The sequence below is a fragment of the Myxocyprinus asiaticus genome, chromosome 29, assembly GCF_019703515.2.
Source record: "Myxocyprinus asiaticus isolate MX2 ecotype Aquarium Trade chromosome 29, UBuf_Myxa_2, whole genome shotgun sequence".
In the NCBI taxonomy this organism is placed as follows: domain Eukaryota; kingdom Metazoa; phylum Chordata; class Actinopteri; order Cypriniformes; family Catostomidae; genus Myxocyprinus; species Myxocyprinus asiaticus.
In genome coordinates this window covers 43,809,441-43,953,619 of record NC_059372.1, presented here as the reverse complement: position 1 = coordinate 43,953,619, position 144,179 = coordinate 43,809,441, and the positions used below count along the sequence as shown (strand labels likewise).

The following is a 144,179-nucleotide window of genomic DNA, read 5'->3' as shown; positions in this document are numbered from 1 at the left end:
GTAAGTATTTTGAATTTGATTAAACTGAAAAATAAGCTGTAATCAAATGAGTAATGATCACTTGTGTGTGACTTTATTTTTTATATTACTATCTGTATAATTTTTCCAACAGTTGAAGTACCTTATTTTGTTGTGGATGTCCCAAAAATGTTTTTAATTGATTGTGTAAAATAGGCATATAATATCAAAATATCGATCGCAGGGCCCTGAATCGAATCAAATCGAAATCGTATCGTGGTAGACTTTGAAGTATCGGCAAATATCGGATCACAGGCCAAGAGAATCTATATAAGATTGCATCATGTTGAAACATCTGATTTACACCCCTAGCAAATACATAATGACAGAATTTTCATTTTAGGCTGAACTACTCATTTAATGGAAAAGGATGCACAACCTGGTTACCTGTAAATGACACAATCTGTTTGGGGAAATCTCTGTAACCAGGTATCACTCATTGCAAAGAATGTTAATGAACTGAAATGAAATGAGTTTCATTCTACACTGAGACTAACATCTCAGAAATCTCTGCTGCATAAGATAACAAACAAGAGGGACAATCGACTCTTTTATTGTTGATGCAAGGCCACTGACTGTGAAAGATATGAATGTGGGACTCACAGGTTTCTTATCAGTGTTTGTGGAGCTCTCATGCAGTTAAAGATGAACTTTACTTACTGAACCATATTGTGTTTTTTCAAAATAGATTGATCTTAGAGGAAAAGCAGCGACAGGGTAAAATTAGTCTATGCTCTCCAAATTTTCAAACTAAGGTACCCTTAGAACCATTCAAAAGATAACATCACTTTATATTCAAATTCAAAATGGCAGACAGGCAACAGGGCCGATGTTGCAAGAATTGGTATTGTTCAAATCCTCATGGCCCAAGGAATCCATAGACACCAACCTTATGATTTAAAGCAAAATTGTTCAAAGGTTTTCAGCACAAATTTAGATTTTTTGAGAATCGGTCAAAGTTTGTAAGAAAAAGAGAAGAACGTTACAATCCAAGATGGCGGTTACTATAATGGCTAGAGTTTTAATGTAAGGGGTCCATTACAATCATCATGCAGAGAGAAAACAGACACAAAAAAAGAATTTCAAACAGTTCAAAAATTATGTGTAAAAGAAAAGTGAATTTTTAAACTTGTGGTGGTGCTGTATATATGTCCTAGAGACCCCACACATTGTCAGGGAGCTATTCATACCCACCCTTATCATTGTGCCAAATTTCATTGTTTCCCTTTGTGCGGTTCATAGGGCTGCCATAGACTCCCAGCCAGAACAATAATAATAAGAAAACTAACCGATACAATAGGGCCTATTCCCCTTCGGGGCTTGGCCTCTAATTACAATAATACATACCTAACCCAACAGTACTGAGACCAAAACAGCATTCTTTCAATTTGCTAGCTGAAGATCAAATAGATGTGGGTCTCTATTTTTGTGAGTGTGCAAAGGGCAGTGCTACACGTTATGACCGTGCTCAACATCTATCCAATTGTCGTGAGAGCACTAATTCTAAATGCAAGTGGGCCTGGGTGGAAGTGTTTGCGCTATCTGTGGGTTTATGCGTGCAAAATGTGGGTGTATCGTATGTTAATGAAGTGGCACAAAGGCAATTTGCTATTTCCCTGAGAAATAGGTCAAATTCTAAACTCAGTTTCTGCATTTTGCAGTTTCAGGATTCCACCAGCAGGTGGTAATACATTTCATGTCCAAACTCTGAAAATATAGTTGAACATCAAATTGTCAAATTATGAAACAAATATTTATGAGATTTGTGTTAAACTGTGTTTAGGTCATGGTCTATTTTTCAATTATTATTATGTTTATATTTACAATTGTATTTATGATCTAATTTGTATTAATTAATTTGTAATTTTGCGCCTGTTGTCGTAGTGTGATTTTTAAGTCTGCAAAAGGGGCCGGTGGAAGAAGTTGGAGAGAGTAAAATGTTTGGATTTGGAATTATTTTTTTAGACCACTTTGTTATTTTGATTATATTTTCATTTCCTTTGAAGTGTAATTTGAAATTAGATTTATTAGCAGTATTTTTCCATCTACGTTCTCGGTAAAGACGCTGATGTAAACACAGAGAGGCTGCGCAATAGGTAAACCCGTCCGTGTAGCACATGATCTTCGAGTGATTATTTTTTGTTTTAATTTCCATGTTTTAATTTTCCAATTAAGTAGTACATTTGATATTGTCTTGATATATTATTAACATTTATTAACAATATTAACATTTTCAGTAATTAAAAACAACAGTTTTTCAACAGCGTGAATCTGGTGAAACATTTAAGATCTATTTAAGAATTTGCAGAGCTGGGGAATTTTACTTTTAAAAGTAATCTTACGTTATTTTGCTATTGATAACAAAAGTATTTAATTCCATTATATCATGACTTTTTATAGAAAGTAGCATGTTAGTTACTTTTGCAATAAAAAGTGCCTTTGTCTCACGATCACTTGGCTGAGAGTGCTCTCTCTCTCTCTGCACGTGTGCTGTATGTATGTATATGTGTGTGTGTGTGTGTGTGTGTGTGTGTGTGTGTGTGTGTGTGAAAGAGAGAGAGATGTAGAGATGGATATGAAAATTGTTGCACTGGGTTTATATATTGTTCTTGTTGCGCACACACAGAATGTATGTAGTGAGCGCTTCAAAATGAAAACAAATCCTGGATATTTTAGGCAATTCAGAAATCCAGGTCAGACATAACTGCTCTGAGATCAACTCACAGTGTGTGATGTGAGTGAATGAGGTAAAGCGACACAATGATGCAGCTGCATTCCATGAGCGTTATGATGTGAAACAGCAAAACAGAGAGAAACAAAGATCACATTCATCCTTCATTTTTCTCTTCTTTATCTGACGCTTTGCCGCCCCCTCTCCTGAAGATTTTAAATGAATCTCCACCTGACATGGCCCTTTGAAGAGGCAGGACCTGAGATCTGATCTCATTCTGAGTGGCTCAATATCATGTTGTCCAAACACATTCAGTAGCCCCCAAAAGTAATTGGACATTTAAGTAACACTTAAAAATGTGTGTATGCCATTATATTAGATAACAAAATGGCCTTTAAAATAAAGTGGCCTTTTTAACAGAGCTCAAACAAAACAGCAAAACACTGTTTATCTTCACAAAAGAAGTTTGTTAGTTTTGAAATTATATATATATAATTATATAGACGCCGCGCAAATCGACCCCCGCTACCCAGTATTCTACTGGCAAATGTTCAGTCTTTGGATAACAAGCTCTGCGAGCTGAAAGCGCGGATCTCTTTCCAACAAGAGACGAGGGACTGCTGCATTATCTGCCTTACGGAAACTTGGATGTCCGTGGAGATTCCAGACTCAGCCATTGAACCCGCGGGGTTCTCCGTGCACCGAGCGGACAGAGCGAAAGACCTCTCAGGTAAAAGCAGAGGTGGTGGTGTATGTTTTATGATCAACAAATCCTGGTGTGATCAGAGGAACGTACATTCTATCAAGTCTTTCTGCTCTCCTGATCTGGAATTTCTCATGCTTCTGTGTCGACCATTCTGGCTACCAAGGGAATTCACAGCGGTCATTATCTCTGCTGTGTACATTTCCCCACAAGCCGACACAGACCGGACACTCAAGGAACTGTATGGGAGTATAAGTCAGCAGGAAACCGCGCACCCTGAGGCCGCATTCATTGTGACCGGGGACTTTAATAAAGCTAGTTTCAAATCAGTCGCACCAAAATACCACCAGCACATTAGTTTCAACACATGAGGGAACCGGGTTTTGGACCATTGCTACTCTCCCTTCCGGGATGTCTACAAATCCCTCCCCCGCCCACCATTTGGCAAATCAGACCACTCTTCCATTCTGCTTCTGCCCGCTTACAGGCAGAAACTGAAACAGGAAGCACCCACCCTCAGAACGATCCAGTGCTGGTCGGACCAATCAGACTCTATGCTACAAGACTGTTTTGATCACACGGACTGGGAGATGTTCCTGTCCACCTCTGATGATGACATCGAGGTTTACGCTGATAGCGTAATGTGTTTCATCAAAAAGTGCATGGAGGACGTAGTTCTGACTAGAACAATATGGATCTATCCGAACCAGAAGCCATGAGCCGGAGAGAGCTCTCGCGGCCGAAGAGGTTAGTTCACTCTCCGTCTCTGTAGCGGATGTAACCCGATCCTTCCGACGGGTGAATATCCACAAAGCCGCAGGCCCAGACGGCATTCCGGGCCGCGTCATCAGAGCATGAGCGAACCAGCTGGCTGGTGTTTTTACAGACATTTTCAACCTTTCCCTCTCTTTGACTGTAGTCCCCACATGCTTTAAAACATCCACCATTGTGCCTGTTCCAAAGCAATCAAAAATAACGTGCTTAAATGACTGGCGTCCTGTTGCTCTGACCCCCATCATCAGCAAATGCTTTGAGAGACTCATCAGAGATTACATCTGCTCTGTGCTGCCTCTCTCTCTTGACCCACTGCAGTTTGCTTACCGTAACAACCGCTCCACTGATGATGCCATTGCATCTACAATACACACTGCTCTCTCCCACCTGGAAAAAAAGAACACTTATGTGAGAATGCTGTTTGTAGACTACAGCTCAGCATTCAACACCATAGTGCCCTCCAAGCTAGATGAGAAACTCCGGGCTCTGGGCTTAAACAGCTCGCTGTGCAGCTGGATCCTGGACTTCCTGTCAAGCAGACGCCAGGTGGTTAGAATAGGAAGCAACATCTCCTCATCACTGACCCTCAACACTGGAGCCCCACAGGGCTGTGTTCTCAGCCCACTCCTGTATTCCCTGTACACACATGACTGTGTGGCAACACATAGCTCCAATGCCATCATTAAGTTTGCTGATGACACGACGGTGGTAGGTCTGATCACTGACAATGTTGAAACAGCCTACAGAGAGGAGGTGCACACTCTGACACACTGGTGTCAAGAGCACAACCTCTCCCTCAACGTCAGTAAGACAAAGGAGCTTGTGGTGGACTTCAGAAGAAAAGACAGAGAACACAGTCCCATCACCATCAATGGAGCACCAGTGGAGAGAGTCAGCAGCTTCAAGTTCCTGGGTGTCCACATCACTGAGGAACTCACATGGTCCATCCACACTGAAGTCGTTGTGAAGAAGGCTCATCAGCGCCTCTTCTTCCTGAGACGGCTGAGGAAGTTTGGAATGAACTGCCACATCCTCACACAGTTCTACACCTGCACCGTAGAGAGCATCCTGACTGGCTGCATCTCCGCCTGGTACGGCAATAGCACCGCCCACAACCGCAAAGCACTGCTAAGGGTGGTGCGAACTGCCAGACACATCATCGGAGGTGAGCTTCCCTCCCTCCAGGACATATATACAAGACGGTGTATGAAAAAAGCTCGGAGGATCATCAGAGACTCCAGCCACCCGAGCCATGGGCTGTTCTCACTGCTACCATCAGGCAGGCGATATCGCAGCATCAGGACTCGTACCAGCCGACTTCATGATAGCTTCATCCCCCAAGCAATCAGACTTTTGAACTCTTGATCTCCCACGATCAAAATACATCAGCACTGCACTTTATTACTCTTACTCTTATATCTCACACTGGACTGTCATAAATTATATTATTATTATATTATATTCTCTCTTAACAACTTACTATCAACCAACAGCCTGAATGTCAATACAGTACAATACAGCCTACTGTACATTCTATATATACTACTATATATACTTTTTTATTTTTATTGAATAATGTGTATCTATATTGTGCGTATTGTATACTGTAAAGTGTATGTTATTATTTGTATATTGTTGAGTATAATTATGTGTATATTAGACTTTAAATTGTGTTGTGTTAATTTGATGTTATTGTAAATTGGTATATGTCTCATCACTGTCACGACTGCTATATTGATCGGAACTGCACCCAAGAATTTCACACACCATTGCACTTGTGTATATGGCTGTGTGACAATAAATGTGATTTGATTTGATTTGATTTGATTTGATTTGATTTGATATACTCAAAGTACTCCGCTAGGACACCTGTATGAACTGGAGGAGAACTGACATACATCCACTAAAAATAACTGAGCAAAAAGGAGTTAGTTTACACTGACACTTCTGACTGGATGAAAACTAATCATACCTACACAATGTGAGTGCTTCTAAATGAATGTCTTTCACTGAAGCACTGCGCCACCTGGTGTTCTCTTAGCATACATGCATGCTATTTTATGGAAGCCATAATTTCACAAAAATGATATTGTTATTATTTCTAGAGTTGGGGTGGGACAAAAATGGGGAAAAAATTAGAACATGTTATTGCTACTGGTATTGTAGGCTCAACTGACATGGCACATGTAAAAATAGTAATAATAATAAAATAAAATAAAAACAGTCTCATATATCAGAATCAGAATGAGCTTTATTGCCAAGTATGCTTACACATACAAAGAATTTGACTTGGAGACAGATGCTTCCAGTGCACAAACAATACAACAACAAAACAGAATAAAAAAAAAAAAGTGAATAGAATATAAATTATATATAAAAATACACAATAAGACACAAAAATATACGCATATAAAAATCCAATCTGTTATATACAGATAGTAAAAGGGAATGTAATGCAGAAGAGGTAGGATATGTTGGATAAATATAAATAGACTAAGCTGTGTATTGCACATAATTATTGCTCAATGGAGCAGTTTTAACTGTTCATGAGATGGATAGCCTGAGGGAAAAAACTGTTCTTGTGCCTGACGGTTCTGATGCTCAGTGCTCTGTAGCACTGGCCAGAAGGCAACAGTTCAAAAATGTAGTGGGCAGGGTGAGTGAGGTCGAGAGTGATTTTTCCAGCCCTTTTCCTCACTCTGGATGTGTACAGTTCTTAGAGGGTGGGTAGTGGAGAACCAATAATCCACTCAGCAGTCCGAACTGTCCTTTGAAGTCTTCTGATGTCTGACTTGGTAGCTGAACCAAACCAGACAGTTGTTGAAGTGCAGAGGACAGACTCAATGACTGCTGAGTAGTACTGTGACAGGTTGAACTTCCTCAACAGGCGAAGGAAGAACAACGTTGGTGTACTGGGAGAAGAGTAGTGGTGAGAGCACACATCCCTGAGGGGCACCAGTGCCGATCGTACATGTGCTGGAGGTGAATTTCCCCAGTCTCACTAGCTGCTGCCTGTCCGTCAGAAAGCTGGTGATCCACTGACAGATAGACGTGGGAACAGAGAGTTGGGTTAATTTAGTCTAGAGAATAGCTGGGATGATGGTGTTGAAAGCCGAACTGAAATCCACAAAAAGGATCCTTGCATATGTTCCTGGTCTGTCCAGATGTTGCAGGATATGATGCAATCCCATGTTGACTGCATCATCCACAGACCTGTTTGATTGATAAACAAATTGAAGGGGGTCCAGAACTGGTCCAGTGATGTCCTTCAGGTGGGCCAACACCAGTCTCTCAAATGACTTAATTTGGAAGACACATTTGTGACTGAGCTTTAACTTTATGGCTGATGTCTTGAGATGTTGCTTCAGTATATCCATATAATTTTCCTTCCTCATGATGCCATCTATTTTGTGAAGTGCACCAGTCCCTCCTGCAGCAAAGCACCCCCACAGCATGATGCTGCCACCCCCATGCTTCATGGATGGGATGGTGTTCTTTCCTCCAAACATAACAATGGTCTTTATAGTTAAACAGTTACATTTTTGTTTAATCAAAGCAGAGGACATTTCTCCAAAAAGTAAGATATTTGTCCCCATGTGCACTTTCAAACTGTAGTTTGGCTTTTTTATGGCAGTTTTGGAGTAGTGACACCTTCCTTGCTGAGCAGCCATTCAGGTTATGTTGATATAGGACTCGTTTTGCTGTGGATATAGATACTTATCTGCCTGTTTCCTCTAGCATCTTCACAAGGTCCTTTGCTGTTGTCCTGGGATTGATTTGCACTTTTCACACCAAACTACATTCATCTCTAGGAGATAGAATGCGTCTTCTTCCTGAGCGGTATGATGTCTGCGTGGTCCCATGGTGTTTATCCTTGCGTACTATTGTTTGTACGGATGAACGTAGTACCTTCAAATGTTTGGAAATTGCTCCCAAGGATGAACCAGACTTGTGGAGGTCCACATTCTTTTTTCTGAGGTTTTAGCTGATTTCTTTTGATTTTCCCATGATATCAAGCAAAGAGGCACTGAGTTTGAAGGTAGGCCTTAAAATACATCCACAGGTACACCTCCTATCAGAAGCTAATTGGCTAATTGCCTAAAGGCTTGACATAATTTTCTGGAACTTTCCAAACTGCTTAAAAGCACAGTTAACTTAGTGTATGTAGAATTCTGACCCACTGGAATTTTGATATAGTCAATTAAAAATGAAACAATCTGTCTGTAAACAATTGTTGGAAAAATGCAGCGTTTGACTTATACTAAACAGTAATACTGATGTTTATTTAGCTATTTATTATATTTTTATTTATTCTTTATTTTAATGGTCATATTTGACTGATACTAAACAGTACTGATGTTTATTTAGCTATTTATTTTATTTTATTTATTCTTTATTTAAATTGTCAGCATTTAACTGATACTAAACATATAGTACTGATGTTTATTTAGCTATTTATTTTATTTGTATTTATTCTTTATTTAAATGGTCAGCATTTGACTGATACTAAACAGTACTGATGTTTATTTAGCTATTTATTTTATTTTTATTTATTCTTTATTTTAATGGTCAGCATTTGACTGATACCAAATAGTAATACTGATGTTTATTTATCTCTTTGTTTTATTTTTACTTATTCTTTATTTTAATGGTCAGCATTTGACTGATACTAAACAGTACTGATGTTTATTTTGCTATTTGTTTCATTTTTATTTATTCTTTATTTTAATGGTCAGCATTTGACATACTAAATAGTAATACTGATGTTTATTTAGCTCTTTGTTTTATTTTTACTTATTCTTTATTTTAATGGTCAGCATTTGACTGATACTAAACAGTACTGATGTTTATTTAGCTATTTTATTTTAATGTATTATTTATTTAAATGGTCAGCAATTGACTGATACTAAACAGTAATACTGATGTTTATTTAGCTATTTATTTTATTTTTATTTATTCTTTATTTTAATGGTCAGCATTTGACTGATACTAAACAGTACTGATGTTTATGTAGCTATTTATTGTATTTTTATTTATTCTTTATTTTTGCAGTGTTCATTTCTAGAATTTGTTGATAATGTATAATAATAATGTCAAATATTCTTTGATAAAAATATTTGTTTAAGAAAGTAGCCTTCTGAGTACCTTTGCATAGTCATATCGGTGCAACATCGGTGAAAAATCCACACAGAAAAGGTCTATTTTCATTCCAGCTCAAAAATTAACTATATCGGCCACCATATCGGTAATTGGTGAATTTTCCCTCTCTAAAATCGGTATCAGTCTCAAAAATCCCATATCGGTCAGGGTCTAATATATATATATATATATATATATATATATATATATATATATAGATATATATAGATATATAGATAGATAGATAGATAGATAGATATACACACACATACATATACACAATAACACAATAGCTTATAAGTATACAAAACACCTGCCGAAGTGCTGAGGGGAATCGGGAAGCTGAAGCGTCCCGTTCACCAGCGACTCATCAAGGCGGAGTATATGTTCACCGGAACACTGCAGAGGAGCGGAGAGTCTTCTCGTTGCTGTGAAGATCCTGCCTGCTGACTCGTGTACGTTAACAGCGAAGTAGTTGAGGGTTTCTAGACAAGAGATGAATCGTTGTCGTGAAAGAAGAAAATTCTGAGGAATGGTGTCTGCGCACCCACGTTTATAGCGGACAGCTTCACACCTAAAAGGGCGGGGCTCAAACACCATAGCTAATATTAGAATTGGCGCTATTGTAGAGTGGGTTGAACTAGGTCGTGTAGAAGGACACTCCCCAAATGTGTCAGCTTAGTGAAGCAATGTCAAGTGTACTAAGTCGTAAGGGAACTGGCCTGCACATAGATAATTTTGAATACTTATTTTAACTTTACTGATTTAATTCCTTACATAAATATTTTTTAGTAATAGACACTAAAATTATAAGTAACATTTAAAGGGAAAGTTTGCCCGAAAATGAAAATACTCTCATTATTTACTCACTCTCATGCCATTCCAGATGTGTACAACTAATTTCTTCTGCAGAACACAAATTAAGATTTTTAGAAGAATATCTCAGCTCTGTAGGTCCATACAATGCAACTGAATGGTGACAAAAACTTTGAAGCAACAGCACATAAATGCAGCATAAAAGTAATCCATATGGTTCCAGTGGTTAAATTAATGTGATAGTGAGAAAAAGTGAGAAATATATATATATATATATTTTACTATAAATCTTCACTTTCACATCTAAAAATCACACGTGGGATCTGTTTAGTTTTTCTTTCAGATGTGAAAGTGGAGATTTAGATTAAGAAAGGACTTTAATATTGATCTGTTTCTCATCCACATCTATCATATCACTTTTGAAGACATGGATTTAACCATTGGAGTCATATGGATTACTTTCATGCTGCCCATATGTACGGTGCATTCAGAAAGTATTCAGACCCCTTCATTTTTTTCACATTTTGTTATATTGCAGCCTTATGCTAAAATGCTTTTTTATTTTTTTATTTTTTTTTATTTCACATCAATCTACACTCCATACCCCATAATGACAAAGCAGCAAAAAAACAAAAACAAAAACAAAAAAAAAACAAACAAAAAAAGAAAGAAAAAATTTAAATATCACACTGACATATGCATTCAGACCCTTTGCTATGACACTTGAAATTTAGCTCAGGTGCATCCTATTTCTCTGGATCATCTTTGAGATGTTTCTACACTTTTATTGGAGTCCACTTGTGGAAAATTACATTGATTGGACATGATTTAGAAAGGCACACACCTGTCTATATAATGTCTCAGCTGAAAATGCATATCAGAGCAAAAACCAAGCCATGAGGTCAAAGGAACTGCCTGCAGAGCTCAGAGACAGGATTGTGTCGAGGCACAGATCTGGGGAACGCTACAAACATTTTTTGGCTGCATTAAAGTTTCCCCAAGAGCACAGTGGCCTCCATAATTCTTAAATGGAAGAAGTTTGGAACAACCAGGACTCTTCCTTGACCTGGCAGCAAAGAAGAAAGGCGTACACATCTGGGATGAGCATGAGTAAATTAGAGATTTTAAATTTTGGGTGAAGTATCCGTTTAATAATACATTGGGTCTTTAGTGTTTTTAATGCCTAGTGTATTTAACATTACTTATAAATGTTACTTTATTGTTCTACATGCTGTTTATTAAAATATTTGTAAAATAGTTTCAATGTACTTATTGCATGTATTTATATTTATCCAATAATAAAGGAGCTAGCATGTTTACATATTTGTTTATTGTGTGGTTTATTTTACAATATTTTTTAAGGATAAAACCATCTGAAAATATTAACCCGCTTATGAGATCAAATTAACCCAGCATTCCTGTAAAAATGAACCAGTATTTGGGTTGAAAAAATAACCCATTTGCTGGGTTAAAATTAACAACACAACTTGCTGGGTTTGTTTAGCCCAATGTGTGTTCTGTTCCATATTTAAACAGGGGCTGGGCTAAAAACAACCCAATTTGGTTTGAGTGTAAAATTTATTTAAATTAAAAAACTTTTTTTGGCCATAAATTCCTTCTTGAGATGTGACTTAAGTACAAACATGACCTCAAACCCTCAACTAACAAATAGATTTTGATTAACTTTACTTTGAAAAAAAAAAATAAAACACAATGTAGGGTTATTGTTTATGAAAACGGAGGAAGAACATTTAGATCTGCTAAAGTCCTTCTCTTTGACAATAACCACATAAGAAAACAATGGCAATCTAATGTAGAACTCTTTTTACATAAAATGTAAAACTGAAAAAAAAAAAAAAAAAAAAAAAAAAAATAGCAAATGTCTGTTCTTCCTTTTTCACTATTATCCTCCCATTAAATGAGGGGAAAATGAGCCTTTCCTTGTCCTGCACATGGTGAATTTGTGCAGGAGCCAGATACTTGTGTAGATAATCATTTGTAAATGGAAAACAAACTGATTTGATGATGTTCATTATTAACCTCATTTACACTGGGCTCTGATCCCAGGATGCTGGCAGGATCAATGCCGGGGTCTGGGGAGCCTTCAATGTGAACACAAGCCGGTGCCGGATGCCTGAAAATTTGATGCTGGGATCAGTAACATTACCAGGGTCAATGTGTCTGTGTGAACAAAAGCAGAGCCGATACTGTGAAGGGTGTGTGTCGTAGTGATGACGTATTTATCATGTGAAAGAGAAATTTTGTGTGCAGAATAGAGATTCAACAGTTTCACAGAGTACCGCAGTTTAAAAAACATATGGCTATCATAAACCGTTGGCTTTTTTTTTTTTTATATACAAGAAATAAACGTTTCCATTGTAAATATTAGTTAAATGAAGAAACAATCGGCTACATTTACAGCTTCATCAACTTGACATGCTAAAATAAATTAATTTATTTTATTAAATGAATTTATTAAAGAATGACCTTTATTGCCAAGTATGCTTACACATACAAGGAATTTGTCTTGGTGACAGGAGCTTCCAGTGTACAACAATACAAAAACAATGCAAAAACAGCAGCAAGACATAGATAATAATAAAAAATAAAAAATAAAAAATAATTATACACATACATACAGACACACACATACATACATACACACATACACATGGGTAGTGCAAATCTAATACAATCTGTTATGTACAGTGTAAATACAAATCTGTTATGTACAGTGCAAATGTTTTTTTGTTTTTTTTCCAGAGGAATGAAAAGGCAGAAGAGGTTGGATGTGTTGGATAAATATATGAAGACTAAACTGTGTATTGCACATAGTTATTACTCAATGGGGCAATTTAACTGTTCATGAGATGGATAGCCTGAGCGAAAAAACTGTTCCTGTGCCTGACGGTTCTGGTGCTCAGAGCTCTGAAGTGTCGGCCAGAAGGCAACAGTTCAAAAAGGTAATGGGCAGGGTGAGTGTGGTCCAGGCGTGATTTTTCCAGCCTTTTTCCTCACTCTGGAAGTGTATAGTTCTTGAAGAGGGGGCAGGGGGCAACCAATAATCCTCTCAGCAGTCCGAACTGTCCTTTTAGTCTTCTGATGTCTGATTTCGTAGCTGAACCAAACCAGACAGATATTGAAGAGCAGAGGACAGACTCAGTGACCGCTAAGTAAAACTGTATCAGCAGCGCATGTGGTAGGTTGAATTTCCTCAGCTGGCGAAGGAAGTACAACCTCTGCTGGGCCTTTTTCACAATGGAGTCAATGTGGGTCTCCCACTTCAGGTCCTGTGAGATGGTAGTGCCCAGGAACCTGAATGACTCCACTGCTGCCACAGTGCTGTTTAGAATGGTGAGGGGGGTCAGTGTTGGGATGTTCCTCCTAAAGTCCACAATCATCTCCACCGTTTTGAGCGTGTTCAGCTCAAGGTTGTTTTGACTGCACCAGACAGCCAGCTGTTCAACCTCCCTTCTGTATGCAGACTCATCGTCATCTCGGATGAGGCTGATGACAGTGGTGTCGTCTGCAAACTTCAGGAGCTTGACAGAGGGGTCCTTGGCGATGCAGTCATTGGTGTAGAGGTAGAAGAGTAGTGGGGAGAGCACACATCCCTGGGGGGGCACCACAGGTGCTAGAAGTGAGTTTCCCCTGTCTCACAAGCTGCTGCCTGTGCGTCAGAAAGTTGGTAATCCACTGACAGATAGACATGGGAACAGAGAGTTGGTGTAATTTATTCAGAGTGAAGCACACTGAATGTCGGAACTTTATTTCCCCCTCAGTGCGGTTGAAATCCACGATGTACAGTTGGAATGGTTTAGGTATTTAAAAATAATAATGATGGTGGTTACCCAGTTCGTAAATTGTAACGAAAAAAAGTGCCGTATCATGCAGGGAACCCTCCAAACCTAAAATGGGGGAGAGCTGTGGCTTTGTTGTGTATTCATTGTCAAGTGTCAAAACTACTGCTATATTATACATGACAAAGTTAATAAATGACTGTTATTGACATAATATTTTAGTTTATCTTCTATTTATTTTATTTAAATCAGATACAGTTGTTAGAGTGGGATTTTGCGCTGTAATATGGTCGTTACAACGTGCCCTGCAAGGCAAGTTGTAATATTTAACTTTCTTTGTTTCCAGACAGACGGGAATTCATAAAACAAAATGTTGTATTCATAAAACAAGACCACATTAGTCAAATTAATTAATGTGAAAATAGAAAAATACTTTGAACCCCAAGTGCATTTACACAAACTTAAGAAAACCAAAAAGTGTTAGTTTGTGCCCCACTCTCCCCTACAACATCCATGAACAACATTCCACAGAATTTGCAAAGATTAATGTAGACTAAATGAAAATGCAGTACGTAGGCTAAAGACCCCTTTACATAAGAAACACAACCAGATACAGTACACTTTTACCAGTTTTGTAATGACTCAGTATAGCTTTTTAGGTAAACTAACTCGCCACAGCGCTTGCAACCTTCCGATAGGCCAACTGTTTGTTCATACATTTATTTTCTTAACCCTATAAAGGACAAGAACACCTTATTTTGCAACGTGGAAGTAAGCAGCGGCGGCATTTCCAGCAAATGTGTAAAAGTTCCGCTGTTATTGACCCAAATGTAAATAAATAGATGGATAAAAGTTTATAAACTATCACACAACCACAGGATGTACAGCTGTTGGCCTAATGTCAGATAATTTTCTAACTTCAGCATTTATAGTAAAAGAGTCACATGTTGCTGTATGTTGTATTGAAGAGACGGTAATAAAATCTGCTTCTTACTTTACCGAGATCCTCCATTTATATGTACCTGCATAACCTCCAGTGATGACTTTATTTGTTTATTTCCAAAGGCGATGTTTCATAAGCCATGCTGAATGCTGATCTGTGTGTCTGTTTACTATACACTGCTAAGAAAGAGAGAATGCTCTCTGACAAGAATGGAGAGTAAAATGCATTTATTAATTTGCCAAGATGAAACAAGATGCAGTTTTGGTGCAAAGAAAGTTAAAGCAGCATTTTCCCAGTGACTTCCTGCTCTCTGCTGGTTGTGTAAAGTTTGTGGAGGTGTGTCAGATGGCACAGAGGACTGTCCTGTCAGCACCTGGTCTCTCATTCATTCTGCCTGTGCAACAGTTTGATAAAACGATGGCAAAATGCAATATACGGTAGAACTATATGCGTTCAAAACCAATGAGTTTATGAAAATCATAATTAATGATAATATGACAACATATTTTGCCAGCCTGTAATAAAGTAGCATAATGTAGTATATTTGCATCGCTAAAATAGCTGGAAGTGGCCACATCCACAAGGTTGATAATGGCGGTGCCCTAGTTTCGCTGAAAAATAAGGTGGATAAAGCGCAAGAACATAAGGATACTGAAAATTAATTTATTGCTATTTTCCAAAACATTATATCCCAAATGATACATTTCTATTTTTCTCTAAAAATAGTTTTTATTTTCATGCTTGAAAAGATGCCTTGTTGCTTCTCAATGCTTTATCACAGCGCAACAGTTAGCAAACAATGTGTATATAATACGATTTATATGTAAATTGAAAAGTGCTTAAGGCATACAAAAATGTCAGTGCTAGTCCAAAAAAAAAAAAAAAAATCCCTAACAAATAAACCGCAAATGGCAGCCTACAACAACCTTTAGAATGAGAATGTTTTTTTTTTTTTTTTTCACAACAGTGTTGCGTTAGAATGTGCAAAGTCAATTGAATGAACGCTCTGACACCACCAACATTTTAAGAGCAGTGGGTGTACTTTTCAAACGGTCCCTTACCATTGGCGAATATCAATTGAATATGGAGTCCGTGAACGTCCCCTGCATATTCTGCGCCCATACTGGTAACAGGAAATGGATTCATTGTTTTAGTAATTGGGTAGACTTCTTTGTAGAATTGTCTAAACTGATCAACTGTTTCTCCTTCAATAGTTTAATGTTATCACTAAAAATACAATTATATGTTTATTTTTTTCAGTTCTAGATGTCTGTACTTTCAACATGCATAGAATTCTGCAACTAGCACATGGTCTTCATAGAATACAAAATAACCATTAAAACTTTTCTAAACCAGGACCATTTATTTAGTGTGAAAATAGACATGGTCAAAATCAACTTAACACCAGTATATCAATGAGCAAATTTTAATCAAACAGAAAATCAGACTGTTTGCAATGATTCAAAAATTGTTACAGGAAGAAGAGGAACATTTATCATAAGGTCTTGGTTTGACATGGTGTAATAGTTAGCATTTCATATTATATATTTTATTAGCCACAAGATGCTGTAGACAGTAATTTCATAACCAAGAGGCTTTTTTTTCTGCATCAAATGGGAACAGAGGATCATATTTTATAAAAACAAGGACATGCAGCACAGTAAATGATCACTTAACCAAATTAAACCTGATGTAATGCTAAGGACATTGGGTCTCATTACCTTTAGAAAGCTATCTGTGCACAATTTCACTCCTAAGGAGTCTCAAAATCAGACCACACTTGATGCTAGTCTTGGGAAGCAGATCTGGAACGGGAGCGGGATTTAGAACGCGAGCCTGACTTAGAGGGAGAATGTGAACGCCGGTCTGGTGACTTGGAATAGCTCTTATCTGCCTTAGGAGTAGGAGAGCGAGACACAGACTTGGCACGTTCCCTGTCGCCATTCTCCATTGGTGAAGCAGACCTACTCCTGGATTTCTTACTGACCGACTTCTCCTTAGAGCGCCCATGGTCAGACTTCACTTTAGAACCGCTCTTAGACCGGGACTTGCGGTCATCCGATTGAGAGCGAGACTTGTGGCTAGCCGATCGACTGCGAGATTTGTGGGTGCGAGAACGAGAGTGGGATTTACGATTGCGCGAGCGAGACTTGCTTGATGGAGACTTGGAGCGAGACTTGTGGCCCGACCTGGAATGGGAGCGGTGTCGGCGAGAACGAGACCTACAAGAGAGAACAAGAAACTGATAAGGGTCCAGATAATGCAATTCAGATTGAGTAGATATTGGGTATGCCTTGTACCTTGAATGGGATCTTGAGTTGCTCCTGGAACGGCTGCTACAACGGCTTCTGCTACGAGAGCGACGTCGGCTACGAGACCTGGATAAACACAAAAATTGTAGCAGAACATTAAATAGTTACCAACCACAAAAAGACATGGAAATATACCTGCAAGCTTCGATGACAGGCCCAAGCAACATGGGTCCATTTCCACCCAGTTCCTTTCGGAAAACAATGCATGATGGACACATGCATTTGGTCGAGTAAACAAGACACCATGTCTTACCTTCTGCTCAGACATAATGCTTAACTTTGTGTGCAGCAAATATAAAAAAATATTAAATTTATAACATTAAATTTCACAAGGCTGAAAATAAGAGGGGTTGTTTTTTCCAAGTCTATTCGAAGTTTCACATCTATTGTTGCCAGCTGGAGGCCCTATGACCATGGCCCACCAAAGCCACACTCATGTCAGAAGCGTGATTAAACATATTATACAGTATTATTATTATTATTAAAATACACATTGGTCACAAATCATTATTCTAAAAACTTTTGAAGGGTTTCAGATAAAAATAACAGGTCTATTTCGAAGTCTGTTATAAGTGCCACACTTCCTGCTGCCAGTTGGTGGCGCTATGACCGTGACCCACTATAGCCACAACCATGTGATCAGCCAGATTACCAAACATACCGCTCAATTTTTAACTAAATCACACACAATGCACGCAGAAGATATGAGAGACTACTTGTTTCTCATTTTTTGCCATTAATTTATTGCCTCGCCATGGCAACACTGTTCAATATATCAAAAATCCATACATAATTTAGGGTCTTCAATGTCTTGGCATAATTTTGCCTAAATTTGGTGACAGTCACATGAATCCCCAAGGAATATTTAAGTTCAGAGCCTGCAATTTTAAAAATAAATCAAAAATGGCCGACTTTCTGTTGGGCGGAGCTAATGACTGTAAATATGAAAGTTGTCCGGCTTGATGAGAACTACATATGTACACATTTTGGTGACTGTAGGTGAAAATGGGGGTGCTACAGAGCCCCCCCACACGCCCCCCTTACAACTTTTGCCCAGCCCTAATGGCCGACAACTCAAGTTAAGTGCCCCAAAAGCACCCAAAACCTTGAAAATAATAATAATAATAATAATATTCCTTAGAAGAACAATAGGGCCTTCGCACTTTCAATGCTTGAGCCCTAATAAACATCTTAAACAGGACCAAAACCTAGCAAATTGCCTACCTAGACAGCATTGTAAGCATAGGAAGTCTGCAATAGCTCGCAAAATTACACTTCCTCATATATACACATTGGAAAATAGTTTAAGAAACGTTTAGTTCCAATTTATTAAAATATTTGTAATCCAATATTTGTGCGTGACAGGTATTTTATTTGTATTTCAAGGATTGGTTGTAACTTGAGCATAGCTACATGCTAACATGAGACTCAACTGGGATCAGCAGCGAGCGTGTTTACATGCACAATCTTTATGCTTAACCGATGCTTAAAGAGTAAAGTCATTAAAATGCCTAAACTGTATTTTTTTATAAAAGGAATGGTTATAACCGTTTAAGCAAAAATCAAATCAACACATGTAGATTTTTACCCTTTACCCTAATTTCGCTCTCCATGTAAGCACCATTTACATGATTTCAAATCTTATGTAAACTGTTTTCTTGCATTATCCGGTGTATAGAATTGGTTGATTTTTGACAGTTATAAGCATATTGTAACTTAACCAAGGTTCCCACCCTTTTTGACCAATGAATTTCCATGACTTTTCCATGAACTTTCGGATTAATGGATAAGAATTTTTAAAAATCGATTCTAAATGATTTGCTAAAGAATTTAGACTGTTTTGTAAACCAGTCTGACCAATTCACTGAAAAGAGTTGACTCAAAAAATTACTTTAGCTTAAATTGCTATGGATTGCAATCAACTTTCTCTACACAGGAGAAATAGCTAGTATAGCAAATTAAATATTTTAGAGCAGAACGAACCACATACATTTACGTTAACTATACATTTCCATTCTTTTTCTATGACTTTCAGATTTGACCAATTTCCATGATTCTTTCAGGCCTGGAAAAGACAGTTTAAAAAATTCCCTGATATTTTCAGGTTTGTACACTAAACAAGTGATCGTAGACTGGGTGCATCAACTACAAGACCATTCGACCCCCGACTGAAACTACAAACCTGGAATTAATTTACAAACACACATATAGCAACAGGAGAGTTTATTGTTGATAACTAGAGGTCGACTGATAGTGGATTTGACCAAAATGAACCGGGGACTCTTATTTTGAAATGTCTGTGCTTCCAGCTCACACAAAAACACAAGGGAAACAAAACATTCACTCTGTCAATCATCTATAATGTATTACAATAGAATCACAATAATGTAAACATTGGCAAATAGGCTAATACACTGATCAGCCAAAACATTAAAACCACTTACAGGTGAAGTGAATAACATTTATTATCTCGTTACAATGGCACCTGTCAAGGGGTGGGATATATTAGGCAGCAAGTGGACAGTCAGTTCTTGAATTTCATGTGTTGGAAGCAGGAAAAATGGGCAAGTGTAAGGATCTGAGTGACTCTGACAAGGGCCAAATTGTGATGGATAGATGACTAGGTCAGAGCATCTCCAAAACAGCAGGCCTTGTGGTTTGTCAGTGCAGTAAGTAATGTAGCAGAGGTAAACACCATAGCATCTTTTTGCAGCTGAGCAGACAACGGTGCGGTGGTGGATTGTGTCTGTTGAGTGTTGATTTCACGCTACGTTGTTACCTAGTTGGTGAGACGCAATGCTGGTCCATCTTTTACTCTCCGTGACAACGAGCTTATAGCTAACTCACTAATCACGTAGCTACTTTCATTGTTGTCAGCTAAGTGAAAGCTAATGAGTAAACATGTAATCACCAAAAGTTTTGTTCAGGATTCACAGTTTGGTACCCCCTTCAACCGAACAATTCCAGTTGTTGCATTTATAAAATACAATATTTAAAAGTCTGGTTTTCCACCGTTGAAAGTTTCCCCTGAACTTGCATAGCAAAATACAGTGTAACACCGCTGCCGCTGTTTATCTGGACTCGGCAGTATTAATATAGTCAGCATTTGAATGATACTAAACGGTAATACTGATGTTTACTTAGCTATTTATTTTATTTTTATTTATTCTTTATTTTATTGGTCAGCAATTGACTGATACTAAACGGTACTGATGTTTTAGTTATTTATTGTATTTTTATTTATTCTTTATTTTCTCAGTGTTCATTTCTAGAATTTGTTGACAATGTATAATATTAATGTCAAATATTCTTTGAAAAAAATATTTAAGAAAAGTAGCCTTCTGAGTACCTTTGCATAGTCATATCAGTGCTAAATCAGTGAAAAATCCACACAGAAAAGGTCTTTTTTCATTCCAGCTCAAAAAATAACTATATCGGTAATCTGTGAATTTTCCCTCTCTAAAATCAGTATTGGTCTCAAATATCCCATATCAGTCAGGTTGTAGTTAGTACCTACCAAAAGTGGTCCAAGGAAGGACAACCGGTGAACCAGCGACACGTGGGGAGTGAAGGATAGCCTATCTGGTCCGATCCCACAGAAGAGCTACTGTAGCACATATTGCTGAATAAACGTAATGCTGGCCATGATATAAAGGTGTCAGAACACAGTGCATCTCAGCTTTCTGCGTATGGGGCTGCATAGCCACAGGTGAGCATCAGAACTGGACCATGGAGCAATGGAAGAAGGTGGCCTGGTCTGATGAATCACGTTTTCTTTTAGATCATGTGGACGGCTGGGTGCATGTGTGTCATTTACTTGGGGAAGAGATGGCAGCACGATGCACTATGGGAAGAAGGCAGGCCGGCAGATGCAGTGTGATCCTCTGGGCAATGTCCTGCTGGGAAACCTTGGGTCCTGGCATTCATGTGGATGTTACTTTGACACGTACCACCTACCTAAAGATTGTTGCAGACCACGTACACCCCTTCATGGCAACGGTATTCCCTGATGGCAGTGGCCTCTTTCAGCAGAATAATGCAACCTGCCACACAGCAAAAATTGTTCAGGAATGGTTTGAGGAACATGACAGAGTTCAAGGTGTTGACTTGGCTTCAAAATTCCCCACATCTCAATCCGATTGAGCATTTATGAGATGTGCTGGCCCAACAAGTCCGAACCATGGAGGCCCCACCTCGCAACTTACAGGACTTAAAGGATCTGCTGCTAACGTCTTGGTGCCAGATACCACAGAACACCTTCAGAAGTATTGTGGAGTCCATGCTTCGATGGGTCAGAGCAGTTTTGGCGGCAAAAGGGGGACCTACACAGTATTAGGCAGGTAATTTTAATGTTGTGGCTGATTGGTATAAATAAGTACCAATTATACACTGGTCGACCTCTATTGATAAGACGTCAACAAACAACATGAAAGACTGGCTCACGCCCGTTACTGCACTGGTTTGCACAGAATGTTAAAAAAAAAAAAAAAAAAAAAACTGCTAAAAGTAATGACAGCGGTTTGAGAGATGTTTTTTTTTGTGGAGTTTATTTGTTGTCTCCTGATTTCCAATGCCTTGCTCTCTTGCGCTCTCTCTGTATTTCATTGGCTGTTGCTTATAACCTGTCTCTCACTTGTTGGGACAGTGCACACACCTGATGATTCGTTGGCCAGATTTCAAGCAGGTTTGAAATCTGTCGTAGCATCTGCGACTTGTTGGGGTGAGTCACAGGAGTGCGCACACTACATAACCAGGCTTTCGGATGTTGCCTTAAGGCTGGGTCACATTTATCTTTGCATGCCGAAATTTCACAGCTCAACCCAGCGTAGGCTGATGTTAAGCACGTGTGAAACCCTCAAAAACGACTTGCCGAGGAGCTTCTTTTTCTGTGCTGCACTTTATAATCTGGGAGAGTGAATTTATAAAGAAACTCACCACTAAAATTATTTCTTCGTCCACTGTGAATATTCAGTGTAATTATGTACAAAGCACTGCCCAATCCAAGCCACTTCGTTTTGGTCAACATCAAAAATTCATGTGCCAAAGCTCACAAAACTTGAACCCCCGCGTGAAATTTGCATAGGAAAATTTGATAAGCAAGAGCTTACCGAGAGCGGCTCCCAGAATAGGAGCGTCGACGCCGTGGCTTGTCTTCAACTAGACGAATCTTCCTGCCATTGATGTCTGTTCCATCCAGTTTTTCCAGAGCTCTCCGCATATCAGAGTACGAGCGGAACTCAATGACCCCCTCGTTGGCGCGCTCCTTATGGGCATCTGCATAGGTTACCTCACCTGCCTGTCTCATGAAATCCTGCAAACAGAACCAGTTTGACTGTGAACCCCTTGGTCATAACAGCTAGATCGCATTTAAAAATTCTAAAAAGATTACAAATATTGTGTATGGACACGTGTCAGAACGATGTCTGTGATATTGCTTCTAGCTGTTGTTTGGCGTTGGGTTTTTCAGATGTGCATTATTAAAAATAGTTCAACTTTTTAAAAAACAATGGAACAGACCCTACTATGTAAGATGGAAAGTGTGCAAACTGGAATTCAATGTTAATGTGTATTCTACCATGTTTACCTTGAGGTCCTGCCAGCTGCAGCGGCTAGACAGATTCTCCACAATAAGCCGGTACTCCGTGCGAACAGGAGGGCCGTACTTGTCCCTACCAGTGCGACTTCTGCTGCTGTAACCACCTTCAGAAGAGATGGGATGGAGTATAGGAAGATCATTTTATGACACTGAGAAACGGTGGACAGATGGACGCCACTGACATTAACTTTAGAACCTAAGACATATTTGCCCTCCGCTGCTTATTGCCAACCTGTTCAGTCTCAAGAGTTGTTTGCTGACTCCCAGAAAAGACATTACTATTTGGATAAAAGAGACAGGAACTGTTAAAACACTCAAAGCTTGAGATATTCATTCTCGGTTCTTTTAGGGCAAAAATTATTTTTTGATAGGCAACGTAATACATTTAAATCTTTAATGTTTAGGTTCACACACCCTCATATGGACATCTCTGACTTGCCCTTCAAGAAATGCTAGTGTATCCCAATGTCTCCATTTCAGAGTTTTCTATTATATCTTGGCTAGAGGCTTTCCATATGGACAACATAGCAATAACTAGTGGCATCCTCACCATCACCCCTGGTCTATTGGCAAAAGGCTGAGGTCATCTTGGCTTCCGGTTAGGTCAGCCAAAGCATCAAGGGGCAAAGGTCACACACACATTGTAAGGTGAAGAGGCCAAGGCCAAACCCGTCAGGTAGTCATCTGAGCCACAGCCTCAGCCCTCACTGGACTCTTTCAAATTGAAACATCAAGGACTTTGTTATTGTGAAAAAACAAATTGGAAATTTAAATTAAAATTATACATGGACTTTGATGCTTTCCACCGGGCTATAATATCTAATAGAAGAGTAAAGAAACAAATGTGGGAAAAGGAGCACAATCATGCCAAATACCCCCAACACACAAAAAGAAAACACTCCATTAGACTAAAAGAAAGAACACAGTCTACTTTCGTGACTTACAATCTACAATATGCAATTTTAAAATGGTTGTATGTTAACCCAAAAAAAAACAAATGGTGAAAAGTGAATACGAAATCCTAAGGGAGAACTGGCGACCCACTTGATTTGACAAGGATAAAAGTTTCAAAGTTTTTTTTTTTTTTTAATAGAATTACTAAAATTTTAATAAACTTCAAAACAGTCTTAAAGGTGCAGTATGTAAGATTCAGAAACTTTGTTATTAATGACACCTGTGGCCGTTAAGTGAACTGCAGACAGCTACCTGTTGCTCGTGATCGCACGCACACACTCCATAGGGACGCGAGCATCGACCAAAACAATGACGTAACGTACAAAGAGACAACGTGATTCACCGGCATCATGCTAACAGATGAGGTAGCATAATTAAAAGTACACAGTTATGATTGTTTTACTACAAACTTTGAGACTGTATATTATATTTGACTCTGTTATATTGAAGTGTGGATATAGGTCTGACTATGCGAGACTGAAGTTTGAAGTTATCACTTTTCTTTGAATGATACATTGACTGCATTTATACAATAGCCTAAGTCAGTGTTAGCTAGCTAGCCAGCTTTATCAATAGCTGTTAGCTAAATTTGGTGGATGATGACAGTAGCTGTTTATAAAATAGACTGTACATTATAAATATGTTGAGACAATTCAGTATTGATGTGATTCCATCACAACTGTCATTTTGATATATCGATGCGCTATTGTTTTATAATCATAGATTGTATATATTTTCTGTATAACCAAGTTACATTACACTAATGAATGGGTCTTTTTGCATTATCTTGAACATTGTCTAGTATTCATTTCATGTGTTATTGTAGTTTAGCTAAAATGACACAGATCAATCTTTATGGCACTATATTTCACATGCTTTACAGTTATGCAAGTTTACCTGTCCAATAAGAAGAATGCCAATGCAGGGTCGGTTCTGAACCCCAAAACCGAATGAAGGTCCCTTCAGGAATCAAATGTCCTGCTGATGTTCACTCTAGTTTTCACTCGACCACGATCACGTTTCCGCTTAGCCAGACGGGATTCAGTAGATAAATGTTTTTTTTTTGGCTTGTGTAGGAGTCGGTGTTGTGCTGGGAGCCGGACGTTTGCTGGATTCCATCTCTAAGATAATGTCACCTAGTGTTGCAGTTTGTTGTCAGTGATGAATAGCGGAAGAGAAGCGATTACTGAGGCAAAGCTCTCGGGAGCGCTCATAAACGTCACATCCTTTAGATTTTACCGGCAAAAGCGACCCGCTCCCTTCGCATGAAAATCAGTCTACAGGCTTTAATAGGCAACCTAGGAAGTCCGGGAAGGGCTCATTTTTTAAGTTGCGTTACAAGCCGTTCACACATTGGCAAAAAAGGTAAATATTACATGAAAATGTTTACATATTGCACCTTTAAATATAATGTCACTTCAGTTTAGGTTTCTTTACAAAAAAAAAAAAAAAAAAAAAAAAAAGGGAAATTCTAGGAAAATGCTGTGTATTTTTATAACATTTTCAGCTGCCCAAGTTGCAGCTCACCAGCAAGTTGTTTGACTTAAATGCACATACAGATAACATTTTTCATATTTAAAAAATCATTTGAAATCAAAATGTTTAAATTGATGAACTGTTTAGAAAGAGAGAAAAAGACTTGAATTTTGAAAGCAGTATTAGGCCTGGGGGAACTTGGATAATGAGTAGCAAGTTTTTCAGTGATATGATGATTTATGCTTGTAATTATCCATAAGAAATCTAGTGTACAAAAATAAAAACAATTGCAAAACATTTGAATTAGTGTACTAAAGCCATTCACTTTTTCACTAATAATCAAAGAAATTATCCGCAATCGTTAACATTAACTTTGTCCAACTATGACAAAAAGTTGTGCCATTTCACACCTCATTACATAACTGAAGTGATGCACAGTACTTACTGCGCCCACCGCCGCCTCCACCTCCACCGCCATAATAACCCCCTCGTTCATAGCTGTCACGGTCTCGGCGAGGACCCCTGGCATGCTCGACCATGACTCGCTCTCCACACAGCTCTTTTCCATTCAGTTCATAGACTGCATCATCAGCATCACGTGTGTCTTCAAACTCAACAAATCCATACCTACACAGACATGCAACATTGAACACGACCAGGTTAGAAAGCCATGTTTGATTTATTGCAAAGCCACTTAAACTCTTATGGGGGTAGTGTGGTATAGTGGTTAAAGATCTGATAATCGTAAGGTTGTAGGTTCAAGCCCCAACATCAAAACAGTTCTGATAACCAATTAGACAGTCAGTAATTAGCCTCTTTTATGCCTCATGAATGATAATCAGTGGTATTTCTTTTCCAGAATATGGTTGTTTTGGGGCTTGTTGCTGCAAGCATGACCGTCCACTTACAGCAGTGGTCATATATCCTCACCTACTGTACAAACAGCACTACGTCTACACCAGTGGAATAGTCCAATAGAATAATAGTTACATTAGAAAGTGGATCATAGAATGGTTGCTGATATACATAAATGAACTGGACCAAAACGGTAAGCGCTAACAATTAGCTGTATTTAGAAAAAATGAACAAGACCTGTCATTCACAACAGAAACTGTATTCTCCTCCGCCATGTTGAAAGTTTAGGACTCCTCCCATCTTGGAAACTACCAGAAGGGGCTTATAGGAGTCCGTTGTTTCCGACTAAAATTACTTGATCGCACCTTTATTTCGGCCGAAGCCATCTGACAAAATCAAGACAACTTCCGCCCCCCCACGAAGCACCGCCCAATTCAGGACCTTGTGAACATGTTTATTTCAATTCTAGCAATCCTGTATCTTCTGTTGAGAAAATGGAGACGCTAGAAACTGCAAACGTGGCGTGTATCAGCGAAGTACTTTATCAACAATTAACTGCTTAAAACGACTCCTCTTGACAAACTGTAATTACCTGCTGAATCTTGTTCAATATTATTGTAGAACCGAAGACTGTAACACATGCACATCAGTTTTACAAAGAGGCCCGTTAGTTTTGCTCATTTCACCAGATAACAAGGCAACGTATTGATCTTGAACTTGAAACTAACCTAAAATTCAGTTTACGATAAAAACAGACACCACATTAGGCAGCGTGGATTGATTTACTGGAAATCTGTGATTTTATAACACAGATGCGCGACACACATTCATGCCCCGTTCATGATAATGGAAGCGTGCTCTAGTTTTGTATGAACTCACCCGTTTTTCAGATCCACCTCCAGCAGCTTCCCATAGCCGCTGAAAAACCTCTGGATGTCTTTCTCGCGGACATGATAACTCAGTCGTCCGATGTAAACTCGAGGCATGTTGATGTAGTCTTAAATCAGCAGCCTTAACGTCGATTACCTTCAATACAGCACATGAAAACAGACACGACGGGCTTTTGATCTGTTTTCAACCGGAAGCTCTTCACTTTCAAAATAAACGCCTACCTTGCAAAATAAAAGATCCCCCCATTCAAAGTAAAGGTCCTAAGCCAAAGACAATCATTCACCAAGTTAGTCAACCTGAAACCCGGTACATAACCATTTTAACTTCCATAATTCTACTGATGTCTGAGTGAAACAATACTGATTTTATGCTTCTATATTGTTTAATATTTTTTTTTTTTTTGCGCATCCAGTTTCCTTTTTTGTGTAGCATTACCTCTGTGCACCTCTTATGCTGCTGAAATTTGATGAATCAATACATTTCTAATAAATCAGAATAAATGTATAATATGTATTAAAACTGTTGTGCCCGATGTAAAGTGGAGGACAATATATGTGTGCATCAAGTAAGGTCAACAAAACATTTCAACCAAAAAAAGACTGTGTTGAATGTATCCTTGCCAGGGTCAGAAATTAATTGGAACTTAGGGCAAAAATGCTACTGAAAGTGACAAAAATGCCCCAGAAATTCAAAATGTAGGTGCAAACAAATTCCCCTGTACTGAATTCTCTCTCTCTCTCTCTCTCTCTCTCTCTCTCTCTCTCTCTCTCTTTGAAACTGTCATACAGTATTTTGTAATAATTTATTCTAAGACTAATACATATTATCACAAAATATGAGGTAATGTTGATTTAAATTGATTAAATTTAACAGCCTTAATTAATTTGGAGTTTACAAACTGATTAAATTCTAATATTTGACATAAAAGGGTGACACTGTTTTTTTTAAATGCCCATATTAAAGTAAAAAATACCCCCAAAAAACAGATCAAGTGGGCAAATACTTCCCCAAAATTTAAAACACTGATTCTTGAGATAAGGGGCAAAACATGTCCTACATACAAAAGTCCTATTTATGTTAAAAATCAAGAAATTAATAATAATACAAATACTGATATTTTTTAATTATTTCATTTTAATATTTTAAAATGTATGCTCTATACTTGGAAGCACATGTAACTTTACCTGTCCTCAGCAAGAGGTCACAATATTAAACTGCCAAACAAAGTGTTAAAAAATGCACCAAATTCTTAAATATAAATATCAAATGAAAGGCAGGGATCTGTAAGATATCAAACAATACATAAAGTAACATTAAAATTTCAAAGTTCAATCAATCTTTCAAAGTCAATCAAAGTTATGTCCTCACTTTGTGTCAACTCTGTCAGATTTATTTAGAATCCTGAATAAATCAGATGCCAGCTATAACTCTGAGTACCCCTTTCCCACTTCCTGCTCATGATAGATGCAACAGTAGGACACATGGTATGGTAATTTTTATATTTTAATATATTTCAAACAAACAATGTTTAAGTCTCTGCAGTCACAGCTTCAACATGTCAACACCTTAATCCCATAGTGATAATTTCTGTTAAGACTTGTGGAATAATTTTGGCATTTTAGTTTAGGTTATAGAGGCAGCTTCAACTGAGGAAAAAACAAAATGCTCAAGTGTACAACTCATGGTTAAGATGGAAAAATATTCAATTTTGTCAACTCCGTCAGAATTTTCAGAATAGTGTGAAAACAGAAAACTTTACACTCTTGTTGGATGGATCCAAGTAAAATGGCATACTTTTAGTATGTCTGACAGAGTTGACAGAAATTACAGTAAGATGTAAATTATATATATATGTTAATTATATTTAAGTTAATAAATGTCAATTTTCAGAAAAACTAATTTTTATAGAAACATGTTCCCTGTCTACAAATATATCCATTTCAAATTAATTTATTATAAAAAATTAAAATGTTTTGTCCCTTATCTCAAGAGTGAGTGAAAAGTGAATTTCTTTCCCTGATCCTCACTCCATCATCTGAAAGCTTCCTTGCTCTTCTGTCCTTGCCTCCTCGCAGAGCAGTTTTGCTGCTGATTCGCTGGTATATTCCACCACTCAGAAACTGTGACTTTACTTTAAATGTCCTAAATGTTTACTTTACTTTTAAAATCAGGGTTTCATTCATAAATTATCAGTTAATAAGCACAATGGAGCCAAGGGAATTAATAGATTATTATTAGTAGACAACTAAATAACCTCCAAACTTCTTTTTTTATGTTGATGTTTTTTTTCAATCTACAAGATATAAATTGTACCATATGGCTGAGATGGTAAATCTTGCTTAAAATTGGCATTAATATGTATTTTAACTTTATTAGCAGGTCTTGGATGCATTTCATAATTTAGCAGGCTCCCAATGAAATATAATCTACCTCAAAGTGTCTTTCAAATTGATTGCACATACCAACATATATTGGTATATGGTGGTCCATATAACATCCAGGCACAAAATATGATGTGCATGCAACTTACATTAATTACATCTCACATTTTAAGTCAATTTGTTAAGTTTTTTTTTTCATGAACAGTGTTTTTCAACAGTTAACATGCAATTCATTCTTCATTATAATTACATTTTATTTCAACTGATTTCATTAATTCCTTCTATGCCAAACATTCCAAATCCGAATTTTTTACATTTCTAAATAAAATAGTAAAGCTTCGACTGAACCATATATTCCATCGCTCCACAATAGTAATGACTTTATGAATTTCTTTACTGATAAAACTGAAATTACCAGAAACAAAATTGGAATTATGCAACCATCTGCCATAGCACCTCAGAAGACTGTCTCATATAATTCTCTACAAGCAACTTCAGTTCTTTGCTGTCATACTGCAGGTCAGGAAGAGCTAACAAAAATTATTAAAACATCAAAAGCAACAATATGGATGTTAGATCCTATACTGACTAAGCCTCTAAAAGAGGTGTTTCCTGTAATCTCAGAACCTCTTTTTAAAATTATTAACTCCTCATTATCTTTAGACATGTCCCAAGAAAATTTAAGCTGGCAGTTATCAAACCGCTTGACCGCTTGGAGAGTTGGCTGATTATAGACTGATCTCAAATCTCCCATTTTCAGTGCATTCAGAAAGTATTCAGACCCCTTCATTTATTTCACATTTTGTTATGTTGTAGCCTTATGTTAACAAGCTTTAAAAAAATATATATTTTTCTCACATCAATCTACACTCCATACCCCATAATGAAAGCAAAAACCAGATTTTTTGATAACTTTTCAAATTTATTAAAAAATAAAAACTGAAATATCACATTAACACAAGTATTCAGACCCTTAACTCAGTACTTAGTTGAAGCACCTTTCGCAGCGATTACAGCCTCAAGTCTTTTTGAGTATGATGCGACAAGCTTTGTGCACCTGGATTTGGGGATTTTCTGCCATTTTTTTCTTCAGATCCTCTCAAGCTCTGTCAGGTTGGAAGGGGACCTTCAGTGGACAGCCATTTTCATGTCTCTCCAGAGATGTTCGACTGGGTTCAAGTTCGGGCTCTGGCTGGGCCACTTAAGGACATTCACAGAGTTGTCCCTAAGCCACTGTTGCATTGTCTTGGCTGTCTGCTTGGGGTCATTGTCCTGTTGGAAGGTGAACCTTCGGCCCAGTCTGAGGTCCTGAGCACTCTGGACCATGTTTTCATTAAGAATATCTCTGTATTTTGCTGCATTCAGCTTTCCTTCAACCCGGACCAGTTCCCCAGTCCCTGCTGCTGAAAACACCCGTATAGCATGATGCTACCACCACCATGCTTTACCGTTGGGATGGTACTGCACAGATAATCAAGTGGTGCCTAGATTCCTCCAGACATGACCCTTGGAATTGAGGCCAAATAGGTCAATTTTCATTTAATCAGACCAGAGAATCGTTTCTCAAAGTCTGAGAGTTCTTTAGGTGCTTTATTGCAAATTCCACGCAGGCTTTCATGTGTCTTGCACTGAAGAGAGGCTTTTGTCTGGCCACTCTGCCATAAAGCCCAGATCGGTGGAGTGTTGCAGTGATGGTTGTCCTACTGCAAGTTTTTCTCATCTCCACACATGATCTCTGGAGCTTGACCAGAGTGACTACCGGATTCTTGGTCACCTCTCTTACCAAGGCCCTTCTCCCCCGATTGCTCAGTTTGGCCGGGCGGCCAGCTCTAGGAAGATTCCTGGTTGTTCCAAACTTCTTCCATTTAAGAATGGAGGCCACTGTGCTCTTGGGAACCTTCAATGCAGCCAAAAGTTTTTGTAGCCTTCCCCAGATCTGTGCCTCGACACAATCCTCTCTCTGAGCTCTGCAGGCAGTTCCTTTGACCTCATGGCTTGGTTTTTGCTCTGATATGCATTTTCAGCTGTAAGACCTTATACAGACAGGTGTGTTCCTTTCCAAATCATGCCCAATCAATTGAATTTTCCACAAGTGGACTCCAATCAAAGTGTAGAAACATCTCAAAGATGATCCAGAGAAATGGGATGCACCTGAGCTAAATTTCAAGTGCCATAGCAAAAGGTCTGAATACTTGTGTCAACGTGATATTTCAGTTTTTTCTTTTTAATAAATTTGCAAAGTTATCAAAAATCTGGTTTTTGCTTTGTCATAATGGGGTATGGAGTGCAGACTGATGTGAAAAAATTATAATTTAAAACATTTTAGCATAAGGCTGCAACATAACAAAATGTGAAAAAAATGAAAGGGTCTGAATACTTTCTGAATGCACTGTATATCTAAAATACTAGAAAAGGTAGTGTCCTCCAAACTATGTTAATTTTGACAGAGAAATGGTATATATATGAAGAAATTCAGTCAGGAGTAAGGCCCCATCATTGTATAGAGCAGGGGTCGGCAATCTATGGCACGCGTGCCAGCATTGGCACGTGGAGGGGTAATCACTGGCACGCCAGCAACGGCGAGAGAGGAGTAGACTATTTTATTTATATAAATTCTGCACCTGCTTTACAATCTACATTTTGAGGTAATCCTTCTCATGATCACACAACATGTTTTCTTGAGCTGAATGGGAGGCTAAACAAAAAGTTAAAATGTGATGAGACTGCAGTATACCCAACAGACTCCATTCGCGAATCACGAGCCGGCAGTCCCAGGACATCATCATTTCAGAGCATAGGGTTGCCACCTGTCCCGTAAAATATTGAATCATCCTGTATTTAAAGATGAAATTATGCGTCCCATATTGAATCAGTACGGGACGTGATTTGTCCGTATTTAAGATGGTCCAATGGCATCACTGCAAAATCATTCAAGATCATTAACTTATATGTTCTTTGGAAATTGTGCCTACGGTGGGTAAGGGACCGTCTGAAAAGTCCTCACACTGTGCTAAAAAATGCTAAAACTGTGGAGGGTGTTAAGTCATCGTCTGAAAACATCAGCCAGCAGCACCAAAGCTACAAATATTGGGCTATAGATAATAGGTCCTATATTATAAGTATATAAACATAACTAGATTAAGTACATTATATTGCCAAAAGTATTTGCTCATCTGCCTTTAGACACATATGAACTTAAGTGACATCCCATTCTTAATCCATAGGATTTAATATGACGTCGGCCCACCCTTTGCAGCTATAACAGCTTCAACTCTTCTGGGAAGGCTTTCCACAAGGTTTAGGAGTGTGTTTATGGGAATTTTTGACCATTCTTCCAGAAGCGCATTTGTGAGGTCAGACACTGATGTTGGACGAGAAGGCCTGGCTCGCAGTCTTCGCTCTAATTCATCCCAAAGGTGCTCTATCAGGTTGAGGTCAGGACTCTGTGCAGGCCAGTCAAGTTCTTCCACACCAAACTCACTCATCCATGTCTTTATGGACCTTGCTTTGTGCACTGGTGTGCAGTCATGTTGGAACAGGAAGGGGCCATCCCCAAACTGTTCCCACAAAGTTGGGAGCATGGAATTGTCCAAAATCTCTTGGTATGCTGAAGCATTCAGAGTTCCTTTCACTGGAACTAAGGGGCCAAGCCCAGCTCCTGAAAAACAACCCCACACCATAATCCCCCCTCCACCAAACTTCACAGTTGGCACAATGCAGTCAGACAAGTACTGTTCTCCTGGCAACCGCCAAACCCAGACTCATCCATCAGATTGCCAGATGGAGAAGTGTGATTCGTCACTCCAGAGAACACGTCTCCACTGCTCTAGAGTCCAGTGGCGGCGTGCTTTACACCACTGCATCCGACGCTTTGCATTGCACTTGGTGATGTATGGCTTGGATGCAGCTGCTCAGCCATGGAAACCCATTCCATGAAGCTCTCTACGCACTGTTCTTGAGCTAATCTGAGGGCCACATGAACTTTGGAGGTCTGTAGCGACTGACTCTGCAGAAAGTTGGCGACCTCTGCGCACTATGCGCCTCAGCATCCGCTGACCCCGCTCTGTCATTTTACGTGGCCTACCACTTCGTGGCTGAGTTGCTGTCATTCCCAATCACTTCCACTTTGTTATAATACCACTGACAGTTGACTGTGGAATATTTAGTAGCGAGGAAATTTCACGACTGGACTTGTTGCACAGGTGGCATCCTATCACAGTACCACGCTGGAATTCACTGAGCTCCTGAGAGCGGCCCATTCTTTCACAAATGTTTGTAGAAGCAGTCTGCATGCCTAGGTGCTTCATTTTATACACCTGTGGCCTACTTTTAGGAATACTTTTGGCAATATAGTGTACCTATTAATTTATTCCATCAACCCCATCATAACAACTTTATATTTCTTCAAAACCCAACTAAATTGATCAATTCTCTCATACCAATGATATCAAAGATTGGATGGCTAGAAATTTCCTTATACTCAATTCCCACAAAACAGAGATACTAATTATTCGACCAAAAACCTCTAAAAATAAGCCGCTAAAATATTATTTGACTCTCGATGAATGTACTGTTACATCGTCTTCTACAGCGAAGAACTTAGGTGTTATATTTGAAAGCAATCTGTCCTTTGAAAATCACATTTCCAATATTTGTAGAAAAGCATTCTTCCACCTCAGAAATATTGCTAATTTACAACACATGCTCTCTGCTGATGATGCCAAAAAACGATTTCATGCATTCACCCTTTACATACATATAAACTGTAGTCATCCATGATGGGTTAGTGTTAGGCACTTCAAAGGGAGAACAATCATGATATTCATGCTGTAGGCTTGTTTCAAACAGAATTTCCAATAAAAATTACTTAAAAAGGGGTTATATTTGGGGCCCTGCACTTTTAGTCCTCTAAAACTCTAACAGTGCAAAGTAAAGTCTTCGAAGGGAATAGGGCATATACATTTAGATGATCACTTCTGAATGTCTCACTTTGTCGCATTGTGTTTAGTGTCAAAGGACCTTCAAACTTTAAACGTCCACACACAACACACCACATTTTAAGATTTTAACACAATGAATGATAAGGAATGATATATTACTCTGAGAAAAATAAGCCTTTATTCAAAACTAGCAGTTGACTACAGATCTTGAACAGCTTTGCAGTGAGATTGCATGCTTGCAGAGGAAACAAAATAAAAATACTGAAACCAGTTCTTTGGCAATCCACACATTGTATAATCTATCCATTTTCTATATTATCTAAGAAACCATGTGTAATCTTGCATTATTTGCTATTACCTGCAGAAATCATGTCAGCAAATAAAACAAGTGATCTAACTAGCAATCCTCAATGAGGTCAATTGCAGTTTTGTTTGAGAATATGCATTGAAAAAATAAAATAAAATGGAAAGCAGCTCTATTGAAAATACTAAACCAGTACACTTAAAATCAACTTAATACATTTTTGTTTGAAATGAGATCATAATCATATTGTGTAAAGTCCAAGTAAAATTCAACGCAGTCACTAAAAAGTGAAATGATTACATTGCTATGAAATGATTAAATGGATTCAGACTTCTAACGGATAGTGTTCACTCAACATAATTTTTACTGCTTGCTCAATTTACTTAATTTAAATGAGTTAATACAACACATTTCTTTAGCATTTGGTCTTAATTTCATTGTGTACAATCCATCTATGTTTACTTAATCCAGTTTTGTTGGAACAATGTGAATAATATTTGTTGCATCAAAGTATTGCTGAAACCGGGCAGGGAATTTGCATTACCCAGCATGCTTTGCATGGGACAGGATTGGGAGAGTACATTTTTAAATTAAGTGTTATTTTAATGCATTTATACACAAAATGAAACAAGTAGGAGACTTGTTAGTGTTTAAAGTTCTGTTATGTTGGTATTTAGAGAAGTTTCTGTGTTGGTGGATGTTTTTTGGAGGTTACCATTGTGGAGAAGCGTGGAGCTAATGAGGATGGGTAGTTTCCCATGCTCAATTTAAAAATGCATTTTGCTTTGGAGATGATGCAAAGACTTGAGGGATCATCAGCGAAAGGCTGATTGAGGATCAGCGTAAACCCACAGCAGCACCATGTTCCATAAAGTAAACAAAAAGATATTTTATATATATATATATATATATATATATATATATATATATATATATATATATATATAAATAATATGCTAATGTGTATTGCTTGCTGGTAGTAAGCTGCAAAGTTCAATGGAGTTATTTGGACTAATCAAATTTGTGTTTAACTCAATTCCTTTGGGTATATTCAACAAAATATTTGAATATTTATTTATTTATTTTTTTTTTAAATCTGCAAAATATTTATGTCCAGGTTTGCACAACATTGTCTATCAATAAATCTAAGCAATAAACAGATCAACTGTGTATGAAAACAGAGTTGTAATCGCTATTATAAATATGCAATTGAAGAATGATGATCGCCTTCGCTATTAGGGAAAAAAAAAAATCTAACCAAATCTACAAATGACAAATTTATAAATATTTCAAAGTGCTTTTATTCATTGTGTCTATATAGATTTACTTGAGCTTTACACAGCATAAACATTCATGCAAATTAATTCTCTTTGAAAACCAAAAGAGACAAAATGTCAATGAAAGGTGCATATACAAGGGAATGAGACACAAGTTTGCTTAATTTGTCTTGATAGGACAACAAATACAGTTTGGTAGAGTTAAATTTTTTATAATAGCAAGAAATAAAAACGGCATTTTAAATAGGAACTATTACCTACTTCATGGTGATATGATGTGATAAAGATGGATGTTTATAGAATATTGGCATACTTTGATATTCAAAAGAAATTTCCATTGACATTTACTTGTCAAACAAATGTCTGTTATGAAAAACACAATAAAATAGACAAAGAAACAAATGAAAAACAACAAACAATACAAGAGGACACTGTGGATAAATACAGTTAGAGTAAAAATAAACAATTTGTTGACATGCTTCCCATGCTCAATCTTTTATCTTACTCTCCAAGAAATCTTGGATTTTGTTGATTTTCTCTTCTTGTTGATCCAGGAGATCCAGTATGACTCCCATGGGCGTCTTCTTTAAGCCAACACCTTCAATCTTGTTCTCCAACTTGTTCTTCATACTGCGGAGTCTAAGTGAAGCGTGGATCAGGATCACTGCAGGGTAAAACAGAGAATCCACTGAGTTTGCACAATAAAATGAAAAACTGTTTAATGTAAAAGGCAATTTGCAACCAACGTAACAAGGTGCAGAGATGTTAAAATAATCCCCAGAGCATCATGAGCTTAGCTTGAAACACTAGACAAATATTAACAATGGCTTGTGATGAGGGTCTATCTGCACATGAAAGTATGCTTCTTTCAGATCAATCAACACAAACCAGTCCAGAGGACAGATGGGAGATAAAATTTATGTCCGAGTAATCATCTTGAACAGAGACTTCTTGAGTGTCCGATTCAAGCATCTTAAGACTAGTATTAGGCCATAGCCCACCATCCTTGATGCTACCAGAAAATAGAGGCTGTAGAATCCTTTCTGCAGGTCAGTATACTATCTATTGCATCTTTGGTGAGGAGACATTGAACCTCTGAGAGCAAAACTGACACAAAGCAGTGTACGACTGTTCAGTTTCCAGCTGAAGATCCCCCGAAGACCAAGCCACGCGTACGCATAGCAGTCCAGAGACCTGTGAACGCAGGGGTCCACCTTCAGAGGCAGTTGTACAGCACAACCATTTTTTTTTTTTCGGTTGAAGCTGGAACTGTGTTCATTTTTGTGTGTAGTTTTATGCCACAAGCAACCAAAATTGGGTTTGAAAACTTCGTTGAAACCTGACAATCATGGCATGAAGCGAACAGCAACAAACAGTGAAACTACTGTGACAGTGTTATTGTTCCCGGCTCGTCGACAGCAGTGAGCGTGAGGGACACTTTAGCGGACCTTCTTTAGGCCTGAAGAAAGCACCAGTGTTTGGACACGTCACCAAAAACAGTAAAACAGGCACTGAAAGTGACCTTCATGCCACCAACCAGTTACCAGTTTGTGACGTCGGGTAAAGCAAGAGGGCTGCATTGGGAAAACAGGTGGGGTTTTTTCCTGCCCAGGCCCTCTCGAGGGTCAGAGGAAAAAAAAAAACACTGTACGTCTAAAGTTGTTGTTTTGCAACACAGCAGTCTTCTGGCACGTAACTTACAACAGCAAGACACAAATTTGTTTCCGGCTTGTGACGCTGTGGAAAGATGGCTGGTAGGCGACATGAAGACACCTTAAATTTCTGTATTGTGACACATGGCGGGGAAAGTGAGAAGCAAATTCCAGAAAAAATGTAGCCAGGGATGTCACTCCACAGACACCGGGCCGTCAGTAGACCTGACAATTTCTTGGGCAGAGACCTTGGTAGCCAGAGTGCCAGTTTGTGGTGTAGCGCGTTTAAGCAAGCACCCCAAAGGCGGCAGCACCAGAGACAGTCTCAGAGGCCGCTATGTCTCATTTTCCTGCCTGCGGGAGAACCGCCTTACCGGAGTATATGTCTCACTAATGAAAGTCCAGCAACAAAATATCCTTGACATTACAACAGATGAACATGAACGATAGCATCGCACCGGAACGAGACACAAATCACTATGGGCACACTAAACAGGCAAAGCCGCTTGAGATGGAGAAGAGGAGAGACGTACGGCTCAAGCCGACAGCAAATCATCTTCAAACCCTTTGTGCTCTATATCCAGTCCCTGCTCAGCTCCCTCGTGTGCTTCCTCAGGAGCTGCAGAAGGAATAGTGAAAAGGAAAGTGGCTTCAACTTTAAGAAAGAATGCAAGTCGAGAGCCAAGCATCTTGAGTTCCATGTGCTCACAGTGAATGCAATCAATCTCAGCGAGAGCATGGACTCAGCCCAGGCAATTAACTGTGCTCGCAATAAATGGGCGAAGCTCAATGCTATCTCTGCTCGATTTTTCGGTGGTGGCATGGATGTCGCACTTTTCAGTCAGCTGTTGGATCTACACGATAGTTTTACGTCCAACCAAGCGCATTGCGTTAAGGAAAGACTTTGAGCTAATATTGGCTCCGTTTGGAATTTCCCTCGTGTTTTCCCCCCGCAGCTCAAGCTGGGGAATGAATTGGTCAAAGAGATGCTTTTGTTCGCAAGGGTGTTTTGCGCTATCCAGGTACAACACGTTGTTCCCCCATTATATGCTGGGATCAGTTTAGTGTCTAACCAGTTTCAGTACACCAATTTAACTCTGTTTCCCCCGTAATTTATGCTGGCAAACGAGCATTGAATATTTTCAGCTCGAGTTTGGGCTCTGCCTCCATGACCAAGGGTCTCTGGGCACGCATAATATAACTCAATGTATGATATAAATAGGTCTACACATGAGCCTGACGGGCTTGCTGTGTAACGAAGGATGAGTAAACGAAACTGGACCGTATACATGTATCCCTTTCTCTCCTGTTTTGCCCTTCGGTCAGTATCAGAATGAGTTCGCCGTTGTACGTGCCCTGAATGTCCAACAACCATAATATGGTTCAGTTTTTCCCGCAGGTTGCTGAGGAGCGAACATACACACACACACACACACACACACACACTATATATATGTATGTATGTATGTGTAATAAATAAATATATATATATATATATATATATATATATATATATATATATATAGTGTGTGTGTATATAATTTTTTTTTTATGCTTCCCGAATTCAGCCTCTGTCTCCATGACCAAGGGTCTCGAGATATGCATAACAGAATTCAATGTTCATTGAGCACAAGTGTACACAAAACATACAGTGAACATAAACATCACATGTTGTCCCCCCCATAAGAATGCTGGGGCCGTTGTGGAAAGCCTGCTTGCTCTCAATTCCCCTCCATGTTTGCAAATTCTTCCCCATTCTATGCTATGGAAGATGGTTTATCTGGCATCCTTTGCTGTAAATACATTCAGAGTGACCATTTTTTATAATTGCCTGATCAAATTTGGCCTCTGTCTCCATGACCAAAGGTTTAAAGACATGCATAACAGAATTCGATGTTCATCGGGCACAAGTGTATACAAAAACACAAAGTGAACATAAGCACCACATGTTGTCCCCCACCACAAAGAATGCTGGGGCCGTTGTGGCAAACCAGTTCTCAAATAAACATTCCCCCACAATGTTCACACACTTTTCCCCATTCAAATACCAGGGCAAAGGTTTATTCTGTCAGCATTCCTGCTGTAGATACATGTCAGGGCGCCCATCATTTATGCTTAAATACAATAAAGGCAAAAACATTATCAAATTCCCTTCAACCAGCAACAGTATTGGAGGAGCGAAGGCTTCCCTCCAGTGTGACGCTGGTTCTGAGGCAGTCTCCAAAAGTAAACCAAGCTCACCATCTAGTGGTTACAGGTCACACTGAAGGCAAGAGCCATGCATTAATCTCTCTGTCTGCCTGTCTGTCTGCTTGGCAGCAGCTGTAGGGCATTTCGAACTGGGTAATTCGAATGATAAATGCATGCAATTCAATTCAGGCGGGCTCCGCCGGTGTTCAATGGGGTTGTTCCAACATACGTTTCCGTTTCGGGAAGCCCCATTTTTGATTTGGAAAATTCACTCTCTCAAAGAAAGGGGCAATAGAGGAGATTCTCCTTTCTCAGAGAGAATGTGGCTTTTACATCCATTATTTCTGGTCCCTAAAAAAGATGGTGACTTCCATCCCATTCTGGATTTTGAAACATTTGAATTTCGCTCTATGAAATGTCAATTCATAATGCTGATGCAGAAACAAATAATGTCACAAGTGCAGCAGGGGGACTGGTTTGTGACAATAGATTTGAAGGACGTTTATTTCCATATTCAGATTGGCTGAAGCACAGACGCTTTCTCAGATTCGCTTTCGGGGACAAGCGTATCAATTTTGCGTCCTTCCGTTTGGACTTCACGCACTGTTACAAAATGCATGGATAGAGCTTTGATGCACTTGAGACTTCAAGGCATCTGTGTTTTGAATTATCTTGATGATTGGTTGGTGTATACCCACTCAGAGTCTTTGGCTGCCCAACATCGAGATGCCATTCTCAGCCATTTGATCTAGGGCTGTGTGTAACCTAGACAAGAGTGTCCTGTTGCCAGGGCAACAGACTTTGTTTCTAGGGATGGAGCTGGATTCGCGAGCAATGCAGGCGCATCTGTCTCTAGTTCACGTCCTGTCATTTTGTCAGTGTCTAGCGATGTTCAAAGTGGGACTCGTTATACCTGCGAGAACATTTCACCGGATTTTGGGGCTTCCGCTGTCATTCCCCCGGGCATGTTGAATGCGAGACCTTTTTCAGTGCTGAATGAACTCCACAAAGGGACTTCAACCACTGACGCATGCATTCAGTCTCTTCAAAGTGACGCATGGGTGCTACCAAACTCTGTTAACATGGAAACTGACCTGCCTTTTGATGTTGGGCATTTCATTGGGACAGGTGTGTCGTCGCAAAGTTATAATGACAGACCCATCCTCCATGGGGCGCAGTATACAAGGCTATCCAGCCTACGGGGTTTGGACAGGCTAGCAGCAATATTGGCACTTAAACTGTCTGAAGATGTTCACGGTGCTGCTAGTGTTGAAGAATTTCCTCCCAGAGGTTCATGGCAGCCATGTCCTCATCTGGTCAGACAACAGGATGGTGGTGTCCTACATCAATCATCAGGGAGGAGTGCCATGCTGAGACTGGCATGTCGCATTCTTATGTGGGCACGGACGATGTGCTGTCTCTACGAGCTGTGCATGTCCCAGGCCGGTTGAATTTGGGGGCAGATCTCCCGTCCAGACAGGGCTTGATGCCTGGAAATTGGACATTACATCCTCAGATTATGGAACAAATCTGGAGAAGGTTCGACAGAGTGGAAGAGGACCTGTTCGCGTCGAGGGAGACATTACACTGTCCCCTCTGGTTCTCCCCCTCGCCCCCGGCACCGCTGGGCATTGATGCGGTGGCACATCAGTGGACGACAACACGTATTTACCCGTTCCCACCGATCAGTTTGATGTACATAGTTCTGCAGAGAGCTCGGGAGGATCGAGTTCGGCTTCTGTTAGTGGTGCCGTTTTGGCCATCTCATCCTGGAGGAAATGCCTTGGGAGATTCCAGTCAGAACAGACATGCTGTCTCAGGCTCGGGGCAGCATTTGGCACCCCCGGCCAGACTTGTGGAAGTTATGGGTATGGCCCCTCAATGGGGCACTCTTTTAAATGATGGGTTATCCCCTGCTGTGGTTGATACCATTCTGAATGCTAGAGCTTCATCAACTAGGAAGTTTTATACGTTCAAGTGGCGCATTTTTGCTTCTTGGTGTCTAACACAAGGTGAAAATCCAGTTCACTGCCCTGTCGGTACGGTGCTGGATTTTTTTTTTCTTCCAAGAGCATTTTGGGGCTGGGGTTGCCCGTGCAACATTTAACGTCTATGTTGCTGCTAACGGCTGAGCATGTGTTTATCAATGGAGTCTCTGTCGGTAGACCTTCTCGTCTCTCATTTTATGCATGGGGTACGAAGGCTTTGACCTTTTCATCCCATCCACATTCCCTTATGGGGTTTGTGTTGTTTTAGAGGCACTCTCTGTTGCTCCGTTTGAGCCCTTGGCAACAGTTGCTGATAAGTTTCTGACTCTTAAAATGGCCCTGCTAGTTGCGTTGCCATCGTTTAAAAGGGTGGGTGATTTGCATGCCCTGCCGATCAATCCCTTATGTATGGATTTTGCGCCAGAGTGTTTAAGAGTGGTATTAAAGACCTCGTTTGGGCTATTTGCCCATGGTTGTTTCTACATCATTTCGCTCACAGACTATTAATTTTCAGACTTTCTATCCTCCCCCATTTGAGTCAGAGGAGCATGAAAGATTGCATATGCTTTGCCCAATTCGGGCGTTTATGTTGACCGTACTAGCCAGTGGCGTAAGTCTGTGCAGTTGTTTGTGTGCTTTGGTGGCCGCAACATGGGTTTTTCGGTATCCAAGCAAAGACTGTCTCATTGGCTTACTGATACAGTTTCAAGTGCTTACGAAATGCGCGGTTTACCTTCGCCTTTGGGTATTCAAGCCCATTCTACGAGGAGCATGGCATCCTCATGGGCTTTGGCTAGAGGTGTGTATGGCAGCAGGGTGGTCCTCTCCACATACATTTGTTAGATTTTATAATCTGGATAGGGTTTGACTCCTACTTTCCCAGGTTCTCTCTGTTGGAACAGGATTAAACTCATAATTTTCATTCAGACGCTTTAGCTTGCGCGCCGCTATATGCTTGCCACATTGGCGTAGACAGTTGGCAGCTACTGTTTGCATGGCGTGATTGTATATCGTTCCCAATGTGATTACGCAGCTCGAGTTCCTACGAAAGGGAATGTCCGTTACGTGAAATGTAACCCTGGTTCCCTGAGTGGGAATGAGATGTTGCGTAAGCTGGCCATACTCTCTAGTAGCTGCTTATGCTCGTGCCTTTCTGCAGAAAATGACTCGATGGCACCAAAGTGAGATTTTATGAAGCCCGTGACGTAGCTCCCTAGGGGCGTCGCTTAATTGCCAGCATCCAATAAATTGATGTGATTGTACAAGGGCTTCAGACCACGTGACACTCATGTCCCAATGCAATTACGCAGCGTCTTGTTCACACTCAGGGAACCAGGGTTACGTTTCATGCAACCGAGGCGGTTTTCACCCCATGTTCACACAGCCAGCGACAAAGAGACATGATCTTTTCAATGAGAGCAGAGCAACTTCCGGCAACACGAGCGACAGCAACCACTGATAACAAGATGTGGGCGTGCCAAGTGACACAACAAAGTTTAGAAAAGTTTATGTAAATGACAAATGACATTCGGGGGCAACTACCAATGAGAGTGAAGTCAGTGGAGCTCACGTCATCCATCTCCTTTGAGATACAGGAGCTGAGTGCAGGCAAGACAGAGGAGAAGTTACTATGAGCAATTTTACCGTTTTATATGATTTGTCTGCAACCACAAACAGTTGTGGCCAAAAATATAAGCACCCTTGGTAAATATGAGCAAAGGAGGCTGTGAAAAATATATCTTTATTGTTTATCCTTTTGATTTTTCATTCAAAATATTCACAAAAATCTAACCTTTAATTGAAGTAAACTAATTGAAAGGAGGGGGGAAAAAATCCCATAATTAAATCAATATTTTTCTCCAAAACACATCTACCACAATTACTGGCACCCCAAGTAATTCTTAGGAGTAAAATATCTCTCAAGTATATTCCCATTCATATTTAAAAAATGTTAGTACACCTGGGTGACTAGGAACATGAAATTGTTCAGCTACGACTAACACACAGACCAAATTCCCTTAGTCATTCATCATAATGGGTAAGACCAAAGAAGTAGTTATAGTTCTGATGTGCGGCAAAAGGTTGTTGAGGTTCACAAAATTGGAAGTGGCTATTAGAAAATAGCTAAAGCATTGAAAATACCCATTTCCACCATCAGGGCAATAATTAAGAAGTTCCAATCATCTAGAGATGTTATAAATCAGCCTGGAAGAGGATGTGTGTCTATATAATCTCCAAATACAGTGAGGAGGATGGTTCGAGTGGCCAAAAATTCTCCAAGGATCACAGCTGGAGAATTGCAGAAATTAACTGGGTCTTGGGGTCAGAACGTGTCCAAAACTACAATCAGATGTCACCAATATGAACTCATGTTGTTTGGGAGGGTTTCAAGAAAAAAAGCCTCTGCTCTCATCCAACAACAAACTCAAGCATCTTCAGTTTGCCAGACACTACTGGAACTTCAGATGGGTTCTAGGGTCAGATAAAAAAAGAAAGAGCTTTTTGGCAGACCAGAGATGGGTTTGGCACACACAGAGAGGTAGCCATATGGAAAAGTACCCCATGCCCACCATAAAATATGGTGGTGTGTTTTTAACGTTGTGGGGCTGTTTTTTATGCCAGAGATCCAGTGGCCTGTACCATGAAGCCGGTTTCGGTGGCTAGCCAAGTTAGTTTTAGTTTAGTTTGCCTCAACCCCAGGTTTTAGGCACCATGAAAGTTGGTCGGCTTTTAGCTGCATTCATTGCCATAGCAACTTACACAATCAAGTCACTTCCCCGTTTCTCTTAAACCACACTTTACAAATAAAATCTTAGAAATCCACAAAATGGACTCTTCATGATAAATTAATTTGAGAGTCTAAATGTAGATTTTCAGCAGATAGTGCGTTGTATTTTATTTAAAATTGAATTGCTTTTCATTTACCTTCTTTAACCAAAGAAAAATATAAACATGATATATTAGGCTATCTATAAAACAGCTAGTAAAATGGATTAATATGATACCTGCAAAAAATAATCGTTTTTAAAATATTAAAAGCTCAAGATTGCTATGGAAAGGGGTGAATGCCACCCAAACCCCTTTATTTCATGGACTCGAGATGAACATACAGAATTTTACTTGAAGTTTTAATACTATAAGCAATATAAGCAGTACACAAAATATGTCTTTTATAAAAAGAACAAATATGTATTATTGCATACCATATACAGTATTCCAAGTGCTCACTTTTTAATTAATCAATAGTAGCCTTTTTAATGTTTTTTTAATTTTTTTTTTTACTAAAGACAAATGTACAAATTGTACATCGAGAAATGAATAATAATAATAATAATAATAATAAAAAAAAAAAAAACGATGCTATTTTGAATAACCATTCACAACATATTCTATAAATAACATGTGTAATTCATTAATTTACATTTTATATTTTATTTCAAATAAACTGGAAAATTAAAAGGCATCACCCTCCTTTTTTTTAATATTAAATGAGATAGGACATCATACCTCGTATTTTAACAAATTTTGTTTAAAATTCAAGAATCTGAAGCAAACAATCTAAATTTATAATATTTTTAATCCCATTTATGTTCACATTCCAGACTTTTATTATTAATTTTAAATGTTACTTTCCCCATTTGGTATATTTCCGAAATCATTTCTCTCCATCTTTGAAATTGTGGGGGTTCTGGTTTAAGTCAGTTTTTTGTCATCTGTTTCAAAGCTGCTATTCTGATTACCCTAAATATATTTTGTTCAGTTTTATTTTTAAGGACAATGGCATTTTATCCAAAATAATTTTTTTTTTTTTTTTTTTTTTGGATGCATTTCTATTGTGTAGTTAATTAAATTAACTATTAAATATTAGTCTAATCATTTCCAATAATTTGTCAATTTAGTGCACTTTTTTCTCCACAATTTCTCCAACAATCCCCTTTTACCATTCTACTGTATTTACTTTGAATAACAGGTGTCATAAAAAAATCTCATTTGTATCTTCCAAGCATATTCCCTCCAAACACTGGATTGAGTAATATGGAATGTATTATATGATATTTCTTCCAGTCTTGCGGACTAATTTGTATTTTTAATTCATCCTCCCACCTACATATAATTTTATTCTGAGTGTCCTGTATATCTCTTTCAGGTGCACTTTTTAAATTCCAAAATGTTTTATTGGATTAGTTGTATTGTATCAATTATATAATTTATTAATTGATGCATTTCCTTTTTTATTTCTTTTACTTTAACTTTTGTTAATATATATCTGTAAATAATTAAATTGAGAATTTGCAAGCTCATACTGTTTTGCTAGGTTTGAAAAGGTATCCATTCTTTAATCAGTGAACAGTTGGTGATATATTTTCAGACCTCTATCTGCCCAAAACTTCAAGGTATTATCTAATCTATTTGGCATGAAATCAGGATCTTTAGCAATTTCTTGTAAATTAACTAGATCTTTAATTTAACAATTTTTCTTTTTCTAACCAAATTCTAAAAGTACTATTAATACAAATATTATCTGTTAAATTTGTTGCTTTAACAGGGATATACTAATAGGTTCCCCCATCTTCCTCCATTTCACTTTAGATTCTTCGTTCATCCAAATCAATATAGGTTGAATTTGGGCAGCTTTATAATAATTTAATAAATTTGTGAATTCTAGTCCTCCAAGCCTTTTTGACAATTTAAGGATTTTAAGTCTAATTCTAGGTTTCCCATTATCCCATATATATATTTACAAAGTAGTTTATTCCATTGTCTAAAAACACTTTGTGATATACTAACTGGTAGATTTTGAAAATGGAAAATAAACTTAGGGAGAGTATTCATCTTTATAGTCTCTATTCATTTTGTAATCAATAGTAGCCTATATTTATTTGAATGATATAAAAAGTTTTCAATTCAAATAAATATACAAGCTTTTATATTTTAAATAAATTTAAGCTTGTAAAATTATTAAGCCTGTGTGTTCTTGTTGTGGGCCTATATGAATTCACTTACGATATACCAGCTGTTATATATATATATATATTTTAGTTGTGCTCAAAAGTTTGCACACCCTGGCAGAAATTGTGAAATTTTGGCATTGATTTTGAAAATATGACTGATCATGCAAAAAAAAAAAAAAAAAAAAAAAGTATTTTAAGGATAGTGATCATATGAAGCCATTTATCATCACACAGTTGTCACGTGATGCCATGCGAGGAGCAGACGTGTAAACGGCGAGCTCTGCGCAATTTGCTAGTTTAATCCGTTATAATTTGTTGAGATTCGATACACCCAGCGACATATTTGTTCTTTGAGGCAAACATGGCAAAGTCAAAATCCTTGGGCTCAGGAGATATTAAAAGACACTTACGTGCTCAAGCTGAAACCTCTAACGGGCCTGCAGACCAGGGACTCGATTTGAACAGCGCAGCAGGAGAAATCCAGTGTCAACTGTCCAACATGTCTGTGATGCTGACAAAGGTTGTTGCTGACTTTGAGGATCTCGCTGTAATACGTCGATCGATTACGGTGATGGAAATAAAATTCTCTGAGTTGGTTACAAGAGTGGCAGATGTTGAGAAACGGATCGATTATCTGGAGTCATCGGAAAGGGGATTATCTGCTAATCTGCTAGCGACCAAAATAGATGTGGAATGCATTTTGGAAAAACTGGAAGATTTGGAAAATAGGAGCCGACGAAATAACGTACGGATTGTTGGAATTCCTGAGCATGAAGAAGGCAGAGATATGGTGAAATTCCTAGACAAGCTCTTCCCAAGTCTGCTCGACATAACAGGCCATAAACTGGAAATCGAGCAAGCTCACAGGGTCCTGGCTCGCAGATCTGCTGAGGGGGACAGGCCCCGATCAATTCTGGCCAAATTTCTGAGATCATCCATTAAAGATCTTGTGTTGCGCGAGGCAAGCAGCAAAGGAAAGCTTTCTTGGAAGAATCACAATATTTTCTTGTTCCCGGACTTTGCGAATTCGACAAGAGAAATGCGAACGATTCAAGGAATGTAAGAAACTCTTACATCAACGGAAGATCGCTTTTGCACTAATGTTTCTGGCCAAACTAAGAATAGATACTGAGGGTGGTGGCAAAGTATTTACATGTCCCAAGCAAGCACTGTCCTTCATAGAAACAATGGGTGAGTAAGCCATTTGGTGTTCCTCATGTAGCTCCAGAGTGGATTAACTCGCTGTACTTTCTCTTGGCTGTCTGAGGAAGCTGGGCACCATTTTTATTTGTTTGTGTTGGTTCCGCCTAGCGACTGGAGTTTTTGTGGAATAACACTCCTTCAAGAAACTTTTGCATGGACGGAAGATCGCATTTACACTGAAGTTCCCGGCCAGATTGAGAATGGACATTAAGGATGGCCACAAAATATCTACATGCCCACACAAAGGATGTCTTTTATAAAGTTGACTGACTGAATAAGTCATGGTGTATTTTTTTTTTTATGCGGCCTCCGAGTGAATTTGACTCGCTCAATACACTTTTGACCATCCGAGGAACCAGGACACCTATTTTGTTTCTTTTTGTGCTGGTTCCGATTAGCGGCTGGAGTTTATTTTGTGGAATAACACTGCTTCGGGACAGTTGTGGATGAATCCGTTCGTTCTTTGTGCTTATGCCTCCTGTTGGCTGGAGTTTGTTTTGTGGAGTATTTTTGCAGGTCATTGGAATGATTACATCATCTGCTGCACTCATAAACAGCCGGCTCACTGTACACTTGTTTCTCTGTCCGAGGAAACTGAACGGCTTTATATCGGCTGGAATTTGTTTTGTGGAGGAACACACCTTTGAGACAGTTCTGTGAATGAATCTACATGTTTTTTGTGTTTATTCTGCCTATTGGTTAGTGTTTTACAAAGTATTTTCTGTTATGTAATTTTGCCTCACAAAATTTGTGCAGAAGCACCGGACTTGAGCAATCCGATGGCAAAGTTGTCACGGGGGCTCTCGTAGGCGTACATGGACCTTTTGAGTTTAGAGGGATTGACGTCGTCATGCACAGTGTTACAGTAATGCGCACATTTTTCTTTTTCTGTTTGTTTGGTTCGGGGGGGTTCAGGGTTTGATTGTTGCACTAATGTTGGATAATCTTGTTTTTGACACACAATTTATTTTTTTCTATTATATAAAAATGTCAAATGTTAATATGAGTGGGTTATCTTTCTCCACATGGAATGTGAATGGGTTGGGGCACCCCATAAAAAGAAGGAAGGTTATTTCTTAAGCGTAAAAAATGTGATATAGTCTTTCTTCAAGAAACACATCTTTCCTCGCAGGAAGCTGAAAAATTTGGGAAGATATGGAGTGGACATGTTTTCTTTAGTGCTGGTTCAAGTAAGAGCAGGGGAGTCATTACATTGATAAGTAAACATCTACAATCTACACATCTCTCAAACAGATTAAAGCTAAATTAGGGAGAATCATTACTGTTTAGCAGAAATTCAGGGGCAACGGTTGGTTTTGGCTAATATTTACGCACCTAACGCTGATGATCAGGGCATTTTTATAGATCTTGAAGGGATGTTGCAAGCTGCTGGCAACCCTCATGATATAATATTGGGAAAATACTTTAATCTTTTGATGGACTCAGTCCTTGATCATAGTGAAGCAAACGTGTGTAAGCCCCCTACAGCAAAATTGATGCTTCACAGGATGTGTAAAAATCTGTGTCTTGCAGATATCTGGCGACTTCTGAACCCATCTGGTAGGGACTATACAATTCTTTTCATCAGTCCATAAGATTTATTATAGAATAGATTTTTTTAATTTTTTTATATCCAAGTCCCTCATTTCATCTGTTGTGGATTACTCATTTGGAAACATCTTAGTCTCAGATCACACCCTGGTGAGTTTATAAGTGTTACCACATATAGAGAGAAAGAAATCATATAGTTGGCGATTTAATGTATCCCTTTTGCAAAATCCTAATTTCCAACAAATGTTAAAGACTGAAATCAGTGGGGGGTGGGGGGGAGTCACGTGACGCCATGCGAGGAGCAGACATGTGAGCAACTAGCTATGCGCACTTTTTTTTTTTTTTTTTTTTTAGCAAAAAAAAACTAGCAAAGTATTTTCATGTTATAATCCAGTGAGATTCGATACACCCCATTACGTATTTATTCTTTGAGGTAAAAATGGCAAAGAAGTCAAAATCCTCAGACTCTGGAGACATTAAAAGACACTTGTTCAAGCTGAGGCCTCTGATGGGACTGCGAGCCGACTCTATTTGGACGGCACATCGGGAGATGAAATCCAGCGTCAACTGTCCAACATCTCGGTGATGCTGACGAAGGTTGTTGCTGACTTGGAGGATCTCGCTGCAATACATCGATCGATTACGGCGATGGAAACAAAATTCTCTGAATTGGTCACAAGAGTGACAGAAGTTGAAAAACGAATCGATTATTTGGAATCTTCGGAAAGGGAATTATCCGCTAATCCGCCTGTGTCCAAAACAGACTTGGAACACATTTTGGAAAAACTTGAATATTTCGAAAATATGAACCGAAGGAATAACATACGAATTGTTGGAATTCCTGAGCATGAAGAGGGCAGAGATATGGTGAAATTCCTTGATGAGCTCTTCCCGAGTCCGCTCGACATCTCAGGCCATAAACTGGAAATTGAGCGAGCTCACAGAGTCCCAGCTCGGAGATCTGCTGAGGGAGACAGGCCCCGATCAATCCTGGCCAAATTTCTGAGATCATCCGATAAAGATCTTGTGTTGCGCCAGGCGAGGAGCAAAGGAGAGCTTTCTTGGAAGAATCACAATATTTTCTTGTTCCCGGACTTTGCGAATTCGACAAGAGAGAAACGCAATCGGTTCAAGGAATGTAAGAAACTCTTACATCAACGGAAGGTCGCTTTTGCACTGATGTTTCTGGCCAAACTGAGAAGACACCAAGGACGGCAGCAAAGTATTTTTATGCCCCAAAAGGCACTGGCCTTCATACAAACTATGGGTGAGTAAACCATTGGGCATTTCTTATGTGAGTGGACTGACTCGCTGTTCAGTGTCTCGACTGTCCGAGGAAGCTGGGCGCCATTTTTGTTACTTTTTGCGTTGGCTCCACCTAGCGGCTGGAGTTTGTTTTGTGGCATGACACTCCAAGAAACTTTTGCATTGATGGAAGAACGCTTTTACACTGAAGTTCCTGGCCAGACTGAGAAACGGACACTATGGGTGACCGCAAAATATCTACATGCTCACATAAAGGACGTCTTTTATAAAGTTGTCGGTCTGAGTAAGTCATGATGTATTTTTTTTTTATGCGGCCTCCGAATGAATTTGACTCTTGGTCATCAGAGGAACTGGGATGCTTATTTTGTTTCTTTATGTGCTGGCTCCACCTAGCGGCTGGAGTTTGTTTTGTTGAATAATACTCCTTTGGGTCAGCTGTGGATGAATCTGATCGTTCTTTGTGCTTGTGCCTCCTGTTGGCGGAGTTTGATTTGTGGAGTATTTTTAAGGGACATTGGAATGATTACGTAATCTGCTGCACTCATAATAGCCAGCTCACTGAACACTTGTCTGTCTATCCGAGGAAACTGAACAGCATTATATCAGCTGGAGTTTGTTTTGTGGAGGAACACACCTTCAAGACAGTTTTGTGAATGAATCTACACGTTCTTTGTGTTTATTCTGCCTATTGCCTGGAGTTTATTTGACAAAGTATTTTCTGTTATGCAATTTTGCGTTTTTCTTTTTTCTGTTTGTTTTGTTCAGGGGGAAGTTCGGGGTTTGATTGTTGCATTAATAGGAAATGTGGTCTGTATAATCTTGTTTTTGACACACAAATTTTTTATTATACCAATATGTCAATTGTTAATATGAGTGGATTGTCTCTCTCCACATGGAATGTCAATGGATTGGGGCACCCCATAAAAAGAAGGAAGGTTATTTCTTAAGCGTAAGAAATATGATATAGTGTTTCTTCAAGAAATGCATCTTTCCCCACAGGAAGCTGAAAAAATTGGGAAGATATGGGGTGGACATGTTTTCTTTAGTGCTGGCTCAAGTAAGAGCAGGGGGGTCATTATATTGATAAATAAACATCTACAATTCAAATTTCTGAAACAGATCAAAGATAAAATAGGAAGAGTCATTATTGTTTTAACAGATATTCAGGGGCAAAGGTTGATTTTGGCTAATATTTACGCACCTAACGCTGATGATCACGGCTTTTTTTATAGATCTTGAAGGATGTTGCAAACCTCTAGTACCCCTCATGATATAATACTGGGAGGAGACTTTAATTTATTGATGGACTCTATCCTTGATCATAGTGAAGCAAAAGTGTGTAAGCCCTCTACAGCAACATTGACGTTTCACTGGATGTGTAAAAATCTTGGTGTTGCAGATATCTGGCGACTTTCGAACCCATCTGGTAGGGATTGTAAAATTTTTTTCATCAGTTCATAAGATTGATTCTAGAATAGATTTTTTTATATCTAAATCCCTCATTCCATCTGTTGTTGACTGCTCAATTGGAAACATCTTAGTCTCAGATCACGCCCTGGTGAGTTTAGAGATGTTGCCACATACAGAGAAAAAGAAATCATATAGTTGGAGCTTTAATGTATCCCTTTTGCAAAATCCTGATTTCCAACAAATGTTAAAGACTGAAATCAATGTTTATATGGAGACCAACTGGTCCTCTGTATCCTCTGTGGGCGTGGCTTGGGAGGAACTTAAGGCAGTTCTTAGGGGTCGGATCATACGGTATGCCTCATTCATCAAAAAATCCAAAGCACGAGAACTCGTGGAGTTGGAAGAGAATATTAAAAGTGTCGAGGCAGAGCTGAAGCGCCGAATGTCATCTGATAGCCTCAGAGAATTGACCCGACTGAAATACAGATATAATACTATTTTGTCGCAGAAAGTGGAGTTTTGGTTGTTCAGGGCAAGACAGTCATAGTTTGAGTCGGGGGACAAAGCAGGGAAGCTTCTGGCTAGATATATAAAGAGAGTGTCTTTTTCTACCATTCCCCCAGTGAAATCTGCTGGTGGTGAAATATTTACCACAGCCACTGATATTAATAATGCTTTTAAAGTGTTCTATCTTGATCTCTATAGTTCCACATCTTCATCTACTGATGAATATATTAGAAAATCTGACAACTGAGAAAAAAATTCTCTTGAATCTGAGATAACCTTGGAGGAGCGTGATGAGGTAATTAAGGCCTTGCCTTCAGGAAAGCTCTGGGGCCAGATGGTTTTGCCGCTGAATTTTTTAGATCTTATGCTACAGAATGGACTCCACTTTTGTTAGAAGTTTATACAGAATCATTAAAGAATGGAAAGCTTCCCCCAACCATGACACAAACCCAGATCAGTCTGATCCTTAAAAGGGACAAAGATCCAAGTGAGTGTAAGAGTTACCGTCCAATTTCCCTGATCCAGCTAGATGTAAAAATATTGTCAAAAATTTTGGCTAACCGATTATGACATCTCTTATACATATAGATCAGGTGGGGTTTATTCGGGCCACAGCTCTTCTGATAACATTAGGCGTTTCATCAATATCATTTGGTCAGTGGCGAATGATCAGTCTCCAGTCGCTGCCATTTCACTTGACACCGAAAAGGCATTTGTTATGGTAGAATGGGATTATCTTTTTAAGATTTTGGAAATGTATTGGTTCGGGAGTACATTTATTGGTTGGATTAAGTTACTTTATAGACACCCTGTAGCAGCGGTATAAACAAATTGATTAATTTCAGATTATTTTACTCTGGATAGGGGCACTTGGCAGGGTTACCCTCTTTCCCCATTATTGTTCTGTCTTGCCCTGGAACCATTAGCAGCCATGATAAGAAAGGAGGATGATTTTCCAGGGGTGATGGCGGGAGGTGTGGCGCATAAGCTTCTGCTTTACGCAGATGATATTTTATTATTTGTCTCTGACCCTAGTAGATCTATGCCTTGCCTTCACAGAATTACTAATTCCTTTTCCATTCCCAGATCTCAGTTTTATAGGTATTTACGGCTGCGCCACTTGCTCTGCACTGCTTTTGGGAGTAGCGCACACCCCCCTAAAGCGGCAGATACTCTGGAAGTGGTGATTACTGCCTCTGGAAAAGGTCATGAGGCATCAGTGTATTATTCCCTGTTAATTCAGAGTCTGAGTGACAGAGCTTCAACTTCTCTTAAGAGAGTATGGGAGAAAGATTTAAATTTGGTATTGGAAGTGGGAGTGTGGGCTAGGATTCTAAAAAACATCAAGTCTACATCTAGAGATGCAAGGATGCGTCTGATGCAATTTAAGATTTTACATTGATTCTATTGGACCCCCTCTAGATTGTACAGACTTGGTCTCAAAGACACACCCACCTGCTGGCGATGCCAATCAGAAGATGGGGACATAACCCATGTTTTTGGGGGTGTGTAAAGATTCAAGATTTTTGGTTAAGGTTCAGAATTTTATTTGTGAGGTGTTGGCTGCTCAGGTTTCATTTTGCCCCAGGCTCTGTGTTCTAGGCAATGGGATGGTCACTGATGTAGGAGATGGGTTCATGAAGAGTTGGGTCCTGGCTGGTGTCATGATAGGAAGGCAAGTCATCCTTAGGGGATGGAAATCAGCTGGAGTGCCCTGGTTTTTGGAGTGGTGTGTGGAGTTGGGCAGGGTGGCGGCTTTTGAGTGGATGGTTTGTAGAAGGCTGGCAACACAGGTTTATTTAATAAAAAATGGGGAAGGTACTTGGATTTTGTGGAGGGCTCTCGGGGGGAAGACGGTGGAGGGAGATGGGTAATACTGAATGTGTATGTGCATTCTTATTGTTTTTTCTTATTTCTTTCTTTGATTTTTTTCTGAATACTGTCAGGTGATTTATTGTTTATTTTGTGCATCATTATTAGTTTGATGTCAGGCCACTGGGGTGTGTGTGTTTGTTTTTGGTTGGGGGTGGGTGGGAATGTTTGGAGGGTTTATGTAATGTGATTCCGTGTTTCCTGTTATGTTTATTGGATTTGTCATTGGAATCAATAAAAATTGTTAATTGCAAAAAACCTGACTGCCTCTGCCAGAAAGCTTAAAATGGGCCAGTCGAAGACGATTATATGAGGAGAGATTGAACCTGAACCCGCATGATTCACTCCCCACCCCACGTGAACATGCTGGGTCTCTCTCACGTATTTGCCGCAGTTTATATCATAATCCAACTATGGCATTGTGATATACTGAATTGTGACCACTGACCAATGTATCGCGATATGCATCATATTGCGAGGTAAATGGCAATACCCAGCCCTAATTCTACATGAGGGTGAGCTATATTTGGCTGGTCAACATAGTAAGCACCAAGAGGGGACATGGTGCTTACTATGTTGACCAGCCAAATATTACTCACTTTATCCATTTAATACCACTATTAATCACACACTTAGTTGTAGAATAAATCATGGTGACAAATACACCTGTGTATTTGTTATTCAATGTCCAATCAACCAAATTCCTAGGGCTGTCATGATTACTCAATTTAATTTGATTACTCAATTAAAAAAAAATCCTAGATTACAAAATTGCAGAATCAACAAACCGAAAATAAGACAGAAGTGTCCACAGACAAGGGTCCGAACACTAAACGCTGTGTAAGAGCACTTCACTTTGGAAAAACAATGTCGACCTGAAACACCATAACAAGAAAAACTCCAGTCGACAAATAAATTTCTTCTGAACCCAAACGATTGATTATTTTTAGAAACAAAACAATACTTCTATACTTTTTAACTACAAATGTTCGCTTCCGTACATCTCCGTGACGGGCGCTCATGAGAGAGATGACGTAAGCTCGTTGGTAAGGTCATGCATCACGTTGAGGTGGAGGCAGGAAGTGCATAATTGTTTACAAGAGGAGCGCTGTACAAAAGTTTAATTGTCTTTGCTGTAGATTTGTATTTGTATAAGTGTATTGTTCAAAATGGTCGTTTGGCGTGTGTATCCTGGATGCTTCAACCTTCAGAAACCCCAAAGGAAATGCACGCTGGGAAAAAGATTAACTTTTCATTGATTGCCTATTAGGGATGTCACGATGTGAATTTTTGATGGTACAATTATTGTCTGATAAAAAAATATAAAAAAATAAATAAATCACGATTTCACAATTTTTATGATTATCTGCAAAGGTACCAATTATGCAACAATAAAAACCTCCGCAAACATATCACAACTTAAGTTTTATTGCAGCATTCATTAGGGCATGCAGTTAACATATATTCCAACCTTTAACTGAAAACAAGTTGAAAACAAGTAGGTAAAGTAAAATCTGCCCTCTGACATCAAAACGTACCTTTTCAACAAAAATGTATACCCTTTCAATAAATACAAATAAAATATAAATTAAAAATAAATAACCAAAAAAACAACAACAAACAACTATAACTTAAACCATATGTTTAAAATAAAACGGTGTCAGGCTAGGGGAACCTTCATTCTTTGAGTAATCTAACGATCAGCTGGATTATCACAGCACTTTTACGCTCACTGAAATCTTATTCAAGTAGGGAAAACTATTTGGAGGCATCGCATTCACAATATAAAGCTGAACCCCTCCTCTTTTAAACTAAAAATATACAACTCTTCGGATTTATAGTTTCAATTCAGTGTTTGACTTTACCAAATGTTAAGTAGTACACTACACAGTAGCGGATTTAGGCATGAGCGACGTGCAGTTACCCAGGGCGGCATCTTGCGGTGGGGCGGCACAAGGCACCCACACATACACCCCCCCACCTTCAACAATTTTGGGGGCCTGTTGAAGCGGGTTTCGCCCAAGGCACCATACAACCCCCCCAAATAGCTGATTTAATTAACTTCTCTGGCATATGCAAGTACAGGAGATCGCGTTGTTCTGCCATGTTTTCATTTTGAGAGTTTCACGTGCGCTGAAAGTTCACGCTCTTACCTAGACAATCACCTCGTGAACTCTGTTACCATAGTAACAGCATCACAGACCAGCCATGCAGAGGGCAGGGCACACGTGTGGCGCAAGTAGTTAGACCGATAGACATATGTCTATGGTTAGAACCACTCTGAAAGACTCATTTTCAGTAAAAAAAATTTAAATAGACAACATGGTTGTTTTTCCGGTTTTTAGCCGTAGCTTCCAAATTCTTACGGTTTAATAACAGTGACCCTTTTAAATCGCGGTTAATTGTGAAAATTAACCCTATTGCCTATACATGATCATGAGCGACTGAAGCTCTGGCTTATCGCGCTGAACCTGGATATCAGTACACACCTACATTCTCTCAAATATTGGAGGGTGTGCAGTGAACATTTTACCCCTGAGGATTTCAGACCATCGAAAGAAACAAAGGGTCGATATCTGAATTCATCAGCTGTGCCCGTGCTGTTTTTCCAGCGAACTCAGGTATGTGTGAATACTTTGTCATTGTCACTCCTCCCTCGGACTCTGCTCCTCCCTCAGCACTCCGCTCCTCATCACCCGATTTCTAATTCACCGCACCTGCACTCAATTCCCTCGCTTCAGTTTGTGAAGCTTCTCTTCTGTGTGATATCACCTGTACCATTGATTTCACTTTGTAAATCCTGTGAATCTCAGTAAACGCTCTCGCACTTGGTTTCACTAACTACAACTTGTGTGGCTTGAATTCCTGACAGTCATATAGCCTATATATTTCTGCTAAAGAAAAAGCACAAGTAGATAATGCAATGGCATTGCTCCGACATAAAGGATGGTTATTTACTGCAGTAATGTTTTTTTTTTTTATTATTATTTGGAAATGATTTTTTATTTTATATTGTTTTGGACTGTTTTGGTTTGTGAACAGCATTTGGTCTGTGAATGTTTACAAGAGAAACTATGACGCTCCTCCTCAATGCCTGACCTTACCAATGAGCTTACGTCATCTCTCTCATGAGCGCCCGTCACAGAGATGTACAGAAGCAAACATTTGTAGTTAAAAAGTATAGAAGTATTGTTTTGTTTCTCAAAATAATCAATCGTTTGGGTTCAGAAGAACTTTTTGTCGACTGGATTATTTTGATGCATCCTAAATATGCATTTGGGACCATCAAAAAATGGAGGACATTCACTTGCATTGTTTAAAGGAGGAGGCCTGAAATGAAATCCTAAAAATCTTAAATTCTGTTTTGATGAAGAAAGAAACTCAGATACATCTTGGATGGCCTGAGGGTGAGTAAATTATCAGCAAATTTTCATTTTTGGGTGAACTATTCCTTTAATGAAAAAGTGCTTGCAATAAAAAAATTAATTAAAAAAATAAATTAAAAAAAAGTTAGGCACACCTGGAGTAGCCAATCTCAGTCAGCTTGAAATGTACAGACATTTTTATATTATAGATCTGCTTTGGGTGTCTGTTGGCTTTAGATATTGTTTGTACAATCGTTTTGTTATTCAATCACAGTACATCAAAACTTAGGCTAGTGAACACATTTTAGCCAAACATGACTTCACCTCAACAACATTATGTAATCAGGGTTAAATCATTTTTCAGATTACTCTGTTGATCAACAAATAATCGTTAGATTACTCGATTACAAAAATAATTGCTAGTGACAGCCCTACACATTTCAAAAACTTCCCTCACTGAAATTTTTGATTTTGTTCATTTTTCTTAATGAAGATAAACATAAATGATGATGAAAGCCAATTTTAAATGCCATTGATCAATATTCACGGAGTGATCCATTATTTTGTCGAGGGAGGTCAAAATGACAACTTACACCTATGATTTTGGAGCAAAACTACAGGTCATAAAATAACCTTATAGAGGTGGCAGCATAATTTGTATGCAGGTCTGTTACTAAAATCAGTTGACTTTAGCACCCGTTGTTGCATTACATTCCAAACACTGGAAAAAAAAAACAAACTTTTTTTGTAATGTATTTCCAAAGTTGTAGTGCCTATAACTCCAGAAATATTAAAGATATCCTTTTAGATTCTGGTTCAGAACAAACTTTCCTAATGTTATGTTTATACTTAAGGTCCTGTGTGCTTAAATCCCAGAGATATGGGAATCTCAGAGTGGCTCCATGCAAACTTTAAATGTTTAACATACTTTTTGTTTGAATGGCCTGTTTCAGCCTGACATATAAGCATTGGTTCAAGAAATGCTGCGAGTTCGGGGGAGGACTATCTTTTATATGACCAATGGAAGACGAGGGAGTTTTCTTGTATCTCATTGAAAACCGTGATTATATTTGCTAGTCCGTTTGGTGACAATAGTGGTGCAGAAGTGACACATTTCAAGTCAAGAAGTCCAAAATAGTACTCACAAAGCATGGGGAACGTGATACCAAAGATGAACACCAACACTCCTCCACAAAGTGACAGCAGGAAGTAGCTGACACCCATAACACCAACCACAAACAGAGTGGGATTCTTCTTCTTGAAGTTCTTGATCATGGCCTTGTTTTCTCCAGCCCAAACAGATCCCATGAAGACCAGAGCCAAAATGGCCCCACCGAGAAACATGCCCAGGGGGTTCAGAAACCTGCAAAATCCATAGAACGATTAAGATGAGTTCATTTAAATGCACAACAACGACATTTATCACTGTTTATTTCACATCACTTTGTACAGAAGCAGCACTTTACTGAATAGATGATAAAGGGTTTCTAATATTAGTGTAGATGATGTACTGCCATGTTTTGTTGAAATGGACTTTACGTCTGATTTACCTCCTGGTTGTTTGTGATCCCAGAGACAATACGTGCCAGTCATGTGGCAGCAGTGCAATGCATAAAATAATGCAGATACGGGCCAGGAGCTTCAGTTAATGTTTACATCAACCATCAGAAAGGGGAAACATTTGATCTTCACTTCACTCCACTTCAATTTTATTGTCACACAACCATATACACAAGTGCAATAGTGGGTGAAAGTCTTGGGTGCAGTTCCGAGCAACATAGCAGTCGTGACAGTGATGAGACATACACCAATTTACAATAAACAGATTCAAACATCACAATTTACATATCTAATATACACATAATTACACACAACACAATATACAAATAATAATATACAATGTACAGTATACAACACACACAATATAGAATACACATTATACAATAAAAATAGTATATATAAAATGTACAGTAGGTTGTATTGTACTGTATTGACATTCAGGCTGTCGATTGATAGTCAGTTGCCAGTGTGTTGTTAAGAGAGAATATAATTTATGACAGTCCGGTTTGAGATAATAAGATTAATAAAGTGCAGTGCTGATGTATATTGATCGTGAGAGATCATGAGTTCAAAAGGCTGATTGCTTGGGGGAAGAAGCTGTCATGAAGTCGGCTGGTGCGGGTCCTGATGCTTCGATACCGCCTGCCTGATGGTAGCAGTGAGAACAGCCCATGGCTTGGGTGGCTGGAGTCTCTGATGATCCTCTGAGCTTTTTTCACACACCACCTGGTATATATGTCCTGGAGGGAGGGAAGCTCACCTCTGATGATGTGTCTGGCAGTTCGCACCACCCTTTGAAGGGCTTTGCGGTTGTGGGCGGTGCTATTGCCGTACTAGGCAGTGATGCAGCCAGTCAGGATGCTCTCTACAGTGCAGGTGTAGAACCGTGCGAGGATGTGGCGGTTCATTCCAAACTTCCTCAGCCGTCTCAGGAGAATAGGCACTGATGAACCTTCTTCACAACGGCCTCAGTGTGGACGGACCATGTGAGTTCCTCAGTGATGTGGACACCCAGGAGCTTGAAGCTGCTGACTCTCTCCACTGGTGCTCCATTGATGGTGATGGGACTGTGTTCTCTGTCTTTTCTTCTGAAGTCCACCACAAGCTCCTTTGTCTTACTGACATTGAGGGAGAGGTTGTGCCCCTGACACCAGTATGTCAGAGTGTGCACCTCCTCTCTGTAGGCTGTTTCATCATTGTCAGTGATCAGACCTACCACCGTCGTATCATCAGCAAACTTAATGATGGCATTGGAGCTGTGTGTTGCCACACAGTCATGTGTGTACAGGGAATACAGGAGTGGGCTGAGAACACAGCCCTGCGGGGCTCCAGTGTTGAGGGTCAGTGATGAGAGATGTTGCTGCCCATTCTAACCACCTGGCGTCTGCTTGACAGGAAGTCCAGAATCCAGCTGCACAGCGAGCTGTTTCTTAGTGATTTTGACCGTGGCATGATTGATATTGCCAGACGGGCTGGTTTGAGTATTTCTGTACCTGCTGATCTCCTGGGATTTTCATGCACAACAGTCTCTAGAGTTTACTTGGAATGGTGCCAAAACCAAAAAAACTTCCCATGAGTGGCAATTCTGCAGACAGAAATGCCTTGTTGATGAGAGAGGTCAACAGAGAATGGGCAGACTGGTTTGAGCTGACAGAAAGGCTACGGTAACTCAAATAACCACTCTGTACAATTGTAGTGAGTAGAATAGCATCTCAGAATGCACAACACATCACATCTTGAGGCGGATGGGCTACAACAGCAGACCACGTCAGGCACTATATTAGGACCATCATGTTCCTAATAAACTGCTCAGCGAGTGTATATTTTGTGTGCTATTACTGGTTACCATTTATTTTAAAGGTGAAGTGTGTTTTTAAGTCATCTACACACTACAACATTTGTGGATGTTTCTGTTATCAAAGTGAAATCTTGATAATAATCAATTTTCATAATATTAGCAAAAGTCATTATGAATCAACTTGATACACTGCCTGGCCAAAAAAAAAAAAGTTGCATACTCTAATATTTAGTTGAACCGCCTTTAGCTTTGATTATGGCATGCATTCGTTGTGGCACTGTTTCAACAACCTTATGCAATGTCACAAAATGTATTTCCATCCAGAGTTGCATTAATTTTTGGTCGAGATCTTGTATTGATGACGGAAGAGTCGAACCACTCCATAAAGTCTTTTCCAACACATACCAAAGACTTTCAAAGGGGTTAAGGTCAGGACTCTGTGGTGGCCAATTCATGTGTGAAAATGATTCCTCATGCTCCCTGAACCACTCTTTCACAATTTGAGCCCGATGAATCTTGGCATTGTCGTCCTGGAATATGCCCGTGTCATAAGGGAAGAAAAAAATCCATTGGTGGGATAACCTGGTCATTCAGTACATTCTGGTAGTCAGCTGACTTTATTTTATTGCCACATAATGTTGCTGAGCCTAGACCTGACCAATTGAAGCAACCCCAGATCATAACACTGCCTCCAGAGGCTTGTACAGTGGGCACTATGCATGACAGGTGCATCGCTTCATGCACTTCCCTTCTTACACTGACGCGCCCATCGCTTTGGAATAGGCTAAATCTGGACTCATCAGACCACATGACCTTTTTCCATTGCTCCACAGTCCAATCTTTATGCTCCCTAGAAAACTGAAGTCGTTTTTTCTGATTAGCCATAGCTGTGAGTTCTACTTTCGATTTTTTTTTACGTTTTAGTGATCTCCTATCACAATCATTCAAGATTTATTTTTTTCGACCACATTTCTTCTGCGACGCTGAAGGTCCACCACTATCCTTCCAGGTTTTAATAATGTGTTGGTCAGTTCTTAACCCAATTCCAGTGATTTCAGCAATCTCAGATGTTTTCTTTGCTTGACGCAGGCCAGTAATTTGCCCCTTCTGAAACACAGTAACATCTTTTCCATGATCACGGGATACGTCTTCCGACATGGTTGTTTAAGAAATGAGAAGCTTCACACTGCATCAGTTAGGGTCAAAATAATTGTTGCCAGCTGAAACATATTAATCACTGCAATAATGATCCAGTCATAGGCTCTTAAGTACCTGCTTATATATTTATTTTTTTTGTCTTGTTTTTTTTGGCCAGGTTGTGTAATTCAAATTTCAGTAATTCAATATCAAATATGTGTTTGTTATTAAAAGGAGCTTGGCGTCTCTCAGACGGTTCTGGAAAACATGGAAAACACTTGGTATCATCCAAATGTATCATAGTCAAGCTGGCAGTTCAGTTGCTCACATGGCATGTGACTCATTGATTCCACACAGCTGAAAACAAAAGGCCTGTGAGTTTGACATGAGTACAAGCATCCAGCCCAAGCAGGGTTGGTCCACATGAAACACATTCCACACATGAACTATTATTACAAGACATACTTCACATGTACGACTGAGAAGAGGCATACATGATTTGTATGTGTCGATTTGAAATAATGAAGGGGAATAAGCAAGCACTGCATTAAAATGGAGGATGAGTTTGCTAAACTGGGTGCGCAATTTAGGGCCGCTTTACTAACGATAATAAACATAGCTACAATGCAAGAGATCACTTGTTCTATACATTAATACATACATGTAAATAATTAAGCAATAAAATAACTTTACATACCCGACAATGAGAAACACCACGATGGCCGCAGCAAAGTAATTGGTCTGATAATAGAGTAGATTGCTGATGACTCTGTTATTCCATTTACTAAGATCAGATACATCAGGTTTAGAAAATCGATCAACACCAGGGAAAAAATCACCCCAGGGTCTCAACGGCGCGATCTCCATCCCTGCCATGATGCTTCCCGATCACTGACAGCTGCCCCGACAAACACTGCAACACAACAAGCGGCTGGAAGGGTTGTTCGCATAAAACGAAAATAAAGAAGTAGGCGGAGCCAAGCGACCCCAAAGTTGTTTCTGATTGGCCAGATAACAATTTTCTTTTTTTTTTATTAATGAATTTCAAAAATACAAAACAATTCAACAAGTTTTCATATATTTGACACAAAAAGTACAAATACAAATTAAAACACATCAGAAAATAAATAAAAACTAAACTAAAGGGCGTCACAAACATTTAACAAAGACACAGTTTTTCGGACTTTTTTGTTTTTTGAAAATGTTATAGATTCAAAATAAATTTCAAGGATAACAAAAACAAATCAATAACATACACTTTTCTTTTTGAAATGTCATATTCATTCGAGTGAAGTAAAACTGTTGATAGAGTTAGGGCTAAGTAAAATGTAATGTTCAAACTCAGAAAATGTGACATCTCATGTCAAAAAGAAGATGAACAGGGACATTCAAAAAATAAATGCACAATGGTTTTTTTTTTTTTTTTTTTTCACAATTACAAAAAGAGCAATTGTAATCTATATCCAGATGAAAACGCTCTAGTGTTTCTTTCACATGATATATTCTGTGAGCCATTTTAAAGGATACCACAGTAACGATTAACAACTCCCGAAATATTTTCCCAAACAAAAGAGGGAAATATATTTATCCAAACAAATTTCGATGGAGGGGTAGAAATATTAACAAAAACAGATATAATAATCTGAAAATTATGCTTAAAAATCAAACACCATGTCAAAAGGATTGCCTGTGAAAATAAGACAATTTAAGAGGTATTTTGTAAACATCAAAACTGCATCTAAGAAAAAAAATGGATACCATCAAGTTTATGATTATAAGTTTTGGAGGGATGGCCGGGAGTTGATGTTCTACTTTTTTAAGTAAGCCAAGGTACGGTATATAGTTGTTCCAGTTATTTCTAATCCTGACCTTTTCATTATTTTCTCTTGATGTTAGGAAAGAAAAAAGGGCTGATTTTAATTTATTGCAAGAAACATAGTTCAAGTTCTGATCACAAATTTTGGAGGAATCAGTGGGGACAGGACATTTGGATGAGTCATGGTAGAAACAGGTCAGGAGGGGTCGCTATTCTCAAAGGAAGTTTCGGAGGAAAATCGTTTAAAATGAAAGTAATAATGACGGAAAGTGGCAAATACTCATTCTAGAAGAATCACATAGGCAATATATTGTAGCTAATATTTATGGTACAAACTGAAAATTTGTTATTATTTGATTATTTAGAAAAAAGAATCGCAGACCTATTGACTAACTATTAGAATGCCAAAACTATGCTTGGGGGTAATATTAATTTGGCCCCGTATGGTAATTTAGATAGAGGATGGTTATGCCATGTTAATTGTAACCCGAAAAGAAAAGAATAATAATAATAATAATAATAATAATAATAATAATAATAAATAAATAAATAAACAATTCAAGATGTGCTTCGGAAACGGTTTGAAAACCAACGTGATCAGACTAAACATTGTCACTGTTTAGTGTCAACTGCTTTATCTCAGTTTTTGTACATTGAGAACTTTGTTCAAGTTACGCTAGGGTGACCAGACGTCCTGATCAAACCGGGTCAGTTCCGATTTTACGGGCAGTGTCCGTCCCGATGGAGTTACAGAACTGCATTTGCTATGCAAATGAACTTGCAACAGAAAATGAGATTAGTCTCATAATCAGTGCTGCTGTCAGTCAGTCCAGTATTTTCCCCAAACTTTTTATGGGCCGTGCGTTCCCGCGCCTATAAAGATTAGAGTCTTATTTTCTATATTATGCCCCGAGGGAAAAAACAGGTAACGGTAGTCTGTAAACCTTAAACCAGTATTTTTCAAACATGTTCTTGGGACACACAACTCTGCACATTTTTACCCCTTATTTAACACACCTGATTGAAATCATCAGCTCGTTAGTAAAGGCTCCATGACCTGATCTGGGTGTGTCAGATAAGGGGGACTTACAAAATATGCAGAGCTGTGGGTCTCCAGGAGCAGGATTGAAACTCCTGGTCTAAAGTGGTTGTTTAAGACTATCAAATGAAAAGGCCGCTGATTAAGCTTTATGGAAGAGAAAAACCACCTAAATTAAAAATGAATAAATAAATTAATAAATGTAAAAAATTAAAAAATGTGTACATATAAATAAATGTATTTTCAGGACCCAGGTAGAAGCATTGACCAGACCAGACAGGTTATAATCTGTTGCTTCGTAAATTACTTTGGAGAGGAGGAGAATGATCTCTTCCAAAAGTACGATGTAAGTACCTGAAACTATTATGAAAATGTATAATGTTTTCCACACACACACACACACACACACACACACACACAATGCATTAGTACTTTTGTCTATTTAAAAAAATAAATTAAATACTCAGCCTCATGTCTTTCTAAACCAGGACGAGTTTCTCTCTGTGAAACACAAAAGGATGTGATAGGTACAATACACTAGTAATAGTTTTGACTAGTGTTCATTGTTACAGCCTGGTTACTTTTAACAAAACTTTATCTGATGAATTTTGTGCACCCCCTCATAGTTGCATTGCAGACAGAAAGTCAGAATGGATTTTATGAATGTAGTCGATGAGTCACAATGTTTACACTTTTCAGAGAAATCAGACAACATATGGTTTACTAATAGTTGTCTCAGAATATTAAAATGAGATACAAGTATTTTAACAGAAAAAAATACATGCAACACTTTTTAAAATGCTGACATGCTAGAAATACTTGCAACATGAGAAGTATCAAATGCTTGTGTGTTTGTGTTCTATAGTGCTCTAATGCAGATGTTCAGTAAGATCTCTTGCAGCACTTAATGAAACTTACTGTCAGCACAAGGGGTGAGCAGGAGGACTTCAGCATCATTTTGGAGGGGGTCCAAGTCATGACTGGGTTGAAAGATATGGCTAAAGCCTGTGAGATTCTTCTGGGACTCACATATGCCCTAAACCTCAGCTATCCCAAAAACTGAGGTAAACATTTGAGGCCTTTCAGAAGATCTTATTAGAACTGGATGTATGCAAGTTATCCACCAAAATGCAAGCACTTAAATACAAACTTATTTTATAGAGTTTTGCAAGCAAAGCCTTTTCTTTGTTTTTCTGGACCAGGTTTTGGTCCAGAATGCACTGAATAGAGGGATTGTTCTTAAAGTTCAACATTAATACAAGCTTATAGCAAGCATAACTGTCATTGGTTTTGCAAGACAATTTGTTTACCAAGTTTTATTCCAGAATAGTTTTTTCCCACAAAAACAACTCTGTTTAGAGACATGTTCTTGGAGAATGTTATTTTAACAGCAAGTGTGGGTATAGTCCAGTCCAGTTAGCCAAGTGTCATGTATGGCATTTTCAACACACTCTCACGGCGAAACTGTCAGGATTCATAGAACTTTTCTAAATTTGGCTAATTCGTATGATATCGTGTGACTGCACATTTGAATTCCTATGACTTTCACTAAAGCCAATGACGTTGCTGGACATCATTTCCATCTAATACGAGACACTTGCTTCTGTCACACAACAGCTTCCTATCATGTTTACACTCTCTACTGATTGATTAAGTTTAGATAAGGGGTTTGGGTAAAGGCATAATATTAATAAGCATGTCCTTAACTCACGCTTACTTCCGCATTACACATCTGTGAATTTGCACGTGATGAAATCATACGAGTTTATGCAAACAACATTGTTCGAAACCATAGGAAACAGCCAACTCGTAAATTATGTACGAACTTTCATGAGATCGGGTTGGCATTTTTGTTTTTGGAAAACATTTAAAGCTTTGAGATTTGACCTTGTCTTTAATGTCTAGCAGCTTTATATCATGGATGTATTCTTTTTGAAAAGTTCTTTTAGGATATGTTTTATAGCCTAAAGGAATAGTTCCCCCAAAAATGAAAATTCTCTCATAATTTATTCACACATGTGCCTTCCCAGACGTGTATGAATTTCTTTCTTCTGCAGAACACATACAAATCACAGATCTCACCTCTGTAGGTCCATACAATGCAAATAAATCATGCAAGGTTCAAAGCACAAAAACATCATAAAAGTAATCCATAAGATTTTCTGAACATTACACTCTAGTATTTTAATACCTTTTAAATATGATAAATTCATTAAAAATCTAATAGCTATCTTATCAGTTTTGGGTAAGAACAGACTAAAATAAAACTCCTTGTTCATGATCGCCAAGGAGACTGCTGATGTCATAATTCATATAAAAAGGAGTTATATTTTGGTATTTTCTCACCCCAGACTCATTGGATTACTTAAGACATGAATTAAACTACTAGAGTTATATGGATTCATTTTAGGCTGTCTTTGTGCTTTTAAAATCCTCAGTTTTGGGCACCTATCATTTGCACTGTAAGGACCTACAGAGCTAAGATTTTCTTAAAATCTTTTTTGTATTCTGCAGAAGAAAGACAGTCATACACATCTGATTTCATGAGGGTGAGTCAATGGTGAGAGATTTTTCATTTTTGGCCGAATTCCTTTTTTTGAGGAGGCTTGTCATAATAAAACTTTGACTACAGCACAAATTTGACAGTAAGTTGACCTTTGTAAACTTTACCTTAATTTTTTTTTTTTTTCATGAAATGGTGCATTTATTTGTGTATTTTAATTAAACTATGTATTTCTTTTCCTTTTTTTTTATCAAACAGTTTTAGTGTAATGTACACTGCTCACTGTTTGATAGAATAAATTCAGCACTTAACCGTAAGGTTGTGTGTGTGTTTGGGTTTTATATCTTGTTAGGTGTTTGTACAAGTTATTGATGGCCTATATATATAAATTCATACATAAATACTTTGAGTGGGAATAATATTTAAAATATAAATGGATAAAGCATTAAAAAAAATGCATAATGTAAAATTGTTTATAGTGTTTTAAGGTGGTAAAATGGCACTTTTATAATGTGTAAGCTTATAAAAAATGACTAAATTAGCTTAATATCATTAGAAGAATAAAGCATGTTAGATTTAATTAATGTGATTTCATAAAAAAAAACAAGGCTTAATTACTAACTAATTTGGATGATTTCACATGATTTATTTAAGGAAATTTTATTTTAAAAAACAAGGATTAAATACTATCTAATTTGAGTGACTTCACATGATTTCATTAAGGAGATTTCATTTTAAATTGAAAATTTCTTAATATTATGTGTAACATTGTTACCATACTTTTTTTAAGTAGTTATCACATAATACTTTTTACAGTGTGGATTGTAAACAATTCAGTGTTATTAAATGATGATTTTAAGAGTGAAGTTTTAGGTATACTTATAAAATACTTTATAATATTTTTATTTATTTATTTTCTTCACCTGTACTACTTCTCTTTAAGACTCAGTGATTGTATTCATACATTGAACATTTATTTAGAAAAAACTCCACAGTTTTATTGTAATAAGACGGTCCCTTACCCACCGTAGACAAAAGTTCCAACTTAAATCAATGTTAAATTGGCGATCTGGTACGATTTCACCGTGACGCTATCTGACCATCTTAAATACGGGACAAATCGCATCCCGTACTGATTAGACACAGGACGCATCATTTCATCTTTAAATACAGGACGATCCCGTATTTTACCGGACGGTTGGCAACCCTAGCTCCAAGTGATCAAGGGTTAAGGGTGTTCCAGTTAAATCCATTGCACGTCTTCCGCCAGTGGTGGGCACTCACACAACGTAAGCAGTGACGTACATCCGAGTCCATGAGACGAGGGAAGTTTGCGAGGGAAGGGGATAAAAAATTGAAATGGAACGCAGACCTTTTCAATGAGGAATTCAAAGTTTGCAGGATAAACTTCGACAGCGTTGAATGGGAGATCACAGCAAATATGATTTTCACTTACCCATTTGCTCCAACAGCAAGCGAAAAAATCCACTATTACTTTTCAGTGACTTTCCAGAAGAGGAAAAAAATAGAGAGTGATGGATTAAGACAGTAAAGAGGGAGATGACAAATGTACTGTCACTCTCAGCAGCTGTAATAGAAACCCCACTCACAAAACTAATTCCACGGTAATATAACACAAAGCATAATGTTATAAATCGACATTCAATATTTAAAAAATGGCTAATATGAGAAAGTTTGCTAGGTTTACGCTGCTAAATAAGGCGGAAACGCGTCATCACAGTCCGTGAAAAAGGTCTATTGTCCTCTCTTCACAGTATGGATGTTTACAGAATAAAAGAGACAGTTTTATAAGGATTGCTGGGGCAGATTTCAATTTGTATTTCAGAAATCCTTTGAATTAATAGATATATTTATATCATAATATATGTTTGTATGTATATGTTGTATATGCATATTTTTGGTATTGTCTTTGCACTGGAAGCTTCTGTCACCAAGACAAATTCCTTGTGTGTGTAAGCAAATTTGGCAATAAAGCTCATTCTGATTCTGATACTTTATTGTGTATAAATGTAGGCTATGGCTGAGCTCGAAATGGCATACTACCCATACAACTCTAACTACTTCTACCATATGTGTGTGTATGGCAGAAAAAGGAAGAAAAAGGTGCCCTGGAGGAACATCAGCGTTAAACTCATGTGAAACAGTTATTAGTAAGCAACATATGCCTACATGAAGCCAGATACAGTGAGAGGGCTGGGTTTATTTATTTATCAAAAGAATTAAACATAAACAATATTAATAGTAAGAATAATACATTAATATTAATAATAGTTATAACAATCAATTAAAATATACAGTTTTTCAAATAATAAGTGAGATTAAGACATTTGAAAATATTATTTTAGAGGCTAGAGTATATCATTCATCTAAGACAGAAGAGAAAAATAATACAAAGACATCATTTTAATAATTTATTTACCAGACTACTTACCAGACAAATAATTATTAATAATATAATTACATTTTTAATTATCAACGGTGTAATAATTATTAAACTATTATTCTTTATAATTAATTATGTTACATAATTTATTAATGTGCCTGTAAATATTTATACAAGTAATTTTTACTTTGATTGAAACTTGTAAATTTAGAGCATGTTAAAGGGTCAGTTCAACCAAAAATAAAAATGCCCTCATCATTTAATCAACCTCATGCCATCCCAGATGTGTTTGACTTTCTTCTGTTGAATACAAACAAAGATGTTTAGTAGAATATTTCAGCTCTGTAGGACCTTACAATAAGTGCATGGTGACGAGAACTCCAAATGATACAAGTAAATGATGAGAGAATTTTGGGTGAACTAACCCTTCAATTGCAGTTTAAACATGTATTAAATAAATGATTTGTTAAGGACAGTTTTATTGTTGAATATAATTACATTTTTAAACACGAATGAAATAAATATAAATGTGTCTATTTATTTGTTCATTTACAAATTGGTACACTTATTCACATGTTTATTTTCAAATGAATAGACTAATAATTTATTTCTTCATTCTTTTTTAATTGGCACTCTACGGCTTCAATAATTCTTAAGAAAAAGGCTGAGGTGTGGGAATAACAAAAAAAAAAACAATGGATAATGTACAGGGGGTGGAATGAGGTCCAGAGTCACGAAAGACCTGAGGTATGTGTTAACCCTTGTGCATCAATAAAAAAAGGTTAAAAAGGTAAAAAAAAAAAACTGCCATAATAATATTGTATATTAATATTATTTTCCACTTTCAATGAGTTAATTTTTTAACCAACATCAGTCCTGATCATAACTACCAAATATTCATTCATTTTCAGGATTTTAACCCTTTAAATGCCAGTTTGTTTAATAATGCCACTGTTGTTTTTTATTTAAAAAAAAAATACAAATAAAAAATATTTTATATATATATATATATATATATATATATATATATATATATATATATATATATATATATATATATATTTTATAATTTTTTTCATATACTAAATGCTAAGGGGATTTTTTATTTTATTTATTTATTTATTTAGTATTATTATTATTATTTGGATTATCACAGTCTGGGATATGTCAATGATTAGCAACAACACTGATTTTGATGCATTATTATTTTTTATGCAGTGTCAGACTTGGAAAAAAAAAAAAACACTCAGAACCTTCATTTTCAGGATTTTAATCCTTTAAATGCCAGTTTGTTTACATAATGCCCCTGTTGTTTTTTACACAAACACACACATTTCTCAATAAACACATACAAAACACACTCTGACATCCATACCAACACACCCACACAATTTTATCTGCATAATTTATTCAACTGGCCTGCAGTGCTCTATAATACAGCAAACAAAAAATAGGAAAAAAGCATGTATTTGCTCCATAGGCTAAACATGAGAAAAATGGCGCCAACTGGTGGAAAATATAAAAAATTAAAATTTTGTAGCCAAGGCTCCAGAATGAAAGCATAATATCATTAGAATTCATGATTTTATGCTTTAATGGCACTGGGTTTTATGCTTTAATGGGTTTCAATGGGGACATTTTTGTCCTGAAGGTCCTGAGTGTAACTATTTTGTGTATTATAGAAACTGAGGTTGAAATATCCAAAATCCCCCAAAAATACACACCTTTGGCAAAATTTATGTCATTGGCATTAACCAGCCAAAATGATTGAAAAAAATGAAAAAGACAAAAAGGTCCCAAAGGTCGCACATGGATTAAAGTGCTACCCTAATCATTAAAGCTGAAGTGTGACTTTTTCTGTGTTAAAATAGTTTCTCCTAGCCCAGCTTAATACAGAGACAACTGTAAGTAAACCATTTGTAGGTTAATTTTCTCAAAAACTGTAAACAGTGTGTTTCTGTGGCACTATAAAAATGTCTGTTTGTTTTGAGTGACCCGTCCTTACAGTCTGGTTCCGAAAGTAAAAATCCCATTAATTTATCCCATGGATTAATTTTTTTCAACGATAACTTACAAAACTTTAAAGATATACCTACCTCAAGCTACGAGGCTGTTCATCGATAGTATATGTTTACGTTAAAGCCATGTGTCTGCGTTATTTCAACTTCATTGTTTTAAAAGATGGTGAGTACACAGCAATGTACCTTTGTCTTTATGTCCGATTTTCCTTCAAAGTCTGTGATGTGATTCACCTCGGAGCTGGATGGTTTGGTTCATGCTTTACAACTCTTTAATGGAGGATTTCATGAAAGTCTATGGAAGAAATGAATGGGAAAAATACTTAAGGAACCCAGACTGCTGAAAAAGTGGGCAGTCACTGTTGAGGGGACTATCTGTTCATTCAATCAACAGAAGATGGGGAAAGCTAAATTAAGAAAGCTTTCTGAAAACAAACATTTATTTTGCAATTCTATTTGGTGGCGCAGAAATGACAAACTTCAGCTTTAAAATAAGACAAACCCATAAACAAAATATGGGTGATTGAATTCTGCTATTAATATGTAAAATTGGCTGGAACATGCATTTTCTTAATCATTACCATAATAATAAAACTGAGCCCAGATTTTATGTATCCTAAATAATTCAAGTGGAAATAGGGAGTCATTTGATCCCTCTTTTAAAACAACGAAATATGACTGGTTGAAATTATGTAGTAACACTTTACAGTAAGTCTCCATTCAGTAATATGAACTAACAATGAACAATATATTTTTTACAGCATTTATTAATCTTAATAAAAATACAATTGTTCATGTTAGTTCACAGTGCACTAAAACTAACATATACAGATTTAAAAAATGTGTTACTATATAATGAAATCAACATTAACCAAGATTAACAAATGCTGTAAAATTATGGTTCATTGTTAGTTCATGTTAACTAATGTTGTTTATGTTAACAAATGGAACCTTGTTTTAAAGTGTTACCTATGGGGTTTTAGAACTGGTGCACACCTCATAAACAATGTGTTTGGAGAAACCCCAGCAAACTCAAACCTGGCTGTAAAACACCGTATATAAAATCCTGCCATGATAAAGTTTAACTAGTGGGACAGGACCATCAACCAGTGACTTCAACACTGTGCAACAGGTTTTAAATGCTTGGAACCATTTGTGTAAATAGTGAAAAAGTCTTTTTTTTTTTTCGTAGTTTAATGTAACATTTTTATTATACGCTATTTTATTTGCATTCTTTCAAATTGCATTTATTCTTTCCCATGTGCAGTTCGCAGTGTGCTGTCTTTTAGAAAATGTAGTTTCACCGGTGGTGCATTTCTGTATTATGAACAAATAAACAAAATTGCTCACACTGGGGTTAAGCAAAAGGTTTAATTGAAGGACAAACATTCAAAAAGCATCACACAGACTTGCATAAATACATATATTAATAACATTCTATATAAAACAAAAAAAAAAAAAAAAAAAAACAATATATCTCAACAAAGGCAAGCTTCAGAAAAGTAACAGTGCATGTACTATGTACAAGCATGGTTGAAAATAATTGTGTATCTGTTGTGATATTTGAAAAGGCTTTGGCGCATCTTTTAATTTCACAAATATCTGAATGCATATGCTAATCAGACTGTCCAAATATCATTGTAAAAACTGATGTATTTTGTGAATTTAACTATTTATAGTATTTTTAATATATATAAATAAATGTATACACACACACACACACACACACACACACACACACACACAAAATAATGAACAATAAAGCCACATCATAAACACCACAGTTGTCCGTTGGGGTCTCTTACGTGAAAAAAAAAAGTTTGTCATTTTCACTTTTGCGTTTTTATCCTTCGGGATTCCACAAGTCAAAATGAAAAACAAAGACATATAATCCAGGTTTTCATTGTTTAAATTACTTTGTTTTAACCCCAAATTAAATAACACACCACTACAAATTAAAAAAGTATCCCACTACAAGTTTTGTCATTTGCATTCTCACTTTACAACACCTGAAATGGCAGAAATTTTCCCCTACACAGTATAAAAATAATAAAACAAAAAAACAGGAAAATATTTATATGCTCTAAATAATGTTCATCTCTAAGTTTTTCCAACTCTATAAAAATAGTTAAAAAATCTGACATATTCAGTACTGAATTACTCTATATAATCTTCAACACATTTTCTTTTTGTCTTTAGTTTGCTGAACATCAGACAGCAATACAATTCTTCTGTAAATGTGTGTATGTGTGTATGTGTGTGTGTGTGTGTGTGTGGGGGGGTGTGATTCCTGAGATTCAACTTGAATCTCAGGAATCAGTTTTGCATTAAACCAAATCTTTATGTTTTTTATTACATGGAAAATGTATCCATAAGGGCATTTAGACAAAACAATTGATGTACTACCTTTTATAGCTTAAACAGCATACTTTTAAAACCCTGAATTGAGAGCGACCAAGGTGGTGAATCTCACAAAACCTGTCACAAACATGTACAGGTATTATTTCAAGTAAAAAAAAAATAAAAAAAAAAAATCACACAAAAAAAAAATAGAAATTATATTTAATATTTGGAGTAAATCGAGCTTCTTCAGGTGCAGTGTGACATATTTTCATGGCAATACATTGGACGCAAGTGTGTGTAAATGCATGTGAAAATGCTTAGACAGGCATTACAAAATGATAAAAATTGGCAGTTTGCGACTTGCTTTCAAAAGAAACTTAAAGCCAGAAAATTTTCACAGATTCCATGCCTATAGTATTATTTCTGCTATTAAGCAACAAACCTTACAGTGAGACAATTCTTCCACAGATCGCAACATGCACACATGTGCACGGCCATTCCAACAGGGTAAAAGAATATTAAAAGTAACCTCTCTTCACCCACAGGCAAATAAACTCGTAACAGGGACATCAACAGTGCTTTAACTGAGATAGACCGCAGCTTCTACCTTTCTTATCTTAAGGACACTTAAAGAAGAATTGTATGGTTTCATGTGAACTGAATACACTGCAGCAGCCCCATCCATGTTGATATACACAGACAGGCAGGGACATCAAAGTTATAGATACATAAAGCTATACATAACCGAGAACAGACCACTCAAACTAAAGGAGGAAGGCCACAGAGAATTTGTGTAGTAAAACAGCTCGTTTCATTACATAGGAACAGCTTTTCAGAGTTTCATAAACGTATAACTTTCAGAAACAGCAAACAGTCTCTCTCCTTAGTTGAAAACTTCTGCTGATTTTCACTAATTTTAAAGTGTTCTCCTTAAAGTTTTTTTTTTTTTTTGCTAAAAGGCTAGCTTCCTTTGCATGAAAAATAAAATCTGCCATTACACAATAATTAGCTCCAATGCTCTATCACATATTTACAACTGAAAACAACAGTGATATCACCATCGATGCATATGGATTATATCAGTAATAACATGGTAGCCATGATAAGCACCAAACTTTTTAATGGTCCTCTGTTACCATGTGAACCCCTTTGAGGGGTAAAATGCAAAAAAAAAAAAGAAAAAAAGAAAAAAGGGGGGGCATATCTACCCTTAAAGAAACTCATCATGCACTGCATCATCCAGGCCTGCAGGGGGAGCCTTTATATAACCAAATCTACTGCGAACACAGTTGCTAAAGAAAAGATTTTACACAAACGTATTCAAACACAAACACCTAAATGAAGACCCAAAATGAAGTTGTCCTAAATTTAGTCATCATCCAAGCATGCAGGGGAGTCTTTACAACCTGCTTTACCTCTAAAAATCTTTCCGGCAAAAGGTTCTCCTCAAACAGCATTCAAATGCAATCGAATACCAAAACAAGACCCTAAATCAAGGCATCATCCAAGCCTGCAGGGGAAGCTCTTGTCAAATTAGCTCTACCGTGGCCAAGGTCACTAAAAACTATGCCAGCAAAAGATTCTCCTCAGTTCAAACACATTTGAACACTAAAAACAAACCCTAAAATTGTTGCTCTTACTCTCCATTTCTAAACAAAAAAAATTACACAGCTGAGGTCATTTAAAAGCTATATAAAAACACAACAGAGTTGTATAGCAGTTTTTAGCTTTGCCACCTCAGCTTCTTTTTATTAATGTAATATTTTCTAACAGAGCTTCATAGTAGCTTAAAAGGACTGAGGGCCTAAAGGTTGACAATTAAAAAGGACACTTTTCAAATGCTTCCATTCACACTAAGTATTTCATAAGAAGCATAGCAACAATTCCGGCATAAATGTGTAAGCATCAGGGCCAAGTTTTCAGGGTATAAAATGGTTCTTTGTATCAAGAGGAACACAACCCTTACAAAAAAATCTAGAGTTCTGACAAACTTGCCTCAAATTTCCCACTCATTATTTTATCTTAACATTTAACATGAGCTTGCGATTCACCGCAAATGTTTGCAGCTCTTCACAGGTAGTGGTGAACCTGTAGCAAACCTTTGGCGACAATGAAGAGCTTACCGCAAAGCATATTTGCATGTGAAAATAATGATTGGGAATTTGCGGCAAGTTTGCCAGAACTCTTGATTTTTGTAAGGGAATTCAGTGAGTGAACGTGGGATGCCCTTATATCATGCACCAGCAACACAGTGCAACATCCTCTTTTGAGCAATAGTTTCTTTGTAGCATTCTCTGCAAATCATAAAAGCTTCTGAAAACCTCCCATTCTTACTAGAAGTCATGAGATAATGGATATCATGAATATAAATTTATAGTGCTTTTAAAGATGCAAATAGGAAAAACAGGAGAAAATTAAAGGTTGAACCATGCTGTACAACTAACTTCCTTAGTTTGTTTCTGTGGTTCTTTGCTTTGTAAACATCTGTTTCATGGAGTTCAGAGTAGAAACAGAGCATCACATTTCGGGCAACTGCTGACTCTTTGCTCTTATGATGATTTTGATTTTCTTGCTCTTGGTGATGTCTTATAATCTGGTTTAATGTCTCCATTGACTGAACCTGTCAGTAAGAAAAGCCTGGTTAAAGACAACGTTTTAAAATATATTTTTCTTTAGTGTAACAATTGTAAACACATGAACGAGGCATGTCCGAATGAGGCACAATGCGATAGATTTACATGGAAGACATCGCTTGTTGATTTGACTTTTGGTCCTAACCAGCCGTGACTTTGACAGGAATTTCGATTACTTGGGTTACATAGAGCGCGACTGTCAGGTTTTGGAAGTAAAATTCATTCATCCATTCATTTTCTCCATGGGTGAAATAATCTTTAACACTAACTCATAAACCTTTATAGACAAACCTACCATGAGCTCCAAGGTTGTTTATCGATTGTGGATGCTTCTGTTTAAGCTATCATTCCACAAATTTCAACTTTTTTAAATATCATGTTTAACTACATTACCCATGATCCTGAAGAGAAAGATCCACCAATCAGAGAATTGTAGCAAAGCGCATCAAAAGAGCTCTGCAGCGACTGCTAACTCCCATGAATCACTGTGATTGAGGCAATCGAGTTTGTCTCCCTACACTCTCAAACTACTGATATATCTGAAAATTTTGCAATAAAATTAAAATATATTGTTTCTATACTAATAATCATCAACTTTAATTCAATAATTTTGTATTTTTCCATAGTTTTGAATTTTCATTGGATTGTAGTTCATTCCTTATTGAAAGATGTTAAAGGGTCACAGCACCCCTGTTTCAGCACAGTTGAGCTCTCACCACATTTTTAAAAGATGCACTAAAAGTGGGTGTGATCAGCAGCGTAGTGAGGGGAGAAAGGGGAGTGAACCCAACAACTGTCTGATCCAGTCAATCAGTTTTATTTTAATAATGCAGTTTAAAGCATCAACGATTCATACAAGTGCTCGTAACAGAATGCACAAATAAATTATACACTGTTTTGTAAGCTCACAATACATTACTCACACTGGTATTTTATATCTGTAATTTAATAATTAAATAAATGCCAAGCCATGTACTCGGTATCGAAAATATATTAATGTTTTACATTTTAATAACTTTTGACTTTTAGACTTATTCCAAGATGATGATTTACAAATATAAGTGCTTAGATCAGTTAACACACTTACATTAGGGATGGATGGATGGATGGATCATGGATGGATAGCGTTTGTGTCTGGGACAGTCAATGTAAACTGCATCTCTAACGAGTCCCAGTCAGATACACCGCATATCACCACATATCTCAAAACACTCATGTTAATAAATGCAAGCTGCACGAACATTTAAAAGGTTTTGCCTTTGAATGAAAGCCTGTCCTGTTTCTCTGTCAGCAGCGCTGGGGGGAATTGCATCACAGTACTACAGTGGGTATCGATTCAGAATAAGCTTTCTGCCGCCGCGATCACCGTGTGAATGAGTCATTAGCAGCTCATTAGCAGCTCTAAACCGCTAAGAGGCAATAAAACCATAGAATTTCAACAGTCCAGAGCTGAATGCCTCAGAGCTATTTCTCCCAATGTAACGGCCATTCAGTTGGAGGCGGTAAGGGCAAGTTTAGCTTGTTTTGCCAACCACCATAAAAAAGAAAAAAAAGAGGATAAAGAAGAACAACAAACACCACAACATTTATTTTCTGGGTAAATGTTGCAATGGAGACACATGATAACTTTACTGCAGCATTTAGTGTTCACGAGGACGTCCACGCACTGGAGTTATTTGTTTGCATTTATTCATTCACATTTCATTAGAAAGAATTAAAATTTGTGAGTATTTTTATACATATGCACAGACGTTATGAGCGAGCATCATTAGACCACATATTAGAGCCTGACCGATGTGGGATTTTTAAGACCGATACTGATTTTAGAGGGGGAAAATACACCGTTTACCAATGTGGTGGTCGATATATAAAAGACCTCTTCTATGTGGATTTTTCAATGATTTTGCACCGATATGACTATGCAAAGGTACTCAGAATATTTGACATTATTATTATACAGTCAACAAATTCTAGAATTAACACTGAGAAATTAAAAAATAAATAAAAATACAATAAATAGTTTAATAAACATCAGTACTGTATGTTTAGTATAAGTCAATTGCTGACCATTTAAATAAAGAATAAATGAAAATAAAACAAATAGCTAAATAAACATCAGTACTGTTTAGTGTCAGTCAGTTGCTGACCGTTTAAATAAAGAATAAATAAATAGCTAAATAAACATCAGTATTACTGTTTAGTCAAGATATTCAGCGGCAGCAGTGTTACACCATATTCTGCTATGCAAGTTCAGGGGAAACTTTCAACAGTGGAAAACCAGACTTTTAAATATTAAATTTTATAAATCCAATGACTGGAATTGTTCAGTTGAAGGGGGTACCAAACTGCAAATCCTGAACAAAAGAGTTTGGTGAATACATGTTTACACATTAGCTTCCACTCAGCTGACATGGTATGAAAGTAGCTACATGATTAGTTAGTTAGCTATAAGCTCGTTGTCATGGAGAGTAAAAGATGGACATTGTTTAATTTACTTTCCAGCATTGTGTCTCACCAACTAGGTAACAACATAGCATGAAATCAACACTCAACAGACACAATCCACTACCGCACCGTTGTCTGTTGAGCTGCAAAAAGATGCTCTGATGTTTACCTTTCAGTCTGCTACATTACTGACTGCACTGACAAACTATAGCTGGCTAACATAACAACCAGATGAGATAAACATGAGTGACATGGTTGTCAGGGACAAGGTTAACGTTATATTACTCATTTTGAAAAGGGAATATGATGGGGTCATTGTTTATCAACTTTCCAGTATGTATTTCACAAACTAATTAACAACTTACTGTGAAGACACCACTGAACTCCGCACTGTCTGCAGAACCACCGTCAGCTCAGCTCTGTAAACAATGGAGTCGGAGCGCGCTCTGCTGGACAAACTACGTTATGACACCAATTCTAAAACATTGTTTTCTGCATTATATTTTCTGAAAGAAGTTTACATATCGGCGCATATAGGTAAAATATACGCCGATACTGATATATTGGTGAAAGGCTAATATCGGCCGATAATATCGGCTGACCGATATATAGGTCAGGCACTACCGCATATTCAAACAATTATGACTTCCAAAAACTGTTAAGACTCTAAATCTATGCTTTTTTACATTTGCCGATAGGCTAGCCCATATTTTCTTTTTTTTAACAAGGACTATCATATGTGAATTAATTTATATGTATACCATTGTTATATTATGTTATATTATCCTGGCAATAAAAATGAAAGAAAAGGTGAACAGAATCAATATTTATGGGAGCAGAATACTTATCAAATAAAATATTCTAAAATATTTGAAAAAGTATCACAATTTACCGTTACATGAATTAGGGTGAAAGTTACTACTGTGACCGCATTATTTGTATAATATTTGTCTCAATACATGCGTTCATAGTTTTACGTAATAACCAGAAAAGCTATGCAGTTCAAACCTGTTGGTTAGGAGCTTTGTTATTCATTATCTGTCATAGTATTTTATTAGTAGTTAATATGTGCTATTAACCAATGATGCCCCAAAGCTTAACAATATTGATTATTTTTGGGAGTGACTATTTGCTTTCAGATGTAACCCCAATAGTCTATTGGCAACATAGAAATGCACAACAAAGTGCGTTGAGCATGTCGCTCCAGTGGTGTGGAGCGCAACGTCGGTGTGCCGTGTCTGTACGACCAGGATTCGATTCTTCGTTTGGTGTGTAATTTTTCCCATTCTGTTTCTTGACTACACTCTTAATATTTTCTTTATTAGTATTTTTTATAAATAAAAAAATCATGTAAAAGTAGTTTTACTTAAGTAATATTGTAGTAACCATGTTTTTTTTTTTTGGCAGAAAACAGATTTGACAACATTAACAATTATTGGTGTTATTAAAGTAATAGTGTGTTAATATAGTAACCATGTTTAATTTTGTGGTTACAATTATTTTACTACAAAATACCATGGTGATACTATGGTATCAGAACAGATCCATGGTCCAATCAGTTTAGTGCATTATTTAGGACTTTAGAACCCTTTTAACACGACGGGGGGAGGTGGTGTTAAAATCTTTTGTTTGAGCTGAAAAAGGTGCAGTGGGGACTCACATGGTGCAAGGCAAGATCAAACATGATCGATTAGATTAGCAACATACACTGATCAGCCACAACATTAAAACCACTGAAAGGTGAAATGAATAACATTATCTCGTTACATTGGCATCTGCCAAGGGGTGGGATATATTAGGCAGCAAGTGAACAGTCAGTTTTTGAATTTCATGTGTTGGAAACAGGAAAAATGGGCAAGCGTAAGGATCTGAGTGACTTTGACAAGGGCCAAATTGTGATGGCTAGATGACTAGGTTAGAGCATCTCCAAACCGGCAGGTCTTGTGGGTTGTTTCCGGTATGCAGTGGTTGGTACCTGCCAAAAGTGGTCCAAGGAAGGACAACCGGTGAACCGGCAACAGGGTCATGGGCACCCAAGGCTCATTGATGCGCGTGGGGAGTGAAGGCTAGCCCGTCTCATCCGATCCCACAGAAGAGCTACTGCAGCACAAATTGATGAAAAACTTAATGCTGGCCATGATAGAAAGGTGTCAGAACACACAGTGCATTGCAGCTTGCTGCGTATGGGGCCGCGTAGCCGCAGACCGGTCAGAGTGCCCATGCTGACCCCTGTCAACAGCAGAAAGTGCCTACAATGGGCACGTGAGCATCAGAACTGGACCATGGAGCAATGGAAGAAGGTGGCCTGGTCTGATGAATCACGTTTTCTTTTAGATCATGTGGACGGCCGGGTGCGTGTGTGTCATTTACCTGGGGAAGAGACAGCAGCAGGATGCACTATGGGAAGAAGGCAGGCCGGTGGAAGCAGCGTGATGCTCTGGGCAATGTTCTGCTGGGAAACCTTGGGTCCTGGCATTCATGTGGTTGTTACTTTGACACGTACCACCTACCTAAAGATTGTTGCAGACAACGTACACCCCTTCATGGCAACGGTATTCCCTGATGGCAGTGACCTCTTTCAGCAGGATAATGCGCCCTGCCACACTGCAAAAACTGTTCAGGAATGGTTTGAGGAACATGACAAAGGGTTCAAGGTGTTGACTTGGCCTCCAAATTCCACATATCTCAATCCGATTGAGCATCTGTGGGATGTGCTGGACAAACAAGTCCGATCCATGGAGGCCCCACCTCGCAACATACAGGACTTAAAGGATCTGCTACTAATGTCTTGGTGCCAGATACCACAGGACAAATTCAGGGGTCTTGTGGAGTCCATGCCTTGATGGGTCAGAGCTTTTTGACGGCACAAGGGGGACCTTCACGATATTAGGCAGGTGGTTTTAATGTTGTGACTGATCGGTGTACATTGGCAGTAGTGCCCGACCGATATATCGGTATCGGCGTATATGTTTACTGATATGCTCAGATATGAATTTTTTTTTCAGAACATATAATGCAGAAAACAATGCTTTAGAATTGTTGGCATTACGTAGTTTGTCCAGCAGAGTGTGCTCCAACTCCACTGTTTACAGAGCTGACTCTGAGCTGACGGTGGCTCTGCAGACAGGGCGGAGTTAAGAGGTGTGGAGTTGAGTGGTGTCTTTTCGGTAAGCTGCTAACTAGTTTATGAAATACATACTGGAAAGTTAAAACAATGACCCCATCATTTTCCCTTTTCAATATAACTAATATAACATTAACCCTGTTCCTGACTACCGTGTCACTCATGTCTGTTTGCAGTTAGCCAACTATAGTTTGTCAGTGCAGTAAGTAATGTAGCAGATTGAAAGGTAAACATCGGAGCATCTTTTTGCAGCTCAGCAGACAATGGTGCAGTGGTGGATTGTGTCTGTTGAGTGTTGATTTCACGCTACGCTATTACCTAGTTGGTGAGACACAATGCTGGTCCATCTTTTACTCTCCGTGATAACGAGCTTATAGCTAACTAGCTAACCACGTAGCTACTTTCATTGCTTGTCAGCTGAATGGAAGCTAATGTGTAAACATGTATTCACCAAACTGATTTGTTCAGGATTCACAGTTTGGTACCCCCTTCAACCAAACAATTCCAGTTGTTGCATTTATAAAATCTTATATTTAAAAGTCTGGTTTTCCACCGTTGAAAGTTTCCCCTGAACTTGTATAGCAGAATACGGTGTAACACCGCTGTTTTTCTCTTGTCTTGGCAGGTGTAAATGCTGCTTCTTTTTTTTACAATCTGCCCCTAATTGACTGGCAGTATTAAAATAGTCAGCATTTGACTGATACTAAACATACCGTACTGATGTTTATTTAGCCTTTTATTTTATTTGTATTTATTCTTTATTTTAATGGTCAGCATTTGACTGATACTAAACATACAGTACTGATGTTTTTTAAAGCTATTTATTGTATTTTTATTTATTCTTTATTTAAATAGCCAGCAACTGACTGATACTAAACATACAGTACTGATGTTTATTTAGCTATTTATTTTATTTGAATTTATTCTTTATTTAAATGGTCAGCAACTGACTGATACTAAACATACAGTACTGATGTTTTTTTTAAGCTGTTTATTGTAATTTTATTTATTCTTTATTTTCTCAGTGTTCATTTCTAGAATTAGTTGACAATGTATAATAATAATGTCAAATACTCTCTGATAAAAATATTTAAGAAAGCAGCCTTCTGAGTACCTTTGCATAGTCATATCGGTGCAAAATCGGTGAAAAATCCACATAGAAAAGGTCTTTTTTCATTTCAGCTCAAAAATTAACTATATTGGCCACCATATAGGTAATCGGTGAATTTTTCCCCTCTTAAATCAGTATCAGTCTCAAAAATCCCATATCGGTCAGGCTCTAATTGGCAGTTTGTTGTTCATTCAATTACTGATTGATTTTATAATGCCACATAATATTTGGGAGCAGCTTTTTGACGAGAAAAAAACATTCAGATTTCATACAATGTCATATGATTTCATACAAGACCATTATATTGTGAACATAATGCAAAAGTTAACATGGCATTAACATTGCTTGATAATGTGCGCCATTTCACACGGAATAAAGAAACCTAATTTGAACATAAAGATGCTCACTACTGTTATCACCGCCTAATAGCTCAAACTGATAATGCTGTGTATTTGTGCTGACCTTATTGTTTTTGAACCAGATCAAATCTCCTGCTTCGGTAAGTTTTTTGTTTTGTTCTGCCGTTCGGCCTAATTATACCACTTATTTTCATATGTACACGAATGCCAACATAATGTAGTACATTTTATTCAGAACCCAGCCCCAGTTAAACCGTAACACCAGAGAATGACGCTGAGGGAACCCATACAATAATGTTCCACACTATTGTGAACTACACTCACGCTATTGTAGGCTACTGTATAATGTAATTAAGTTGAATAATAAACTTTATCATGTAATCATGAACGCTGCCACCCTGTGTGACTGTATCGGCAATGATTTTACCTTTAAACACAATCGTGGCAACAAATATAAGTTAAATACCATGTAAAAAATATATACAGTATAATATGAACAAATGACCAACAATGATCTAACAGGACAGAGTGTCAGTAACAGCCACAGCGCAAAATGGCTTTTTGTGAATCTACTGGATGTAGTTTACTCTCTACATGAATCCAGACAGACAATAAGATAAGTAAAGCTGGTCTCAAACCCACAATTAGCAGGAAAAGACAGTATCAGATGACACGAGCGCACAGCACCTGAGCTATCAGTCCACATTTGACTTTTAAAGAACTTCAGTTTTTAACTACTCCACACCAACCGCTGTTTAACTTTTTACTTTAAAGAATAATTTTTAAAAACGACAAAAACAAAAAACAAAAAAAACAAGCATGCACGCACACACCTTACCCACCTCAACCCCATCACGCTTATAAGCGGGTCTAAAACTTTTAGTCTAACACTGCTGACTAGCCAAGTCAATTATAACACGGGTTAACGGCATTAATTAAATGCATTGTTGCTGTTTTTCATTAGGGATAACAAAGTAAATTATGAATGTTCGCAATGTATTTTAGTTTTGATTTTCAGGAAGATAATTAAATAGCAACAGTTTTAATTGTATATCAATCCATGAGCTTACTAAGCTATAACTTAAATGCTGCCATTAATTTTGCATTGTTAGATCACCTTCTACACATCAAAATGTAAAAAGTACAACACAAATAATAATATTAACAATTTAAACATAATAACTCTCACTTTCTTCACACTATTAAACAATGGTGACAAAAGTGTCCCTTTGCGCCTCCTGGCAGTGATTTTGCGAATGTGACTCACGTGTGAGAACTGAAAGTTTTCACGTGGCGGTACTCCCCGCAGTAGTAAGGCTCATTCTGGTTGCTTACCCACTGTATCAACTCTCTCAACTGACTGATGCTGCTTGAGAGTTTGAAGCACTGGTCACGTGCATGGCAACGACTCGCTTGTCAAAGGTTAAAGGCCACGCCTTCTCATGAATAATATCAAGAACACCCGTGACGTAGATGCGCTGAAATTCAATGGAAAGTTCAAACCTGGAAGACGAAAACAGCCCGAAAAATTGCTAAATTAACCCTTTTCCTCTTGAAATTAAAAATAACTAATGTTAATATTCTCTTCCCTTATGTGCAAGACATATATACCTGTTAACATCTCAAAAAATGACCCTTTAAGAACAGTCATGTACCTTTGTCCGATTCTTGTATATTTTTTTAATATTTTTGCCTCAAACTATGATTCACCTTGGAGCTGGTTGGTTTGGTTCATGGCTTCATTCTCTGTGAAGGATTTTATGAAATCCCTATGGAAAAAATGAATGGGAAAAATACTTCCAGAAACAAAGATGGCTGAAAAAGTGGGCAGCTACTGTTGCACTCTATTTCTGTAGCATTGTGTTGAGTAGCCCCTCCCACTTTTAAATTTCATTGGTCCAGCTTATAATTGGCTGTGTTTGTGTCACGTCACACAACAGTTTTGCGTCTTGTCGCATCGCATCTGGTTAGGACACAGTTGAACTTTTCACACACGGAGGATATAGTTATCTTTCTAAAATTATTTACATTTAAATGCAAAAACGAAAACTTTCTGAAGAGACTCACCCCGAGTGTCCTTTTTGCTGGGTCTGCTTTTCGGGCTGACGGCTTTCTTCTTGCTAGCCTGGATTTGAGTTTGTTCTCTCCACTTCTTTAGCTGGAAATTGATAAATTTCCACATCATCCAGGCCTGGGTCAGGCAGATGGCTGACAGGCAGGTCATCCTGAGAGAGGAGAGCCCAGCAAATCACACATATTACTATTTAATATCTGTCTAAAGTAGGGATGTTCAAAGTACTGGCACTAAAATTAAAAAGATTTAATGATACCAGTGTTTCTGCAGTACAGTAGCACAGAGTACTGCCTCAATTCGAGCCTACTGACAAACGGTTGCTTTCAAATGCTCACGTTTATTTCAGTGCGTGCTCTTTTTCTCCTTTTACACCCCAATGGTGCTGATTTTGGTGTCAGAGCCGGTGCTTGACCAGAGGAAGTGAGAAGTGATCAGAAGAGGAGCGCTCGCACCTCACGGTAAAAGAAAACGAAATGTTCTTAATTTACTTTTTATTTTTTAGTGCAAAATAGTTTTTACTTACAGTACTTTGATATTTTACTTTAAATAAGCTAAAAGGCATGTGTTCAGCATATTAACTATTTTTGCGATGGTATCGAAATAGGTATTGAGAATTGTGAAATTTTACTTGTATTGGTACTGACTACAAAAATGGTGGTATTGTGACAACCCTAGTCTAAAGCATAGAAGAACAAATAGCCCAAACTATGCAAAACAGTATTAGAAGAATTTTTTTTTTTTTTAATTATATTAGCAAAATATGTCTCATATGAATCACTGATGCTAGCAAGTGGACAATATCATTAAGGGCTTTTCACACTGCGGTTAACCCCGGGTTATCGTATTTTGAACCCCCGCTTTTAACCCCAGGTAATGTAACATTTCACACTTGTATTTTTGAAAGGGGGTTAGCACCGCTTTTAACTGGGGATATGAAACTCATGAGCAGGGTTAGCACTGCATTGCTGTGCCAAAGGTATACAGCTGGAAACGATGCGGTGTCAGAATGTTACAGAAAGTTGTTAAGCAACACTCAACCAATCATATAATGCCTCAGTACTTACTTCATTTAATATTCACACGCTGTTTACATTCTCCATCAGAGGGAAACCGGTAAAATGAAGATGGCAGATGTGATAACAGGCGGCATGGAGACAGTATTCCTTTTGTGTGCATTTCGTGGCATATTTCAGAAGACGAAAGACAAACAGAGCTGATTTACTTGCCGACATTTCGACAGCAGAGCAGCTCCATTGACAGGTTGCGTGTCCGTTGCGAGCTGCATTCATCCAATCATTGTTACTGACACCGCAAATATGTAACAAAGAACGTTAACCTGGGGTTTACGAATGTACAGTGTGAAACCTCGGAACATGAATACCCAGGATGAATTATTATCCCAGGGTAAAGGATGAAGAGTGTGAAACATGAAACAAGATAACCCAGGATTTTACTGACCCTGGGTTAAAAATGTAAAGTGTACTAAAGCCCTCAAGTAACTATAATCACAGTGCTGAACATACCTGCTGCTTTCAATACAGTGAATCACCAGATGCTCCTGTCTACCCTCTGGACTGGGCATCACAGTTATACCTCACTGGTTCTACAAGGTATCTTGGGAGGGATTGGGTGTTTAAAGGGGTCATGTCATGCATTTTTTTATTATTATTTTCTTCGAGGTTCACTTATAATGTTAGTAAAGTTTTTTTTGCACACACACACAAAAAAAGTCATAATGCAGTATGTCTGCCCTCTGTCTGAAATGACTGGTTTCTGTGTAGTGTACTTCACCTTTGAGACATGCTCAATGTTAGGATTAACTAACATCTTTACAGATCAAACGAGGTCTTTGGCCGTTGTGTCTTGTTCTCTTAGAATCTCACAGAATAAGCAATGCGTTTGGAATACAGTTTTGTTGAGAGCCAGGTATGTTCCTTGCAATGGAGTGCAACAGTCTGGTTCCGGAAGAAAAAAATCCCATTCATTTCTTGTATAGACTAATTGATTTTCAACGCTAACTTATAAACCTTTAAAAGACAGACCTACCATGAGCTCCGAGGTTGTTCATCGATGGTATATGCTACCGTTGAAGCCACCAGTCTGGGTTATTTCAACTTCATTGTTTAAATATTGTCTTTAATTCAGGAATTCCTGTTGAACAACTAGATTACCCATGTTCCAGCAGAGAAAGCTTCACTAAACAGAGAACCGTGGCCAACAAAGCCCGCAATATAAATCCGGATGTGACTGCCCACTCCTATGACGCAATCTGAATGGCACAAACGAGTCTGTCTCCCTGCACTCTCAAACTACTTAAATAAGTGTTTATCAGAATATATAGCAACAAATGTAAACTATACTGTTTGTATACTTTATTATCAACAACCTAAAATCAATAGTTTTATATATTTCCATATTTTTATATTCGAATACGTCATTTGCAATGCATTATGGGATTGTAGTCCGTGCCCTCATGAAAGATGGTAAGTGCAGACATGTACCTTTGTCTTTGTCACATTTTCAAATAATTTTTTGCCTTAAAACTAAGTCTGTGATGTTGTGATTCACCTCAGAGCTTGTTGGTTTGGTTCATGCTTCACAACTCTTTAATGGAAGATTTCATGAAAAGTCTATTGAAGAAATGAATGGGAAAAATACTTATGGAACCCAGACTGCTGAAAAAGTGGGCGGGCAATGTTGCGCACTATAAACAATATAACACAGGTTTGTTTTGTTTATATTTATATTATTTATGGAACTCTTTTATGGAAAAATCTGGTGACCAGTGATGTAGCTTTTTTCCCCTAACTGAATAATGTCTTTAAATTACAAATATAATTCGAATTTTGGTAATATTTAAGTGAAAATTCAAATTTAGTTTTTCAGCTGTTGACAACACTACTGTGAATAGTGTTTAATAACAAGCTTGACTTCTCAGACCACACTGCAACAACATAGAGCACAGTAAGGTATAGATATTCAAAACTACAAATACTAAAATACAAAACTAGATTAAGAAAAAAACCCCACTGGTATCGGATTGGGATCGGCCAGTACTGAGAGTTCAGGTACTGAATGCGTGTAGTGTGTGCACGTCAGTGACATGGCCAGACTAATCGCAGGCGCTACGGCGCAAACCTGCTTGAAATCTGGCCAACGAGACGTCATGTGTGCGCACTGTCTTGACGAGTGAGAGGCAGGCTATAAGCAAGTCAATCAAAAACAGAGAGAAAGCAAGAGGAGAGCAATGCATTGAGAAGCAGAAAACAAAAAATAATACAAAAATAAAAAGATCATCAACGTCTCCCTGCCTGCTGCTCATCATTACTTTCAGTATTCATTTTTTTCTGTTCTGTGCAAATCAGTGCAATAAACTGACTCAAACCCTTCTTTTAATGTTGTTTGTTGACATGTTATCACAAATAAACTCTCCCGTTGCTATTTGTGTAAGTTTGTGAATGAATTTCAGGACTGTATATTTGAGATGCGTTTTGGGCGATCTGTTTGATTCGCTGCCGGTAACGTGCAGAAGGAAATAATCGTCCGATCTGAAAATTTAAAAAAGGGCATACATATACATGCACAAGAACTTCACAGATCTTCTTCAGTATGCCTGATATCAACATGCACTGACACAGATGAGAAGCACCTAACAGTTAATACAGGTGTTCCATTAAAATAACTCTGAATTCTGCTCTAAACGTCAAACACTTTTTTCTTCTTTTACATTTTGCGCTTTATTTTCATGCAGTAATACACTGACATAATGATTGATGTATGCTGTCATGTAATCAGAGACTCTCCCCTCAAAATGCGAACACAAGTGGTCAAAAGAGACAACCAGGTCTACTTGTGATTGGATCACCCAAAATGCATCAGTGTAAACAGCAAAATAACACAAAGATCAGGACTTGTATCACCCTGAAGGGGTTTATTTTGTGATAATTGCTAACTGTGCATTATCCTGCTTATTACACGGCTTCTAAACAAATAAATAAATAAATAAATAGACATGAAATATTGATTTGCCTTGAAATTATGTTATTATGCGAGAAGAAATCACTGAACAGCTGATTGCACATCTGGTTTGCGTCAGAGTTCTGGTGATGTTCATTTATATATCTGACTGCTCATTATCCACTTTATTACAAGACTACTAGCCAAAAAATAAATAAATGGACATGAAACATTAATATCAGTTTAAATTATTTTATTTGCGTACTTGTAGGGATCGCACATTGATACTAGAAGTAGGAAAGATGACTTGCAATGCCTGGGTAATCGGTCTGACGATAAGACGAAAATGTCTTATCCCCGGATGTGCGGTTGTTCCTTAGAAATATCAGACCTCTAGATGGTGCCATTGACCAATCAGATTTGAGTATTCCAGAGATACATGTAATAAAATATCATAAGGCAACCGAACATGTGAGTGTTCCCAGCTGACCAACCTGACTGTAAGCACGTTGAAGTTTCCTTCTGCTAAGGAGAATCCCTGATTATCTGTGCGGGACAGGCCGAAACCGAATGTCAGAACTGAGATGGTGAGCGTCAGAAGACGAGTGATGACAAACAGAAGAGCCCACAGCGTGAACCTGAGAGAGAAACACAGGGCCATTTACTCATCACCTCAAAAAGGTGGAATTCCAACAGAGTGGGAAAATGAACTAGGCTAAATTTACAAGAATTCATGATTAGAAAAAGTTGGAAAAACACTAAAAGTACAGCAAAATACACTTTATGGCCATAAAAAGTATGTGGACACCCACTTCTAAATAATGGATTTGGCTATTCCAGTAATTACAATGAGGACAAATTCTAGACAAATGTGTGCTTCTAACTTTGTGGCAAGCGTTTGTGGAGACCCTTTTCTGTTCCAGCATGACAATGCAACTCTGCACAAAGAGAGGTCCATCTAGAAATAACTGGGGATGTGGAGCGTTTATTGTGGCTCAAACTTTATAAAGTGTGCAATGAATATGGAATAGAAATTAAACGGAATAGAAAGTAAAAATATCAGAAAACACAAAATACCCACATTAACAAAATTGATGTCAGTTCTTGCACCATACAACTACCTTAGACATCAGTAACATTTAAACAGCTAAAAATATTCCAGGATGTCCAAATCTGTTAATAAAGCTAAACTCGAATATTCAACATGACCAAATATCAGTAAATAATAGTAACATCATACAGAAGTTATATCACCTTGCAGTAATGATTTTGGTCAGTTAAAATGCTGTAAAATAAAGTCCTGACCATGTATATGCGGAATGATTTGAGGGCTGAAGATAGGAAGTGAACAAACCCCTTCTGCTTGTTTTCATCACTGAAGTAGAAGAGTCGTGAGGCGTGAAACAGCAGTTCCACCAGGTAATGTGGAACCAGAAGAACTAGACCTAGACGGTGGAGACTGAGAGAAAACACACAAGACATCATGAGTTATGCTCACTCTTCAATAATTCATACGCACATGTCCATAAACTTTTTCTTTATGATTTAGGTACCCTACGGAGATGAAGCCATTGTTGGCGCACTCATTTGCCAGGTAAATAGCTATGACTTGATGATGATCAATTTTAAAAACTGTGAATGAATCATACATTGTGAAATACTAACTAAATTGTGAGACTTAAATGGACAGTTCAACCAAAAATCAAAATTCTCTCATCATTTACTCACCCTCATGCCATCCCAATTGTGTATGACTTTCTTTCTTCTGCTGAACACGTTAGATTAGAAGAATATCTCAGCTCTGTAGGTCCACACAATGCAAGTGGATGGTGGCAAGAACTTTGAAGGTAAAAAAGCACACAAAGGCAGCATAAAAGTAACCCATGAGACTTCAGTGGTTAAATCTATATCTTCAGAAGCGATGAGTGTGGGTGAGAAACAGATCAATATTTAAGTCCTTTTTAATATAAATTCTTCTCCCTGCCCAGTAGGTGGTGATATGCACAAAGAATGTGAATAGCCAAAAACAAAAGAAGAAGAATGTGAAAGTAAAAGTGGACATTGATCGTAAAAAGGATGTATTGATTTGTTTCTTAGCCACACCTATCATATCGCTTCTGAAGATATGGATTTATTCACTGGAGTGGTATGGATTATTGATTTTATGTGCTTTTTGGACCTTCAAAGATCTGGCCACCATTCACTTGCACTGAATGGACCTACAAAATTCTTCTAAAAATCTTTGTGTTCAGCAGAAGAAAGTCATTCACATCTTGGATTGCATGAGGATGAGTAAATAATGAACTTTCATTTTTGGGTGAACTGTGCCTTTAAGGTCTTTTCTTTCAATCCACCATTTACAGTTACAATTAATTCAGTAATTTTATTTATTTATTTACTTATTTCATTTTGACAGGTCTGAGACCACAATTGAAAATGCTTCCGTTTCATATTTTTCTTATTTTACACAAAAATATTCATCACAAATTATATTAACAGCACAAAATTTAAATAAACAGTTAAACTGACAAATTAATGTAAATTTGAGAATTTCTTTATGGTATGCCGCCCTTTTGCTTTAATGACAGCATTCACTCGAGCTGAATGCTGAAAAACAGCAAATGAAACAAAATCACATTTCTTTTTTATTTTTTTTTAATCCCCTTTTCTCCCCAATTTGGAATGCCCAATTCCCACTACTTACTAGGTCCTCATGGTGGCGCGGTTACTCACCTCAAACCGGGTGGTGGAGCACAAGTCTCAGTTGCCTCCGCTTCTGAGACCGTCAATTCGCGCATCTTATCACATGGCTCGTTGTGCATGACACTGCGGAGACTCACAGCATATGGAGGCTCATGCTACTCTCCGTGATCAACTTACCACGTGCCCCATTGAGAGCGAGAACCACTAATTGCGACCACGAGGAGGTTACCCCATGTGACTCTACCCTCCCTAGCAACTGTGCCAATTTGGTTGCATAATATATATATATATATTTGCAGAAAAAGTGAATTTTTCATTGACAAAATGGCCTTTAAATTTTGTCAATCATCTGATAATCTAAAAATTGTCAAATATCAGCAGATTAATTGGTCTTGCTGATTTACTGGTCATATGATTCACCCTGAAATAAGAAAAAAACTCACTTGAGGACATAGGCACCAGCAATGTGAAAGATATAAAGGCAAATGTAGTACAACTGGCGAGGAATATCTTCCTAAAATCAAGAACAAACAAGAAATCTCTTTTTTAATTATGAATAGCATCTCAAGAACCATATAGCCTAGTATAGAAAAATGAATCTTTCCATTCAAAATGCATGTGGCCTTACCTTTCGTACTTTCTGAAAATACATTTCAGGAAGTGCATGGAACCAGTAAGCAATCTGACAAATATAGAAAAACTTCACCTGGAAACTAAAAGACAGAAAGAGGGTTGTAGATCAGTATTTGAGCATAGATAGTGCATATAATGTGTTGTGACAAATATTTAACCAGATATCACTTCAATCTACTACGATGGACTTCACAGAAGATGAACTGATGCTAACATGGGATACTTCTTTACTGGACACTGCCTTAAACTTAGACTTAAGATGGACTCCGCCGGAAATTATTCTGCCACAAGCTTACAGTCGGACTGCAGTGCACCTTACTGACTTCTGCCTGCATCACTTTGGTCTAAGGATGGACTACACTCTTAAAATGGAATAAATAGATAATACATTAATTACCAACTTAAGTCTTCATCAGCCAAATAACAAAAGACAATGCATCTGTTTGCACTTCCGCAGTTAATTAAGAATATAAATTCTAAGACTTTAGTCATTAATCTTACAGTTAATACAAATCTTTATTTATACATTGGCCCCTAACACTTACTTAGTTTACTAATTTAAACCATGACTTGTACTACACAACTAATATTGGCATTATATTCATGCTGTTTAGCCAGTGGGGAACTGGCCCCCACAATGAGCCTGGCTTCCGCAATATTATGTTTCTCCATTAACCAACATGTTCCCAGCAAACACAGAACATTGTCTCAACGTTGCCAACCTTCTACCAATGTTGCGACAACATGGCCAAAAGGTTGACAATTTTACATTGTGTGATGAAGGTTGTCACCACGCTGTCACAATGTTGCTGTGAGTATTGCTTTTAGTTTCTGCGTCAACTAAATAAGTAAATATTGAAACAAAACCTATAATTTGGGACATTTCCAAGAATTAAAATGTGTCAAATTTACAAATGTAATGTTTGAATTCTTTCAAATATACTGATACAATTCAATTTTAGCATTATGTTTTATGTGAATTTCTGAGACGTTATGCGTTTATTTTAAAACAAATCATTACAAAAAATTGACACAGAAAAGGCTGAAAATCCACTTTGTGCTGTTTTTAGTGGGATGTCGCAATGAGCCGCTTATGTGGAAACGCGATACTAAACCAAAATCACACATTTTTGTTGTAGCTAGATGTTTTATGTATGTTTGAATGAATCTTCCATCAAATAATGTGTGAAAATGTGGAACAGAAACATAATAATTAGCCTAATGTTACACCGGCAGCACCTGCTATCTCTCCTGAACACCGCCAGAGGTCGCCATCTCCAGAGTACTAACCCTTCCTTCATGAACTACATTTCCCATAATCCTCCACTCTGACTGATTACTCACACACCTGTTTCACATTATTTCTGTCTATTTAAGTTTCCTGTTTACACACATTCATTGTGAAGTCTTGTTCTGCCTAGTCTGCAATTCTGAGCGTTATTTACCATTACTGTTTTCCCTCTGTTTTGACTCCTGCCTTTTCATCGTATTTCCCAGCCTGCTTGTGTGTTTTTGGACCTATTGCCCATTTATTGGATTACTCTGTCTCTCGGATTTACTTGGTTTGCCTTTCTTGGACTGTCTTCCTGTGTACCGAATCCTTGCCTGCATTTTGTTTACCCTTTGATTTGCTACTTTGTTGTACTGTTTATACTTTTATTAAACTGCATGTGGATCTTAACATTACTGCCCCGGCATCTTTGCTAAGACTTTGCTCAACCTAGATCCAGCAGCCTTCCAACAGTTACACAAGCTTGTTACAGTGCAAGCAGCAATGCTTACCAGTCACCATCAGCAGCTGTGCAAACTCACCTCTATCACGGAAGAACTCTTTAAATCCGTACAGCCAAAACCACAAGTATCTCCATTGGGGGTTCCCACTAGCAACTCTACCAGCAGCACATCGCACTCAACAGCTGTTGTTAATCCTCGACTCTCGCTTCCTGAGAAGTCTGACGAATCACCCAGTAAGTGTCGAGGATTTCTCTTGCAATGTTAACTTTTTCTCTCTCAACTACCTCAAATGTATCCCAATGATGAAGCTTGTGTTTCCTTTATTGTATCACTGCTGTCAGGAAAGGCACTAGACTGGGCTACTGCAGTATGGAGTCGTGAGAACATTTTAAAATGCTCTTTATCTCACTTCCTAGCTCGTTTACGGGAGGTTTTTGAACACTCTGAGGGTGGCAAGGACCCGGGTGAACCTCTCTTGTGTTTAAAACAGGGAAAGAGGTCTGCTGCTGAATTCTCTTTATTCTTTCGCACGCTAGCAGCGCAAACTGTGTGGGTAGAGGACATTTTGAAACTGTTGTTCCGTCAGGGGTTAAATCCTGATCTTCAAGCTGAACTAGCATGTCGTGATGAGGGGAGATCGCTTGATGAATTCATCAAATTTGCCATTCGCCTGGATAACCTGATCAAAGCCCGTCGTCCAGTCAGCCCTCTACAGACACTTCACTCTGACATCACTGCAACCAGTTATCATGAGCCCATGCAAGTGGGTCTTTCTTCTCTCTCCTCCGAAGAACGAAGACGCCATCTCCGGGAGAGATTATGTATTTACTGCGGACAGTCGGGACATTTACTGGCTGCCTGCCCTACTTGTCCCCCTAGGAAGGGGGGCGCGGTGGTGAGTTTGGAACTTTCAAACCTAATTCATATCGAACAGTTTGAAGTTTCTGTTACTTCGCATGTGTTAAATAATGAACATCATGTATCTGCCATTTTAGATTCTGGGGCTGCAGGTAACTTTGACCTAGGTCTCGCCAGAAATCTAAATCTCTGGCAAGATTCAACAGATCACCCAAACCATTCGTCTTCAAGTTGGACTCCATCATGAGGAGATTCAATTCCTAGTCACTCACTCTCCCAAGAACCCGATTGTTCTTGGCCTGCTATGGCCGAGACTTCACAACCCTGAGATCTCATGGAGAGATGGACAGATCACTCGTTGGAATGCTTCCTGTTTCCAGTCTTGCCTCAACCTTCCTGAACCCATCTCTCTCCCTCCTGTAAGCACCACGACTATCCTCACTGAGAAGATGTCGATCCTGCCACATTATTATTTGGATCTCCAGGAGGCATTCCGCAAATCAAAGGCTACGCAACTTCCTCCTCACCGTTCCTGTGACAATGCCATTAACCTTCTGCCGGGCACCTCTCCTCCACGTGGACGAATATACCCCTTATCTGCACCTGAAACTAAAGCTATGGAGGAGTACATAACGGAGTCCCTAGAAAGAGGGTTTATTCGACCATCCACTTCTCCTGCTTCTGCTGGTTTCTTCTTCATAGGAAAGAAGGACGGGGACCTTCGTCCAAGCATTGACAACTGAGGCCTGAACACAGTCACCATCAAATATCGCCATCCTCTCCTTCTGGTACCAGCAGCATTAGAGCAGTTACGATGCGCCAAAACCTTCTCCAAACTGGATCTTCGTAACGCCTACAATTTAATCCGCATTCGGGGGGGGGGGGAAATGAATGGAAGACTGCCTTTTCTACACACACTGGCCACTACGAATACCAGGTGATGCCATTCAGACTTTCCAACAGTCCATCTGTCTTTTCAAGCCTATGTAAATGACATTTTTCACGATCTTATTGGCAAATGGGTTATTGTCTACATCGATGACATTGATAGACTCTTCTTCCCTTGATGAACAGGTTCAACATGTCAGAGTGGTGTTCAATTGCCTCGTTCAACATCAACTGTATGCCAAAATGGAGAAATGTGAGTTTCACCAATCTACCATCTCTTTCCTGGGGTATGTCATCTCCATCGAGGGGGTCACCATGGACTCTTCTAAGGTGCAAGCCATGCTGCAATGGCCACTACCTGTGTCTGTCAAGGAACTACTGTGCTTCCTTGGTTTTGCCAATTTCTACAGACGTTTCATCCGAGGTTTCAGCTCGGTGGCTGTTCCACTCACCTCATTGCTCCGAGGAAAAGCTCTGAAACTAATCTGGACACCTTCTGCTCGTCAAGCCTTCGATGACCTCAAATGACGCTTTACAATTGCACCCATTCTCCATCATCCAGACCCCACTCGACCCTTCGTGCTGGAAGTGGACGCCTCTGATTCAGGAGTTGATGCAGTACTCTCTCAACGACAAGGATCTCCTGCCAAACTCCATCCCTGTGCCTTCTACTTACACAAGTTGTCAGCTGCTGAAAGAAATTACGACGTCAGCAACCGTGAACTATTGGCCATTAAAGTGGCTTTCGAGGAGTGGAGACATTGGTTAGAGGGAGTTCGTCATCCTTTCCTGGTGATCACAGATCATCGTAACCTGGAATACATCCAGTCTGCTTAGCGTCTAAATCCTCGTCAAGCTCGATGGTCTCTATTCTTCTCCAGGTTTGATTTCACAACAACCTTTTGACCTGGCTCCAAGAATACCAAAGCCGATGCCCTGTCCTGCATTTATGAGTCCACTACTTGCAACAACCCTGTGACTTTAATAATCCCACCAACCCTCATTGTCGCTCCTGTACAATGGGACAATATGGCAGACATCACCCAAGCTCAGAACCAAGAACCCACTCCCACTGACTGCCCTCCTGATAAGGTCTTTGTTCCCAGATCCTTACGCAACAGAGTTCTTCAGTGGGTACATGACTCGGCCTGCTCCGGACATCCAGGCGCACAAGCTACTTGCAGGTTAGTTCAAAATCGGTTTTGGTGGGAGAACCTAGTGACTGAGGTCACTGACTATGTTGAGAACTGCAATGTGTGTGCCACCTCTAAGTCTGTTCGACAGCTCCCGTCTTTTCTCTTTCAACCTCTGCCTACTCCTCTTCATCCTTGGTCCCATATCGCTGTGGATTTTGCCACGGATCTACCCAACTCTCAGGGTTTCACTACCATCTTAACTGTGGTGGACCGCTTCTCTAAGGCCTGCAGATTCATCCTTCTGCCCAAGCTCCCCTCGTCTATGGAATGTGCTGAGAACCTGTTCCAGTATGTCTTCCACTTCTATGGCCTACCAGAAGACATTGTCTCCGACCGTGGTCCTCAATTCACCTCCCGAGTCTGGTCTGTATTCTTCAAATTGCTCAATGTCAATGTGAGTCTAACCTCTGGATATTACCCTCAATCCAATGGACAAGCTGAACACCTAAATCAGGACCTTGGTATATTCCTCCGGGCTTACTGTCAAGTGAACCAGCACGACTGGAGCCGTTTCTTTCCCTGGGCCAAATATGCTCAAAACTCCCTGTTCAAACTGGCCACCGGAACCACTCCTTTTAAGTGTATCCTAGGTTTTCAACCCCCATTCTTTCCCTGGTCCAGGGAACTGCCCAATGTACCTGCGGTCGATGACTGGATGCAGCGCAGTGAGGCTATCTGGGATCAATCTCACGTCCACTTACATGCTATTTGCTAACAGAGGGAGCAGGCCAATCTCCATCAGCGGCCTTGCCCCAACTATGCTCCAGAGTAGTGGGTTTGGCTATCCACCAGAGATCTTCGTCTTCGGCTCCCGTGCAAGAAATTAAGTCCCAGGTATGTTGGTCCTTTCAAAATCCTTTGTCAAATCAATCCTGTGTCCTTCAAGCTTCAGCTCCCTTCTAATTACCGTGTTTCCCCCACCTTTCATGTTTCCTTGCTCAAACCCGCGGCGCCTCCGAGAGAGGAGGGCTCTCAAGACCCCCAGAGACCCCTTCCATTCCTCATTGATGGAGAGGAGGCCTTTCGGGTACACAAGCTCCTGGACTCTCGACGCCGGGGTCAGACTCTCCAATACTTGTTTGACTGGGAGGGCTACGGTTCTGAGGAGCATTCCTGGACGAACTCAGAGGACATTCTGGACCCTGCTCTCATCTCTGAATTCCACCATGATTTCCCTAATCATCCCGCTCCCAGAGGTCGTAGTAGACCCCGACGCAGACAACCTCCTCGCGTCGAGGGGGGGCTCTGTTACACCGGCAGCACCTGCTATCTCTCCTGAATGTCGCCATCTCCAGAGTACTAACCCTTCCTTCATGAACCTACATTTCCCATAACCCTCCACTCTGACTGATTACTCACACACCTGTTTCACATTATCTCTGTCTATTTAAGTTCCCTGTTTACACGCATTCAGTGCGAAGTCTTGTTCTGCTAGTCTGCAGTTCTGAGCGTAATTTACCATTCTGTTTTCCCTGTGTTTTGACTCCTGCCTGTTCATCATATTTCCCAGCCTGCTTGTGTGTTTTTGGACCTATTGCCTGTTTACTGGATTACCCCTCTGTCTCTCGGATTTACTTGGTTTGCCTTTCTTGGACTGTCTTCCTGTGTACTGAACCCTGGGTTGCGAAAAGGGGAGAAAAAAAAACACCTATTAATAAAAAGCTAATTGTACAATATTAATATCTTATGTTTAAGAATTGAAAACAAAAAACAAATTTGCACAATTTCGCTGGATTAAAAAAAAAAAAAAAAAACAACGCTGGATTTTGTGGCACGTGTAAGTAATAATATAGAAAATCATACACACAACTCACAATATATAAATAATGGTTACTATCCAGTTATTTATTAATACTATATTTTTGATCCAAAGATGCCAGTGGACTACAGAGCAGTTATACATGCAAACAGCATACATTCAGTCATGCCAAAACATTTGAAAGGTAATGCTGCTTCTTTCTTTTCTTTATTTCTTTATTCATTTTTCTTTCTTTATTCATTTATTTATTTTGGAATGCAGACATATCAAATGTATCTTAAAATGTCAGACTGAAAGCCATCTACTACCCATCTAAAAGCTGAATGGGACAGCCATTACAATTAAAGCAAACATTCAAAACCATCAATGTATTATTAATACAAGGGAAATATTCCTTTTAGATTTCTGAAACACACCAAATTGAGAAGTCCAGAGTGAAGGATGCAGCTCTGTGGCACATTTGAAGGTAAGGAATTATCTTAAAGTTAAGTTAATTTTTAAGTTACAAATTTCTGGAATACTCAATTCTGATTGGTCAGTTTTGGCATTTAATGACAAATATTTCTCAGTAGTGACTTCACATCTGGGCTCATATATATATATATATATATATATTTGACCAGTTAACAGGGTATTGTGGATAACTTTAAACACCCAACAAGTTGATCAGAACTTGGTGTTTCAGGAGACTGCACAGTCTCTCTTTTCTCATATAATTTCTACTCAAATCAGTGTTTCATGTCTGTTACATATAACCATATAATAATATCTGACTGACTGTCCTGTATCCCTGATGTGAAGCAGAGAAGTCCTGATCACTCTGTGGGAGATTATTTTGCAATAATGACTGACTGACTGTATTTATCCCTTACATACTTTAAGTGAGATGGTTTTGAGGGAGACAATCATAACAATGTTTCTTTTGTTGCACCAAGAATGCAATTGTAGAGTCAGGAACATAGTTCAGGTGCTGATCAATGCCAAAGTAGTATTTTACATTATTTTGAAAATATGAACTTGTTTGTCTTACATTGTATTAAAAGGAGGTCATTTGCTTTTCATTACTCTGTTAGACAATCATGTCAAGTCAAATTGCTATTGTGAAATTATCACATGGAGCCTATAAATAAATGTGCAATATTTATTGTGATCTGCCAATATCTATTCATATCTATATATTTTTTTCTTTTTTTTCTCCCTAAGATCTACAGGGACATTCAGAGGCAATGGAAGCATGCCAGATATTGGAAGATAAAATTGTAAGTAATGTCAAAGTATTTAAGTTTAAATATATACAGTTGGAGACTTTACATACACCTTAGCCAAATACATTAAAACTCCGGTTGAATGAATGTGAAATGTGAAATATCAGAATAATAGTAGAGAGAATGATTTATTTCAGCTTTTATTTCTTTCATCACATTCCCAGTGGGTCAGAAGTTTACATACACTTTGTTAGTATTTGGTAACATTGCCTTTAAATTATTTAACTTGGGTCAAATGTTTTGGGTAGTCTTCCACAAGCTCCTCGCAATAAGTTGCTGGAATTTTGGCCCATTCCTCCAGACAGAACTGGTGTAACTGAGTCAGGTTTGTAGGTCTCCTTGCTCACACATGCTTTTTCAGTTCTGCCCACAAATTTTCTATCAGATTGAGATCAGGGCTTTGTGATGGCCACTCCAATACCTTGACTTTGTTGTCCTTAAGCCATTTTGCCACAACTTTGGAGGTATGCTTGGGGTCATTGTCCATTTGGAAGACCCATATGCGACCGAGCTTTAACTTCCTGGCTGATGTCTTGAGATGTTGATTCAATATATCCACATAATTTTCCTTCCTCATGATACCATCTATTTTGTGAAGTGCACCAGTCCCTCCTGCAGCAAAGCACCCTCACAACATGATGCTGCCACCCCCATGCTTCACGGTTGGGATGGTGTTCTTCGGCTTGCAAGCCTCACCCTTTTTCCTCCAAACATAACGATGGTCATTATGGCCAAACAGTAAAAAAAAAATTTTCATTAGACCAGAGGAACTTTCTCCAAAAAGTAAGATCTTTGTCCCCATGTGCACTTGCAAACTGTAGTCTGGCTTTTTTATGGCGGTTTTGGAGCAGTGGCTTCTTCCTTGCTGACCAGCCTTTCAGGTTATGTTGATACAGGACTCATTTTTACTATGGATATAGATACCTGTCTACCTGTTTCCTCCAACATCTTCACAAGGTCCTTTGCTGTTGTTCTGGGATTGATTTGCACTTTTCTCACCAAACTACGTTCATCAGTAGGAGACAGAATGCATCTCCTTACTGAGCAGTATGATGGCTGCATGGTCCCATGGTGTTTATACTTGCATACTATTGTTTGTACAGATGAACGTGGTACCATCAGGCATTTGGACATTGCTCCTAAGGATGAACCAGACTTGTGGAGGTCCACAATTTTTTTTTTCCTGAGGTCTTGGCTAATTTCTTTTAATTTTCCCATGATGTCAGGCAAAGAGGCACTGAGTTTGAAGGTAGGCCTTAAAATACATCCACAGGTACACCTCCAATTCAGTACGCCTCCTATCAGAAGCTAATTGGCTAATTGTCTAAATGCTTAGCATCATTTTCTGGAATTATCCAAGCTGCTTAAAGGCACAGTTAACTTGGTGTATATAAATTTCTGACTCACTGGAATTGTGATATAGTCAATTAAAAGTGAAACAATCTGTCTGTAAACAATTGTTGGAGAAATTACTCGTGTCACACACAAAGTAGGTGTCCAAAACAACTTGCCAAAACTATATAAAAAAAATAAAATTGTTAATGACTTCAATGTAAGTGTATGTCAACTTCTGACTTAAACTGTAAATTTGTTTTTGTGCTTTTTTTCTTCAAATTGTTACAAAATTGCTTGCCTTTCAGATGACGACATTGCTCAAAGATCAAGAGGTGCTTTAACAAGTAATTTTAGTTTTTGTACAAGCATATCAATCTTCTAAAAAAAAAAGTCCTTACAATCTGACATGAACAGATTTTCAGCTTTATGTCCTCTATAAAAAATGGTCATTTGTTGCCACCTACTGGCATACTGATGTAACAGAAATATTCACTAAATGTATCAGTGAACAAATCTGAACAAATCTTCTTAATGAACACATTCAAAAGACTTGAGACTCTCAAGTGTATTCAAAACTAGGATGAACCAAAATTCCCACCACAAGCTTCTGATTTGGAACGGCATGAGCACAAACATGTGGAGTGATGCAGTGAAGCTTCAAGGACTGGAACTCACTGTTATGTAATGCCATTTTACACTGATGGGCTATAAATTAATCAGTGTGGGTGCTCTTGTTGTTTAATGTACTGTACAGCTGGTATAGACCATTTCAAGGATGTAAACAACAACAAAGGAACACTAACGGCCTAGACGCATTTCCGGTTTTACACTTCATTTCCGTTACTTCTGAGAATCCAAAAAGGTCCACATTTTGATATTGACATTTTATGACAGTCTTGTTAATGTTAGTTACAAATGAAGTGCCTCCCGCTGTTGTTTTGAAATAGTTTGACAACAAGCAGGAAATGTTCATGGGTCAATGACATCACCACCGAATATTCCTTGAAATGGTCTATAGATATAACACTAAGTTTGACATTTTTAATTTTACAGTGACCAGCTATTCCACATGTACAGTATGCTTCATTGGACCTCTTCTCATCATAAATAAAAGTAAGTAGTCAGAGACATGGCCAGCACATGCTCTGACATGTAGTGCTCCCATTCTTCTCCCTATCATTTCCTGTCACTTCTGCATTCTCCTTTCCCAAGGCCAAAAATAAAATAAAAAGATGTTTAAATGTCTCAAGTTTTAGGTGCAAATGTAAGGGGAAGAACATTATAATGTCAGTACTATACTAATGCTATGCATTTCTTTTTCAGCTGTCCAGTCATCAGTCAGGCTGTCTGAGCTGCCAGTACGGAGAGGGAGACAATAACTGAAGTATTTTAGGTTTTAAGGTTGTAACATTTAACATTTTTATTTATTTTAACTTTTAGTTAAGTTATAATACTTAAAGGAAAATTCTCGGTTCAATACAATTTAAGATGAATCAAAAGCATTTGTAACAATGTTGATTGTCACACAAAATAATTTCTTTAAAAAAAATTTACATCAAGGTTACAATGGAAGTAAATGGGGACAAATTTTAGAGATTTTAAAAGTCAGAAATGTGAAGCTTATAATTTTATAAAAGTGTTTACATTATTTCTTCTATTAAAAGTTGTGTATTATTTGAGCTGTTAAGTTTAAATCAACAATTTGATGGTCATTTTAGGGTTTACAGCATTACATCATCATGGCAACAAACTTTACACAGAAAAGGTTAATAAGCGATTTTATCACACAAAACCATGTTAATATGCTTATTGTGCACATCTTGTGGCTATACTTTTGAAACGGTATTGTTTACAGATTGACCCTACTGACTTCAATTGTAAGTTCCTCACTGTAACTTCGATTCTTGCTTTTATTAAAGAAAAAAAGGGACGAGTTGAAATTAATTTCTGTGGTAATCAACATTATGCGAAAAATGCTGTCGATTGAGCTTCCACTGAACCCAGAATATCCCTTTAATTATGCCTATTATGCTACAGTTGAAGTCAGAAGTTTACATAAACTTAGTTTGAAGTCATTAAACCTCATTTTTTAACCATAGTTTTGTCAAATCTACTTTGTGTGTGACACGAGTAATTTTTCCAACAATTGTTTACAGACAGATTCTTTCACATTTAATTGACTATATCACAATTCCAGTGGGTCAGAAGTTTACATACACAAAGTTAACTGTGCCTTTAAACAGCTTGAAAAATGTCAAGCCTTTATACAATTAGCCAATTCGCTTCTGATAGGAGGTGTACTGAATTAGAGGTGTACCTGTGGATGTATTTTAACCCTCTGGGGTTGATGGATGCGCCGGTGCATCCTGCTGGATTATTTTTCCTCATAACAGCGGAAACAACTTAAAATACTCCATTTTTGGGCATACAGATAAGTGTAAGACATCATTAGAGACTATAAAGGGTCTACTTTTATTTATGTACACTCACAATAACAACAACACCTTGTGCTTTTATAAAATAAAGAAAATAAACAGGGTGCGCTTTCAGCCGTCTCTGTCTCCGCGAGCATCTTTCTGAAACATGTCACAAAAATGAACGGAAACTCAGCGAATACTTATCACACAAACATGAAACATATGTCTAAAGAAAGCAATTCAAATTTAAAACAAATATTCTCCTGCAATGTAATCTGTATGAAACAAAGCGACGTACAGTTTCTCCTGGCTCAGCTAATTATCGCTAATGTGATCCCACCCACCAGCAGAGCGCGCTATTCATACGGTAATGTGCTGAGACGATTAATGCAAATGGTAAATGCCCCCAACAGTGCCTTAAAAAACATCAAGTTCATTCACTTTTCTGCGCGTTTGGAAGACGGCACGCTACACAGGTGAGGAAGCTCCTGGATAGTGACGAAGAGTTCACATTTTCCTCAGAAGAAGAGCGGGAATCCGACGAGGAACGTTTGCATTTTGAAGAGCGACTTAATCCAGCCGAGGATACAATTTCGTATGAGTAAGTAATTTAGTTTTAATTACATATTAGTTGACATGCTGTTTTATATAAATGTACATATTTTACAAGTTGACCTATTTCCAGACTTGCCAGTCAGGATCAGAGTATTGAAATTTGAAATATGTCCTAATAGGCAAGTTTTAGTTACATTTAAATGTTGTTTCGGCTAAAGCAGGTATTTAAATTGTATGCTGTATGATATAAATATGATATGAAATTTGATATAAAAATAATACATATAAAATATATTTTAACTAGTGTTTATGCTGCCTCATTATCATCAACGAAGCTTATGCTTGCAAATATCTGTTCAGGTGTAAATGTGTAAAATGTGCTGTAAATATGCCCATATTAGAAATCAGCATATTAGAATGATTTCTGAAGGGTCATGTGACACTGAAGACTGCAGTAATGATGCTGAAAATTCAGCTTTGATCACAGGAATAAATTGCATTTTACAATATATTCAAATAGAAAAGTTATTTTAAATTGTAAAAATATTGTATATATAACCATATATATTTATAAATATAACCACTAGACATAAAGGATATATGTGTAAACATGATTTTAGTGTGATAAAATCACTTACAAACCTTTTCTGTGTAAAGTTATAGCAAATTTTACAACTTCTTTGCCATGACGATGTAATGTCAACAAACCCTAAAATGACTGTAAAAATGATGATTTAAACAACTTTACAGCTCAAATAATAATAATAATAATACGTTTTAACAGAAGAATTAATGTAAGTGCTTTTATAAAATTACAAGCTTCATATTTCTGTTTAAACCCTCCAAAAATTGGCCACTTTCATTTTCCCCAGAGTAAATTAATTTGTGTGGTAATCAACATTATGCCACAAATGCTGTTGATTGAGATTAACTTGAATTGAACCCAGAATATTGCTTTAAGCATGCTTACTAGGGGTCTAAATAAAAATATAATTATATTATTTATTATTTATTTGAAGGCTCAATTTACAATCATGTTTTTTTTTTTTTTTTTATTAAACCGCACTATTATGACTCAAAGACATAAGTATATTACAGCTTTTTCTGTTAAAGCATAATTTTCTGTAAAGCTGCTTTGAAATTACAAATAAAAATGACTTGACAAGTAGAAAAATGTACAATTTGGTTCCAGGTAATCTGATCACATGTGCTCCACGCTTAATACAAGTGTAAGTGCCGTACAAAACATTTTGTGATGCGATCACTCAAAGCACATTCAGAGGTAGTTCTGAAAGGAATATGGCCACATTGCATTTGTAGTATAAATGCTACACAGCAAAAAAAAAATTCTCTTAGCAAGTATTTTTTGTCTTATTTTCCAGTACAAATATCTAAACCTCAATAAAACAAGAGAAAAAAATTACCTGAGAAGCAGAATAACATAAAATATTCTTTTCAGAGAAATCTTAAAAAATGTAATGGGGTTTATGCCAAAATAATTTGGGATTGCTAAAGCAGGCATCACTATTTCTGTTCATATTTAGGGTTACAAGTTTTAAGTAGGGATGCACTGAAATGTGTACTGAAATTTCAGCCAGAAATGGCATTTATGTCCAAAATATTAGCCAGAAATCTGAACAGGAACTGTTTCAGGACAGGGTCACTCACGCTACTCAATGTTTTAACCAAATAAAAACCCCAATGGAGAAAGACATCTCCACAGAACGTGACGACTCCCTAACAAGTCATGAAAATGAAGACGAGTTTGTTATTAAAACAGGTGTGAGGTGTTTTTAAAAGTTGTGTTTTTTTTTTTTTTTTTTACATTTTTTACTTTGACTATATTCATCAAGTTCTAAATAATGAGAAAATTATATAAAAAATAGTTTTAATTTATAAAGTATTTAATTCACTGACTGGAGTATCCAAATATAGGCAATACAATATGGTTACCTAATATATAAACCAAATTTCATTGATTTTCCAGAAAACGTTTACTATATTGTGATTTAAGATTTGGTTATATTGAATTAGTTTGATTCTGTCTTTTGTGAGAAATTGCGATTGCTAATGCACACATGCAGCCTGTGGTTGCTGGAATACTGTGTGCACTGTTGTAATTTCCTTCTTTCTTTTTTTTTTTCTCCCAATTTGGAATGCCCAATTCCCAATGTGCTTTTAAGTCCTCGTGGTTGCGTAGTGATTCGCCTCAGTCCGGGTGGTGGAGGACGAATCCCAGTTGCCTCCACGTCTGAGACCATCAACCCACGCATCTTATCACGTGGCTTGTTGAGCGCGTTGCCACGGAGACATAGCGTGTGTGGAGGCTTCACACCATCCACCGCGGCAACCACGCTCAACTCACCACGTGCCCAACTGAGAACGAACCACATTATAGCGATCACGAGGAGGTTACCCCATGTGACTCTACCCTCCCTAGCAACCGGGCCAATTTGGTTGCTTAGGAGACTTGGCTGGAGTCACTCAGCACGCCCTGGGATTCGAATAGCGAACTAGCGAACTCCAGGGGTGGTAGCCAGCGTCTTTTACCACTGAGCTACCCAGGCCCCCAATTTCCTTCTTCTTAATGTATTACAATTATGTTATTTGCAAACAATTACTAAAATGGGATGACTTAACAGGAAAACCAGGAGGAACTGCTATCTACCATTTAAAACACACAATCTTATTATTTTAAGTTTTGTGTGAAAGTTTGCGTAAATATAATGCTATTATAGTAAATATAATTCTTATAATATAATAAAAGTTTATTAATTGTGTGTGTGTGTGTGTATATATATATATAATGCATCCGGAAAGTATTCACAACGCTTCACTTTTTCCACATTTTGTTATGTTACAGCCTTATTCCAAAATGGATTAAATTCATTATTTTCCTCAAAATTCTACAAACAATACCCCATAATGACAATGTGAAAGAAGTTTGTTTGAAATCTTTGCAAATTTATAAAAAATAAAAATAAATAAAAATCAATTAAAAAAAAAAAAAAAAATCACATGTTCATAAGTATTCACAGCCTTTGCCATGACACTCAAAATTGAGCTCAGGTGCATCCTGTTTCCACTGATCATCCTTGAGATGTTTCTACAACTTGATTGGAGCCCACCTGTGGTAAATTCAGTTGATTGGACATGATTTGGAAAGGCACACACCTGTCTATATAAGGTCCCACAGTTAACAGTGCATGTCAGAGCACAAACCAAGCCATGAAGTCCAAGGAATTGTCTGTAGACCTCCGAGACAGGATTGTATCGAGGCTCAGATCTGGGGAAGGGTACAGAAAAATTTCTGCAGCATTGAAGGTCCCAATGAGCACAGTGGCCTCCATCATCCGTAAATGGAAGAAGTTTGGAACCACCAGGACTCTTCCTAGAGCTGGCCGCCCGGCCAAACTGAGCGATCGGGGGAGAAGGGCCTTAGTCAGGGAGGTGACCAAGAACCCGATGGTCACTCTGACAGAGCTCCAGCGTTTCTCTGTGGAGAGAGGAGAACCTCCCAGAAGAACAACCATCTCTGCAGCACTCCACCAATCAGGCCTGTATGGTAGAGTGGCCAGATGAAAGCCACTCCTCAGTAAAAGGCACATGACAGCCCGCCTGGAGTTTGCCAAAAGGCACCTGAAGGACTCTCAGACCATGAGAAACAAAGATTGAACTCTTTGAACTGAATGGCAAGCGTCATGTCTGGAGGAAACCAGGCACCGCTCATCACCTGGCCAATACCATCCCTACAGTGAAGCATGGTGGTGGCAGCATCATGCTGTGGAGATGTTTTTCAGCGTCAGGAACTGGGAGACTAGTCAGGATCAAGGGAAAGATGAATGCAGCAATGTACAGAGACATCCTTGATGAAAACCTGCTCCAGAGCGCTCTGGACCTCAGACTGGGGCGAAGGTTCATCTTCCAACAGGACAAAGACCCTAAGCACACAGCCAAGATAACAAAGGTGTGGCTATGGGACAACTCTGTGAATGTCCTTGAGTGGCCCAGCCAGAGCCCAGACTTGAACCCGATTGAACATCTCTGGAGAGATCTGAAAATGGCTGTGCACCGACGCTCCCCATCCAACCTGATGGAGCTTGAGAGGTCCTGTAAAGAAGAATGGGAGAAACTTCCCAAAAATAGGTGTGCCAAGCTTGTAGCATCATACTCAAAAGACTTGAGGCTGTAATTGGTGCCAAACTTGCTTCAACAAAGTATTGAGCAAAGGCTGTGAATGTACATGTGATGTTTTTTATATTTGTTTTTAATTTGTTCTTTTTTTTTTTTTTTTTTTATACATTTGCAAAGATTTCAAACAAACTTCTTTCACATTGTCATTATGGGGTATTGTTTGTAGAATTTTGAGGAAAATAATGAATTTAATCCATTTTGGAATAAGGCTGTAACATAACAAAATGTGGAAAAAGTGAAGCGCTGTGAATACTTTCCAGATGCACTGTATATATATATATATATTTACTTTTATATTAAATTGTATGATATATCGGCATTACATCAGCCACCCTGCTCTCTGCATATCGATATCAGCCATTATAAAACCCATATCGGTCGACCTCTAATGATGTGCTTAAATTCGCCAAAGTCAGGGTTTTTTTCAATCAAATTATATGCTGATTAATCGCATACATAAATATTTTCTGAGAAAGCCCCTCAAATAACAACAATTCAATATATAATGATTAAATAATTATAAATAGTTATATTTAAATAATTATAAATAAAACGTATTTATTATAAAGAATTATAATACAGACACTTAAAATGCATTACATTATTTTGGCACACAAGCATTACAAAAGACAATACAAAAAGTTGCTTTAGAATGCAATATATTGTTTATTTCCATATTATTGAACAGAAGTCTATCACTGGCCTACAAATCACAGAACGTTTTCTCATCTTGTGTTGTCTGCTCTTGGTAAGTGAGTCTAAGTCTGTTAGAGCTGCGTGTTGCCTATAGAGCTGAAGTTACGCTTACTGCCCCCTGGAGAAAACAGGAGGTAGTCCAAGCTTGAATTGCTCAGGAATATTCCTTATTACGGTCCAGGGTCATGATTAATTTTATAATTTTTTATATAATTAATTGCACTGAATTAACACATTAAATTGACAGCCCTAAATATAATATAATATTAAAAAACAAATTGTTTATTTAAATCAAAGTTTTTTTTTAAATCAAAGTTTCATTTAAAATAATCCTTTTGGGTTTTTGGCACTATTACTACATGAATGATACCTCAAAATCATAGAGATAAGTGATCAGGCTTATAATTTTCACCTGGCGGACAATACAGTGGAAAGAAAATCCCTTAATCTTTTAGCTTGGGCCAGTAAGCAACCATCTAGCAACCACTCAGAACATTGTAGCAACTGTACAGCAATGCCCTGGCAACCACTTACAATGACCTTTGCAATTTGGTAGCGACTTTTGCACAGAAAACACCACTCATGTTTCTTCAGGAAATATACAAATCTTGCTATACATGCAACTACAACATAAAAACTACAAACACTGCTGTAAGAATGAATAGCCACATTTCCACTATTGGGCCAGTGCGGGCCAGGGCTATCAACTGGTCAGCCGAGGCCTATAGCCTCAGCCCTCGAGCCACGAAACCAAAATCGATCTGCATTACCAACATTGGGCCAATAGCCCCGCAGCATTGCTCTAAACCCATCCTTAATACGCCACCATGGTGCCAACGTCACACACCCACCATTTCACGTGCAAGATGGAAGCTCAAGCTGAGGTATCAGACTCTAAAGTCTAGCTAGCCCTCCAAATCAACATGGTGGAGACTGAAGCTGCAGTTTTTGGTCTTTGCTTGGTGGAAAGCGAGACCTGACTCAGCGAAACTCCGCCTTTGACATTGACCCCACCTCAGTCCAACGCAACTGGCCCTGGCACGAACTAGCATGCTTTATTTGGCCCGATAGTGGAAACGCGGCTAATGAGTGTCACATGATCGTTTACTTACGCCATGTGGGTATGAGGATAGCCTTCCCAAAGAAATGTCGGATTCGTCACAAATTCCTCCTGTGAAAAAAGAACAATTAGTTATTTGGTGCACAAACGAGGAAAGGAAATATGTGAGATCTCATGTAGAAATGTCTTACATTGGTAAGAATGCTGCAGCCCCAGATGAAGGAGAACAAGTAGAAGGCAGCCAGTTGTCCAGACTCATTAAACTTACTGTGCTTTGTTTTGGACAAGTGTAGTCGACGATTGATTTTCTGTGGAGACAGAATCAGGTTACTGCTTTAGGCTGGTCATGAAAGACAGTTTAAATACATATTTTCCAATGAAATGTGAATGCTTTGATTTATGCACAGATGATAAAAACTAACACACATCCAACTGCATGGGAGAAGATATAGGCAGGGGTTTTCAAACTTATTGACCTCCAAATGAAATTACCTCTTGCAATGGCCCCCTTCCTCAAACATAAAAACAGTTATATATTTCAGGGCTCAACAATAAGGATGGCCTGCTGGCCCAGGGCCATTGTGAAAAGAGTTTCAGGCCAGTTGTTGTCCTATTAGGCCAGTGTTGCTGACAATAATTGAATATTGAAGAACTGAACATTGTTTTTGCAAATTCTGCTGATTTAAACTTGTCACAAAGGTAATGTTATCTAACTACCTAACAGACACGGTTTTGTCCAAATTGCGAGAATGACAGTAAGAAATGGGTTGAAAATTGCAAACTAATAATTAATATTAATCATTATATGCATCAAATTCCATGGTTTTACAGCAAATGTGGCTTATATTTATATAAGCTTTCATGAAGCCAATTAAATGCCACTATAAAAACCTAGTAATTTTTTGTAAAGATTTTTTTTAAATTAAAAAAAAATGTTATTATTATTTTTTTTTTCCTTTTTCACCCAATTTGGAATGCCCAATTCCCAGTGCGCTTTTTAAGCCCTCGTGGTCGCGTAGTGATTCGCCTCAATCCGGGTGGCGGAGGCCACTCCGCGTCTGAGACCATCAACCCGCGCATCTTATCACGTGGCTTGTTGAGTGCGTTGCCACGGAGACATAGCGCGTGTGGAGGCTTCACGCCATCCACCGCGGCATCCGCGCTCAACTCACCACGCGCCCCACCGAAAACGAACCACATTATAGCGACCACGAGGAGGTTACCCAATGTGACTCTACCCTCCCTAGCAACCGGGCCTAGCGAACTCCATGTAAAGAAAAATTAAATTTAAATAAAGATTAAAAATGTAGCACGTAGAAAAAAATTGCTTAAAATAAAATGTATTGTATTTTGTGGTGTGGCCAGTAAAAATACAGGGCAAGTAAAAATATGAGGCTCCGGTTCAACTGAAGCAGCAGAAACTGTCTTTACTGTTGAGTAAGGATGCTCTGATTGATCGGCCACTGACCGGTATTGGCCGATATTCACTTCCTTTGAATCGATCAGTGGTCTCATAATTTGGCCGATCATATAAGTCGATCACTCATGTCGCAAAAGATGCCATTTATCGGTAAATTCGACGACTGATTCATCAAAAAAATAAAATAAATATTGGTCGATCTCTAATTGTATTAGCAACAGGAAAACTCTGCTAACAGTGAGAGTAGAAAGCTTACATAAAACCAGTTATGACAGAGCTTCTGATAAAAGGTTAGTGATCTGTATTGGCCGATCAGATGTCAATAAATCTGATCTGAAAGGTTATCGGTATCGTCTGTAAAAATCCTGATCGGAAGCATTCCCACTGTTGAGCCCTGTGTTTTCATATATCAAAGATTTTTCTGCGTGAGAATAGAAGTGTGATGTCATAAATAAAAAAAAATGCTATATTAAATAATTGGCTCTTATATTTATACACCACTTAAGCTAAAGCATATAAAAAATAATAATAATATTATCCGGAAAATATGTAACTTGCATTAAATTGACAGTGTATTGTTTATTGAATAAAATAATGATGAACCTCATAACTTTGAAGTGGACTTTAGAAGAAAAAAATGAAATGGTAATTATGTCAAATTAAAGTCCTTTTGAAAAATATTTTTTCTTTCAAATTTTCCACAAATCTCTTAGTGCCCCCTTGCGGCCCCCTGGACCCCAGTTTGAAAACCCCTGGATATACCTACATAGGAGAACATTTTTGAAGAAGGCCAACTTACAATGGTGCAAATCTTCGCTAGGAAAAGATTAGGGCTACAATTGACTATTTTGATAATCGATTAATCGGATAAAAAAGCAAAATTTGATTTCCAGTATTTTATTCAAATATTTATTTAAACACAAATTATTGCATTTATTAAAAGGTTTAAATTCTAAATGTTACAATATAAACCATGCAGTTAAAAAAGAAAACTGTTCAATTTAAACCACTCAGTAATAAATGAAAATAAGGAAAACAAAACCACAATCCAAGTGTTGATTGGTAAGAGGTAGAATGTATTTTTTTCTAAACATTTAAGGGACTCTGTATAGTTACTGATCTTCTCAAATATAATTTCTTGCATTATAAGTAGGATTTCAATTATGGTTACATTTAAACCTAAATTTGATGCCCAGAATCACTTGTGGTAAAGAAACAGTTTTACAAAATGGAAATACAAACCTGATTTAAAATTCATAAAATGTATATACAGTATCATAAAATATAGAAAATATCAGTAATATTAAGGTGATACACTAGAGAGAAACTAATCTCAAGCACTGTCAACACATCTGGTGTGACATCTGGCCCACATTAAAATGTATGCTGATGATCTCTGAAGTGTTTAACATAAAGTTCCCCTCAGTGCTGGACAACTTGGTTTGTGTTTTTTCCACTTCAACATGTTTCTGCCATTTTTCCAAACAAGTTTTATCATACAAACACATTTTTTTTGTGTTGTTGCAGTACTAGTCAAGATGTTAAAATAAATCTATGCATACCTATGAACTGCTTCACACCAAAAGCAAAAATCTTGATTTCCACGTGATAACGTTTGCAAAAATATGTGCATATGCACAGTCAGTGAATTAGACCCATATATTTTGCACAAGTCAATGAGACATTACTCACATCAAGTATGTACTCTTGAATCAGGGCATGAAGAATTATAGCGATGAGCAGGTAAAAGAACACAGTAGCAATGTCTTTGGGACCGTACTTGTAGTAATTCACCGGCTCCGTCTTGTCCTCTGTATCTAAACAAAATCAAAAAGCCACATGAAAGTATGCTCATCTCCAACTCAAAATCTCAGCACATTATGCACTCATTAGGGATCCAAACACTGCAGCTCTTTTAGAGACAATTTTTGCAAACTGTCTCATCATACGTCCTGTGAAGTCATTGTGTTGATGAGGTTAAATGCCAGATAATCTCTACCATCAGTTCACAAAGACTGATTGAGTTTTTACAACCGTATCACCTACAGATGCTCCTGACAAAAAGATTAGTAATTCGTCAAATCGTTTCACAAATACAAGCCACTACAATTGTCGGGTGTGGCCCAGTTTGACTGGCATGTATCTTCTGAACGCAAACTCCAAACATAAGGAAAACTGGTACACATGGACAAAAGGGACATCTGAGGCCAGACACCAATTTTTTCAAATTCTGGCTCAAGGGGACACTATAAGCCTCAGGAACATTGTGGACTAGAATTTAAATTCCTCTCCATTCTGAATCGTGAATGCTTCAATTTAGATAAACTGTAATTTGCATATTTTTGGGGAAAACCTAGGACCTTATTTTTTTATGTGCCATCAGTTATTTGTCCAAGTTATTACAATTGACGGCTTTCATCTATACACAAAAGAAATCTAAAACAATGTTGATTTATCAGATCATTTGAAGATATCAGGCCGTGTCCCAAAATGCCTAATTTACCAATATCTTCTGAGAGCAACACTCAAAAAGTTCATAAAACGCACAAAAAATTTATACAAGGAGAAATTTCATCAATTTCTGGTCCTTGGGGGCACTATAACTAAATAATAAATAAGTTAAAAAGAAAGCTTAAATCTGCCACAAAAAGAGTTGTATCCACATAATCCATAGCATTTAGCCTATTCTTTAAATTTGGCAATTGTGGATATTTTCTTTACTTTTCTCATCTGCTTGGACCCTGAAGATTGATGCTTGCTATGGATGCTTGCAATGGAATGCCACTTGAAGTCGTAATTCCAACTTGGAAAGTAGTGCGGAAATTTTAAACTCTGATATCGCTGAGATGCAGGGGCGTGACGTCAACACAAACATGTCGGCACCCAAGAAGATGTACAAAATAAGTGATAAACATTGACTTTTATTAAATAATATCGATAAATTAGTCAAAGTTCCTACATTACATGATATTAAAGCTTGTTTAACAAACATTAGCAGGGTAGCAGGTGTTCAAAGCATGGTCAATTATACTCTCTTTTGATAATCGTACATCTGTAGCACAAATGCTAGTGTTGCAAATTGTTTATAAATTGGGTTGCTAGGAGACATCTCTGGTGACAGTCAATGACCTGCTAATCTAACGGGAGCATTGCAGTTTTGTTTCCTTAAACGTCATCTTTCGAACATCTGGCAATGGAATGCATTTATGGTTGGAGATCGGAGATATCAAGTAGGAATATCCCACATCCGACATGAATGGAACGCAGCATAAGGCCCAAATATACTTCATATGAAATTGAAGAACGAACGGGTGTGACGTCATTTAGACTGGCCAAAAAGACTGTTTTTGCATTTGTTTCGGTGGTTCATAACGGCTCGCCTGGGCGAACTTTTAGGAAAACTTTAACTGACTGCTGAACACCTTCTTATTGCCATTGGTCCACATCATCAGTAGGTGTGACCTGGAGCTCCACCAACCTTGACGCCAAAAGCTCATTCTGTTTATGTTGTTCAGTCAGTCAAAATCAGTCAACATGAACACACCGGCGTGTAGAATTATTAGCAAGCTGGTGAATATTTACCTACATCTGTACGATCATTCATGTAAAGAAATTTTCCAAGACCATGTCATGCATTTTTTTTTGTTTAATTAGTCTACAAAAGGAATCAAATCTACTCAAATACTCTCAAGTTCCCATTTACTCATGTGCCATCTGCAGGTATAGCTATTCACACATCTGCCCAAAGTAAGATTTTATCATGTTACAGTTGTAACATTCTTTTGTCTGTATTCTTAACATTAACACTCCTTTATACACCCATCTTTGCAGTAGTATCAGTGCCATCATAAATGACAATAACAGTGTAATCGGCGCATGTTATAGCATGTTAGCGCCATGAATTCTAAATGTAAACAAGACAAATTAAACATTTTCTACAGCATATATTACTTAAAATCATCATCAAGTGTTTAAAACAACTCCTTTTACTGATCTCATGTGAATTCTACTCATAGAATGAGGCATAAAGTCATTGATAACACATTTTAATGTCACATTAGTTTTACATGTATTGTCCTCATATTTAAATGCTCCTCTAAATGCCTCCCACAGCGGTGTGACTGGTGTCTGAATGTTCACAAACAGTATACTGTTGCTTGGCTGTTAAGAACTTATTTTTACCCCTGAACGAAGAACAAAGAAGAACTTCTCCAGAAGTATATTGAGGCCTTTAGCTGCATAAACAGATCCTGAGGTGGACAAACTTACCCAGGCTTTGAGTGACATTGTACTGGATGGTGATGAACATGATCGCAAATTTTGCTGTCACCTGCAATTGAGAATATAAGTTATATTAATACATACAAACATAATGCAACATATGAGATTCAAAAACCTTTAACAATCCAGCATTTCATATTCCTCCCATTCTGCAGGACAGTTTGAGATCAGATTTTTAAGGGTAGCTTTTACACATTAGCTTACATACTGTTGATTGTCATACTGTATATCAAAAATAGTTCAAATATAGTTTATGGTAGTTAAAGAGAGACTATTCTGATCAGAACAATGATTATTTAACCAAACATATATCTCTTCTCTCTTCATACGACTGATGCTGGCACCAAACCTAGATCAAATGGTATCACTGCAATGAGGAAGCAAAACAAGGGCATGCAATCAAGCTGTTAATGTTTTCACTATTTAGAATAGTTCATTGCTAGATCGTTCTGCACTTCTATTCTGAGTTCTATTGTTTAGAGCTGCAAAAACAAGTGCAAAATAACCTTTGTCCCCCCTCATCAATCATCATGTTGCTATATTTTTTATCTTTTATTTACAGTGCCTCATCATACCCCTTTGGAATAGTCACTTTTTTTGTCTTACAGCCTGAAATCAAAACCCATTATAACAATTTTTTCCAGCTTTATTTACAAATTTTGCCTTACAACAAAAAGGCACCCGTTCAAAAACTTTATAAAAGAATAAAAACTAGAATAACAGGGTTTGAATTAAGGTCATGGCTCTGACTTGGCCACTTGACCTTCCTATCCTTAAGCCACTGCATTGTTTTTTTGGTGGTGTGATTAAGGTCACTGTTGTGCTGAAAGGTGAACCACCTGCTCATCTTCAGTTGTGGACTAGTAAGAATTTGGGTGTAAATGGCACCATCCATTTTCCCTTCAAACCTGACCAGTTGTCCAGTCCCTGCTGAAAAGGAACATCCCTACAACATAAAGGCCCAGATATACTCGAACGAAATCGAAGAATGAATGGGTATGATGTAATTTAGAACAAAATCTGGCCAAAAAGGTGTTTTTGTTTTGGGTGCTCATCTGGGCGAACTTTCAGGAAAACTTCTAACCTGCTGCTGAACACCTTCTTACTGCCATTGGTCCACATCATCGGTGTGACCTGAAGCTCCACCCACTACGGTGTGCAAGACCATGTCATGCAATTTTTTTGTTTACTTAGTCTACTAAAGGAATCAAATCAGCACAAATACTCACAAGTGCCCATTCACTCATGTCTCATCTGCAGCCAAAGCTATTCACACATCTGCTAATGTAAGAAATGCCTCTCTTATCATCATTCTTTTGTCTGTATTTTGCCCATAATTACTCTTTTATACACCCATATTTGCAGTTGTATCAGTATCATCATAAATTACAATAACAAAGTGTTATTGTATTTGGCTGCGTGTAGCGTGTTAGCACATTAGCGTCATGAATTCAGAATGTAAACGACAAATTTTCTACTGCATATATATATATAAACTTTTTCTACTGCATATACACCAATGAGCCAAAACATTATGATGCCTAATATGCTGTTGGTCCTCCATGTGCTGCCAAAACAGCCACGACCCACAGAGGCATGGACTCTACAAGACCCCTAAAGGTGTCCTGTGGTATTTGACACAAAGGCATTAGCAGCAGACCCTTCAAGTCTTGTAAGTTGCAAGGTGGAGCCGCCGTGAATTGGACTTGTTGGTCCAGCACATCCCACAGATGCTCAATCGGATTGAGATCTGGGGAATTTGGAGGCCAGAGCAACAGCCTGAACTCTTCATCATGTTCCTCAAACCATTCCTGAACAATGTGTGCAGTGTGGCAGGGCACATTATCCTGCTGAAAGAGACCACTGCCATCAGGTAATACCATTGCCATGAAGGGGTGTACCTGGTCTGCAACGATGTTTAGGTAGGTGGCACGTGTCAAATTGGCATCCACATGAATTGCCCAGGGTTTCCACTTCACTTTTTCAGAAGAGGCTTCTTTCTTGCCACCATGCCATTCAGGAAAGCTTTGTGTAAAGCTTGGGAATCTGCTGTCACATGCACAGACAGGTCAGTCTCAGCCATAAGGGCTTGCAAATCCTTCAAAGTTGCCTTTGGCCTCTTGATAGCTTCCTTGATCAATATCCAATTTGGAGGGATGGTTTGATCTAGGCAAGGTTTTGGTGGTGTCATGTGCTTTCCACTTTTTAAAAATGCTCTGAATGGTACTCTATAGGTCAGAAACCTGTGCCTTTGCACAATTTTATCCCAGAGCCCTTTTGAAAGCACCTTTCCAACCATGGTGAATTCTTAAATTCATTACCATGCAGTACTAGTAATGGAATCCTCATGGAACAGCTGGTTTTATTCTGAAGTAATCAAAACAACTGATGTCAGGTGGGGTCCAATTGGCCAGGTTTGTGATCTTAAGGGTGTTTGGTTGCACCTGAGCAAGTTTGTAATGGTTACTCTAAGGTGGTTGATCACTTATCTAAACCAGGTATTTTACTCATTCATTTTTAATAATTGTTCAGAATTTGTAATATGTTATTTTCACTTTGATGTTGAAGGTATAATGTGTAAATACAGCTGGAAAAGGTTAGCTTGAATTTATTTATATTTCCATGATGTAAATTAACATGACAAGGTATGATGACTTTCTATAGGCACTGTATCTATGATTGTGGCTCATTTAAAAATGTGTGTCTGTCATGTGTACAACAGATCCAATACAAGTTGAATGGAAATAATTTATTGTTAGAAAAATTAATTAACTTTTGTCAGTTTTTTTTAAAGCATAATTCTTAAGCAAAACGGTGATCTGATGACAAAAGTCAAGTGACGAAATATCAGTAGTTTTTTTCACATCACTGCATCTCTAAATGATTGCATTTTTCTTAATATGAATAGATATAATAGGAACATATAATATGCATGTTTAATGAGGTGTCATTTGAGTTATTTTGGTGTATATATGATTATTAATAACCAGGAATATATAAAACGACTTATTTACGTGTATGTATGATTATAAATAAGCTAAAACATGCCACCTAGCAGGGTACGTGATAATATGCGTTTAGTATGTAATAATGTTATATTAGTGTATACATTACATAATAATAACCTCAAACATGAGTCCTAGTAGGATGATCATGGCCACACACGACACCATATCCGCGTGATTCTGGATGACAAACTCGTGGCTGAGCACAGGCGGACTCTTGTTCTTCTTTCGGAAGCCCATCGCTGCTCTCTCTCTCAGGTAATCAACAGCCGTGTTTACTGCAGATACTCGCAGGTGACGCGCACAGATCAACAGATCTCCAGTATATTCACACTGTTCATGTCATGAAATCTTCACCACACTCACACCCTCTTACGATGTGTGCCGGAAGCGGTGAAGGATCCTACCAACGTGTTGCAATAAAAGTCCATACTACAAATCGTTGTTCTTCAGCAATCAGCAGCAGAAAAAAATGGATTCATATGCCCCTTTTTATTATCACTCGGATTCCCCCACATATGTGGTGTTATAACGTGACAGAAAGATTCTGATCTTCTTACACTGTTTGAAGGAGATCCCATCACTATTTTATAGTATTAACAAACAGTTGTAACTGTGTTATTGTGGCGATAACTTATAACAAATTATACAAAAGCGAATCAATAAAAGTCCTGCGCAGAACCAGAAATATTTTCAGTCAGACATGCATATTTTTGTTCGACTAGTTAGACCGCATGTCTGACTGAAACTGTACATTTAAATTCAGGATAGCCACAATTCATTTTCATAAGACATGCAATAAGGCCTACCTTCCGGAATGTTTGTAAGATATACATTTTATTCATAATCTTGAAACTCTCTTCTAAATTATTCTTTGTTTGTGTTGTTTTTCTGCATTTTAAGAGATCCAGGAACCAACTTGTTCCTACTCTTATTCTACATACTGCATTCCTTTTATATAATTTATTTGATTTATTTATTTTTTCAGGAAAAGTTGAGCTTTTAAGTGAACACATTTCGTTGTCAACAAGTGATGCATGTTGCTGCACATTTGACAAATAAAACATTGAACGTGTACTTGGGACTTTTATTTTGATGTCTTTTATTTACCGGAATTTTGTTTCTTGATTCACACAAGCATGGCCTGCAATTAGAAATTTTGGATTTGTGACTGAGCGCAATCATTTTGGTATTATGAGTTTATTTATTTTTGTATTTACAAAATATTCATTTTACTTCTTGATTTCCTATTTTTATGTTTATTAATTGTCTGTTATTCCTTGGAAATCTAGCTTTTCATTTAGGTTAGCTTGCTAATGTAGAGCTTTATCTAAATAACATTTTATTAAACTCATAAAAATAATCGTATCTATCACATTTTATAGCAATATGCAACTTAATAGAGATAACAAAACTTTTTGGGACAGTAACAAGTGATAGTATGTAATATTCTAAGCTGTCATTTGTTCTTTTATGACTTCAGACACCTAAAACAATGACATATTTTTTAATAAACATTTACATCATACAGTAATGCTGTTTAAGAAATGACAAAGTGAATATACAATATATAATATAATATGTATTTACATTCAGCAGAAATGGCAGGAACAGACATGGACCCTGAGGTGGCTCTGGGATTGTTTGAAGAAGGCGCCACGCTGGTCTTACTTGGTGTTCCTGAGGGAACCGAGTTGGGACTCGATTACAAAACCTGGACTTTGGGTCCTCGGTTCCGCGGGGTGAAGATGATTCCTCCAGGACTTCACTTCCTCCACTACTGCTCGGCCAACACTAATGGCGCCTGTGGCGAGATCGGTCCCAAAACAGGTCTGTTCCTCACCCTGAAACCACGGGAGGTGATCGTAGCACACTGGAACGTGAGAGAAGAAGATCTGGACTTCTCTCAGAACCCAGATGAGGTTGAGCACATGAGGGCCAATCTTCAAGAACTGGATGCATATTTGGGTCCCTACCCATATGACACCCTTCGAAAGTGGGTGTCCCTCACTGATAGACTCAATCAGGAGGTTGCTAGTGCACTGCAACCCCTCAGTGGTCGGGTGTGTGCCTTCAGTGATGTGATCCCAGAAGTGCAGCTGACCCATACTAAAGACAGGGCAGAGCAGAATCTTCCTCGTAATGATCGGGAATGTCAGAATATGAAGGAGGGGTTGGACAGACTTCCTCGGATGAAACTAAGAGAAGGCACAGAGTTGCGCTTTTCCAACATTCCCAAACAGGCATACCCGCCAGGCGCCACACCTGCTCAGATCACTCAGTATAGTATGGATCTGAGCTACTCTCTCAACTGCGTACTTGAGAGCCATTATAAAGAGCAGCCGCTCAATGTACTAGGTGAGCATTGGTTGTCCTCACTCTAAGTATTACACCTCATTTGTCCCACACCGTTTGTGCTACAGGCATGAACAATACCTCAAATCATGCAGCTTGTCGAGGAGAGTTGTGATTTAACTTTTCTCCATTTTCCCCTAGCGGACATTAAAAGAAACCCATAGATTTACATTAAAGGAGGGAACCAAGCCATATCCACACTTGAGGGTGGGCTTTTTTTTAACTGGGCTAGAAAGCAACCACCCAGAACTCCCTAGCAACCGCATATCAACGTACTAAAACCATTCAGAACACTCTAGCAACTACATATAGTGTTGCCACCGGGATCGTACCGTATTTAAAGATGAAATGATGCAGCCCATGTCTAATCAATATGGGACGTGGTTTGTTTTTGTTATATTTAAGCCCGTTGATGGCATCATGGCAAAATCGTTAGGTAAGGGACCGTCTGAAAACTTCAGCCAGCAGACCCCCCCAAACAACTGTCCCGTATTTTATTAGCTTAAAAAGTGGCAATCCGAAGCACATAGTAATGTACTAAAACCACTCAAAACACTCTAGCAACCACATAGCAACACGCTTAAAACCACTTAGAACACCCTAACAACCGCATAGCAATGTAATAAAAAAAATCAGGAAAATTGTTACTATAACTGTTATGAATTATTTAATCACAGAACATGATCATGGAGTAATACATTGTTCTTCTCATGTAGGAGAGCTGCAGTTTGCATTTGTATGTTTCCTCATTGGTAATGTGTATGAGGCGTTTGAGCACTGGAAGACACTACTGGCTCTGCTGTGTCGCTCTGAGGATGCCATGAGAGAGAGGAAGGACCTGTATCTGGGACTCATTGCTGTGCTCTATCATCAGCTGGGAGAAATCCCTCCAGACTTCTTTGTGGATATCGTTTCCCAGAACAACTTTCTCACCTCCACACTGCAGGTACAATTCACACAGTTTTCCTGTTCAATCCTCGTATCAACAGAAAGAAATATAAGGCTGTTTGAATTGAGCATGTTTACACACAATGCCACAATTGCTCACTGGGGGGGTGGGATGTTAGCTTGTTGATGATGTGTTACAGAGGAGAGTTCTTCTAAAGATCTCTCCTGAACAAAGTTATTGTTACATATACACTTACACTGGCCCATTGACCCCATTTCCATCTGGTATTAAGATGTGTTTCAGGTGATCCTATCACATCTGGTCAGGTGAGACACATGGCTGTTTACACTTGGCCATTTAAATGTGTCTCCTGTGACCACTTGTGTTCGGATTTGGAGGGGAGGGTCTCTGTTTCATGATGACATACATCAATCACTATGTCCATGTGTTACTGCATGATATGAAAGCGCAATAAAGTCAGAAAAGACAAAGAAAGCATGAAAAAACAGTGCGCTGTTTCTCCCAGATGCATTGAAATTTAATCTAAGCACAAGTGCAACATGTCAAGCAGAATTATGTTATTTTAGTGGATTACCTGTATGAATGGAGCTTCAGGTGTTCGTGCTTGTCATCTGTGTTGATATCAGACACACTAAAGAAGATCTGTGAAGCTCTTGTGATTGTGATTAGGTGTTCTCTCTCTCAATGGGGTGCGTGGTAAGTTGTGCATGGATCGCGGAGAGTAGCATGAGCCTCAACATGCTGTGAGTCTCCGCAGTGTCATACACAACAAGCCACGTGATAAAATGCACGGATTGACTGTCTCAGAAGCGGAGGCAACTGAGACTTGTCCTCTGTCACCCGGATTGAGGTGAGTAATCGCACCACCACAAGGACCTACTAAGTAGTGGGAATTGGGCATTCCAAATTGGGAGAAAAGGGGATAAAAAAAAAAAAAAACTCTTGTTTTAGTGCAGCGGTTCACTGACAAGTTAGGGGTGGTGCTTCAGTGCTCCATGGACACATGCGTTTTTGACCACATTCGTATGTGGTTTCTGTGATCCGATCACAAAATGTTTTAGACCACATTTGGACCTATATTTAGGGCTGAACACGTGATCGGATCACTCGATACGCATCTTAATACCAGGTGGAAACGGGGTCATAATGTCTGTATTATCATGAAAAATCTAAGCAAGTGTCATCCGCAAACAAATGATGTTAGAGCTTTTCACAGAACTAACTTCACTAGGGTTGGGAACCGAGAATTTGTTCTTTTTCATAACCGGTTCCATATTTTTAAAAATGCCAGAGCCATTTCGAATTGCATGACTTTTAGTTTGGTTCCAGTACTATACAGTGCATCCGGAAAGTATTCACAGCGCTTCACTTTTTCCACATTTTGTTATGTTACAGCCTTATTCCAAAATGGATTAAATTCATTATTTTCCTCAAAATTCTACAAACAATACCCCACAATGACAACATGAAAGAAGTTTGTTTGAAATCTTTGCAAATTAAAAAAACAAACCAAACAAACAAAAAAAACACATGTACAGCCTTTGCTCAATACTTTGTTGAAGCACCTTTAGAACTAATTACAGCCTCAAGTCTTTTTGAGTATGATGCTACAAGCTTGGCACACCTATTTTTGGGCAGTTTCTCCCATTCTTCTTTGCAGGACCTCTCAAGCTCCATCAGGCTGGATGGGGAGCGTCGGTGCACAGCCATTTTCAGATCTCTCCAGAGATGTTCAATCGGGTTCAAGTCTGGGCTCTGGCTGGGCCACTCAAGGACATTCACTGAGTTGTCCCGTAGCCACTCCTTTGTTATCTTGGCTGTGTGCTTAGGGTCCTTGTCCTGTTGGAAGATGAACCTTAGCCCCAGTCTGAGGTCCAGAGTGCTCTGGAGCAGGTTTTCATCAAGGATGTCTCTGTACATTGCTGCATTCATCTTTCCCTCGATCCTGACTAGTATCCCAGTTCCTGCCGCTGAAAAACATCCCCACAGCATGATGCTGCCACCACCATGCTTCACTGTAGGGATGGTATTGGCCAGGTGATGAGCGGTGCCTGGTTTCCTCCAGACGTGATGCTTGCCATTCAGGCCAAAGAGTTCTAACTTTGTTTCATCAGACCAGAGAATTTTGTTTCTCATGGTCTGAGAGTCCTTCAGGTGCCTTTTGGCAAACTCCAGGCGGGCTGTCATTTGCCTTTTACTGAGGAGTGGCTTCCATCTGGCCACTCTACCGTACAGGCCTGATTGGTGGAGTGCTGCAGAGATGGTTGTTCTTCTGGAAGGTTCTCCTCTCTCCACAGAGAAACGCTGGAGCTCTGTCAGAGTGACCATCGGGTTCTTGGTCACCTCCCTGACTAAGGCCCTTCTCCCCCGATTGCTCAGTTTGGCCAGGAGGCCAGCTCTAGGAAGAGTCCTTGTGGTTCCAAACTTCTTCCATTTATGGATGATGGAGGCCACTGTGCTCATTGGGACCTTCAATGCTGCAGAAATTTTTCTGTACCCTTCCCCAGATCTGTGCATCGATACAATCCTGTCTCGGAGGTCTACAGACAATTCCTTGGACTTCATGGCTTGGTTTGTGCTCTGACATGCACTGTTAACTGTGGGACCTTATATAGACAGGTGTGTGCCTTTCCAAATCATGTCCAATCAACTGAATTTACCACAGGTGAACTCCAATCAAGTTGTAGAAACATCTCAAGGAGGATCAGTGGAAACAGGATGCACCTGAGCTCAATTTTGAGTGTCATGGCAAAGGCTGTGAATACTTATGTACATGTGTTTTTTTTTTTCTTTTTTTTGTTTTTTTTTTTTTATAAATTTGCAAAGAATTAAAAAAAAAAACTTCTTTCACATTGTCATTATGGGGTATTGTTTGTAGAATTTTGAGGAAAATAATGAATTTAATCCATTTTGGAATAAGGCTGTAACATAACAAAATGTGGAAAAAGTGAAGCGCTGTGAATACTTTCCAGATGCACTGTATTTCATTCATTGTAAGTCAAGTCTGCGTTTCTTGATTTTGCCTGCCAGATTTAATCTTGGAGTATGCACAAATTTTTTTTTTTTTTTTTAGAAACTATTCAATTCTGATGACATTGAGAGAATTATTTTTACAGTATTTACTTCAGTATGTGTAGCATTCATGTAACTAATGACTAAAGTATTTCTAAAAGACTAGAGGCCGTTCAGACCAACGCAGTGCAATGAACCCAGAAAGCACACGGACATCTCTGAGATGTAAGCTTTAGATCTTTTCATCTGGAAATCATCTATTATCTGCTAAACATCTGAAAAAGATCAGATTTACAATCATTCTTAATCATAAACATCTCAAAGACAGTTGCTGAATGTCTTCTTGACATCTGAGACATACTTATTGACATACGTCTTATAGACGGCTCGCAGATGAGCAAAGAACGTAAAATAGACATCTAGATGTAAACACGCACTCATCAAATGGACCTCTGAGTGTTGAACGTGCTATCAGGGAATAGAGTATAACACAAGTGTCCGAGACACGTTTTTAACAGTTGAGGTACTTTTTAACTTGACAAAAGTACTCAAAAACATTGGGGCGCTCCTGTACGAGATGCCAAAAACACAGCGATACGTAATGCAGCGGTCAAAGACGTTCATTTAGCATTTAGAAAAACAACTGAAAAACAGCATGGGTGGACGCAACAACGCGTTTGGTTTGAACAGCTGCTTATTAACAAGACACAGCACCAATGGAAGTTCCTCAGAGTTACCTCTCAAAAAAGCAGTCTTTTGTTGACTAGATAAAAATCCACTTCACAGCTTTAGTAAGTAAAGTCCAGTCTTGAGTACTACATCATTGACTCTTACTAATGCGCAAGGTTAGTAAGTTTGTTAAGACTTTTGTGGTTTCTAACTAAATTAAGTCAATTCAAGTCAAGAGGAATTGTTCAAAGGGATTGGAATCAACCCGGAATCGGTACAAATTCCGTACAGTTCCCATCCGGGGGGACAGCTGGACCATTTGTCCGGGGCCTGGGCTTGAGGGGGGCCCGGACTGAAAGGGGGGGTCCACAGAAAGGCTATTCCATATTTTAGCAAATGCGTTCAGTGGGAGATGCGGATATAAATACGGAGACAGTGTTTAACCACGAAAGCCGTCAGGGTAGTACACGTTGATATCTGATAACTGTCAACACTCCCACGACGTCGGAAAACGGACTGGAGTGGGGCCCGCTGAATTAATTTTGTACCGGTCCCAAGAATTCCTGACTGTAGCCCTGCTTGTAACTGCACCTTTCTAAGCCACTTTGCAATGACTTCTAAGTAACTGGTGTTCTGGTCATTTTTAGTGGATGTACAGTATGAAGTCATTTCTTCTCAAGTTCACACAGGTGTCCTAGCAGAGCAACCACAGGTGGAGTTCAGCACATTTACTATGAACAGGTTTTACTAACGTTTGACAACCACAGAGTGTCACAATAAGTTTTGTCTTCATTTTGAAGTCTATATCTATTGTTTTATTCCAATCATAAACTTTTTATAATGCCTTGAAAAAGTGTAAAAATAAACACCACTTGCTTTGATATTTATCTAATGGAATGACATTTGTAAATTTAAGTATGATTGATGTGTCTAAATACTTTTAGTGGCCACTGTATTACCTACAATTGGAACAAGATTGGTCTGGCCTCGTTCTGTTCAAAACCAGAGATTACTTATGTCTTGGTAAATGCATTTGATCAGTTTCTTCTTTGCCTCCCTTTGTTGCTTTTCAGGACTTTTTTCAGTTTGCCAGCAGCCCAGGGGTGGACAGCACTTTACGGAAAAGAGCTGACAAATTTAAAGCCCATCTGACCAAGAAGTTTCGGTGGGATTTTGATGCAGATCTTGAAGATTGTGCTCCAGTGGTGGTGGAGCTTCCAGAGGGAGTCACTGTGGACTAAAGCTGTATCTGGGATCAACTTCCATACTGTGCTTGAAACTGCATGCTTGTAAAAAATATTATGCAGTGCAGTATGTAGTTTTTACATTTCTTTTCACATGAACACAGCTAATGTCTTTTCAAATAGCATTCATATCACTCCAGCAACAAAATATTCTCCTGTCACAGACTGAAATGTTTTTGACCATTGCATTTTGTTAAAGTCAGTTGTTTCACTACTTTGTTTTCTGTTGTTTTTGTCATTTTTGTGTTCCTGAATACCAAATATCACCACTAGAGGTCAGACAGAACACGTGTTATGTCTTTGAGTCTCTTGACAGTTCAAATCAAATCAAATCACTTTATTGTCACACAGCCATATACACAAGTGCAATGGTGTGTGAAATTCTTGGGTGCAGTTCCGAGCAACATAGCAGTCGTGACAGTGATGAGACATATACCAATTTACAATAACATCAAATTAACACAACACAATTTAAACATCTGATATACACATAATTACACTCAACAATATACAAATAATAACATACACTGTACAGTATACAGTACACACAATATAGAATACACATTATACAATAAAAAAAAGTATATATAAAATATACAATATATATAATTACAACTATAAAATATAGAAGTTGCTTTGAATTGTTGGACATCTCCGCATGTGTAGTTTTTCAGCAGGAATCACTTACAACCATGGACAGATAAATGGATTCTTATAAAATAGATATAAGCTATTATGAACATATGTAGCAATGCAGTCACGACTGTTTTGCTGCTGCCTCGGATATTAGGCATTAATGTGACATATGACAGGTGTGAAAGCTCAGAGGATCCCTAGGTAGTAAAACTACAGTTAATATGTGGTAGCTGATGTTTGCCAGAACTTTGCTGGAACACTATATTTTTGTAATAGTAATGCAGTTCAGTTACATCAATTAAGCTGATATACAGTTACAATATTGTGTTTTCAGTTTATTATTTCTTTATTTGTGGGATTGATTTAATTGAAGAAATGCTAGTTATATGCAGTGCTGGGAGGATTACTTATGAATTGTAATCAGGTACTGATTATAAATTACATGACAAACAATGCAATCAGTAACGTAATCTCATAGATTCGATTTTTGTGGTAATCTGATCCGATTACTTTTGGATTACTTTCAACCTAATTCTATTTTATTTTATGACACATGCATTTTAGTAGGATAATCATTTTAATATAAAAGTACAAAGAGGAAGAAAATGTATTCCATTCTTTTAAATTTTTAAAAAGTGCATTAAACATTACATGATTGAAATAAATATTAAATCTAACAGCAATGACAGCGCATGGCCAGAGTTTGTAATTCAAAACACTGAGACATCAAATTCATTTTATGTGCATAAAATAATAGCAGCATTACAAACATTAATGACCATAAAATCAACATAAAATGATCATAAAATTAACTCAAATTAATTATCATAAAATCAAAAGCAACAATGTTGCCTATATCAAAGCTTTCATCTAAAAACACTGAAACATTTTTAACCCTTACTGATAGTCCATCACCTATACCAAAGCTGAGGTGCAAGATATTAACTTTTGAATGGCAAGAACATTCTAAAAGAGCAAAATATTTTAAAACAGCAGAGTTCACACAAGGAACAGTTGAGTCAAGTTTTATGCAGTAGACTCCACTGCATCAGCAGCAACAGTAAAACGATGGGCTTTGTTCCAAATTGCTGCACATTTTGCAGTTGAACTACTGTGTACCCTGCAGGCAGGACACTTACTAGATCCTTTTTAGCAATTATGTATGAGCTGCACACCATTGGTGAGGTAGTAAGAAATAATATGATATATATATATATATATATATATATATATATATATATATATATAACATATCTAGTCCATTTTAAGTGCATAAAACAATAGAAAAATTACATGAACAGAGTAATGAACCTGAAATCAACAGCAATGACATTGCTAGGTCAAAGCTAACAGCTCAAAACTCTGATTACTTTGCAGATTTGTTTTTTTTTTACCATGGGAAAAGTAATCAGATTACTAATTACTTTTAAAAACACTTTTCACATAAAAGTTTGTTGTTCCATTCAACAAATTCAAAATTATGTCTGTACAGTATTTCCTCCTGTCACAGAAATGCAAACAGACATACAGTACATATGAACATAATTCATATTTAAATGTATTTATTCCCCATAAATAATATTATTTTAGAAATGTGTAACCCAATTAGTGTATTTAAAAGTAATTAACTTAATTGAATGTCAGTAACTGTAATCTGATTCCCAGAATTTTAAATGTAATGTATTACACTCCTAAAAGAAATGAGCTTACAATAACTAATTACTTTGTAATCTGATTACACTGAACACTGCATATTATACTGGGATAGGAGAAAGTATTTTAACTCTAAAGTCTCCATAAGAAAAAGTTAACACTGGGCTAAAAACAATAATTCTGGTGTGCTGCATTGTTTCCTACATTGCAGCTGGGTTACTATTTTGCTTTTTGGCAAACAGAAATGGTTTCAAACGGTTCTTTTTCAGCCATAGAGCTTTTGTGAAGGCCAGTTATTCAGGCAAATGAGAGAATAGGTTAAGGAAGTGAAATGTGGCAGTCAGCATTAAACCGTCTTTAGTCAGGTCTGTCTCTCTGACATGTTCAGATAAAGCCCATCACTGCCTGCAGAGTTTAGCTCGTAATCTTAATGAGTGGCAACTCGGAACTCTGTCCCTCTCATTTCTCATAATGCCTGTGATTATAATGGGGTGGGGTTAAATGGCTGTTTCTTTCTATAGCTTTGCTTTTCCTCACAGGAAGCTATAGTGCCAGCCACATGCTTTTCCTGCTATAAACCTCTTTTAGGTTGCTAGCTTTCTGGATTATTCATTAGGCTGTGTGTTGTGTACCCAAAATTTACCAGAAAAGCACACACTGTATAAACTCTCAAGCAGTGTACATGAGGATGAATATACTGGAGGTATATGCAAATTTGTTTGAGCTGGGTCTCTGTATTGCACATAAATATGACTTCTTCAGCCTTGTGTTTATCCCTGGAAGGATTTGGCTTTTGCATGCATGACCACTTGCTTCCCATGGTTTACATGGCTTTCTCAATACCACTTTTATTCAAACACCATTGAAAGGAAGTTTAGGGCTTGGCTCCATGAGTTTACATCACTGAATATGAAGAGGATCTAATATCCCTATACTATATGATTGACTATACAACAACTATTATAATTTTAGCCTCAGACAGCACGCCCACAGTCCATTCACTGTTCATACTGCTCACAAAAATAGCAAGCATGTTCCCCAAAACTCTCCAATTTGTTTATCTGTCATAACAACATTATCCACAACAAAACACTATGCGAAACACATCACATATGTTAATAAGATAACTTAGTATTAAGTACAGTAAATGTTATATCACCCCCTTGTGGTCTCCCAATCTATTACGTCTATATTAAAATGAAGGCCAACTGACAAAGCACACAAATTAAGCTTCTAATTTAAATTTCAGAATGTTTATATACCGATGCCTCAAAAACGTATCGAGAAAATAACATGCTGATCATTAATCGATGTATCATTATTTTATGACATTCCTATGTAGTTGGTTATGTAATGCAAACCTTTAAATTTACAGTACTCAGCATTAATGAGTACACCCCATTTGAAAATTAAGATTTTTAACTAATTCTCAGTGAACACTAGAACAATTAGTGGAATTTTGACAAAACAGTTTTATTAAACATTTGTTTTATAATGAACGTAAAAGGTTGGTCACCAACACCTTTAGGATAAGAAAATAATACATTTTATTCAAATGAGGTGTTGCAAAAATGAATACTCCCTACAACAAATTCCACCAAATCTAATATTTTGTATGGTCTCCATGATTTTTCAGAACAGCACCAACTCTTCAAGGCATAGCGTGAACAAGTTGGCAATATACTGCCACGTCTATTTTTCTCCATTCTTGGAGAATGAGCTCTTTCAGAGCCTGGATGCTGGATGGAGAATGATGCTCGACCTGTCTTTTCAGAACTCCCCACAGGTGTTCTATTGGGTTGAGGTCGGGTGACATGCTTGGCTACTGAATCACTTTTACCTTGTTCTTCCTCAGAAATGCAGCATTGGCCTTGGATGGATGCTTTGGGTCATTGTCATGTTGAAAGAGTGCTCGGCAACCCAGGGCGCTGAGAGATGGCAGCATCTTCTCTTTCAGTATTTTGCAGTACATCTCTGAATTTATGATGCCATCAATGAAGTGCAATTCCCTGACACCTGCAGCACTCATACAACCCCACAGAAGAACACTGCCACCTCCATGTTTTACTGTGGGTAGCATGCATTTTTCATTGTACTCTTCACCCTTGCGACGCCATTCAGTTTGGATGCCATCAGTTCCAAAAAGATTTACCTTTGTCTCATCAGACCAAAGTATGGAGTCCCAATATTCTACACCTTTGTCAAAATGGGCCCTGGCAAATGCTAAATGGGCTTTTTTGTGCATGGGCTTTAGCAGTGGCTTCCTTTGTGAATGACACCCTTGCATGCCATTCCTCTGCAGCGTACGTCGTATTGTATCACGTGAAACAGTCACCCCAGTTTGACTTTGTACAGCATTAATCAAATCAAATCAAATCACTTTATTGTCACACAGCCATATACACAAGTGCAATGGTGTGTGAAATTCTTGGGTGCAGTTCCGATCAACATAGCAGTCGTGACAGTGATGAGACATATACCAATTTACAATAACATCAAATTAACACAACACAATTTAAACATCTGTTATACATAATTACACAACTTAAAACATCAAATTAACACAACACAATTTAAACATCTGTTATACACATAATTACACTCAACAATATACAAATAATAACATACACTGTACACTGTGCTAACTGTGATGAAATTGCATGGCAATTTTCTTCAGCTCTTCTTAGCACAAAACGCTCATCTCGAGGTATTAACTTCCTTGGACGGCCTGGACATCTCAGAGAGCTTGCCACAAGTCCATCCTTTTTGAATTTTTGTATCACTTTCGCTACTGTATTCCGACTGATTAGCAATGCTTTACTAATAATCTCTTTTGTGTAAAGAAATTAGTTTCTTTCTCAAGTCTTGTGACATTTCTCTTCCATGTGGCTCCATTATTGTCAGTATTGAATGGGATGGGATTTAACAGGTTAAATACCACCCTTAATTGTCAGTTATCTGGCAGCCACCTGTGTGATGATTAATTAGACTCATCTGTTGTTGAATTCCCGTTAATTAGCATTTTATTCCTAAAACCTTCATAGGGGTGTCCTCATTTTTACACCATGGTCTTAAATCATTTTGGTCAAAAAAATTCTAATTTTCTTTTTTGTACTGACAAATCTCATTGCAACCAATAAACCAGAGTTGCTGGAATATTTTATTGTATAGGATCCCATAGAAAGAATTCATTCTAGAAAGAGACAGATAATTTTCTGAGAAATCTGTTGGGGTGTACTCATTTATGCTGGGTAATGTATCACCTTACATTTCATGCGCTATAAAAGTGTTAAGATGTCATAAGATAGCACTGTGTGAGGAACAGGGTGAAAAGTAAGTGTTTATGAACTGATAATCTGCTGATTTACTTGTGATTTGTGTGTAAGAGAATTAAAGTCATTGTTGTTGTAGTGCCTCTAATGTTCATTTCACCAGGAAACTTCTGCAATACCTACAACAAGCCACGTAAAAATAATTTAGAAAAAATGTTGGTATAGTAACGTGATTCTATGAGGCCAGGTTAGTTTAATTTTGTAGTTGGCATGAATGGCGAGTAGCTCCTGATCTCGATATCACTCCAGTTAGCAGCCATTGTTATCTTTTTTTTGCATCTTTGTCTGTCTAAAAATGTCTGAGTCTTCTTCGCTAGTTAGCTCCCCTGGTCAAATAATCACACAATAACTACGTCACACACTTCACAGCATCGGATCTATATAAATAATATAAATTATATTATATAAATAAACTTGAGCACTTTTCCTCACATCCAGCTTCTGCGTTGGTGCGTCCTATTCAGAAGTAATCATCCCTATTCCATTCGATGACAATTACCCTCCACTGTGAGACGTCTGAAAGGTTGACGCTGGTGAAGGGGAGGTGTCCTCCTCCTCCACCCTTAGGGAATTCCCGGTAGGGGATTTCCTGCTAGAGCAGTTGCGAGACGAAACCCTGAAGCACGAGCTCGACCAAGTGGAAGTGATTGATGGTCAATGCCTCCAGCCGAGCATAGCACTCACATATACATATTTTTCAATTATAAATGATCGATTGTATAGAGTGACACAGGACACTCAGATAAATGAAACTACAACCCAGTTGTTGATACCAAAAACTCGTCGGGAAATGTTATTCCAGATGGCTCATCATAATCCGATGGCAGGTCACTTGGGACAGGGGAAAACACTAAGCCATCTTATGGCCCATTTCTATTGGCCGGGCATTCACGGGGATGTTCGCCAGTGGTGTGCGGCATGTCGTGAATGTCAGCTGGTGAATCCGCCGGCCACTCCAAAAGCACCACTGCGCCCCCTTCTGTCGATCAAGGTTCCTTTTGAACTAATTGGCATGGACCTCGTCGGGCCATTAGAATGGACGGCACGCAAGCATCGCTTTGCGTTAGTTCTGGTGGATTACGCAATGCGATATCCGGAAGCACTGCCACTGCACAACATCTCAGCATGTAGTGTTGTGGAGGCACTCTTCAAAATGATCTCCCAAAAAGAAATCCTCACTGATCAGGGCACAGCTTTTATGTCACGTACACTATACGAGCTGTATGAATTATTGGGTATTAAATTGTTTAAGGACAAGCGTGTACATCCCCAAACTGACAGCTTGGTCAAACGATTTAATAAGACCTTAAAGAATATGATTCGTAAGTTCGTGCACAAAGATGCTTGGAACTGGGATAAGTGGCTTGAACCCCTGTTATTTGCAGTGCAAGAGGTCCCCCAAGACTCCACAGGGTTTTCCCCATTTGAATTGTTATATGGGTGTAAGCCCCGTGGCATGTTAGATGTCATGAAGGAAAAATGGGAGGAAGGACCTTCACAGAGCAAAAATGAAATTCAATATGTTCTTGACCTGAGAGCAAAACTCCATACATTGGGGCGATTATCACAGGAGAATTTGCTACAGGCGCAAGAATGACAGTCCCGGGGAGCTTTGCTATGGGAGTTTGCACAGGGAGATAAAGTACTTGTTTTACTGCCCACATCGAGCTCAAAATTACTCACGAAGTGGCCCTTTGAGGTCACACGGCGAGTTGTCGATTATGAGGTAGTGCATACGGATAGGGTTGGGGCACGTCAGATTTACCATCTCAACCTACTAAAACCATGGAGAGAGTTCCCAGCTGACAAGTCGTGTGTATTGGCCGCTGCCATTTCCAGAGTGTTTGAGTGTTTATATGTGAAGCTTAACCGTTACCCTGTTAAGTGAATGTGTTTTGTGTTATTAATAAATTTACCTTTGAGTTGGATTCGCCATCTCCTGCTTCCCCATTCCTCTAACCACCACACTGGTGCCGAAACCCGGGACTGGAGGAAGACGTGCTGTCAGAGAGCCCTTGCCGCTGATGGAGGATCGTGACGCCGAGGAGAGGAGTGGTTCGATGGTACTGGAGCAGTCCGCCAGGAGACAGAGGAGCAGGTCATCTACCAGGAAGCAGAGGAGCTGTTACCATCCACCAGGGGATGGAGGAGTCGCTGCCATCCGCAGGGATGCAGAGAAACCGCTGCCGTCCGCCAGGAAGCGGAGATGCTGTTGCTGTCCACCAGGGGATGGAGGACCCACTGCCATCTGCCAGGGGATGGAGGAGCCGCTGCCGGCCACAATGAGGTGGAGCTGAGTATTGCTGGACAGCTGACTGAGGACCAAATGGCACCGTGGTTGGGAACCAGAGTTTTTTTTTTTCTTTTTTTTTCTCTTTCTCTCCCTCTCTGTCACTCTCGCTATCTTTCTCTCTCCCCTCCCCTCCCCCTACCCAGGTACCCAGTAGGCGGGGAAGACCAGCCGGTGACAGAATAGCAAAAGGGACAATTCTTCCCCTCTTGGAAGGTGTGTGTGGGGGGGGGGGGGGTGTTGTAAGTCAGACAAGAGAGGCCTGGCCTGAATCGGGCGGTGGGGTTATGTGAGGAGGAGTGCGTGGCCGAGCGGAGAGGATTCACTCCCAGCATTGAGTTGCACAATCAGCGGGAGAGAGATAAAATGAGGACCCGGGGATGCCAGAGAGAGAGAGCGCGAGAGACGCACGCAACAGTGTTTTGTATGTGTGCTTTTGTTATGTTTTTAGTTCAGAGTTTTATGTTGAATTAAAGTCTTTTTGATTGTTAATCCGGTTCCTGCTTCCTTCTTTCCCGATGAACGAGAGGTCTGCCACACTTCAATTTAGATTTCACTGGATTTTACAGGGATTTTGCCTTTTGTTCTGAAGCAAAATATTAAGTTTATTGCTGCTGTTTATCAGTATATTTTGATTTTGATAAAATAAGGTGTTTTCTTATTTTACTAGTTTTTCACAAGTTCATATAGTCCTGGAGCGCATTAAGGTAAACGTATTTGGTATGCTGTCCATAAGAGTTACTGTGTAGACTGCGGTTACTATGGCTTTACTACAGTACTAATACCATGGTTAAACTACGGTTACTGTAGTGAAACCATGGTTAACGTTCATAAGGGATTGTCACCCTAATTCTGATTCAAATTCTGATTGTAGAATTAAATAATATCATCCAATTGTTATACATCTAAAATTATTTTCTTCTTAAAAACAACTTCAGTGTAGCTACTTTTTGTTAGTAGCTTGTAGTGTAGCTAGCTACTTTTTAAAAGAGTAGCTGAACTGTCATTTAACTACTTTAAGATATGAGTAGCTTGTATCTTGGGAAGCTACAGTTTCAAAGTAGCTTCACCAACACTGATTGTTAGAGACATGCTTTACCAGCTGAGCTACAAGAACCCTCTTTCTGGTTTACTTTTTTAGGCCTTTTAATGCTGGATCCTTTTATCCTTCTGAAGGAAAACTGGTGTTCTCATCTGTTCTTGGGTTGCACTCCTTGGAAGGGAATCACATTCATCTACTTTTAGTGCACTAGAAGAGGAAATTATCCCTTTCTCCGTCTGTCCTCTGGTTTCTCCACTTGCCCGACAGCTGGCCCGTGTGGTTGGAGGGGAAATCTGTTAGCCGCACTGCTGCTGTTTTTTTTCCGCAAATCTCTCTAAACTCTGGCAGACCCTGTCAACGCCTGAAAGATCTGAGGAACTTCAAGATTAAGACATTATTTTACCTCTTGTTTTGGTTATACGGGCTCTAGAAAGCAAAAGTTGGGTATTTTCTTGTGCTGGAAGAACTGTGTGATATAACATGTTTATATTTTTGTCATTGCGTTCATGCACAGCAATAACTGATATGAAGCCACACCTCTCTGACTGCAGACTCAAGCAATGGAAATGGAAAAAGGGAAACTCTGTCCATGGATATGACTTCAGCTGTGGATCATTGGTTGGGCACAATGCCATTAGTGTTACAGTGTTATTTTTTGGCATCAGTTTTCCTGATCTTCCAACTTTCACAGTTTCCTTTTACATTCCACCCTCCTCTCTCTTTCTCTGTCCATTATTGTCTATAGGATACAACATCAGAACAACTATGAGATAGAACACAACTGATTATCTGTCCCTCTCAAGGCAGGTTTTCTACTCAAAATTTACAAACTGCTTCAGATTTGGTTGTCATTGATTGTCGTGTCACACATTAAATGGTTTTCCTTTAACAGGGTATGGTCATAAATGGTTTAAAAATAAATAAATTGGCATGTAGTTTTAACCTGATTTTACATTGCATGAAAACATCTTTCCAGCCATTCTTACTGGCTTATCCAATGTCTGCAAGTGTTGTGCATATGACTGTGTATGTTTTGATGTAACAAAAACAACAACAAAAAACAGAGAATAACCAAATAATTACAAATCTCATGTAAATGCAGTTTTCTTACCTTGTTGTATTATTTGAATAAATGGACAAATCTTAGGTAAGACTTGGGTCATGATTGACTGCGTTAACTGGGTGTTTTAAGTAATCAGTCTGTGTTCGTTCTGACATCCTCGCTGATCAGCCTGATCTCATGACAATTAGGTGACTGTGGCGAAATGTTTGCAAAATGACATTACACGTATTACGGCAGATGAAATGTCCACTGTGTGGAGCTAAAAGTGAGTTTAATGTTCTCCCAAACAGATGAGGTTTTTAAGGTTAATGCTCTATTGTGTTTTAAATCAACAATACTGACCTCCTTATCCTAAACCTTAAACCTAAACCTAAATGATAGTGTCAAAAAAAAAAAAAAGCAAATGTGAGATGAAAAACACCTCATCATTTTGTGGTGCTTCTATAACACTTTAGGCTCATGTGTCAACTCACATGCTCTTCAGGACTTGTACCCCCAGTCCTTTACATCGCAAATACAACACTCTATCAGTTGAGCAACCGTGCAATTTGATTGCATTTGAACAAGCTTGTAAATGTAGTTGGTTACAAGTCATGTGCTATAGTAAGAGTGTTTAGATGTCATAAGAAAGCATTGTGTGAGGAACAGGTTAAATAGTGTATATGAACTCATAATCTGCTATTTTACTTGTGATTTGTGAGAAAATGACTCAACCAGGGCTGCAATTAGGAATTCTTGTGCCCGGTTGCGAGCTGTCTCCGTGTTTACATGACAACTTTTTGATTAGGGTTGGGTTGAATACTTTAAAGAGGACCTACTATGCTTTTTGGGATTTTACCTTTCTTTTAGTGTGTAATATAGCTGTTTGTGCATGTAAACGGTCTGCAAAGTTACAAAGCACAAAGTCCATGCAAAAGGGAGTTATTCTCTCCCACAGACAACACTGCTCAAGAACTACATGCAACGGCTGGTTTGTAGTTCAGCCATTTCTTCAGTAAAGTATCTATGTCACTATGTAACACATTTGCATAATGCCCGCCTAAGGGCTACTTTGGCCTGCCCTCAAACAAACGTAGTTATAGCCGAGGCCAGGATGAGTTGGGTTAGTGTTGTCGCCATGTCGAGAAGAGGCTGTTTTCTTCACTGTGAAAGCAAAACCTCTTAGTTTGGACTTCCAAAGGCAGACGAATTGAAGAATCAGTGGTTAAAATGTATTTGAATTATTTAGCTGTACAACCACAACCAATTCTGGATTTTCAAGTCGGTTACTCCTGAAAGATGGTGCAGTTTCCACTTTGTTGGGACAATCTGGAGCTTCAGGATCACAACCTGAAAGTAGGTTTCATTATTTGTAGATTTATCTGCTACCGAGAGTTCAAATGCAGAGTTTTGTGTTGTAGCTATGGTGAACACCTAGTGCACAGCTGTAGGCCTCTGCTAACCTGCTAGCGTCCTGGTTACTTGTGTAACCTCCGTTCCCTGATGGAGGGAACGAGATATTGTGTCGATGTAGTGACACTAGGGGTCACTCTTGGGAGCCCGAGACACCTCTGATCTTTGATAAAAGGCCAATGAAAATCGGCAAGTGGTATTTGCATACCACTCCCCCAGACATACGGGTATAAAAGGAGCTGGTATGCAACCACTCATTCAGGTTTTATGCTGAGAAGCCGAGACAAGGTCCCGGCCATTTCAGCGGGTAGTTCAGCGTTGTGGCAGGAGAGACACAATGTCTCGTTCCCTCCATCAGGGAATGGAGGTTACGCAAGTAACCAGGACATTCCTTATCTGTCACTCACTCGACGTTGTGTCGATATAGTGACACTAGGGGTCCCTATACAAAACGCCGCAACTGGCTGAACTGTGTTACATGAACTGGAGTGTGTGACGGGCAGACCACTGTGTGCCTTGTAGCCAGCGCACCAGGCTGACACGTAACCTCTCCCAACACTGTTATGAGTGTCGAACGGCCCTTTGGGACAAGTCGACTACCCAAAAGATAGAGACGGGCTAGCCCAGTCGTGGCCTCTTATCCCCATTTTCTTTTCCACTCCCCAAAAAAAGGGGGAATTACTGACTGGACCAGGTCTAGTCGGGGGGGGGGGGTAATTGGTATTTAAGTGGAAATACGTCACATGGTCTTGCCGAGCTATATTGGAAGTATGCCATGTGGAGAAGTCCCACGGTAGGTCCCACCCTATGGGGGAGGAGTTACTACAACATGGAGACTGGAAGGAAGACCAATGGAGACCAAGGAAGATGCAGTTTGCCAACAGGGAAACGAATTAGCGGAAGATATACATTGCATGGGGTTACCTACGGGGAACCGCCACATGCGGAGCACCTACCCCAGTACAGGGCTTTAGTTAGCATGTGTACTGGGCTAGCAGCGAGTCTCTCCGAAAACTCGTCTGCCACAGGACTCAGAGGAAATCAACCAGGGAACACAGTTTGTGAACACTACTGGGAGTTAACGGCACACGTCTTCAACTCAGGGGAGGTGAAAGGCACTATGCGCAAGCGATACACCCGGCCGGCTGTCCCGGACTTACCTGCTTGTGCGTGCCACTACACGGGACGAAACCGGTTCCACCCGGAGGTTGTAGAACCTCGCAAAGGTGTTGGGTGTTGCCCAGCCCGCTGCTCTGCAAATGTCTGTTAGAGAGGCGCCACTGGTCAAGGCCCAGGAGGCCACTACACCCCTGGTAGAATGGGCTCTTAGCCCTACCGGGGCGGCACGTCCTGGGCGTGATATGCCATAGTTATGACATCAATGAGCCAGTGGGCGATCCTCTGCTTGGAGACAGCGCTTCCTTTCCGCTGTCCACCAAAACAGACAAAGAGCTGCTCAGAGACTCTAAAGCTCTGCGTGCGATCCAAATAGATGCGTAAAGTGCGCACCGGACACAGCAATGTCAGGGCTGGGTCTGCCTCCTCCTGAGGCAGCGCTTACAGGTTCACCACCTGGTCCCTAAAAGGGGTCGTGGGAACCTTGGGCACATAGCCCGGTCGGGGTCTCAGGATCACGTGAGAGTAGCCCGGACTGAACTCCAGGCACGTTTCGCTGACAGAGATCGCTTGCAGGTCTCCTACCCTCTTGATGGAAGTGAGCGCAGTCAGGAGGGCAGTCTTCAAGGAGAGTGCCTTAAGCTCAGCTGACTGCAAAGGCTCAAAGGGAGTGTGAGGTCCGAGAACCATGTCTGGGTGGGCCAGTAGATGCTACCAGGACGACCTGCTCCTCATCCTCCCTGACCTTGCACAGGGTCTGTGCAAGTAGGCTCACTGGGGGAAATGCATATTTGCACAGTCCAGGGGGCCAGCTGTGTGCCAGCGCATCTATACCGAGAGGTGCCTCAGTCAGGGCGTACCAGAGCGGGCAGTGGGATGATTCTTGGGAGGCGATCAGGTCTACCTGTGTCTGTCCGAATTGACTCCAGATCAGCTGGACCACCTGAGGGTGGAGTCTCCACTCTCCCCTGAGGGTAACCTGCTGTGACAGCGCATCCGCTGCAGTGTTGAGGTCGCCCGGGATGTGAGTGGCTCGCAATGACTTGAGGTGCTGCTGACTCCAGAGGAGGAGATGGCGGGTGAGTTGTGACATACAACGGGAGCGCAGACCGCCTTGACGGTTGACATATGCTACTGTTGCCGTGTTGTCTGTCCGAACTATCATGTGCTTGCCCTGGATCAAAGGCCGGAACCTCCACAGGGTGAGCAGAATTTCCAGCAACTCGAGGCAGTTGATGTGCCAACACAGCCACGGGCCCGTCCATAAGCCAGCGGCTGCGTGCCCATTGCAAACAGCGCCCCAGCCCGTCTTGGAGGCATCTGTCGTGACCACAACGCACCAGGAGACCTGCTCTAGGGGAACGCCTGCCCGTAGAAATGCGAGGTCCAAGGGCTGAAGTGGCGGTGACAGATTGGCGTGATGACCACGTGATGTGTCCCGTGGCACCATGCCCATCTTGGGACTCGAGTCTGAAGCCAGTGCTGAAGCGGTCTCATATGCATCAACCCGAGCGGATTGGCCACCGCTGAGGATGCCATATGCCCCAGGAGCCTCTGAATGAGTTTCAGTGGAACCGCTGTTTTCTGTTTTGATCGCCTTCAAACAGGTCAACACCGACTGTGCGCACTCGTTCATGAGGCGCGCTGTCAACAAGACTGAGTCCAACTCCAAACCGAGAAAAGAGATGCTCTGAACCGGGAGGAGCTTGCTCTTTTCCCAGTTGACCCGAAGCCCTAGTCAGCTGAGGTGCGAGAGCACCAAGTCCCTGTGTGCACAACATATCACGAGAGTGAGCTAGGATTAGCCAATCATCAAGATAGTTGAGAATGCGAATGCCCACCTCCCTTAACAGGGCAAGAGCTGCCTCTGCGACCTTCGTGGAGACGTGAGGGGACAAGGAAAGAACAAAAGGGAGGACCTTGTACTGATACGCCTGACCCTCGAATGCAAACCGTAGGAAGGGTCTGTGTCGAGGTAGAATCGAGACGTGGAAGTACGCGTCCTTCAGGTCTACCGCCGTGAACCAATCTTGATGCTGGACGCTTGACAGAATGCGTTTTTGCATCAGCATTTTGAACGGGAGTCTGTGTAAAGCCCGGTTCAGTACTCGTAGGTCCAAGATTGGCCACAACCCACCGCCTTTTTTCAGTACAATGAAGTAGGGGCTGTAAAACCCCTTCTTCATCTCGGCTGGAGGGACAGGTTCTATCGCATCCTTCCGTAGGAGGGTAATGATCTTTGCGCGCAAGGTAGCAGCGCTTTCGTCCTTCACTGAGGTGAAGTGGATGCCGCTGAACCTGGGCGGACGCCTGGTGAACTGAATTGCGTAGCCAAGTTGGACGGTCCAGATCAGCCATCGCGACGGATTGGAAAGCACAAGCCACGTATCCAAGCTCCAAGCGAGGGGGACCAAAGGGACAATCGTCGGACGTACCGGCAGGTGGGGCCTCGCGGCGGAGCAGAACCTGAGGTGCCATGCCATGTTGTGGCCGTGCTGAGTCCACGGACATCGAAGCACTTACCTGGCTCCTTGTGACCACCCCCGGAACAGCCTGGTACGGGGAAGGAAGAGGCCTGTTCTCGCGACCCGTGGAGACTGTCACATCGGGGGCGGATTTGTGCCACAGATGGGCGCGCAGGGGCGGGGAGACCGCCGCTGGAGCGCCAACCATGCAAGGATGAAAAGGTGGACGGTGGTCGTGATGACAGCCGTGAACACTGGTTATGTGACCCAGGGAACGAGGAAACCGCTCTTTTGCTTAACTGTTGGGTACCGCAGCCACTTGGGCATGCGGTGAAATTAAATGAAAAAGCAAAAAAAGATTCTCCTCCCGGCCCTCCACCGGGGGATGGAGTGGTCTGCTTACCAGCTCCAAGGAGGGTTTTGCCATCCCTGGGTCACCCGTCTCATTTCGGTTCTTGGCGGCCGGCCATGAGACGGGTGGTGTCTGCTTCCTGCGGTGGGCTCCACGCCGGGGTCAGGCCGAAGGGGTGGGCTGTGGCGGAGCTGGTGCAGTCACCGCAGGGGGACGCCCTTGGCAACGAGCAGGCAGGGTGCGGGATCTTGAGCCGCGCCAGGGCAGGATGTGCAGGATAGCCTCCGTCTGCTGCTTCACCGTCGAGAACTACTGGGCAAAGTCCTCGACGGTGTCACCGAATAGGCCAGCGTGCTGGGGAATAGGAGGTCTGTAGGGGGATACCCAGCGGAGGTGGTCCCATTGGGGTCCCCAAATTGCCCCCAGTGCTAGCCGCGCTGGCCTCATACCCGTAGGTAGAAGGACCGAGGCGGGGAGCCGCTGGGGTGGCTTGCTTTCTTAGTACATGATCCATCCACGAAC

The 144,179-nt window shown here is 38.8% G+C and overlaps 4 protein-coding genes across 7 annotated transcripts; 1 reads left to right on the top strand and 3 right to left on the bottom strand.

The window, feature by feature from the left end:
- Positions 1-16,207: 16,207 nt before the first annotated feature.
- On the bottom strand, positions 16,208-27,140 carry LOC127419797 (serine/arginine-rich splicing factor 6-like). 2 transcript variants are annotated; one of them, XM_051661534.1, is made up of 6 exons: positions 26,937-27,140; positions 25,648-25,829; positions 22,761-22,876; positions 22,285-22,487; positions 17,165-17,242; positions 16,208-17,086 (listed from the first exon to the last, which is right to left on the bottom strand). In XM_051661534.1, the coding sequence occupies exons 1-6, from the start codon at positions 27,041-27,043 to the stop codon at positions 16,651-16,653; spliced, it is 1,122 nt and encodes a 373-aa protein (XP_051517494.1). In that variant the 5' UTR covers positions 27,044-27,140; the 3' UTR covers positions 16,208-16,650. The 2 variants fall into 2 exon arrangements, with proteins under 2 accessions (XP_051517494.1, XP_051517495.1); XM_051661535.1 differs by lacking the exon at positions 26,937-27,140 and adding an exon at positions 26,295-26,440.
- A 7,284-nt stretch (positions 27,141-34,424) lies between these two features.
- On the bottom strand, positions 34,425-63,257 carry LOC127419804 (PRA1 family protein 3-like). Its single transcript, XM_051661555.1, has 3 exons — positions 62,999-63,257; positions 58,952-59,169; positions 34,425-36,514 (listed from the first exon to the last, which is right to left on the bottom strand). The coding sequence occupies exons 1-3, from the start codon at positions 63,175-63,177 to the stop codon at positions 36,339-36,341; spliced, it is 573 nt and encodes a 190-aa protein (XP_051517515.1). The 5' UTR covers positions 63,178-63,257; the 3' UTR covers positions 34,425-36,338.
- Positions 63,258-73,433: 10,176 nt separating this feature from the next.
- LOC127419798 (translocating chain-associated membrane protein 1-like) lies at positions 73,434-120,496 on the bottom strand. 2 transcript variants are annotated; one of them, XM_051661536.1, is made up of 11 exons: positions 120,247-120,496; positions 117,110-117,170; positions 114,533-114,657; positions 111,612-111,728; positions 111,473-111,531; positions 93,459-93,543; positions 93,274-93,344; positions 91,482-91,586; positions 90,622-90,765; positions 86,164-86,321; positions 73,434-77,044 (listed from the first exon to the last, which is right to left on the bottom strand). In XM_051661536.1, the coding sequence occupies exons 1-11, from the start codon at positions 120,364-120,366 to the stop codon at positions 76,974-76,976; spliced, it is 1,116 nt and encodes a 371-aa protein (XP_051517496.1). In that variant the 5' UTR covers positions 120,367-120,496; the 3' UTR covers positions 73,434-76,973. The 2 variants fall into 2 exon arrangements, with proteins under 2 accessions (XP_051517496.1, XP_051517498.1); XM_051661538.1 differs by having other exon boundaries at positions 114,533-114,651.
- A 739-nt stretch (positions 120,497-121,235) lies between these two features.
- On the top strand, positions 121,236-129,635 carry LOC127419794 (protein AAR2 homolog). 2 transcript variants are annotated; one of them, XM_051661530.1, is made up of 4 exons: positions 121,236-121,315; positions 121,726-122,484; positions 123,198-123,427; positions 128,146-129,635. In XM_051661530.1, the coding sequence occupies exons 2-4, from the start codon at positions 121,728-121,730 to the stop codon at positions 128,311-128,313; spliced, it is 1,155 nt and encodes a 384-aa protein (XP_051517490.1). In that variant the 5' UTR covers positions 121,236-121,315; positions 121,726-121,727; the 3' UTR covers positions 128,314-129,635. The 2 variants fall into 2 exon arrangements, with proteins under 2 accessions (XP_051517490.1, XP_051517491.1); XM_051661531.1 differs by having other exon boundaries at positions 121,243-121,315; positions 121,723-122,484.
- Positions 129,636-144,179: the final 14,544 nt, after the last annotated feature.

Bases quoted from the DNA above. Each gene is read 5' to 3' on its own strand.
- LOC127419794 (XM_051661530.1), top strand. From the start codon at position 121,728: ATGGCAGGAACAGACATGGACCCTGAGGTGGCTCTGGGATTGTTTGAA. The intron at 122,485-123,197 runs GTGAGCATTGGT...CTTCTCATGTAG, and splicing joins GCAGCCGCTCAATGTACTAG to GAGAGCTGCAGTTTGCATTT. The intron at 123,428-128,145 runs GTACAATTCACA...GTTGCTTTTCAG, and splicing joins TTCTCACCTCCACACTGCAG to GACTTTTTTCAGTTTGCCAG.
- LOC127419798 (XM_051661536.1), bottom strand. From the start codon at position 120,366: ATGGGCTTCCGAAAGAAGAACAAGAGTCCGCCTGTGCTCAGCCACGAG. The intron at 111,729-114,532 runs GTGAGTAATGTC...CTGTCTCCACAG, and splicing joins TTCAAGAGTACATACTTGAT to AAAATCAATCGTCGACTACA. The intron at 91,587-93,273 runs GTGAGTTTTTTT...GTTTTCTCTCAG, and splicing joins GCTGGTGCCTATGTCCTCAA to TCTCCACCGTCTAGGTCTAG.
- LOC127419797 (XM_051661534.1), bottom strand. From the start codon at position 27,043: ATGCCTCGAGTTTACATCGGACGACTGAGTTATCATGTCCGCGAGAAA. The intron at 25,830-26,936 runs GTGAGTTCATAC...ATGTCTGTGTAG, and splicing joins GAGGTGGATCTGAAAAACGG to GTATGGATTTGTTGAGTTTG. The intron at 22,877-25,647 runs GTAAGTACTGTG...TCTCTTCTGAAG, and splicing joins TGGAGGCGGCGGTGGGCGCA to GTGGTTACAGCAGCAGAAGT.
- LOC127419804 (XM_051661555.1), bottom strand. From the start codon at position 63,177: ATGGCAGGGATGGAGATCGCGCCGTTGAGACCCTGGGGTGATTTTTTC. The intron at 59,170-62,998 runs GTATGTAAAGTT...TGGATTTTGCAG, and splicing joins GTGGTGTTTCTCATTGTCGG to GTTTCTGAACCCCCTGGGCA. The intron at 36,515-58,951 runs GTGAGTACTATT...TTTACCCTGCAG, and splicing joins TATCACGTTCCCCATGCTTT to TGATCCTGATCCACGCTTCA.